Raw genomic sequence first — 135,754 nt, 5'->3', positions numbered from 1 at the left:
CAACTGCAATTAATCACTAGCTGTTATTTTCAATATTAAATTTTCTTTCTTGCAATGGTTACCATGTAAGGCACTGGTTGCGAGAAAGAGAGCATCAGTGTGAGTGAGAGAAAGGCGGATGTTATTAAAATTTCAATTCCCACCAAGAGAACATATTCAACTTCCATGAGCTCACATAAAAAATTTTGCATTATATAGATGATAACTGCATTTTAAATTATATCACCCAATGCCACAATCATCCTGAGACTGTAAAATTCCTTTGCCCAAAACTTAATGAACATAAACCATAAAGAAGGGCTATTCCACATTGCTGGTGATATTGTTGGGGAAATCAAGCTTGTTATGTAGCCCAAAAGCACATTAATTTTGTTAATTGTATGCTAGAACTTTATGTTGTTTGAAGTCATTATCATTAAGTGGATGATACTTTTTCAGGAATGGTTCCATAGAATTCCAATGGTTGAAGGAAGCAGATAATATAGTTGAAAAAGAAAAAATAAGTCTAACAGTGTAATAATGAATGCAAGGGAACTCATTACTGAAGGTTACTGAACTTTACCACTTTGTAATACATAACCTATGGCTGGAAAAGCCCAGTGTTGTTCAGGGTGATGCTCAAGTTTGCCAAGAGATGACAGGATTGCAAAAAATGCATGGCAGAGTAATTTTCTTTTTTTAACAACCGAGATACCTTAACTGTTCCACCTGCTCTAGTTTTTGTCCTCCTATTTTAATGTTAAGCTTAGCCCTTGTCTTTCTGGAAAATCACATAACCTTTGTTTCATTTATATTAATTCTCATCTCATATCTATATTGAGCTGAGTTTTCAATTCACATAGTAATGCTTGCAACCCCTCGCCTGACTGACAAAGTAAAGTTTGGTCATCAGCAAATCTAACTGATTTTACAAATTCCTCTCTTTCCTCACAGACATTTCTCTCACTCCTCACAGACATTCCATGACCTGACTCATAGTCTCTCAACTCATAGCCATCTCGTCCTTCACCTACTGTCGCATTCCAATCTCCCACCACTATCAAATGTTTCGAATACACCCGACTTTTTCCTTTAACTGATCATATATCCTTTCGACTTCTTGCTCCTTATGATTGCTAGGTGGCATATGTACCTGAACATTGACCAAGTTAATCAGTTCTACTTTTATCTCTACTAATAATATTCTATCGATTGCTAGCTCTATGTTGAATACACTTCTTCCTACCTTTTATTCAATATTATGGCAACCCCTTGTTGGCCCTCTCCCTTCCACTGTATAACTATCACTCCAGTAATCCCCACTATCCTTCCATTTCACCTCACATAGAACTAAAATATACATCCTCTTCCTCTCTCTCGCTTTATATTCTCTAATTTTCCTGGCCTCAACATTGTCCTAAAATTCCAAGTTCCTATTCTATCTAATTCAATCCTCATCTTCTGTCCTGCTGTCGGCTTTCCTTTGCAAGGTTTTTGTGAGATGATGACTGGGGTAGCCTTGCTTCTCCAGCAGCCGGGAATCACACACGGCCTATTGGGCCAAGTCCGCATATTGCTGCTGTAATATTGTCAGAATTGTCCCTTGCAACAGCAACAACTTTGTTTAACATAACCCAATCTATTAAAACACACTTAATTCCTACAGATAAGTTTTCTGAAGTATGTCTGCCACTGTAGGGGAAGCATTCATTTGAGAATGAGTGAAAAATGCATTCTCCATTTATAAAATGTGCTGTCCATGCTGGAAAACCTATATTAGTGGGACAAGTCCAACGATCAGTGATAAAGCACAATCCATCTGCATCACTCAAAATGCTTCTAATGGAATTTTTCTCTCTTTGAAAAATTTGTGGTAACAAATTCCCTGAGAGAAAATTTCTACTGGTTAAAATATAATTGGGATTGAGCAACCGCATAATTTTTTTATACCGTTTGCTTTCAATTATACTTTATGTTGGGTAGTCTTTTACATTGAAATAAACAATTTGCTGATCAATATCTCCCCTTGTGCTGTGAATGTCGTTGGCCAGTCAAACTGGGAAGCTAGTGTTCTGCATCTATAGATAGTCGGCGGGAAGTAGATGGAGGATCGTATGTACCAAAGTTAAAGGATAGGTATATGGATGCTGGAAGCTCTGATGAAGATGGGCCTGACTGTGAGAAAGTGAGAGCAGCAGCCTCATGACTACGAGTTACCTTGAGATATGGTGCAACAGGATGATGTTTTTACTTATTCATGCAAGCGGCATAAAGATATATGAAATAGATTTCACTGATATTCGCAAATTTTATTACGTACTGGCAGAAGAGACTGCACTTCCACTTCTGGTGAACATCGTTCAAATAAAACTTCTTCGGTGAAATTGCAAATGCATGTCTTCGAAAATCAAGAAAGAATCCAAAATTTTCCTCAGATGTTCTGGTGATCATATGGTGAACTGGCCCATGAAACGAGTCCATTATAATCTCAAATTAAATATGGGCTCTTTCTAAACCCGCCTATGGGTTTACAAGGGGACCGTATTTTTCTCGACCAGATGGCCATCCCCTGAGCACAAACAGTGACGGTGTCTTAAAAAGGTCCCGTCCGGCCATCTATGTCGGCAATTATAATCGCGCCGAACTGTATCGAGATCCTTTCTTAATTTCTACGAATTTGCAACGGTCGCTGCGCAAGATTCACCTACAGGTATGAAAGTGCTCCAGTAATTTTGTAAATTAGAAAAATATAACGGATATCAACTATTTCATGCACTCCCATGGTCAAAAAGCTAATTATTTTTTGTTACTGAAGCTATTGATTAGGTCATAATAACAGGTGGAGAGTATTCATATTGTGTCGATAATTCGTACGCTTTATGAAAGAGGATACATGAGGTTTATATTTAATAGCTCTTCTTCATTTCAATGGATTATGGCGTGACATATGATCAGTCAATAAATAAATTAGTGTTGAAGAAGTTTTCAAGCAGTAGTTTTATATTGTGATTTTGGCACCTTAAGTTTCTGTTTTATTCATTGACTGCATTGTACAGAATGGTTGGCATACAATTAGTCTTTCCGGGGAATGATTAAAATTATGCCTCAAATGAAGGGTGGCCAATGGAATTGTCATAGTTTTCTGCCACCGGAAAAGAAATAATTCAATTGTCCGATTATGGGTCGAGAGGCCTGGGTCACTCTTACTTCATCAATTCCCTGTCAGGCTAATTTAAGATAAATTGGTACTTTTCGCTTGGTGTGCAACCCGTGGTACTTCAAGATGACTCAAAGGAATCACTCAAGTGAACGAGTCGTGGAGCTGAGGCGATCCAATTGACTCGATACAGTAAATTAGATCATTTGGCCTACTGCTAATCAGCAACGCCGGCTACCGCCCCAAGCATTTCCAACCGCTAAACGTTTCTCTAAGACTCGTTGATCTCATTCCTTGACTCGAGTCTTCATACTCACTTGAGAGACTCTTTCAATTGAACGATTCGTGACTGATCGTCCTAACTCTAGTTCCACAGACCTTACCAGTTTGAACGCAGATAAGCATGTGTCATATCTCCAACCAGGTTGTACGCAGTTTTAGGGCCGATTCTCATTTCAGGAGTCAATTCCCGATGAGATAAACAACGATTAGAGCCTGATAATTAGCTTTAAAATGTTTAGCGTTTTGCCTAGTGTCAACCGTTTCATTCAACACGCTTTAATATTGTCAGATGTTCGTTGTTGACTAGTACTACCATATGTAATCTTTTAAGTGCCTATCAGAGAGGAAAATATCACGGAATTCCGGAAATTCTACTGCAGTGGTGATTAGCTATATTGATATATTCATTGATTTGATTCGTGAAGAAGTAAATACTTTTATGAGTTTTTGAACTTTCTAATCCATAATTTCGGGACATGGTTATGTTTGAAGTAATAATTTCTTTTTATGCTATGATCGAAGGATTGCTAACAACCATGCAGCTGTCAAAAGGTTTGCCGACGTTTCTTTTTCTTATGTGTGTCTTATCTCCTGAAACTGATCTTCTGCTGTGGTACACGCATCTTATTTAATATTTTTAGATTGTTCATAACGGTAGTGATGTACAAATGATAAAGAAGAATACTGTTAACAAAAATATCCGGCCACTTTTGCGATGGGATCGCTGAGGTATTATCAAATTTCATTCCTATAAGCCTCCTAATGATACCATTTAGTTGGTGGCTTATATGAGTTAGTTTTATGTTACTTCAAAATCTGAAAATATAGTAAATTATTTTGCTCATAATATTAATGCTGAAGTACTGTCGTTATCGCAAATATGAGTAATTTTTCATTACCGAGGTTTTAACAAGTTCGGCTACGAGTGAAATAACATCCGCATCTAAGAATCGACCTTGGTTCTTTAAATAAAAATTATTTCCTGGGTCATGTAGACATACTCGTGTTATAAGGAAACAATGTATGGTGAATAAATCAATAAATGAGAAACATTTAATTGCATTTGTTGAGCAGTAGCATTGAATGTTAAGTTAATTCCCTTTGACGTATTTTTTTAATGATAATGATGCATAATTCACCAATGGCCGTTAAAGCATGGTTCCACCATAAAACAAAAAGTTACATCAAACATCTTGGTATATATCACATAAGAAAAAATTATTTACATTATACCGGCATATTTAACCCAAAAAATATGAGACTTTTCTTTCCATAATGCACAAAATTCATCCGGAGAGTAATAACGTTTAATCAGCCGGTATTCTTTAAGATTATTTTGAAAATATTTGAAGGAAATATTTCAAATCTGAAGGAAGCTGTTTAAAAAATTTGGCTTCTTGGTTTCCCTCACCTCCCAGATTAGATGATCTTGCCTCAATGTGTATTTCAAGCTTAGTACATATATCATGATGATGGACATTTAGATTTAGTTTATATATATATATATATATATATATATATATATATATATATATGATTTAATATTTAAACACCATGGTTTCGATGCTGTGCATCATCATAAGGTGGATTGATAGGATTGTTATTTTAAGATTGATAAGATAAGGTTGTGTACATAAAGATCAGCTGATGGCATAATTTGTAGATCATGAAAATGAGGCCTACAGGAGTGTCTGAAAAGTAAGTTTAAGATAGCCCCTATTCCTGTTTCTGCTCTTTAAAAATCTTTCGGCTATGGCTTCAGCCACCCCAGAATATAGTGCCTTACGATAATCTAGTTTGAAAATTTGAATGATGAGTACATTTTATGATATTTGAGGTGGAGTAAAAAGAAATTTCTCAGCTGAATGAGAGTTTAATTAAGTTTTTGATTTTAAATGGAATGTGTGAGGACCATTTTAGGGATGATTCAATCTGAACACCCAAGAAATTTATACTGTCAGCAAAATTTACATCTACATCATACCCTGCAAACCACTGCAAGGACGTGTGGAGGCTTTCAGGGTATTATGTATGTAATTTAGGTTCTTATCGTACAGTTTAACCAAGAGAAGGAGTTTTTTGAAAATTTTGAACCACCTTTCTTTGTATATTTATTGACTGTAAGTTATTTGAAACCAATTTTGTAGGCATATAACCGTGGAGATATTACTTTTTTTTGTAGCTCAGGATTGGTTTTGGCATTTATTAGAATGGTAGTACCATGAGCAATAAGAATGGATTTGACATCAAAGATACAATCTGGCATAACACATATGTAGATTAAAAATAGCAAAGGACCAAGGATACAGCCTTGAGGAACTCCTGTTTTAACCTCTTTTTCTACTTCAATGCAACAATTTCAGAGTGTAAAAATCATTCGCCTTGACTGGGATTCGAACCCAGATCCCTCAATATCCGGTCGAGTGCTTTAGCCACTTAAGCTACCGAGGCGTCCTCTTAAACTCTGAAATTTTGGGGCTTTTAAAGGAACAAGATTCTACTGTTTGGTGGTTTGCTTTGTGATTGGTGGTTCATTAAGATGGGATATTTCAACTACTTGATGTCTTCCCTGAAGATATGATCTGAAACATTTGAAATGCCCAAAATGCCATATTTTTTAAATTTCCATTGCTAAAGCTCATGCTTTACAGTGTCAAAAGCCTTAGTAAGATTAAGGCATTCCCTCAGGGATAGATACTTGTTGTCCATAGCATGTAGTACATTGGTAATGAATTCATGGAGTGCTGTAGACATTGATTCATCTTTCCTAAAGCGATATTGATTGAAAAAAAACTTTTTCTCGGTACTTTACAATATAGTTTACCTTTCCAAAAATTTTAGAAAAACCAGAGATCGAACTTATTGGTCTGTAAAATTCGTGCTAAGGTTTTCACAGCATTGATTTTTTGTCTTGGCATTTCTGGGTTCTTCATCCATGTTGGTAGTCTATTGGTGATGACAGGTTTGCTGGCCATGCTGCCTATGTCTTCAGGTCAAACGTATTTTTCAAACATTTCTTTTCCATGTTGTATAGGGCTGGTAGTCAAGTATTGTGCTCTTATTGGATAGTCCTTTTCCATGCTCTGTTTAATGGATATCCATAGTCCCTGTTGATATTATGTGGTCTTTTTAGGATTTCAAGTGCCTTGAAATCAAGGGATTTCGAGGGAGCAAAATATTTGTCTGTTGTTTCCTACATCATTCACATGGCCCTTATTGTGAATTGGTATAATTTTGCTCAACTTCAGGTGCAATGGAAAAATACCTTCTGACAGAGAGAGGTTGCAGAGGTACATAAGGGGTTTAGCAATTTGAGGGATATAAAACTTAATTACTTTTTAAGGTAAATCATCTCTCCCTGAACAAAATGTGCTGCTAAGAGAATTGCCTGCGGGCCATAGGCCTATTAATAGTGAACCATTTAAGAATATACTACCTTTAAGATAATGTTCTATGCAAATTTGTGATTTTTACAAATATTATGCATATTCTAAATGCTTTTAATTATAAATTTTACTTTTTATGCTGTAACACATTTTCAGTATAATTGTTTTTATTTATAGGTAATGTTATCTCTATAACTAAAACAGTACACTTTCTTTGCTGACTGTTATCATAATGATGTGAGCATTATCTAAGGATGACGATTCTATTTTGTAAACTTTTGGAGTAGTGTTATACAAACTAGGTCAAAACATGTATTTTAACTGTTATTCTTTCAGAATAAAAATTGGGAGTGGCAATTTCAACTTGAAGCTTTCCAATTGGTCCATGATAAATAATCCCAATGCAGATTCATTTTTTTCCGGAAAGGCAGGCATAAAAAGAATATATTGGCACTCCCACAAAATCTGATCATACTGTTATTATATTTTTAAATCAATTTCCCCTTGTAGTGCATACATTTACTCTATTTCCTTTAAAAATATAACAGATTTAAGTTCATTTTATGGAGACTTCCATGTGCTTTTTATCTTTTCCAGGCTACCCATGAAAGTAAGAAACTGTTTTAGCCGTTACTCTGTGGAATTTTTCCATCGTATAGAAAGAAAGAAAACACTGCAATTCCACATTTACACTTTATTCAGACCACCATGGTTTCACCACTGCGTGGCATCTTCAGGTGGCACACCTGAAGATGCCACGCAGTGGTGAAACCATGGTCGTCTGAATAAAGTGTAAATGTGGAATTGCTGTGTTTTCTTTCTTTCTATACCCATGAAAGGCAAGAGGAAATAAATTCATGGCTGATGGTGGCTTGCTGATTAATTTACTGCATTTAAAATCAGCCAGCACAATCAACACAATTTTCTTGCATGGATGTCTGGGGTAGTCTTTGCCCTTTGAGTTGAAACATTTCCAAGGAGGTAGGCTGTCACCAAATGGTGAAGGGAGGCATTAAATTGTAATTCTAAAAACACATCTACCTAAGGCTGGATGGTCTGCATATCAGGTTGTAAATTATTAGTTTTGTAATTCCAAAAAATCGTGTTTACCCATAGTTAACCAACCTAACTTGATGACCTCAGCAGTCATAATTTCTTAAATGTCTGCCCACCAGGAAGTACCATGTACCATGGTCACTTCAAAGTGTGAAGTTATTATAGATGCAGGAATGTTGCATTCCTTTAGAACAGTAAAAAATTACTTTGTAAGAATTTTCCTTGATAGCTTAACTAAATAGAGTACTTTGGCAGATTTTGATGGCTCTGGGAATGAATCCCAGTCAAGAGAAATGATTTTTACCCCATAAAATTCCTTCATTTCTGTGCATGTTATTAAAAACCTCTATATGAGAAAGTCTTAGTATATCCCACAGCTTTTAAAAGTTTTTGTAAGTGAACATTAATAATTCAACTTATGAAAATTTTAGTATTCATCATTAAAAAATGATGGTTTTCTATTAATCATTGGTTTTGTATTTAGGTATTCAAAATCATTATGGATATTATCTGGTAGAAATTCAATGTGGGCAATTGAAGAGATTGTTATGAAAAAGGTGTATGCATAGGTTTTTAAGTCATACATGGAGAGAATTTCAAATAAAGCAAAAATGAAGAGGATTTCAAAGAAAGCATATATGAAGAACACATCAATGAAGGCATATATGAAGAATACATCAATGAAGGCATATATGAAGAATACATCAATGAAGGCATATATGAAGAATACATCAATGAAGGCATATATGAAGAGGATTCCAGGTCATATCTGAAGAAGATTTCAAACAAGGAATAATGAAGGGATCAAGGTATATCTGGAGGAAATCATATGGCCTCAAAAGATATAAATGAAGTGGATTTTGAAGTATGGCACATATGATGGATACAGATGCTGCATTGACTACTTTTCACCTGGCTCGTAGCCTTCAAGCTATTCAGGCTATAGCCTGCAAGCTATGGTTGACCCTTTCAGGAGCAATTATCATGCTCCCACCAGCACAGCTCTAGGAATCATCGGAACACAGAAGCCCTTTCACTACGTCAAGGGTGTAGTCCTTGGGAGGGGATGACATTTAAAGAGTATAAATAGGAAGGCATCCTTGATGATGTTTTAAAAGAAGATATATATGCAGAGGATGATAATGGAAATAACATATGAATTGTTTGTAAAATAATGTAACAAATGAAGAGCGTTTTTTGGAGGCATAGTTCTAAAATACATGTGAAAAAGTTTTAAAGGAAGGTATATTGGGAGAGTAATTAAATGATTGCAAATCTGACGTGTAAACTCGATAAAATCTTCCTAAAACTACCTTTTCTTACGTTTATTCTTAATTTTCACATGCGAGTTGATTTTAGGTGTAAATTTTAATTGAAATTTAATTAAATAATCAAATGATTCTCTTGTTTGGCTCAGCAATGTTGTATAAATACTTGCCTCGTGTTGGAATTTTTTTGTATCGTTCAAAGTGAGGTAATAAAAACATTAGATTTAGTTAAAGTCAAACTAATAGTATATTTCTCTAAGAAGAAATTTTTCTATATCTCATCCTTTCAAATTCCTTTTGGTGTAAGATTTTAATTTTTTGCCATACTTACATATCATTGTCCATGAGACTGAACGACCCCAGCGTTAACATTGTCCATTAAATTTCGGTTGAAAAGTATATTTCTTTAAATATATCGGGGCTAATTTTTATCACTTACATGTTTCAATGTTGCTGGTTAAAATTTGAATTAAGATAAAAATCAGATTTATTAATGCTTTGCAGCCTTTAAATTTTCCTTCCTAAAATGTTAAGATATGAGCTATGATATTGAGGTGTCCTCTTAAACACTGAAATTTTGGGGGCATCAAAGGAATAAGATTTTGTGTCATCGAGGGATCCGGGTTATAATCCTGGTCAAGGGTAATGATTTTTACACTCAGAAATTATGGCATTGAAATGCATATTAGCGGATGACTCTGTTCAAAGTTACTGTTGTGGCATTTCCTGCAGTGTTTTGGAGTTCACTAAAATGATGTTTTTAATGCAATTTTTAAATGTATTGGTATTTTAATATCTGTAGTGTACTGCTTTTGAACTGTAAAGCCTGCATTAATGCAGAGGTAATTAACTAAGAGGGTCATCCGGAAAGTAGTACCCGTTCGTGAAATAAAGACACAAAAGTAAATATTAACAAACATAAAAAATTTTATTTGAAAGAGGATACTTTAAACTACTTCTCAACATAATCTCCAAGCAAATTAAGGCATTTGTCATAACGTGTGACAAGTTTCTGTATTCCTGCTGCATAGTCCTTCGCCGCCAGCTCATTGAGATACGCGAGGGACCCATCTTGCACAAATTTTTGCATAATGCAGATGGTGTTTAACAATTTCATGAACAATTGTTCGAGAAACATTGGGAAAATGCTCACAGATGTCATCAATTGTTACGCGCCGATCGTTCCTCACGAATTCGTCAACTGAGCTCACCAGTTGGTCTGTAATGACAGACGGTCTCCCCGAACGCTCATCGTCGTGTGTGTTCCCCCTCCCCATGTTGAAGTTGCGACACCACCGCCGAACAGACAACTCGTCCATTACATTGTCTCCATACACCTCCTTTAATTGGCGATGAATATCACATGGGCGAACGTTTCTTGCATTGAGGAATTTAATCACTGCCCTCACTTCACAACTGGCGGCGTTCTCAATTTTTTTAAACATTGTAAACAATCACAGAAACAACACAGGCAATGCTAGCGTCACGCAACTTGGCTCAGAGAAGGCAGACAAGCCACTGAAGCTATCTGACCTCGTCCAGCGGCTACTCGCGTCGTCAGCACTTCATGCGGCACGAACGGGTACTACTTTCCGGATGACCCTCGTATATCAATATATGCCAACCTATATATCAACCTATGTACTGGAAGAGTTTATCGTGGGCATCAGAAAACTAATAAAACTTGAATTTATCTGTTTTACTCAATGGTGAGCACATTATATTATGACCTACTATGTCCACAATGGTTTGGGACTTTTCTTCAAAGGTTGTTTAATACCAACCTCTGTAGTAATTCAATCTTTCCACTGAATACTGTACATTACAATGCCACCAAATAAATAGTATGTACACCATATATGTTATGCTCAGTTATGAGTTTTTTACTCTTCCATGACAGATTATGTAGCAGCTCTAAAGTGTGCGCTTTCATGTATTTTCTAGCAATTTTCACGAACTGGGCACTTTTCCATGTATTTTTTTCAAATATCATATCATAACTCTAATAGATGAGTTAAAAATGCAACAATTCATTGTGAAATGAATTAACTGAGAAGTAGCATATTTTTTTTAACACTTTCGTCATTATATTTCCCAATTAAGTGCCTCAAAAGTTTATCATAGCTTCTTCATAGCAGCAATTTCACATGTACTGCATAACTTCTGCAAGGTAAGACTGATGTGACTGAAGCCATTGGAACACCAAATAACCCATATCGCCAATCATTGTAAGTATTTAATTGCAATTTCAGTTCTGTCACTCACTCACTCTTTGTTAATTTTATTATATCAATTTGTACTGCTTTTGATATTTTTCTTAAATACTGGTCCTGTGATATTTACTGTTAATTGCCTATTGTTACGGGACCTGTGTTTTTCGGTTTGACTAATTGAATGAAAAACAAATGATAGTATATTATGAAAGATAAAAAGTAAACATAATTTAAAATTACTTCGGGAAACCTTAAGTAGCTTAGATTTGAATAGCATTTGGAAAGAATATTTTCTAGGGAGATGTGAATAGTTGTCCTAATGCTCTTAGATATTATCATATTTGTGAACATTTCAATGGTGAGGTGCTGTATGTTAAGAACTAGTGAGGTAATGGTTGAGACTATCAGATCTCACTAAGAGATTGACATGAGGAGAATGTTCCTTAGAGGCTCTTTGCAAGTAAAAAAAAAAACAATGACCACAGTAATGAACCTGAAGGTTGGTTTGATAGGTGTTGGTAGAGTTCACCTAGCACTAAGACCAATGGTGTGTGAACTTCACACAATAAGGTAGGGGGCGAGTGCCTTTTCCAGTTATGGTTTCTCAGGAAGATCTGGTACTCAAAAAATCATAACGCTCGTGTGGAACTGCAGGTGCCTGCAGACTTTCCCGAGAATCAAACCTGGACCATCCAGTCAGTAGTCCGATGCTCTACTCCCTAGACTACTGCGACCCACTATAAGCGTGGAAAGTTATAATGGTCATTCACGAGATTTTTGAGAGAACACCAAGTTTTTGCATTTTTATAGCTTTCCTGTATTCTGGAGAGCAAAGAGGATTTCGCTGCGTAAGGCCTTATTCCAACCTTCCTGACCAGGTGTGCAGGTGACTATTACACAGAGGCCAGGTTATTACTATTCAAATTATGCAGATGAATATACCTCATGGGATATACTGATATCATCTACTTAGGATTTACTACCATCCCATAGTTTAAGGAAAGGTGCAGTTACCAACTCCCACTTTTCTTTGTGCAAGTTAACCCAAAACATTTCATAGAAAGGCATGTTCCTGGACACATGATGAGAATTTGGGTCTTATTATTATGAACATTCTATTAACTGCGATGTTGAATTTCACACAGTATCCCTGAAATTTGCACTAATGTACACAAATATATTCTGAAACTTATTGTGAGCTTGGCATGAGTGAAGCCAAAATATCCAATATTGAACCGGAGAGACTAAAGAGCTAGCTTCTTTCACATATTGGCATTAAAGCAATTCATATTTCAGCATGGAGGACTAGAGAATTTTTTCTTCATCAATAACCAAATGTGGGATGTAATTGCTAGGTGGTGGTGGTCCACAGTGAATAAAACGGATGTTTGCAACCATTACATTTTCAGGAAAGTAGCCAGCCACCTGTGAGAGGCAAGGAAACTAGATAATTGTTTCATCCTCGCAGAAGTACACCAAATTTGCATACAAATACACTGAATAAAGTTTCATTTACGTTTTAATGATCTTTTCCTTCCTTTTTACATTCCAATAAAAGTTAAATGAACTAACAACTATGGTACGATTTTGGGGAATAATTTCATTATTGGGAATTTTGGCAAAAGTAAACTTTGAACAGATGACAGTATAAAAGCGTTTTCAATTAACGCAAAGAAACACGACAATAAAAAAATTAAGTTTATCTGGCTCTTATTGTTGTACTTTTTCATCGAGAGCTGAATAACGAGTTTTAAAAGTACCACAAACCCCTACTAGCGTTTATATGAGCGAAGGAAAATTGATTTCGAGCGACATATAAAATATTAATTAAGTAAACAGTAACCTAAGAACTATTTGTTGATGCCACTCAATCTCTGAAAATTGAATCGAGCATTTTAATAAGAATTGGCTAGTGCGCCCATGATTCATAACAAAAGCATAACTTATTCGAAGACAACAAATCTTACAATTAATTACTTTCACAATGATCTGAAACTGTGATAATTAAAAACGCAACGAAACTCAATGCAATGAACATATTATGTAAAAATATTGGAAATGCAATCGATCTGGTCAGCTGTATGCGCTTGGGAGATGTTTAAGAGAGGTCGGCATAGCAGATACCCGACGCCAACCATCGCTTTGAAATAAATACATCGTTACATAACCTCTTTATTTCATGAAATATTACGTACACCTGGGATAAATAATAAGACGAATGTAATCTATTATGTAGTACAAAGGCGTAATTGCGTTTCATACGACAAATGCGAACCGAAACACAAAAATGACGACGTTCGACGGCAACCAAAAAAGCAGCGGAGACGGCAAACGCTAAAAATCCGGCGTTTCAGTAACTTGGTATCCGGCGAACATAAGATGCCAGAAGGTATTCTCGTAGGAGGTTCCACTTTACTGATACTCCTTCCACCGAAGGAAAATTCTCACCCCCAGTAGTACCCCATTGGCAGTAATAACTGGGAGGCGGAGTTCACAGAAAATATTTTAGTGCATCAGCCAATCCGATGATATCTCCCAATCCCGATCCTGGAGAGCGGAAAAAATTATCATTGGCCGGTTTTCCTTGAGGAAGGTCGAGGATCCACCTACTTGACTGAAGAGCCAATAGGCCAACTGCGACTGCTGGAGTGGTGTGAGGCAATTTCCACAGTACCAGGAGCAGGAGTCAAGTGGAACCTTCTACGAGGATACCTCCTAGCACATTATATTCGCCGGATACAATTCTCGAGTTTCAGCAGGTTAATTTTGCTTTCAGTGACTCGAATTACAGAAGACGTGAAATGTTCGAGTCACTAACTAGGAGCATGAAACTCGAGAATTGTATCCGGCGAATATAATGTGCTAGGAGGTATCCTCGTAGAAGGTTCCACTTGACTCCTGCTCCTGGTACTGTGGAAATTGCCTCACACCACTCCAGCAGTCGCAGTTGGCCTATTGGCTCTTCAGTCAAGTAGGTGGATCCTCGACCTTCCTCAAGGAAAACCGGCCAATGATAATTTTTTCCGCTCTCCAGGATCGGGATTGGGAGATATCATCGGATTGGCTGATGCACTAAAATATTTTCTGTGAACTCCGCCTCCCAGTTATTACTGCCAATGGGGTACTACTGGGGGTGAGAATTTTCCTTCGGTGGAAGGAGTATCAGTAAAGTGGAACCTCCTACGAGAATACCTTCTGGCATCTTATGTTCGCCGGATACCAAGTTACTGAAACGCCTTTTAGCGTTACTAAAACGATTTTTAGCGTTTGCCGTCTCCGGTGCAGAATTAATTTTATTATTTCTTTCACAATTATATTAATTCCATTTTTATTTTTGATATTGCATGTGATCGCCAAAATGATCATGCCTGACACATAAACAAACCAATCAAGTCAATATTACAAACCATAAACATTCCAACCTCCATGGTTCAGAAAATTAATGAAGTCTGTCTGAGGATAAAAATTTATATGCAAAGTCTATGCACAGGAAATCCATAACATTATAATTCAAAATAAATGCTGGGGATATCAAAAAATAATTCATTCAACCCAATGAGAAGTCACTTTATTGGTGTGGCTGTACGTAATACAAAAAATACAGGCAAATCGAAAGTCTTGAATACATGAAATGTTACTCCAGTGCGGCAGTTTAAATTCTTCAGCAATAGATGATTCATTTCAATGCAATTTGGTGAGCATCGATAGCAGTGATTCTCATTTGGTGCAGTCCAATATGGTGAGTAGTTGCTGCGTGACCATATCACTGTTGACTGGAGTGGACTCCATAGGGGTTCATCATTTTGATGACACCCAAGGCAGAATGATGCTACAGAGGCCTATTTTAAAAATGAGAACTCATCAGAATTGAATTTTTCATGGAAATACAAATAAAATAAGTGTATAAAGATTGTGCTGTTTAATTGTTATGTCTTCGGAGTGATTCCAGAATTTAAAGTAACCATTGCTACATTATACAAAAATCCAAGTTTGTAATGCAGTATAATACTCCAAATTTACCCACTAAAGTGAAATGTAATGCAAAAATTAATATTATTTAATTTTTAAAAATCCCTAATGCAATTCGTGAAAATTTCATCCCCAGTACTAACAATTGATTTTCTATCGCCAATCATTCAAAATATTTTCAGGTGTAGCATTTCCCCTGCCAATTTGAACAATGCCAATAAGTTTTGTGATTAACACCAAATCACTTTCAAGCCTTGTTATTCCATTATATGGACAGGTTTACTGTTGAAAAAGATGAAAGATCTCCTTGGCTCACATGAATACTGAAATATTCTTCACTTAAAAAATAACTCCAGCAGAGCAAAGTAAGATTATGAAATCTCTGAAATTTTGGGGCTTTTAAAGGAACAAGATGTTGTGACGAAATACCGTACACACAATGTCACAGGCATTCGTAGTCGTGCGCGAGGCGCCACAGTCCACGAAGTTAAAGCCAACTTTAAACACTTATGGTGTTTTCACTTTGAGAAATTCCAAAGAAACTGCGGGAGATGCCGCAACAGTAACTTTTAACGGAGTTATCCGCTAATGTGCATTTCAATGCAACAATTTCAGAGTGTAAAAATCATTCGCCTCAGTCAAGGCGAATGATTTTTACACTCTGAAATTGTTGCATTGAAATGCACATTAGCGGATGACTCCGTTAAAAGTTACTGTTGCGGCATCTCCCGCAGTTTCTTTGGAATTATGAAATCTTATTTATTGACTTCTAATGCATATGCAATTTTTGTAAATGAAACTCATGACAATAAAACTATTAATTTAAGGTGAAACAATGAATGATTATTGGCTGAAATAATATTAGATTTCAAGCTAACAGTATTCAAACCATAGTGTATTAAATTATACTAATGACATTGCAAACTTGACCTAGATGCATTCTCTAACAGAGCTTTAGTCAAGGACAGGAATGAATTATTGACATAAAAGCTCACAATATGAACCTCTCTGCTGTCTTTAATGCCAATTGCTCAATTCAGCATTAAGTGATCCAATTCTCATTCTGATGAGGAAGATAAATTTAGATTCTACGAATGTGACACTTGGTCAAGAAAAACACTGAACTCTATGAATACAGATAGGTGGTCCATTTAATTATTACCAGATGAACTGGACTAGTTTTATCACAACCTACCCACAAAGTATTGTAAACGTAAAATTAGAAGGAATATTTTGCATTGCACTACATTTGAGCGGATGCTGAGCAAAACCTGGGACGCAATGCTATCAAAAGCTGAATAATGGCAAATTTAGTTCCATATTCTAAGCAATGTTAGACAACATTTTGAAATTACCATTACCATCAAAATTTAATTTTGTATACATACAGTTGGATTTTTCAATCATTCTTGTAGATGATATCCATTGATGAATCCATGATATCCATCGATAGAAAACTTAACTTTAAATGTAACTTTTTGATGTAATACAATAATCAAATATATGAAAATGCAGCCCATATATGATGGGCTTAAGCCATATGAAAATGTTCCATCGATGACATATTCATTTACTTTTGCCAAAAGAACTCATGTTATTTCCCACTGTGATCAAATCAAGTATCTACTCCTAAGCATGCTAAACAAATGGATAAGCTTAATTAAGATTGACAAAAGATTAAAGTAACATTGGTCTAATTATATTAATCATTAACAATAGTATGATGCCAAGACTCCTTTTCCTTGTTTGTAAATCATCAAAAATTAACAAAATATGTTTCAATGATTGCAATTACTTGACTGCTGTTTGATCACCAATAATAATGATATTGATGTCATCAGCCATCAAAAACCAGATAATTTATTTATATAACCTCTTGGGTAACATTTTTGAGGCCCCTGGTATGCTTCCGCAAATGATTGATATATCCAAGCATACCAATAGGCTACTAGCACCTAGGTATTACCTAGAGTAAATATTAACCCATTGAGTGCACTGAACTTTATTACTGAAATATTTAGAAAACCAGACTTTCAATTGGAGAGCATAAATGAATCCTTATTTCTACATGCTACATCAAGGATTCTGCATTTACTATGTCTATACAATAAAATATGAGACTGACCTTTCTATGTGCAAACTTCTTGACAAATCACAACCAGTGAGGTGTTGACTTATAGCAGAGTCTGTGAAAGGTAAAAATACAACCTTATCCGTGACCGTATCCCAACTTGTCTCCGCACAACAGCGATTCTTGTCTACACTTTCACAAGCTTTCTCTACAAATTCTTGTGTTGGTAAGAATGAGGGTGTTGTGTGTGTGCATTGAATTTTATTTTAACCACGGTAAAGTGCAACTGAATCTTATGCAATGATTCAAGGAGCATTTGGCAACTTCGGTGTTAGTGGAAGGTGCCATCTTTCCCACGACCCTAAAAAGCTCGGATGTTGCCAACGAACTTGAAGGTAATGCGATCATTTTCTTTGATTGGGAAGGGCTTATTCATTATGAATATGACCCCATAGGACAAATGGTGAATGAGCAGCACTATAAAGAGGTTATGAGAAGGCTAAGATGTGCCATGTTGCAGAAAAGGCCATAAGTGTGGAATAACGAGTTGTTTTCATCATGACAATGCACTGGTGCAAACAACATTGATTTTTCCTGAATTTTTGGCCAAAAACATCACATTGGTAATTTCTCACCCATCTTACTCTCCAGTTCTTGCTCCAGCAGACTTTTTCCTATTTCCTTAGCTGATAACCACCTAGAAAAGACACCAATTTGAAACTAATGTACTGCAGACTTAAAGGCTATCCCAAAAGAAGCATTCCAGGCAGCATTCGAAAGTTGGAAAAATGTTGGGAGAATTTTATTGGCAGCCAAGGGTTGTATTTTGAAGGCGATTAGTATGATTGAATGGTAACTGACAAAATCATGTATTTATTCAAACAGTCATATTATTTTGAACAAACCTTGCATGACTGCTAATGCTGGGCTAAGCATGAAAGATTGTAACATCTCACAATAGGTCAGTTTACAACCAAACCAATCGGGGCCTCTAAGAGGTGAGATATTGATCAGCAAATAGCTTATTTCAATGTGAGACTACCCACTATCACGTGTAATTGAAAGCAAACAGTTTTAAAAAACTATGCAGTTGCTCAATCCCAATTATATTTTAACCAGTAGAAATTTTCTCTCAGGGAATTTACCACAAATTTTTGAAAGAGAGAAAAATTCCATTAGAAGCATTTTGAGTGATGCAGAAAGAGTGTGCTTCATCACTGATCATTGGACTTGCCCCACTATTTTAGGTTTTCTGACATGGACAGCACATTTTATAAATGGAGAATGCATTTTTCACTCATTCTCAAATGAATGCTTCCCCTACAGTGGCAGACATACTTCAGAAAACTTATCTGTAGAGATTAAGTGGGTTTTAATAGATTGGGTTACATTAAACAAAGTTGTTGCTGTTGCAAGGGACAATTCTGACAATATTACAGCAGCAATATGCGGACTTGGCCCAATAGGCCGTGTGTGATTCCCGGCTGCAGGAGAGGCAAGGCTACCCCAGCCATCATCTCACAAAAACCTTGCAAAGGAAAACCGACAGCAGCAGGACAGAAGATGAGGATTGAATTAGATAGAACTTGGAATGTTAGGACAATGTTGAGGCCAGAAAAATTGGAGAATATAAAGCGAGAGAGAGGAAGAGGATGTATATTTTAGTTCTATGTGAGGTGAGATGGAAGGATAGTGGGGATTATTGGAGTGATAGTTATACAGTAGAAGGGAGAGGGCCAACAAGGGGTTGCCATAATATTGAATAAAAGGTAGGAAGAAGTGTATTCAACATAGAGCTAGGAATAGATAGAATATTACTAGTAGAGATAAAAGTAGAACTAATTAACTTGGTCAATGTTCAGATACATATGCCACCTAGCAATCATAAGGAGCAAGAAGTCGAGAGGATACATGATCAGTTAAAGGACATAGTCAGGTGTATTCGAAACATTTGATAGTGGTGGGAGATGGGAATGCGACAGTAGGCGAAGGAAGAAATGGTAAGGAGGTGGGAAACTATGAGTCAGGTCATGGAATGCCCGTAGGGAGAGAGAAGAATTCGTAAAATCAGTTAGGTTCGCTGATGACCAAGCTTTAGTTTGTCAGTCAGCCAAGGTGTTGCAAGCATTACTGAGTGAATTGAAAACTAAACTCAATAAATATGGGATGAGAATTAATATAAATGAAACAAAGGTTATGTGATTTTCCAGAAAGACAAGGGCTAAGCTTAACATTAAAATAGGAGGACAAAAACTAGAGCAGGTGGAACAGTTTAGGTATCTTGGTTGTTAAAAAAAGAAAATTAATCTACCATCCATGTCTTGTGATTCTCCATCTCTTGGCAAATTTAAGCCCCACCCTGAACAACACTGGGCTTTTCCAACCATAGATTATGTACTACAATAAGGACATACAGATGGCAATGTAATCCTTCTTTGCTACTTTCTGAAATTTGCAGAGCAGGTTGGTATATCAGACAAAAAGTTCCTGAAAAACAAAAATTAAAATTTATGTTGAACATTTCCATAGAAGTCCCAAAGCAGCGAAAAATGGCAGCTGCAGCAGACAACTTGCAAGCAGCACAGATGAATCTCCCACCACTAAAAGTAAAACAGGACATGCCAACAAGGTGGAATTCCACCTATATAATGTTTGCACAATTCATTCAGCTGACGAAGCAAATCCTTTCTACCTTAGCAGTATAGAGTCATAACCTTCAGATACCATATGAAAAGGAATGGGCTGTTTTGGAAAAGGCAATAGAAATTTTAAAACAATTTTATGCTATCACATTAGATTTCAGTGTGGAGACTTCCACCCATTTTTCTAAAATTCCTTTTATTGTAAGGTTTTTGATTGAGCACACATCATTTTTGAATGAGGAGTTGGCTGAAAATGCTGGAGAGGCCCCAGAAGAGATTCAAAGATATAAATTCCATTTTGAAAGATGCATGTTTACTAAACTCAAGATTTAAAAGATGCTTTATCCCAATATACGAATTTTAAGGCAGCTTACCATGCCCTGTGCAATAAAGCCAGGCAATTACCCATTACAGAACCATTAGAAACTGAAAAACAGAGGCCCCCATAAACTTCTTCTAAGTGGGAGGAGTTTGATTCCACCATGGTCAGTCAAAAGAAGGGACATCCAACATCTGCAGCAATAGTTGAAGTGGATAAGTATCTCCAGGAGTAGTTCTTGGGAGAGGAACTCTGACCAACTTATTCAATGGAAGAGCAGCATACTGGTCTACCATACGCTTTAAAGGTAAATGAAAAGAAGGCTTTGTGTAATGGCCACCTCATGTTTTTCAAAGCGAGGCCAGTTTCTTAGTGAGAAAAGAACTCGATTGGGCCCTAACAAATTTTCATTGCTGATTTTCTTAAATCATAACTGGGATGATTAAAATGCTTCTTTTTTTCATTATACATCACTGCTTAGTTTAGCAAGTAGCTAGTAAATTTCAAAATACTTCCAATTTTTTGCCTTACGCAATAATCATTGCTACACTGGATAAATCATAAGGTTTTAATGAATAATCTCTAAAGCTGTTATCTTAAAATGTTATTTTTCTGATACGGTATTGCTGAAGAACAAACAGTCACACTGTACAGCAGCTGAGCTCACTCACTCACCACTGGCTATTACCATATTTTTGCTATATGTATAATATACCATTATGTAACCTGTATAGTTTAATAAGTATTTTTCAAAGGGAGTGGTCAACGAAAAATTATTGTTGTATTCTATAGAAATCAACTTCATCTTATAGGTATTTCCATTTGTTTCTGTTTCTAATGACTAATTTCAACTTCTTGCCAAATGCTCATTAGTAAGTAAAGAGCGTAGACGACAATGTAATGAAAATTACAATACAGTATCATATCTGCGTCATGTATACCATAATGACGTTACATCTGTATAATGGTGATTTGCCAAAAAACCTGTAACTAACTCGTAATTTGGATTTCTGCAAATCCAATACATTAAACTGTGTTATTCCAACAATAATACAAGTTTTTAAATAAAACAACCAACAAAGTGAGATGAAAATCTTGTCATAGCATACTAATTACTCATAAATCGCTCCATAAACAAATGGCAAAAGAGCAATGCTAATTACTTTCTGGGATCGAGTAACTTTGGATTTCAAAAGAGTCAGTGGGACTCATCGGAATTGGAAGGACTTGTTTTTTTTTTATCCATCGCCGCAGTCAATCGCATTTGTTTCACTCATTCACGGTAAACTCTGCAAGTCCTTCGAGTCGTTTTGGAGTCATAGGAAGACTATCCTTTTGAATCAGCAATCCCAAGGGTCCCAACCAATCACTGAAGACTTGTTGATCTCATTCCTAATGACTGGGTCACCTCATTCAATCAAATAATTCATGACTTATCGTCCCAACTCTGGTGTGCAAGCATAACGTCAACCTTTCACCCAGGTGGTGAAGTAGTTGCATGTTAGGCTCAAGAGTGGCAAAGATGTGGTTGTTCCAAGAGGGGGCCGTCTTGGATGATGCCATGTCCTCATGCGAGGGAGGGGAAGGGTGGCACACTCCTGGAGGAGTAGCAGGGGATCCTATATCTTCTTCATATCTCAAAAACCTATATTTTTAATTTAAGAAAGTTTGGAAATGAATTGAAGTGATTTGATGAAGAGCCCCCTACTGTTGTGTTTCCCCTTTGTCCACTGCGTGGCCGTAGCCTTTCAAGCCACCAAGGCTACTAAGGTGGGGAGAATTCTTCTGCGTCATCAAAACAATCTAATACCTCCCAACTCAGAATAGCCTTGGTCACTTCTTCGCTGTTTGGGCTTCTGCAGGGTCCAAGCTGGCCATTAGGTGCTTATGACGGTCCCAAAGCCAGATTTCGATGTCTGCAATCTTCCGTATGAGGGGTGCTTTCTATTCCACAGCTTTCTTTAAGAATTTACCCGAGAATCGGCAGGATATTCAGGGGCTCCATCTTTGTGCATTTCAGAGACACAGCCATAACGACCGCATCCGAAGAGCATAGTTCTGCACCACTTGAATTCGACTGAGACACTCCTGATCATACCGGCAAACAGACTAAAAGGTAATGTTAACTTGTAAAAGTAGGGAAATCCATCAACTTAAAAATTGTCATCATCATTTTAAGGCAGAGTCCTCTTAAGTCACCTTGTCGCAGCCATTGGTATCTCTTTAAGGCCGTTCTTTAGTTCATTGTGGGCTGTTATTCTCAAAATACATTTTCTATCATCTATAAATTTCTTTCTTGCCCTTCCCCTTCCTTTTTCCTATTATTTTCTCTCCATTATATTTTCCAAGAAGTTGTTGTCTGAGAACATGTCCAACAAATTTAATTTTCCTTCTCTCCATCTCCTTTATTAAATTCCTTTCCTCTTTTAATTCTTCAGCTGCTTTTCTTGTCTGCCTTTAAAAGATTGACAATTTTTCAGTTGATGCATTTCCCTACTTCGCAAACTTACATCACCTTTTAGTCTGTTTGCCAGCATGGTCAGGAACATCCTCATTGAGTATTGGGCAAATTCACTTTTCACTCAGAAGATATTACAACAAAAGATATTTCATGGCCAATGATATTTAGTTTAAAACAGGGCTATCTTCTATAAACTACAGAAATTGTATTTAACAGTGGACTGAAAAAATGCCTTCAGTTGAGTTTTTTAACCGAAGGAATTTTTAAAAGACTATAGTTTTTGATAGTTGATTACAAGATTTAATTGTTTGGCGGGTTGTTTAACATGCTGCCTTTGCCTCTCTATATACAATCACCTTGGCTGCCACTGCCGACTATAATAGCAAAATTGTATGCTAAAACCCTATTGATAAAAAAATTTACTAACTAAAATAACATTATTGGATTCTTTGAATTAAGAGCAGCTGCACCTTCTTTCGGATTATAAATTAAAGAATTTGATTCGAGTTTTGGCTAATAGTTTTGACTTTACACTTATACATAGTTTCAATAACTACCTACATTGCCATCTCTAATAATGGGGGAAAACTGAATTAATTTAAGCCAGTCCATTCAGATCCTTAAATGATGGTTGAACGATTAATTACTGATGAATTCTTGTATTTTTTTTTTTAATAGGTACTCTACCAGTTAAGGTAGGTTTTTTGATGGACACAACTACCAAACAAATATTTTATTACTCCTAACAAAACACAAAATCCATCATCCTACTCTATATCAGGTCCCTCTTCATCTCTGAGTAATTTCTTCCTCCCTTCATCCCGTCCAACATCCCTATCCTGTTCCTTCCCTTTCCTCTTTTGCCCAACATTCTACCCTCTATCAGTCTTCAACATCCCACTGCCGGCCAACACCCCCTTCATCCACTTTTCCTGCATCCATAGGATTGCTCCCAACAAACCCTTCTCTTCGCCCACCATACCAAGTACTTCCTCATTTGTTTTCTTCTCTGTCCATTTCACCTTCTCCATTCTTCTCCACACCCACATTTCAAAAGCCTCCAATCCACGTCTATCCTCGTGCTTCAATGACCACGTTTCCGCACCGTACATAGCTACGCTCCATATCAAAGTTTTTACGAGTCTTTTCTTAACATCCTTACTCAAGGTCCCCGTCATCAACTCCCTCCTCCTTGTGAAAGCCTCTTTGCCTAGAGCAATTCTTCTCCTTACGTCCCTACTACTTTGACCGTGTTGGTCCAAAACACTACCGAGATACGTAAACTGTTCTACCTGCTCTAGTTTTTGCAATCCTATTTTAATGTTAAGCTTGGCCTTTTTCTTTCTAGAAAATCGCATAACCTTTGTTTTATTAATATTGATTCTCATCCCATACCTGTCGCACTGAATTTCCAATTCACTCAGCAATGCTTGCAGCCCCTTGGCTGACTGACAAACTAAAGCTTGGTCATCAGCAAACCTAACTGATTTTACGAATTCCCCGCCCACTTTCATTCCTACCTCCAGTTCTTCCCATGCCTCTTTGATCATTTCCTCTGCATACAGGTTGAACAGCAACGGTGATAATGGGCAACCCTGCCTTACACCCCTTCCTAACACTGCCCATCCTGACTCCCCGTTTCCCACCCGCACCTGAGCAGTCTGAGACATGTACAGGTTACGGATTAGCCTCCTTTCCCTCCAATCTATTCCTATTTTCTGCAATATACTCATTAATTTTTCCCAATTCACTCCATCAAACGCTTTTTCGAAATCTACGAAACAGGCAAATACCTCCTGGTTGTGTTCTATATTCCTCTCGATTAATAATCTCATTACTGCAATGGCATCACGCGTACCTCTCCCCTTCCTAAACCCAAACTGATCATCCCCTAAGTAATCATTTGCCCTACTCTCTATCCTTTATGATCCTAAGAACAACTTAAGCTGCGTGGGATATCAAACTAATTGTCCTATAGTCCTCACATGACATGGCCTTTACCTTTTTCGGAATAGGAACTAAAACTGATCTCACAAAGTCTTCCGGCCAGATTCCCTCCTCATAAATACTACGGATCACTCCATATAGCCTCTTCCTCCCACATTTTCCTAAGCATTTTAAAGTTCCACAGGAATGTTATCTACCCCCACGGCCTTATTTAGTTTCATCTCCCTTAATGCCCTTTCTATCTCATTGTCTAGTATGCCTGGACCTGAGCTGTCTTCCTCTGCGTCATTTTCTTTTTCATAGTCTAACTTTGTTGGTCTGAGTTCTTTACTATACAGTTCTTCTATATACTCCTTCCATCTCTCTTGGATCTTACTTCCAGATAACGATTTAACTTTGCTGTACAGCGCACCGATTACACCCTTCCTCTGCAGACTTTCCATATCCTCGCACTGCGTCTTCCACCATGCTTCTTTTGCTTTATTTGTTGCCCGCCTCAATTTATTGTTCAATTCTTTGTACTTCATTTTGCCTAATTCTGTATTTATATTCTTCCATTTTCGCCGCTCATCCATCTTTGTAATCATCTCATCCGTGATCCATGGTTTCCTAGTCCTTTTAGCGTTAACGGTTCCAATAGTGTCTTTTGTGGCTTTAGACAACCCTTTCTTGATCCTTTCCCATTTTTCTTCGATAGTACTAAGCCCTTTACCATCCTCCATGATTTTCTCTACCGCCCGTCTGTATTCCTTCCTTTTCAACCCATTTAATGCTTCTACATTCCATTTTCTAACTCGCCGCCCCTGCCTTATCTTTTTGAAACGTACGCTACATTTCATAACAACTAAATTGTGGTCTGAGTCCGCATCCGCTCCCGGGAAGCTGTGGGAATTTATCACACTGTTCCTAAACCTGTGTCTAACCAGGATATAATCTAGCTGATATCTTCCTGAGTCACCTAGCATTCTCCATGTATACCTTCGTCTTTTGTGGTGTCTAAACCAAGTGTTGGTGATGACTAACCCCTGTCTCCTGCAGAACTCAACTGCTTTCTCCCCGCGGTCATTCCTCGTGCCTAAACCGTAGTCCCCCACCTCATCACCATCTCTTCCTTCGCCTACCATCGCATTCCAATCCCACATCACTATCAAGAATTCTTGTATAAATTGTTTAAAATCACTCAGAGACTACTACATCACCCATGGCACGAAAATCTTTCTCGATCTGTAATAACTTGCCAGAAATGCTTTTCCGGCAGTTCAAAGATACATTTTACACCTACTGCAAGTTAATACCTCTTTTTGAGTAGCCCTTTGGGTATGTTAACATACAAATTAATTATCTATTGCCAAAAACATAGTGTGCTTCTAGATTTCATTTACAAGTGAAATACTTTTTCATATCCACTCTGTTCGATGTTATAGGTCTCAAACAGGCTCTACAGAGTGATAATTAGTTGACTGTAATCGATTTATCTAGTAAATGCATCAATTAAAGAGTCCAATTTATTATGGATATAGCCATTCCATTCTACTACTAATACATAATTGAGTTTTAGAGCAAATTCGACCTTGTGAATTTGGTATGCCCTTGTGAAACAGCCAATGCTCAACTGTGGGGTGTCTTAGGGCTAGCCATCAACTACAGCTCGCAAATGCCTGTCTGCCTCTACTCTGCAGGCTGACTTTGTCTTATGGCAGGGTATGGCACCGCAGGGTTTCTCGACACCACAAGTAGCAAGAGCATGGCTTGTCTCTTGCCCTTTAATTGTCAAGTCTTTGAAACAAACTTTGCACCTCATGGCGTCTGTATTGAGCAATTGAATTAGACTCTTTCCACTAATGTTATATCTAAAATCTTTCTTTCTTTTTTGTGGATAGTGTTCAAAACTTCCCAAAATTTCCCAGCACAATATGAAGTTGACCCTTCCTGGCCACCTGCTATGCTGTATTTACATGCCTATGTTCCTTTTCCCACACAATTATGCAGTATTTAAAAGGAATAGGAAGGAGAAATAACATTCACTTAGACGTACAAGGAACTGACAATTAAATGACTGTGCAGATGAAATGACCAATCCCTATCCAGCTTCCTTTTGTTAAAAATCATGCCCTGCTATTGCAAGCTTCCCAACAAATTATTGACAAATTGATATAAAATTTAGCAATCCAGAGTGAAGAACCTCAATGCTGGTTTGGACTGGCAAGTTTGGAGTCCACACTGACTTGTTATATAGAATATCAAATTTCATGGATATTGTAAATGGGATCACCCCAGGGAATAACTCGTAGTAGTAGTAGTTTTGATGGGAGGCGACCGACAGCTAAGGTCATTTGCGCCATAGGGGAAGGACAGGAAAGGATGAAGGGTGGAGAGAAACCCGGCGTCGGCATTAGCCTACTCTTTACGAAAGGCGCCAAGGGGTCCGCGGCTTAACGTCCCATCCGACGGACGGCGTACTCACTCAAAGTGCCCTCCACAAAGCACCTCAAGTAGGGATCGAGATACCTCTGAAAAATATTCAACACCGCCGGGATTTGAACCCACGCCCTCAGGGTGGGAAGCCAGTACGTTAGCCCCCGCACCATCTCGGGGAATAACTCAAAGACAACCTAGGGACTAGAGGCATGCAAATCCCATAAATGTGCTCAATTGAAAATCAGTTCTCACATACGAAGTCTGACCAATAAATACACAAACTGGTGCAATCTGGCAGCCATGACGCTGACTATAGCCCCAACCACTAGTGGCACTAGTTACCCAAGACCCAATGAGATGTCTGTGCTTGGTGGATTGTTGAGCTGTGCATATGGTGCCAGTTCTGTTAGTTTCCATTGTCTTGGTTTTTACTGTTTGCAGAAAATGGAAATTGACAAAATCACAGAGCAACAAGTCAACATCAAGTTTTTGGGGACGTGCAGTAAAAGTTAACAAGAAATTACTGAGTTGTTGACAGCTCTTTATGGTGATAATGTTCGGAAGAAAACATCCATTTTCAAGTGGATTAAGCATTTTAAAGATGGCTGACATGACGCTACTGATGATGCCAGGCCAGGACGACCATTAACCACCTTATTTGATGACAACATTGATCACATGCAGTCCCTTCTCTCATCAAAAAACTGTCCGAATGATAGCTGATGAACTGAATTGAAGAAAAAGTGCACACTATTTTGACCGAACATGATGGATGGATCATTCACCATGGCAATGCACCTGCACATTCAGCATTGATTGTTCGCCAGTTTCTGGGAAAAGATTCAATCACCGTCCTTGACCATTCTCCTTATTCGCCAGATCTCGCCTCCTGAGACTTTTTCCTATTCCCAAAATGCAAAAATTTGATGAGGGGACATCACTGGGAAGATGTGAACTAACTGCCGAGGACTTCCAAGGGTACTTTAAACAGTTGAAAAGAAGAAGGAATAAGAGCTTATCAACAAATGGAGAGTACTTTGAAGGGGAAAAAATTGATGAAGACTAAATTTTGCAAAATAAAGTTTTTGCGGCCTCAGTTTGTGTTTTTATTGGACAGACCTCATAGACTCCACTCAGGATTATATTGTTGATTGCTTTTATATATGGTCATAGCCATTAGAGAACAAGCCAATGAAACACACAAGGTGACCTGAAATTCAAGAGATGTTCCCAAGGGATGACTGATAACCCATGAACAGCAAGGAATTGATGAATTAAGGGTGCTTTGTCACAAATTAGCATCAATTGTAGTCATCTGGAGCACACAATTTCCTCCTTTACAAAGTAAATTCACTATTATTTTAATGTCAAATTCCATAAGGACACAACAGGTGAGGTCAACAATAGCACACTGAAACTTCAGGTTTAAGACTGGGTTACCAATTTCAAGATGGAAACTTTTTTCAGCCATATCCTCTATAACTTTTGCCCTCCTGAAATATAAATGGTCGCAAAAATATTTCCTAAGGTGACATGCATCTTTTAGAGCTCTATTTCTCTAAAAAATAATACATAACATGAAATATAGGAAAACTATACTTATGCAACAAAAAATTTCAAAGAAATACATAAAAAAATTTTCTAAATCAAAGTATGGCATTTTGCCAAAAAAAGGCAACTGCTTTCAGTATCAAAATAAGATATAAACAGAAGAGAATCACACTTATTTTTATCAATTAAATTCTTCAAGTTGTACAGAAATTAGTAACTTCATTCAATACTCACGTGAGTTAGCTGAGAAAACCAGTTCGCCTACAAGCACTACCTCAAATTCAAAACAGAAAAAAACTGGTGAAGATGGTAAATAGTAGGGCGAAGTAGTTGTGGGAAGCAGTAACAATTGGAGTTTGAAAAGAAAAAAAAATTATCCCCATAAAAAGAAGAAACAATGATTGGGAGAGGAGCTTTGAGGTCCTCTAAATTACAGATTGGAGCAAATAAATGGGAGAACAGACATGAAAGGTAGAAATTAATATGCCATGCAATGGAATGAATAATTGAAAGTTAAAAAGTAATATTTTTCATTCTGATATTCAAGGAAAATTGTGAAGATTCTACTCACATTTTTGGCATTTGACAGTAGTGACAAAGAACCCAACTTTTTTCGCATCAATTAATTATCAATCGATTGATTGATTGATGATGATTATTAAGAATCATTTGCCGTTAATTCATGTAGAAATTTAAGTTAAAACTACAAAAACAGCAATTTTTGGGTACATCATCCACTTTAATTCATTAAAAATCACAACATTATTACCCTATTTCAATCAAGTTAAATAAGTAAAGCTATCCCATTTTTGTACAATTAGAGACAACAAAAAGACCTGTCTATGAAAAGTGATAAATTAACTTATTTAACATACAACTCCAGAGGATAACAAGGTTCATAAACATTTTAAATCAACTTATGATTCATCGCTATTTAATTTCAAATGATGTAGTTCTTAACATTATTCCTTTCCAATCCCGAAGAAGGAAACTACAATAAAAAAGTTACTGACATTGCTAAAAACCTAAACAAAAGAATCAACATCTTTTACGTCATTCAAATCAAAATATAATATTTTATAAATGAAAATTTTAAGATACTAAAAGCAGAATTATTGAAACAGGATAAAATAACAGAACTCATAATTAAAAAGGGAACTTGACAGCTTTTGCAACAAAACCACCCTTTTAAATACAAAAAACCAACATTATGCAGTCCAATAAAGAAGCACAACACACCCAATGACACCCAGAGGAGCATACATCACTCACAAGAAGTAAAGTTCTTAAAGAGTGACATGCTCCTGATTGGACTTTTATTCCTGTTTCCAAGTATGAATTATATCTCAGAATAATGTCAGCATCAAAGTTCTGTGATTTCCTAAAGAAATTCATATATATTTTTAAAACATTGTCAAGAGATGTCTTTTCTAGAACTAGTTTTTGAAGAAATGGCCAATCTATGGATACCTTTCAATCATCAGATTTAAAAATTCAACACTCCCACATTCTTGTGGTTCTTTTAATCAAAAAATCACATACCTTTGGTGGCCATATTCCATATTATCACGTTTCATTATAGTTAAACATTTAGCTGTGATTACACTGAGAATCTTGAGAGACGTATATCACAAAAAAACATTTATACCAGCAGATACACTGGGATATCAGATGCCAGTGTATCAGACTTTTGCTGTAATCTTAATACTTTATTTGAATTAATTTTGATATAAAATTAATATTATGCTCTATCAACTAATATACACAACAAATTCATGTAATCATTTTTTTTTAACTAATGATAGACACATAACCCAAAGAAGATAATTAATGTAACTGGACTTGCTCAATAAGATAGGAATGGTAACTATAGGGCAATGAGCAAATCCAGGATCTTGTCCTCCATCTCATGTTACCAAAGATCAGACGCTCTGAAATCACAACTCTGACCAAATTAATCACCACCATATCACAGGGAGCACTGCTTGATGCACACAAAGTGCATTAACATGAGCTGCTGCAGTGTCATAAAAGATAGAATATGTACTCATGAATGGCATACCTGCAATGAATATTTTATGCAATAGTCTTCAATTACCAGTATCACTGAACAGTACATATTTTTGTGGAAAAATATTTGTCTAGCAAAAAAAATCATTTTCATAATGATATATTATGATTTATTTCAGTTATAACAGTGTGGAATAATATAGTGTGCTGAATCCTTTTAATCCTTACATCTCAGCATGGGCCATATGTATTCTTTAAGAAATCTAGACAATTCATGTGGTATGGAGTTCAGATAATACAAGTTAATATCGCTGAAAGGTCAAGGTATCATCAATTTACCCATCTAAACCACCTCATTCTATCCAATACAATCAATCCCCATTAATTCTCAGTCTCAATGCTAACAGTATCTTTTCTTCTGGGATAAAAATATGTAAAAAATTAGATTTAATGGCTGATTTGTATGAAAATTTTAGGATGGATTATGAATTGATGATCATGACAATTGGCTTTAAATAATGCATTGAAAACAGTAAAGTAAGATATGCTTCATTTGAACATAAAATGATTGTGCACCTGACAAACATTTGGAGCTTCAGGAACATATGTGGAGAGTGGGTAACTTATGGAAATGCTCCAATGTAATACATTATTGGTCCTACCGACCATACAGTCTTCCTTTTTGCAGTAAAACAGTTTCTCATAGATATGAATTAAGACAATGACAAAAGAAATATACAAATGATACTTTTGTGGTGAGACATACTTTTGAAATACCTGGATGCAAGTCAATGCACTGAGAATAATATTATCATAGCAACATAAAATCTATATTTAAATATATTATATGTTTCTTTAAAGTATATATACACTGTGCATGTATATGGTGTGGTTTCCACCAACAATGCATTCATGAAATAAATTACAGGCACTCTATTTAAGTGTAATCACTGCACTTAAATCAATCATAATAAACATCCCAATGAGATGCAAAACAGAAAGAGTAAGGTAATAATAATAATATAAAATCCTAGAGCTACTATTCAATTTTCTGTCTTGGGACTGTCTGTCAAGCTAATACTAACCCCCATCTAAGATTTTATTATAGTATAGCTTAAGAAATGCTAACTTCTGGTGGGTTTCAATTTTAAATTCCATTTACCAATTATACTATTGCACACAGAGCAAAAGTCCATAAGCATTAATAAATAGATGCTGTACAGATGAACCGATCCAATGCAAAATAATAAATCATACTCAAAATATGCTATTACATTCCACCTCCAGATGACACTTAAGGGTTTGAAGTCACACTTTCACTAACCCAAGCATCAAGTTCTTCATGCTATTTCATACCAGGTAAAAACTGTTAAGAGGGAAATAGGAGGGAAAGCCTCACAGCCTTTCTGACACAGTCTTCTTAATATGGTCCTTGGTCACACTCCTGCTTATAAAGTCTAAACTTTTCAATATACACACACAAAATAGGTAAATTAAATATGAATGGGGAAGGGAATCCTGATTGAATTTTAAAGAGGGGTGCAGGAACATGTGCAACAATTACTCCACCCATAGCCAAAGGAGTTTACTTACATCATCACTTCTCACTCACATGGAATAATGAAAATGAAATGCCAAGAAAAAATTATGTATAATAATGGTGATCACAGCAAGTCAATGTCACCCATCCTTTATCTAATTAATGCACATTTGCTACCATGTTCACACTCACTCTGTATACACTTGTATACAATAATGGATCTAAATTCCTCCCAATCAGCAGTGAATTTGTGGACAACGACCAACTTGATTGAAGGGGACATCCAACAAATACAAAGTTTCTTGAACTACTGAATCACCTGATGGAGAAAGAGAAGTACAAAACCAATGAGATCTATATTTACTAGACATAGGTAGAGTAGAACATAATTAGAACGTTTTTGAAAGGTACATAAAAATTGAATGCACTACCCATGCAAATGCATCAACCATGATATAAAGAAAAGGAGTTCAGTCAAATCTCTGTACGACAAAATTAATAGGGCCAGGAAAAAATTGATATTGTAAATACACAGTTTCACTGAATGAGGATGGTTCCAGTTGCTTCAGAGGAAGACCAGTTCTAGCACAGAAAAAATAACTAATCAGTATAGGATTTAATGATGATACCATTTGATTTGCTGATGACTGCATTATATACAGACGGATAGAGCATGTAAATGACCACGTAATACTACAAAATGACATCGATCGCCTTGGTGACTGGGTTACAAATAATAATATGGGCATTAATATAAGTAAAAGTAAGCATATACATTTTTCAAATAAAAAGAATGCAGAAAAGGAAATTTACACCCTCTTTGGAGAAAGAATCCCATGTACCAGTCAATGCAAATATTTAGGCATTTATTTAACTAGGGATCTTGGGTGGGGAGTCCAAGTAGATAATTTGATGCGGAAGGCATTTAAAGTATTGCATTGGGTGATGAGAAATTTAAAAGGAAGTAGCGTAGCCACAAAAGAAAAAGCATATAAGGCACTGGTTATCCCTATCCTAGAATACTCCTCCATAGTATGGGATCCACATGAGGTGGGACATATTAAAAAAATAGAAAAAGTTCAAAGAAAGGCAGCAAGATATGTACTCGGAAGGTACAAAAGAACAGATAGGGTCACAGAAATGTTTGATATACTGAAATGGGAGAGTTTGAAAAATAGAAGAAAAAGGAGTAGGTGAGGCGCGATGCATAGAATTGTTAAAAAGGACGAAGCGTGGGAAGATTTATGGCTAAGGATAGAAAAGCCTAACTTTAAGGGAAAAAACGACCATAGCCTCAAAATAAAAATAAGGACTCAAAAAACAAAAAATACTTTTTAAATAGAACTATAATTGATTGGAACCAGCTGCCTGGAGGTTTGTTTGAGCCCGTTCCATCTAATTTTAGAAGTTTTAAGTTGAAATGTAAAGCAGCCACTGGGTAATAAACTTCATTGTAGTTATTAAAATATTGTTTGTACGTGATGTGGACGGCATTTTGTATGTGATGTGGAAGTTTGTTTGTATGTAATGTGGAAGTTTGTTTGCATGTGATGTGGAAGTTTGTTTGCATGTGATGTGGAAGCGCCATTATGTAAAAATATTTTGTCTCTTATCGGTTTTTATGTGTTCGTATGTAATTTTCGTTGTAAGAGTTATCTTTGACCTAACCATGACCGTTGCCACCAGGAAATTTGCCTAATTGCAACGTAATTGTGTAAATAAAATAAATAAAAAAATTTAGCTCTATTTGGATACTCTCTACCTCAGAGAACTAAGGAAAATTAAGGCATTATATTAAGTTATAATATGAGAAAAATTTAATTGAACATTAAAGCAGCTACAAAAGTATTGGATTATCAAACTTTAAATTGTCACTATTTTGATCAAAGGAGAACACACATTTTCTTATAAGTACTTTTAAACTGCAAATAAATTAAATTGCCTAAAGGTAAAATAATAAAATATCCTTTTCTCATTCATAATTAAATAAAATCTCTTAATGTTACAGAGTTATTCTGAGTGCAGCCAGTCCATTATGCACATTTTAGAGCTTGGTAAGGGATATTATATCACATTTAACATATGCAAATAGTCTGTGAAGACCTTAACAGCAAAGAAATGCCCTATTTATTAATCAGTCCATATTTTTTCATACAGGAAAATGGCAAAATCTTTTTGAGAATATCACAATTATGGCATGAAATGGCAGGAAATTATGGCGGGAACATTATTAGGCTGTGGAAGCATGTTTACATCTCTAGGTTACACCGACATGCTAGTTTTTGCGGCCTGTTCCATTCTTCGACCGAACTAGCTAAATAATATGTTTTGAAGCAAGGTGCATACTAAGCTATTATATTAATGGGGACTTCAACACCCAGAAAAAGATGGTTACAAACTAGGATACAGTGCATGATAAAGATTTGTGTGGAGTGTATCAATCAATTTAGAAAGCTGGGCCACAGAAAAACAGACAGTAGAAAAATAGAAGATTTAGAAACGTGGGAAAGAAGAAGATGCTAGAGATGAAATATACGGACAGCTAAGTATGGTAGTCTGTTCATCATAGTACAGTATGGTCCATTACAGCTCAAAAAACAGAGAGGAATTTGCAATGAGGAAGCCATGTATGAAGGCAAAGGAAAATGAGATATGATACATGAAAACTATTAAATTATAATTTAGATTAGAATATGAAGAATTTAGGGTTACCATCAATCAAATATTGGGTTAGAAATACTAATCAAATGAAACCTTTCGGGCCTACCCATTAAACTCACTAAACCAGTAAGAAACTTTGCGCATTCAAATTTTTTTTATGGCTTCCCACCCAGAGGGCGCGGGTTCAAATCCCGGCGGTGTTGAATATTTTTCAGAGGTATCTCGATCCCTACTTGAGGTGCTTTGTGGAGGGCACTTTGGGTGAGTACGCCGTCCGTCGGATGGGACGTTAAACTGCGGACCCCTTGGCGCCTTTCGTAAAGAGTAGGCTAATGCCGACGCCGGGTTTCTCTCCACCCTTCATCCTTTCCTGTCCATCCCCTATGGCGCAAATGACCTCAGTTGTCGGTCGCCTCCCCTAAAAACTACTACTCAAATTTTTTAGCCATTATAAACCAATATGTAACAGGGGATGATTTTTAAAATGATCACACAATTAACAAAACTCAAAAGCTACAATTATTATCCTCAACATATTATAACAAATAAGTCATAAGGAAATCCTCAAACAAACTAATGGTACATAGATGAAGTCAAAAGTACTTTTAACATTCTGGATTCAACCTGCACTCTCCACAATTTCATCTTTCTATCTCTGAGTGTTTCATCAAAATCCCATTGAAAATTAGGCGTACAGCTCTTAACCCTGGTTTTTTATAATCATCATGTTAGCTCAAAAATTGGATACTTTATCAATTTTTGGCATGTAGTAATTAACATAACCTATACGCTTTGGAGAAAATATTGACAACAGCATTAATGAATGTTGTAATTCTGCTCAAAAGTAAACCTCCACAAGATAGTCTAAGTCACAACTATAATTGCTGATGTACAAATGCTGAAGTTGTATTTGTAAAAATCAAGTTTGATCCAAAATGGAAGATTCTATGGCCAACACAAGGATTTTGACATGATGCTGATTAACTCAAACAAACAAAAGAGTCCATATGCTGCAATTTCTGTAAATGTCCATGACCCTTTTAACTCTACATTTTTAAAATGATTTTCTAAGCCTAATCAAGGATAGCTGGAGCAGCTCATGGCGAGGAATTGGAAGGTGTTTCTTGAGATACAGGAATGTATCCCATGAGAAACAAGGTTTGCATAAAAAGTATTGGGAACAATTTTTTCCTAATATAACTGTACATCGCAGTGGGCTATCACGACGCAGGTTTGGCAGTGGGGTGACTGACCTTCAAGATGCAGCAAGCACTGACTCAATTCAAGGCAAAACGATTGGGCATGATTTGCCAAGTGTTCAAGGATGAAAGCATACCACTAACTCTAATTTTTAAGTGGCACAAGCTCTTCAAAGATGACCAAGAGAACGTGGAGAACAGCTGGTCCTCCACAATCTCTCAGCCATCTTTGTAGAGCTTGTACCATGCTGGATGGCTATTGACATGAAAAATTGAAGAAGTACCCTAGGTGCCATCAAAGAAGCTTGCATGTGTACCCTTAAGGACCTTCTTGAATCTGCCTACCAAGGAGCCTTTGAGTTGAGGAAAAGCCACCATCAAAAGTAAGTCAATGCTCAAGGGATGTACTTCGAGGAATTTTGAGGCATTGTAGCGATATACATCTATTTTTCTGAAACTTTTCCCGATACTTTTTACACAAATGTATGATCAGATTGGGCAACTCTTACCTTCCCTAAATTGGTTGAAGACTGTGAATAAAAAGAACGGTAACTATGGTTGTATGAATATTATGGGAAGAATCAACCCCAGCCATAATCTTAAAAATGGGCAAAGGATATGAGGAGGGAAATTAGTAAGGAAAATAAATAAATAATTAAAATAAAATGAACACTGACTGAAGGACTTGCTCTGATTTTCAAAAAATCATGGTATTCCTACCTATATTCATCACAAATTACAAACTCAAAACACTTTTAGGAAACCCAAAAGATCCCATTGATTCACTCCAAAAATCAGGCAAATACGAGATAAGTTATCACGAATGTGACCAATCGTACATAGAACCAACACATAGAAATATTCTCATATGATTTAAAGAACACATGCCTTGCTTCAAACTAGGTCATACTGAAAGATCGGCAGTTGCAGAACATATGCATCAATACTCAAACAACATTGATTTGAAAATTTTTAACTCATTACCACAGTACCAAACCACTTATTAGACTACCATAAAAAGCATCCACATCCATTGCTCTAAAAATAAACTCATGAACAATTGTCAATTGACATTAATTAAATTCAGGAATTTGCCACAAATTTTAACGATGATGAATGTTTCTTTACATGTATTAACCTGTGCTTGGAATTAGATTAGGTACTTTCTGCAAATCATCCCCTTTTACCACAAGCTTCACTGGTATCCTAAGTCTGTTTCTCTATAGGATTGTTGTTTTGCCAGCACTTGCATGCACAATAGCCTAAAAGCTATTTGAAAATGCAGCCAAATCTAAAATGAACATTATTGTAATCATGAATTCCCAAGTCATGCACCATGATCCATGTTTATTTCCATTGAGACAGAATACTTATTTTCTCCAAAATATTGGAAAAACGTGAAATAAAAAATTATCAAATAATTCTGCATTTTTACAACTGAGTATATTAAATGTAAATACTAAATTCTTAATGATTTATAATGACAACAAAGATTCATCCATTCTAAATAATACCTTCAAGTGAGCAAAAGAAAAAAGGGATGCAAGGAAAGGTGGCATACAGCGTGAGATAAAATATGATATAGAGATTTCAATCATTTCATTTTCTATTGTGGAAGAATATCACCTCTGGTGTTAATTTAAGTATGAGTTGCCTTTTTTTTGTAACTTTACTGGCTTTTCAGGAGAAGCCGAAAAAGATGTGGAAATCAGGGTAGACTCAAAATTCATCCACAAGACCCTTCAACAAGGGGAAACTTGGAAGGAGCCTAGAAACCTATCACAGAGCAATACTCCAGGAGCAAAAGGATGCTAAAAAAGCATCATAAGCCCTCCTCTGCATACATTTCAGAATGATTGAGGATGTAAAAAAGTTATTTATTTGCCTTGTCCGGTAGTTAACCAAAATGTGCATTTGACTGTTTAGAGAATATTCATTTTGTTCATTGGAATAATAATTTCAGTGATATTCGCTTATAACATATATTTAATTATGTGACGATTAATAGATTGGTTACTGAAACTAGTTGGTGTAAAAATCATGGCAATCATGAAATAGAAAGATATATGATTAAACTTACAACTGCAAACCCATGCAAAAGACAACAAATTACTTTATGGATTCCTATGAAACTGACACTTTTACTTCCAAATTATGAATAGATACATACATACCCTTCCCTCTTAATTGACTGCGGTGCTTCTGCTAATCCTTTCACTTTCAATCGTTCTGCTGTTTTCAGAAAAGCGGGCAATTGTTCTTGAGATACATTTACCTCCCCTGCATACATGAATTCTAAAATTGCTGTTAGATGCCCATATGGCACATCCTTCAGAATAATTATAGGATGCTTCGATGGGTTTTCCTGAGAGAGAAAAAAATAAAAAACCTCAGACCTAATGTTAAATTTTAAAGAGCATTTATGTAGATGAAAAGCAATTCTATAACAGATTTTCCATAGCATGAATATTTTTTATTTGATATTTTTTGGATCACCAAGGTAGAAATTTGGTCAAGGATTACCAATTCACAAAATGTTAAGGTTGAAAATTGTCTTTTACAAAGCTTTTGGCAATGAATATCTGCGAAGTTGTACAAATTTAGTTTTTTAAACAAGGATTCATGACTTTATGGTGATAATAATCATATTCAGTCATGTAATTTAATTTTAAAAAGTTATTATTATTCTAAAAAATTGCTAAAACTTAGGAATCTTAATTCATTGTAGTGAGATAGATATCTTATCCCTACACAAACTTCTGAAACTATGAAATGTGAGGGTTCGATTCACTGATACTATAACGTGACAAAGTTTCAGAACCAATTAAGATGTTTGAACCAGAGGAAATGAATAATAAAAGTTCTATGGTGAAAAAGACCCCTAAAAATTTTACCATGTGCTCGTGTCATGGTGGATGTCCACTTTGCTCTTGAAGATACCCATGGAGCACAAAAAAGCACGAGTCATAAAATTTTTCACATGCAGAAAAACTAGTTTTCTCAATACCAATGAACCACTGCAAAAATCTAATGTATTCAGCATCTAAACAAGTAAATTCCCAGATTGAAGTGCCCATTTGGTAGTTGGAGGCATTTCACAGATGAGATAGTATTATTTTTCCATAAGTATTAGATAAATAAATGGAATGAGCAAAATAGTGCGTTCAGCATTTCGATCGACAAAATAATCTTACTCTTGCCTCATGTCAAAGAGCTGATTCCTTATCATTTACAAAAAAATAATTCCATGTCCCACCTGCCTCTCCTCAGCATTTGAAAATATTGAAGGTCAGACAATACACATATACAATAAATTCACATACGTTTGACAATTAAAATCATTGCTCCTTTACTAGCAATTGCATTAAACACAAACACTAAGCCATACATTGTGATTGTATCATGCACCTTAGGGTTCAGCCCCTACCTTATTCTGTAATCTACCGGTAGATTACCAATAACATTAATGATGCATGATTCAAAATAGAGAGTGGTATCATAAGAAAGACCATTGGGTCATTAGGGCAGAAGGTAAAACCTAATTCAATCTAGAGCCATTCTCAATTTTATACACCAAGCAAACATATGTAAATATGTAGGTTCTCAGATCTAGTCCTATATGATCATGATTGGCATGTCAATTGACACCCAAAAGAAAGAATGAAACCTTGGAAAAAAATGGTGACTGGGAGAGGATTAAGGGATTTGATAGGAGGGAAATAATGGGGACTATGATGGCTCCAAAACATTTTTTCCCTTTTTCCTTAAGGGTATTAAGAAAAAGTTGCCTTATGACCTCAATTTATAACCACATGAAGAACTTTGAAAAAATTCTATGCACTGAGGTTTCAAGAGTAATTTTAAGATTTAATGTCTTCTTCACACCTCTTGTGCATTGTTTTACAACGGACGCCCTATACCCCAGCCATGGTGGGCCCAGGCATTTATCCAGGTAAACAATTAGCCAGTTAATTAAAAAGCACATTCAAAATATTATTTCAGGGCAATAAATTAAATTAAAATATTTGTTTGGTAATTTGAATCACTATTATATAAAAGAAAATTAATTTAATTCAAAAATATAAAAACCTTTGCAACATCTTTTTGAATCATGCTAACTGATTATATACATCATTCATTCTCTGAAGAAACTGACACTGGATAGAGCATTGGCCAGTTAAAGTGAGAGAGGTTAAAAAGGATTTTACAGTCCTTTTCAACTTTTCCAAACAGCATAAAAACAATCATGACTTTTGCGACTAAGAAAATGTTCAGACCAAGTCATTCCACACACATCTATAGTATTTAAATCACCCAGTCTTAAATGCACAATATCATCAAGAATCAAGTAAACACTGAAGAAGACACTGGGCTTATTCACTGATGGGGTGTGAAGCCATTGGAATTTAGAGCAGGGAAGGATGGGGAAAAGAAGAAAGAAGGGGGATAAGGGGGGGGGGGTTAGGAGGAGGCGGCCATGGGTTCTCTCATGGAAACCCATCGTCACCCAATTAGTGCATAAGCATGGTGTCCTCGGCAGTATTTGCATAAAGATGATGCTGCATTTTGAGACATTTCTCATTAAAATAAAAAGTACATGGAACTATCAAGTACCTTATTCACTACTACGAATTGGTTCTATGTGCATGAAGCTGTCAATTTTATGATTTGCCCAAAATAAATGATTATGCTTATCCTTACTGAGAAGTTTACTGACAGGCTTTTATTTTTATTGGGCTAGATGTTATTCTCTAAGCCGAAAAGCTATCACTTAAAACTAAATGACTTGTTGTCTGATTGACGACTAATTTGCTGTGGCATGTTTCAAATGATAGTCAATATGAAACATGAAATCTCCTCGGAATATTTTAACAGCACAACAGGGAGTTAGTCTTTCTTGCGAGTCTATTATCAAGTATTGAAATTATCAATACATAAATGACGCTATTGTAAACTTCTAGTATTATAATGGACTTAAACTACCACAATTACTGCGATATGAACACTAGTTTGAAAAATTACATTAAAATAACGGAGAATATGGTTCACTTTATAAAAGGGTTAAACCACTATATAACTAATTTCTTCCTATTACACAATTACTCATTTAAATAGACCATTATGTGACCTATATAAGTCATTTTGTGGGTTTTTTCGATAATAACTCTGCCTACGGCAAATAAATTGCAGCATCCTGCATTGCAAACTATTTCAAGGCATTAGCCATGCCATAACGTCGCAGCCCACGCCACACAGGAAAATTGGAAGATATTCATCATAGAACTCAAACAATAAAGATTTCTAAATATCTAATGGCAGAAGAAACACAGTACGTACTAACCTCCAACAAAGATTTGAAGTACGGACTGCAAGCTGATAGAACCATTTTGTGGGCTTTACAAGTTTGGCCTTCGCAGGCAAGAGTCACGTCAGTAAAACTTTTCTCGTCTCTTAAATGTTTGAAAGACGAGACCATATTAGACTGGAAGTCATTCCATTTGAGGTAGAATTTCTGCGGTTCGGACATTTTGGTGTCGGAGTGCAACCAGTCTCCGGGGTAATAACTTTCTGCAATATAATAAACTGGTATTTTAAATTGGGCAAAACGGAAGTTCATTTTATAATTTACATTGACGCACTATAACACATCGGAGTAGAAACACACATTGAGTTGCCTTAACAGCAAATGTCTTAAGAAACATTGACAATGTACTACTCTACAAAAAATTACACATGCAATGCAACATGATTGCCATAAAAATGATAATCATTGGCAAATAATTATGATCATCCTACAATCTCCCTTGAACAAATTAAGGACAGGGGATAGGCGACAATCGCTTTCATTTTCTGGCACCCACGTAACGTTGGGAGAAAGTTACTCTCTTGGGCAAAGAATACTAAAACAAACAGGCTACTCCGATGTTTTTTAGAAGGAGAATTTAATGTAATATTGTTAAAGTCACATTTAATTACGTTTCATAAATTAATGAATTAAAACCACTAAGTAAAAACACTCACCAGCAGCCAGCTTTCAATTAAGTAGAGCAAGCCAAAAACAAAACTCAATACAGTGTCCTGCCATCTATCGGGTCATTTCTTTATTAACGATTTTCATGTGTCATGCAAACTGAGAGCTGCTATCACTGAATTTTTCCTGTGGAACAGATTTAATTGATCCGATGACATTCTGGGTCGATAGATGCACAAGTCTTGGCAGAAGTTTGAAATAAAAAAGTCCCTCTAAATGTGCATTGTTGGCGAAGGAATTCTGTTGATCGGAAAATGAGAATTTATATACACATAGTAGTGATTTTTTATAATGTACGTTTCCGATTAGCCGAAATTGAACTATTTTTTCGCATTGGGGTTTATTCTCTCCATTTAGTCCTACATTTCGCTAAAAGGAAATCACCATGAAGAATCCAAAAAGCACCACGACCCGCCGGTTAATTGAAACGACGGACATGAAGATATGCTTGGAAAACATATTAGATGATTACCCAACTAAGTGGGTATTTTCATTATTTTAATTTTGCTATAGATGAAGGAAAATTTTTACTGTCGAGTCATGAATGGATGACAATATTCCACATACTCGCGATTCTAAACGAATTAAAGGCATCACTACAACACTTAGTTGATATTTTCATGAAGTAGAGTGAAATCCTTGCCAAAAATCTAACTATTTCGATTAATGTCAGTCTTTAAGATTAGAAATCGGCGTCTAATCAAAGCCAAACCGGAAGTACATGTCTACCGTCTTCGTTAGTTTCTTATGAAGCCTGTAGTTTTGAGTTAATTACCTCCAATCTAGTTTGCTTTTTCTCATTGTCATTTCAATTCCTAGATGCAATAATCTTCATGTTAATCATAATGACTAGTTTCTTAACGATATTTTCACGTTCTCGTCCCTCTTGACAGCATTTTAAAACTTTCCTAAACGTACCCACATGTTACTTGGATATTGCTTTGGCCACCAATTCTGTTTTGATCCCTACAATAATTTAATATCTTGCGGGGGATAAACCACTCCCGGAAGTACAATCTTCGTAATTTTCCTTGCTCGAATAACCGCCTTGGTCCTGACAGTCGGGGTCGTAATTACTGCATGCAGAAACCTCTGAGGTAAACAATATTTATCAACCTGCGGCAATCGCGTCGCTCAAATTTAGGGGTGTTGTGACCGTAAAAATCTCTGTTTCTTTTATTCGGTTAGGCACATTCGCGTTATCAGTTTCATTTTTGCGGACAAATATTGGGCGACAAAATGTCCCGTGCGTGTTACTAAATAAAATATAGGAAGTAATATGATCCTATGGGTTAGAAAAATCTGAAGGAAGTGGACCCCGGTCTCAAAATGACCTAAATTAATGGTGCTTAAACGATATCTGGCCCCGGGAGTCAGTTAAACTGCTTTGTGAAAGGCTGTCGATGTAACTTACTCATATTCTTGAGGTACATCATGTTATTCAGGGAGTTTATAACGCAATTAAATTAGGTATATTGATCATTGTCTAAGTTAAAGGAAAGAAAAGGATACAACTATTATTATTATTAGGTAATCTACCGGTTAAGGTAGGTTTTTGGATGAACACAGCTACTAAATAAATATTTTGTGACTCCTAACAAAACTCAAAATCCAGCATCCTACTCTATATTAGATCCCTCTTCATCTCCGAGTTGAATACAACTACATTTTGTGATCTGCGACTTCGATTAACGGGTATTTATACGTTAAAGTCACTCCTAAGCATCTGGTTTATCATACTTTAAGTAATTGTTGCATTAGCATCAAAATATTTCCATTATCCCTTTTGCATTTTTTTATTTCGAACAAAACTTAAGAAAACTCCCTCATTACCCTTTGCCAGCTCCTAATATGGTTTCTATTGGTTATGTGACTACGAGAAAGGTTTATTTGCTCACTGACTCTACAAGACTTATTTTCTTTAATGCTCTCAACTCTCGAAAATAAAAGTCTTGAGGAAATGCAGAGACCCATGATAAATTTTAGTTTTGATTAACTTCAAAAATAATTCTTTGATACAGCTCAACTTTGGTAAGAAACATCAAGCGCACTCAAAGCTCTTGCAGTTGTCAATTATTCATTATAACATTCTGGAAAACCACTCTCATCTGCCATTTTTCCATGAATGTACAGAGCAAGGGAAACTTTCAAAAGTGGCCTATTAAATATGATGTTACATTAGGATTGTCACTAAAAGATACTTTGATCATCCAGTGATAGTCTGGATTTATGGCCAAGGTTCTTCTTGAGAGATACAGGAAACTGAAGAGTTGCACTGGTCAATAGTGCTCTAGTGCCACCACAGTTTAAACCATCCTAGGGTGGTGTCACTTTTTGATCCAGGGCAGGTATAGTTGGGCAGAAGTTATGCGGGCTAGAAGTTCAGTAATGTGTTGATGAACTTAAATCATAGTAACAGTCAGCTTAAATCATGTCTTTCCTGCCCAATTGAATTTTTGGTTGCAGCAAATTAAAATATTTTGGTCATTTGCATTAACATGCACTCTTATTGCCCACAAATTTGTACATAGACAGCAAAAAATAATAATTTTAATTGTTCATATCAGGTGCCTTTTTCTTACTCATTCCTGCCAAAAGTTTCTTCAGTTCTGCAATAGCTTTGCCAGGATTGAGGCCCTGTTTAAGGTGAAATATTAAAAATGTGCATTACTAAATATCCTTACACTTACATATTATTACTATATTCTGTTACAGTATACTTGGGTATACTTCCAAGAGGAAAAATGAGATTTTTTCATTTCCTTGTTACCTTTGGGCAGGTTTTTGTGCAGTTCAATATTAAATGACATCGAAAGACAGAATATGGATCTCTCAACTTAGCTAGGCGCTCAGTGGCTGCTTCATCTCTTGAGTCTATTATCCATCGATAAGCCTAAATTAACAGTTTCAGAATAAAATCATAAGAAATATATTTGAAATGTGAGATCATTCAGACGAGTGGACATCCCCAACTAAACATGAGTTTTCTGTGTTGTACAAAACCAATTGAATTTCTTCATTTATGGGGGCTTGTACCGTGTTAGCTCCTCCCTTATTAATCTACCCAATGTAATGAAGATTTTGGTGGACATTACTTGCATTTTCTCAGGCAGACACAATTGTTGAAAAATTGGTAATCAAATTTCTTTGTCCTGTGGCTGAAAATTATGATTCTATTTATGGGTAAAATGACAAATATAATTACTCTAGTTCAGGTGATATGCCAATAGCAAATAAATTTAACATGAAATATATTCTTTTAAATAAAAATTGAAAAAGATTGCTTTAATTTTAAAGTGAACAAATATGGAAAAAGTAAATCTTTCTTCAGGAATGACCCAAATAATTTTTTTACACATATTACTAAAATTGAAAATATGGACATTTATCAAATGAAATGTTAATAACAAATTTCAAATCTAAGGTGAAGTAAGCCAATGGCGATCTCTTAGCTGAAATGGCAAATGAAAAACACCCACACTTTTATTAGATGGATGGGCACAAAAATATTTTGGTTGCTGAATGGAAATGTACATTTGCTATTTAGTTCATGCAGAAGGAAAAACCATATTTTTAAAGTTTAAAAAAATATATAGTTTCAATTTATAGCCGCATTTAAGCCTTTAAAATTCTTTATCTCACTTGCTCCACAAGTGCTCAAACCACTATAAAATTCATACTGTCTTTTAAATCAATTCAATTCAATTCAATTTATTTCTTCACCATAGGCATAGAATTATGCATGGCTTTGTCAATACATGTTTTACACTTCATATCAATAAAAGACGTTATGCAAAATATTAAAACAATATGAAAAATACAAATACATACAATTTACAATTTTCTTGGGATTAACACATTCCAATTATACATTTAAAATGGTATGCATTAGAAAATCATCTACACTATAGAATAATTTACATGAAAGTAGTTTTTTCACGGCACACTTGAATTTAAAGGAACTTTTGATATTTTTAATATAAGCAGGCAATTTATTGTACATAAGTATTCCCTGATGATCTATCCCTTTAATCGTTTTATTTACTCTGTGCTGACTTACATGGAATGCATTTTGGCTTCTCGTATTATGACTATGAAGGTCACAATTTTTAATAAACATGTCTTGATTTTTGTTAATAAGAGACACTGTTTCAAGAATGTACATACAAGGAAGAGGTAAGATTTCTAGTTTTTCAAAAATAGGTTTACTGGGAGCTCTATTATTAGAATTAGTTATTATGCGAATAATCTTTTTTTGCATTTTAAATAATTTTGGAAGGAAGATAGAGGAGCCCCAAAAGGGAATACCATAATTGAGAAGTGACTGCACATAGCCAAAATATATAGTTCTCAATGCCTTAATGCAAATGATTTCCTTGAGTACACGGAATGCATAACAGATTTGTGCCAGTTTTTGAGTTAATTTATTAATATGTTCCTCCCATGAAAGATTAGAGTCAATCCAAATACCTAAAAACGTTGTTACCTTTAGTTCTTTTATGGGGCAACCGTTAATTATTGGATTATAATTTATTAACTTCTTCTTGAGGTTGAAATTTAAATAATGTGTTTTACTAACAGTCCCTGTTTTTGGTAAAATTTTTGAAGCTATTATGAAAGATCAAATATGTAATTTTTTTGAGTTAAATAATCTCTTTTCCAAATCCCAGTACGGCTTTCGATCTGGGAAATCTACAATTTTGGCAGTAGAGTCCATAGTTAATTATGTCATTAATGCATTTGAAGAAAAGGAATCAGTCTCAGTGACACTATGTGATCTTAGTAAGGCCTTCGACTGTGTTAATCATTCAATATTACTAACAAAGCTAGAATATTATGGTATTAAGGGAGTTGCACTGAAACTAATGAAGTCATATTTGGATGATCGCCACCAATTGGTTGAACTTGATGGCTGTCAGTCTGCAGCTCTTAAAGTAAAATGTGGTGTACCACAGGGCTCTGTGCTTGGCCCAGTACTTTTCATTATCATGATTAATGATTTGCCCTGTAATATGAAACCTAGATCTGTTTTATATGCTGATGACACTACTTTTGTGCAAAAGTGTCAACATCCAGAAGATGCAAAGTTACGATCTAGCGCTACCCAAAAACAGGCTAAGGAATGGTTTGATGTTAATCATTTACAATTAAATACTAACAAAACTCAGCATATTGTGTGCAGTCTTAAATCAAAAACAACTGATATTGAAACTGCTAAAATACTAGGAATTTATATTGATACAAAACTTAATTGGGAGACTCACATCAGTCAGACCTGTAATAAACTTAGTAAAGCTGTTTATATGTTAAGAAAGCTCAACTTTATCATTTCAAATGAGTATCGTTTAACACTTTACCATGCCTTCTTTCAATGTCATTTGAATTATGGTGTTGAGTTATGGGGTCATTCCCCTCATGTTAAACAAATTTTGCTACTGCAAAAGAGAGCTATTCGCTCTCTTGCTAATATACCACCACGTGATTCCTGCAAACCTTTTTTTATTAGGTATAGAATCATGACTGTATTTTGTTTGTATATCTTTAAGGCTCTGATACATGTGAAAGTTAATCTAGAAACTTACCAATTAAGGTCCAACCTCCATAACTATTCCACAAGAGGTAAATCGAATCTAAATACTACTTATTGTAGATTGTCATCAACTTACAACACATTTCACAATATGAACATACGACTGTATAACTATCTGCCTACTCAGTTGAAATCAGATGGTATCCAGAGTTTCAAGAATAGGGTATATACCTGGTTACTTGCTCACCCACTTTACTCATTGGATGAATTCTTTTGTGACAATCTTCATCACATTTAAGAACTTATGTTTATATATTAAGTAATATTATGATTGACGACATTTAATATGGTTGTACCATTTTTAAAATGAATAAAGTATTATTATTATTATTATTATTTAAAGATAGCTTATTGTCAGTGAGCCAGTTCATCAAATTGTGTGTAGTTTCTGTTACCTCGTTCATTAACTGAATGGGATTATGGTTATTAAAAATTAAGTTAGTATCATCAGCAAATAGTATTGTATTGGAGAGTGGTAAATTTGCAGGTAAATCATTTATGAAGACTAAAAATAGTAGTGGTCCAAGAATGGAGCCCTGCGGAACTCCACAAATAACAGAAGTTGTACTTGATACAGATGAATTCATTTCAATATATTGTGACCTATCAGTTAAATAAGATTTAAACCAGTCCTTTGCATTGCCTCTTATACCATCTGTTTCTAATTTTTTCAAAAGAATTCCATGGTTAACTGTATCAAAAGCTTTTTTTAAATCAATAAAAAGCCCTGCAACATGACTATTACTATCTAAGGCATTCCATATATTCCTTGTAAATGAGAAAAGGGCATCATTAATGGACTTATTCCTTCTGAAGCCAAATTGATGATTGTCAATGACAGAGGATTTATCGAAAAAGGAAATCAATCTCAGATACATGGCCTTCTCCAAAATTTTGGAGAAACCTGAAAGTAAGGAAATTGGTCTATAATTCTCAATGTTTTCCTTCTCTCCTTTTTTAAACAGAGCTTTAATTTTTGCAACTTTAAATTTGGAGGGAAATTGACCAGCACTTAGGGAAAGATTACAAATTTCAGTCAGTGGTTCAGCAATAAAGGTGGCACAACTTTTTATAACAGCATCAGGTATACCATCAGGGCCACATGAATATTTATTATTTAACTGATTGATTATCCTCAATATTTCATTTTTAGTAACAGGTTCTAGATATATAGAGGAGGAATTGATGACCATTTTAGAAGTACCTGTGTTAGTGGGTGACTGATTGGGAGTTTGATCGACACCTACTTGGGCAAAGTAATCATTGAAAATATCTAAAATTTTTTGGACACTTGTTATTGTTGTGCCATTATAACATATTTTAGATATTGTATTGCTATTAATTTTATTTTTCCCTGTTTCCTGTTTCACTACTTTCCAGATAGTCTTAGATTTATTAGATGATGTTGTTATCAATGAGCTGATATACAGCTTTTTTGCTAGAGTAATGGTAGTTCTCAAAATTTTACAATAACTTTTGTAGTATTTTATTAACTCTGGATCATTAGAATCAATACATTGCTTATACAATGCTCTTTTCTATTACAAGAAATAATTATTCCTCTTGTTAACCAAGGACTATTTTCAGGTTTACTTTTATTATGCTTGACAATTTTTTTAAGGGGAAATGCTAAATCATGGTAATAAGTAATGATATTGATAAAGCTGTCAACTTTAGTATCAAGGTCAGTAGGGTAATTAATATCCTCCCATGTTTCTTTTGACAATAATGTATTAAAATATTGAAGACTATAAGGATCATATGTTCTTTTATAGACAATTTCTGCATTTAACTTTTTATGGTGTCCATCGTCATATGATAGGGATAAGAGAATTGCTTTGTGATCAGAAAGTCCTGTACAAATAACTTCAGAGGACTTTTCATAAAAGTCATTCCCAATTATGAATTGATCAAGACATGAGTTGATCCTTGTTGGGTCTTTAATCGTTTCTGTCATATCATGAGAGCACAGAATAGCAAGTAAATCACGTTTAATGTAGGAATTTTTCAAGAAATCTATATTAAAATCACCACATATTAAAACTGGTTTCTTTTTGTTTTTAAGTAACCCAATAAGAGTATCTAATTTATTTAAGAATACATCTTCAAGGCCGCTTGGAGATCTATAGAAACAAACTATAAAAATACTACCATTGGGAAGATAGATTTCAACGACAGAATGCTCAAAGTTTTTTTCCTCATTTAGAAATGAAGTAAAGGATTGTGTTTTGGCTTTAATATTATTTCTGACAAAAATAGCTGTACCTCCATTTTTGCAATGTGTTCTGCAATAAAGACTAACTAGATTGTAATTGGCTAGACAAAAATGCTCACTTTCTGTCTTAGATAACCAGTGTTCAGATAAGCATAGCACATCAATATTGGTTTCTAATGTGGATAAGATTGCTTCCAATTCAAATACCTTATTTCTAACACATTGAATATTTTGATGGAGTACATTGAGCTTCTTGTTTAGTCAAATAGACGCAGAGTTTGATTCAGGTCTAGCGCCAACACATGCAGAGTAGGAGCTTGCAATAGGTATTACTTCTGTCAAAACCTTAATTATTTCATTGGAAACACTAACAAGTACCAATGAAGTACCCTTTTCTTTAAAAGGTCTGAACTCTATTGCCTAATTTGAGCTCTACTCGCTGTAAGATGTTGCCATAGCCAAATTGTTGGGGCTATCCATTGATATGAATATTCAGAGTGGGAGGTGTGAGAAGAACGGTGTTAGCTAATATTTTATAGAATATTGTTATCTTTAAAAATGTGTAAGCATGTGTAGGAATTTGAAATCAAGTAAATATAAGAAAGTAGGTCAAATATCAATCTCAAATTTTGATGAAAAAAACATCCCTAAATAAAAATGAGTAATATTCATCCATACGAATGATCTACCTGTAAGATATCTTATAGGTAGATAACTAGATTTTTGAAACAAGCAATTGAAAAGATTTTTTTCGCTATTAAAGTTGATGGTAATTCATTTGCAGGGATTAGGAAAGCCTTCCTGTCAGAAATAACTCTCAGTGCATCAGCTTTACTTAATATATCATATTTTGAATGTGCTATTGAGTAAAAATTATCATTAAACAAGGAAATCATTGTGAGATATTTAATATCCTCTCAAAGAATCAACTGATATAGTAATAATTTTATATTTTATCCTAATTTTTCCAAAAATAGTATATGTATAATGTATTTTGACTGACACAAATTTAGGAGATTATCTAACAACAATCAAATAGCACACTTTTACATTTGCCTGTGGTTGTAAAAATGAAATATTATGTGTGTTAAGGCACAAAAAATGTAAAAACGACATAACAGCTCTGAGTCTTCAGAGGTAGAAGAACTTTGCAGGAGATATACCTACAGTGTTAGGGCATCAGGATATACTTCCTATTTACCCATCAAAGAAAATGTATACATACCTGCATGAGTACTGCTGGCCCCAAATACTTATCTCCATTCCACCAATAAGAAGGGCATGAGGTACTACAGCAAGCGCATAATATGCATTCATACAAACCATCCTAAGGAAAGAAGTGGATTTTAATGATACCTTTAATAATATTAATTTAGCAATGAATAACTTTACATACCAGTTGCTTGTGATCTTTAATGCTTTGGAGAAGCTGCTCTGATCCAACTGATTTCTCATTCTTTCTCTGAAGCCATGGTTGTATTGATTTGTATTGAGAAAAGAAACCTTGCATATCAGTGACAAGATCCTTGATTACATACATGTGAGGCAGAGGATAAATCTTCAGTGGTTTTTTCAAGTTACCACCTATGCTCCTGAAACATAAAATATTTAGGTTTGGTAAATGAAAACTGAATTTCTATATATCTATGGTAGTATGAGGCAAGAGAGGCATGCAATAGACATCTAGGTGGGAAATATCTAACCCAAACATCATTACTCAAATTCAAAACCTTCGAATTCAAAAAATCATTCGTCTACAACAGAATTCAAACCCAAATCCTTTGACTTCTGTTCAAGTGCTTTCACCAATTAAGCTACCAAGGTGTCCTACTACATAAACTGTGGTCCTAAGGACTACAAACAAACAAGATGTTCAAATTAATTATCATTTGCATACACATCAGCAGATGACTCCACTAAAGTTACTAGTATGGGATTTCATGCAGTTTCTTTAAAAAAGATAAGTTAATTATAAACAATTCTGAATACAAAGCTAATGGCACATCAAATGACTTACCTGACTGGTTTTCTCCCTACCAACTCACCCCATGACTGTCCCAATTAATCAACTTGTGAAAAGGCCCTGCAGAAATTATGGATTTATGTAGACGGGTCGGCTTTGTGATGGATGTATGAAGGTAGTTCCTATAGCTTAAGTTCACAAAATAATGAAAAAAAAATTGCTGTCTATGGTGTAGTGTATTCTGTGGTTGATATACCTAAAATATGCCTGTGAGTTGCCTTAACTGGTGGTTTGTGTTACTTCTGAAATTTCTGGAATGCAATGTGATTCTTGTAATGCTGTTCTTTATGGCGGTTCATTTGTTGATGTAGTGGTTCATTTGTTTGTGCAATTCAGGGGTGTGCCGAGAAGTGTTCCCCCCGGCAGTTTAGGCATTTGGACTTAATTAGCCAATTTACCACAGACATCAGGCATGTAGCAGGTAAAGATAATATCGTAGTGGACACCATGTCCCGCATTCAAAGCATTTCTGCCTCCATAGATTACTCTGCACTAGCTACCTCTCAGGAGTCTGATCACGACCTTGTCAATTCTCTTCAGAATTCCTGATTAATTTTGAAGAAAGTTGTTTTTCCTGGTTCATCACATCCTCTGTTATGTGATATGTCCACATCCTCAGCCAGGCCAGTAGTCACCGAGCCTTTCCGAAAACAGGTATTCCTCAGCATGCATGGATTATCACACCCTGGCATTCGACAAACAACCCGCCTAGTAGCTGCGCCTTCCATGAGGAGAGACTGCCGCGTGTGGGCACGCTCATGTTTACAATGCCAGAGGAACAAAATCATGAGACATGTTTCGTCCCCCATTGGTGCTTTTCCCATTGCCAGGGCCAAATTTATGCATATTCACATAGATTTTGTTGGGCCTCTACCATGCAGCCATGGTTTTCGCTACATTATGACATGTATTGACCGCTTCAGCCGGTGGCCTGAAGCTTTCCCAATTCAAGACATCACTGCAGAAACTGCTGCCAGGACCCTTTTCCGGGAGTGGATTTCACGTTTTGGAACTCCCGTTCGCATCACCACAGACCAGGGGCAGCAATTTCAAAGTAACTTGTTCCGGCAGCTAATGCAGTTGACGGGGGCAAAGCACCTGCAGACATCAGCCTATCACCCTGCAGCCAATGGGATGGTGGAATGCCTTCACCGCCAGTTGAAGGCAGCTATCCGTTGCCACGGTGGTAGCCAATGGACCGATGTCCTGCCCGTGGTTCTCATGGGTCTGAGGTTCACATTTAAAGAAGATATTCAGGCAATGCCTGCAGAGGTCATTTATGGCCAAACACTTCGGCTTCCTGGAGAATTCTTTTCCCCTTACACTAGTGCCATTGCTGCTACTGCAGATTATGTCACCACCCTGCGGCAGGGCCTTCGCCGACTCCAGCCACAGCAAGTCTCTCGACACGGAGCCCGCAACATTTTCATGTTTAAAGATCTGGAAACTGTTTCCCATGTATTTTTGAGAAATGATAGGCTCCATCCATCGTTGGATCCTCCTTATGATGGGCCATTTCCAGTGATCCAGTGTGGTCCCAAGACATTCAAGCTGAAAATCCAGGGTAGAGAGGTATCTGTGGCAATTGACCGCGTCAAACCAGCGTATGTTGTTAATGATGACGTATCTTGTGCCCAGTTGAAATGCTATTATTGTTGATAAAACACGCAGCGGACGTCGGATCACTGCCACAGACGATAAACATCGCAAACTCGTCGAAGATTTGATTAAAAATCGTCGGCGAATCACTAAAAAGCGTATCGCAAACCATATTTGTATATCCAAGGAAGGTGTCCGCTTCATTATTGAATAATTGGGATACCGTAAAATCTGTGCACAATAAGTACCACGTCGTCTCACATACGAGAACAAACAGCGTCGATTGGAATGCTGTGAGCAACTTTTGCAGCGCTACTGTGACGAAGGAGACGACTTTCTTTTGAATATTGTGACAGGAGACGAGTCATGGGTCCACCATTACGACCCGGAAGAGAAAAGACTGAGCGCTTGTTTTGTCGAAAATATCGACATCCGTCTTTTCCTCGGGAGAAAAAGTCCAAAAGATCCGCAAAAAAACTTCTTTTGACTGTGTTTTGAGATGCTCACCGAGTTTATGTGACCGATTTTCTGGAACGAGGGGCAACGGTAAATGCTTCTTTGTATATACAGACTCTAAACCACCTCCGACGTTTGTCGTGCTAAAGGCAGTTTGGCGCTAACAATCTTGCAACATGACAACGCTCGTCCACACAACTCGCGCGCAACTGGAGAGGCTCTACTAAACCTGAAAATTGAACCGACTCCACACCCTCCTTATTCCCTCGATCTTGCGCTGTGCCTGTTTTATTTTTTTCTTCAACTCATAAGAGACCTCGGACAATGGGGTGAAGGCAGCTGTCAAGTCCTGGATTCGAGAAGAGTCGGAAGAGTTTTTCAGTGACGGAATGAAAATACTTGTTACACGTTAGGAGAAATGCGTTAGCCTTAACGGTGACTATGTTGAAAAATAAATATATGATTTTGAAAATTAAGAATTGTACTTTAATGTACTTTATGCCCGATCTTGCTATTTATTTGTGTACGCGCTCCACAAGCATGTGTGCATTACTTTTCAGCTTACCTTAGTATTTTAGCTCCCGCATACCCTTTATAGGAACATTTGTGAATTTCAGTTACTCAAATGTTCCGAATATAGGTGTGATTTGCCAGACCAGATTGGGATATAAATCCAAGTCTATGTGTATAGATATATCATTTTGGCAAATATTAAATTAATTAATTAATTAATATAAATAAATCAGCTGTTTATATTAGAAGTCCTTATGGCCAAACAATAAAAAATTGATAGTAATCCTCGTCCATGCATGATATCAGGATATTGCTTAGGTCCATGTGCAATAAACCCTATAGAGCCCACTGCAGAACTCTCTTTCAAGGCCTTGGCATCTTAACAGTCCCTAGTGTTTTTATTTATAATTCGATAATTTTTGTAAAAAAGAACATGCATCTATTCCCATCAAATAATAGCACACACGCCTATGGGACTAGGACAAGAAATCATCTGTGTGTAGTGACTGCTTGCATGACAATGATGTCCAAGGGACCTCGTTCTCTGTGCATCTAAATATTCAACAAGCTTCCCATTAGTTTAAAAAATGAGAAATCACTCTCTATTTTTAAAAATAAGTTATTTATGTACTTAAATGAAAAATGTTTTTACAGTGTGAACGACTACTTCAATTCTGGGTAATTCTGAATTTTATATTGTGTAAATCCTTAACTATGTGTGTAGGTGTAATTTTATTTTATTTTTCTTTTCTCTGGCTAGTAATCCAGTTACTGTACTTCTTGACGTACCCTATACGATTACATAATTGTATGATATTCTGTACCATACTATGTACTTGTCAATTGGGGAAATAAAATTATTATTATAAAAATTAAATGATTTTAAACAGTAAAATTTGCGCAAAAACATCAACTTACGTGATACAGGCTAATGTATTCACTCCGCCAATGTTCATTGCACAAGAACCACATATACCCTCACGACAAGATTTTCTGAATGTCAAAGATGAATCCATTTCATCCTTTATTTTGATCAATGCATCGAGAACCATACCACCACACCTTTAAAAAATTGAAATTAGTACTTGGCCTATGCTTTTCACGAAAAGCACATTTACACAAATATTGGCGTACTCATTTAAATTAACATTGTACTCCCTCATTTGAGGCTTATCAGAGGGGATTTCTGGGTTCCATCGATAAATTTTAAACTTCTTCATTCTGGGTTTATCTTTCCAAGACCTAACAACAGCAGACGTTTTTCGCAGCTACAATGGAAAAATTAGGTACACACATCATTAATGTTTTTTTAACCAAAAGTGTCTTTATAATACCATGTCTCAACCACATTTAGCATTATGCAGGTGACTGTGAAAATAATTAAAGTGATCAGCAATAATTATGTGATTTTCTCATCTCATCTAAAAATACATCCATTGGGCTTAGTAATAAAAACTTTCTTGCCATTATGAAAATGAATTCTTTTGAATGAATATAAATGGAAATTAAATCAAATAATAACTTGTATTGCGAGCCGCAATAATCATAATAATCGCAACCTTGGCGACGATCCACTTGTTTATAAACTACAAGTAACAATTATAATCAAATAAGATGCATCATGATCGTCGAATATTAAGAAGCAAGCATTATCTACATGCCACAAACGATGTGCCATATGTCGCTCCATTCCGTAGAGCTGTTCCTCTCATTCATTCAGGTAGGTATTCAATCTAATCCGCATTATAAATCGTTAGCTAATGCTGTGCAATGGCTTATCTTTTATGGTATTTCTGTCACTATAACAGTACGTTTTTCACGAAAAACACAGGGATCGGCAATATTTACTAACAAAGGAAAGTATACGATGTTCTAAGACATTACCATTTTCCTATTTAGGTATTTATTCCGAAACATGGGCAAGCAAATGAATCAGCACGGTACCACCATTTTCCATTTAATTGTATTGAAATTTAGAGCGTGCGCATAAGATAACCACCCATTTGTTTTGCTACTATATTATTATCCTGTGAATTTGCATTTAAATATGCCACCATCAAATTAAAGCAACGCGATACGTTCCAAATCCGAAAGAAGAATATCGATGCAGAAATACACACACAGGGCCTACCCCGAAAACAAGTAGTGATTTTTTCCGGCCTTCCTGGAGTGGGTCAATTTGTGGTGAGAAAGGTGGTGGAAGGTTTTGGGACAGCAATGAGGCCGGTGTCAGTGGAAAATGCACCGTTACTGGGTGCGAAAGGCTGTTAGGATGGACCATTGTTCGAGGGACGCGTCACGATGCCACGTTCCAAGAAGTAAAAATACGGATAAAATTTAGTATTAAGCTAGGAAATTCGTATCGGGAAACCATGACTATGGTTAGTAATGCCCCAAGGAATGTTTTTCCTCTGGCATAAGTAGTTCCGGGAAGGCGGAGAGGAGGTTGATGACGAGGAACGCCCCTGACATTAGTCGACGATAGTGCGGCGAAAATATGCAAAACGTGAGAGACAGGCTCAATTCTGATCGACGCCCGAGTGTCGGAATATTAGCAGAGGGGAGCAATATTTCGAAAAACGCAGTGCATCACATTATTACAGAAGATATAGTCATGGGAAAGTTGTGTGACAAGGTTCTGTTGGTGTGGTCCCAAAGGATCTGTCGGAAGATCAGAAGGCTGAAGGTTCATGTGACAATCTCGCGTGATCTCTTGGACCGACCTCCTGCCCCAATGTGGTAACGCCGGAATTATGTTTGGTCCCAAGAATAAAAAGGAGCTTACAAGGCAAACATTTTAGAATGTTGGATAATTCCAAAGAAATCGTCATGAGGTGCCTGAACGATGTTCCTGTCGACGCCTCCCAGGAGGCGTACGGCGATAGGCAGAGGCTCTGGCATCAGTGTGTCAATGCACTAGGATGTTATGATGAACTCTTTTAGAAAGAAGAAATTTTAGTAATTTTTGCTTTGATCTGAAATATTTTCCCCCATATTTATTCTACTTATATTTAGGACTGACACAGTAGATTGGGATATCTGATTCTAATTTATGGTTTTACATTACGCATAAGAATCTCTAAGATTATGAGTTTCATTCTGCCATCTGTATAGAAATTCAACTCAATGTGTCCACCATAATTTAAAAGTTGTTTGTGCCTCACCAGAACCCGCAGTCCTTCGATCAATTCAATTCAATGTGGTGGCATCGTGGTGGGCACAGAATTCAAAGTTGTGCGCAGAATGTTTTTAGAGTGAATCACAGTGTATCGAAACAAAATGTTGTAAAAAATGATTTGGAAGATATGGGAATAGACAAGGAAAGCAAGGCAATATGCCAGGAGTGATTATATACCAGACTACTTTTGGTAAAAAATTACTTATCCCCCTTAGCACAGTTGGACAAGGTTGTTCTAATCCCTTGTCATTCTTCTGAAAATAAACATCTTAAATCTATCTTCTCTACATATAATCTCTCTAATTTTATTTATATGACCTCTTTTACTGTAGAATGATAGGGCTAATAATAGTTTTCAATATCATCACCAAAGAGACAACCATCCAATTTACATGAGTTTTTACCTGTAATTTAACCTTTGCACTGCGAGTGATTCCCAACCTTGGTCCTCTTTTTATGCTGCTTAGACGTTTCATTCTAAGATTCTAATAATGTTCTTCCAAAAGTATAGATTATTATAAAGAAAAGTTTTTAGGTTATCTAGATGAGAACTTAGAGCGAGATTACTATAACTAAATCAGTAATCAAAGGTCGGTTTGGTAGGTGACGGTAGAGTTCACCCAGTACTAAGCTCGATGGCGTGCGAAATTCACACATCAGGGTAGGGGAGCCAGTTCCTTTCCATATGCCGGTTATGGTTGCCCAGGAAGATCTGGTACCCAAAAAATCACATAGCTTGGGTGGAGCTGCAGGTGCCCAGAGTGCCTAGCCTGGGAATCAAACCCGGGTCCCTCCGGTCAGCAGTCCAACGCTCTACCCCCTGGACTACCGCGACCCACAAATCAGTTACACTGTTATAAATAAACCTTAATATGCACAGGGTTAATGAAATATTAATGATTATTTTTATCAGCTTGCCAAATGAGTCTTCTGTGTCATTTTATACAAAGAGCCCAATCTTTACAGTATGTTGCAGAAATCCTAACTCATTGCTACTTGATATTCTAGTTAATATTGTCTCACGAAGAAGCTTGCGCAAAAGAACAAATTTCTTTCATGGATAACCACTAAATTTGGCATAAACAGCACATCATCACTAATTTGGTGAGTCACTGGGATACATTAGTATGGAAGTGCCTCCATTCACAGGCTAGGTTGGCAAATTTTGACAAGTAAATGCATGAAGCAGTTCTTCACAGATTTTACTAAATAATTTGCATTTTGAACAATCATAGACTAAAATGCGATAAATCTGTAGCCGCAACCCTGAGCAGTTATATGCAAATTTTCATGAACAAGAGTTCCAAACAACATCTTTGGGAGGGGTGATAAGAAGCATGCTTCATTGGTATTCGAAGGCCACACTAAATACGTGGTTAACCTTCATTTCATGTTGAAGGTTTTGCATGGAAAAGTTCATGACTATTTCTGCAGCAACTATGCAATTGTAAATAGTTCTATCATAATGTGAAATAATTTCCTCCCAAAATCATAGACTGCAATAAAACATTTGGGTCATCTAGATTTTTGGGGAGTTAATGGATCTATTACTGCAGCAATCATGCTCATTGCAGATGATCTAAAAACTGTGATTCTTGAATTTTTGAATCTGCCTAAGTCCTGCTTTTATGCATCCATTCTCGCGGTGCAGCAAATAGTGCAGCCAATAAGGAAGCAAGTCACCATCTCAGAAGCTGTCCATCTCTCAACTTGCTGAGTCCACTAAGGTGCCTCAATTGCGGCAGCAACGAAAGTTGACAGATGCTGTCTGTTTCTCTCCCATCAAAACAGCGCACAGAATAACATTATCTAACTGCACAAGGGGGAAAGGTATTTTACACCAAAAGTAGTCTGGTGTGTAATCACCCCCTGCTGCACACCATGCTGGTGGTTTGCAGGATACCATAAAGATGCAAACTTCCTGGAAAAGAAAACTTTTTTCCATTTATAATCCATACCCTTTCACCTTCTCCATCAACCATGTGTTTGTTCTTCCTATGTTTTCATCCTTTCTCCTTATCCTCGCGTAACATGCACAATTCTTCACAGAGTTTTACCCAAAATGCAAAACTATTTTACCTATATAAATTAATGTTTTATGCGATGATGCATTCCACACCAAAAAAGTATGTAAAAGATCATATATGTACGGTTTACCCAAAGAAAATTGTTCATCAGTTGTTTAGGACAGTGAGTCATCATCTTTTCTTCCATCATGGAAGGAACCAACTTATAATGCAAAATTGATTTACTGAAAACAAATAAAATTTAGCCTGCTCACCTGACACTCCAATGGAAACTCGTGGAGTATCTGAATGGTAAACATACAGGGGTTTAATTTACAAATCACTGCTTGCATTGGGACAAAATACGAGTACAGTATGTATTTCATTGGCTTGTGGCCAGGCAATACATTCTCCTTGGCAGTCATATAGGTTTGCTTTAGCATCTTTCTCCAGAAATGCATTTTGTCACAATGAAAAACCTATTGTATCAGGTAACCCTGAGAATCTACAAGCTTCTTGAAGTCACCAATGAAGTTCTCTACTGCATTTGAGATCAAGCTCATAGCTTCACCATGCCTCACAATGCTGTGGATGCTGGTTCTTCTCTTGAGCTCAAACCACCCAGTTTCCCTTACATACATGTACTCCTCCTTCGGCCATTGATGATCCTATGTCTTAACAAGGTCGGTGAAAATCAGTTTCACCATCACAAAAATGTTCTTGTTAATTGAGTCGCCTTGTAATTCCTTTTCGCTCATCCATATGAGTAGCAATCTTTCAACAATCTTGAGAATACACAACCATTGCATAGATATTCTTGTCACTTACATTGAAGCATCTATTTCCTTAATCTTGTCCTTGAGGAAAGCGCAAATCATTGATTTAGACAGACTTCAGGCTGGTAAGGAAAGTTCCATCCCTTAAGAAATTCAACTGCACCCCAGTTTTCATATATATTTTTCAGTAAAAGGCTCCAGTATTAAATTCTTCTGCTAAGAGGTTCATTGCAAGTGACCTTTCAGTCATTTCCAAGAGTAGTAGCTGAAAGAGTCTCAAGGGTCATGCATTTATTCTTTGAAGAAATGCCTATCCAACAGTGTGTTATTAAGAGGTGTGCCTTATCCATGGATAAGCTGTACCTGTGATTTTCAGTGGATTGTTAAAACTAACTATACAGATGCTGGCCATGAACGGGCAGTGATCAAAGGCTGACATAGATTGCAGTTTGGATATTTCATGCTGACTTGTAACAATAGGGTTAATTTAGGGAAAAAGATTTTTTTTTGATTTCATTCTGAATACTTTTGGTGTCACTGGGATCCCAATAAGTCACATCTTTCCGGGGGCTGATGTCTTCAGGTTTCCCCAGAATAGACCACCGGAGTGCACTAAACAGCCATGCTCAGAGTATGTTCCATATTTCACCTATGGATGTTTAGATAGGGTCTTAATCTGGCAGGCTTTGGTCCATCCTAATTAGTTTTTAGGCTAAAAACTAAACTAACAAACTTAAGACTCAATTTTGTCACATAACATACAATATCAAATGCCAAATAAGCTGTGCAAAAATTTCAAAGTGCAAAAATCACTCGCATTGACCATTTGCCAAAGAAGTTGTTTCCATTAAATCCCAAGGAATATGGCTATATGCTCACTACCATCTTCATTTTCCCTTGTTATGCATAATTTAATACCACAACTCAATAAAATAATTACATATATTCCTTACATCTTTTCTTAAAAGTATGCACTCTGTCAGGAAAGGGCTCGAATAGTTTTGCAGGTAAGAGTTTCCAATCAACAATTGTTTTATTTAGAAAAAAAATATTTTTTATTCTTTCTTTGTGCCCGGCATTTTACCTTGAATTATTGGTCATTTCTCCCTATAATATTTGGGTTCCCTGCCTCTTTCCTAAGATCTGCCCAAGCTTTCTCCCCCTTCAGAATGCGGAACATTCTACCAAGTCTGCCTATTTTTCTTCTACTCTGTAGTTTCCCAGCCCATCAGGAGCTGGTGCACCATCCTGTTGAAAGACATATTGTCTCCCTGAGGCCACAGTTACCATCCACGATTTCATGACATTTGCTAAAAATTACAAACTTGCAAAATTTCACTGAAATCAGCACCCAAGCGTTTCCACAAATTAGGCTTCCTCACCGGGTCAACGAAAACTTCCCCAGACTTCTCCGAAGCATTATACTTAGCCACAATATCGTAAACAGTTGATCTGAGGGACCCGAAGAATGGAGCTACTTATTTCACTGGGCAGAAGCCCAGAGTGAACACTTTGATAATAGCAGCTCTTCGATTGTACTCTGCACTGTACATAACATCTGGGCCATTTGGAGGTAATGACTGTTTACTGGATGCCTATAGCTTTCAAGAATGCCAATTGTGACCTCCAGTGGAACTATGATGTAGCGGGAAGTTCAAATTGAAATTTGTCTAGAGATAACCGCCGCACCCAGTAGATGTATTCTTGTAATTTGCCGAGTGTGATGAAGGAGCAAGCACAAAATGGAGGTACTAATTACTTATTGCACAAATAACCCTCCAATCTACCAAGTATCAAGGATTTGGGAATGTGAACTCCAACTGAAACAGAATATGCTGGCATAAGCTGACAACCAGCACGCCATTCAAGTAATGACAGAGTGACATTTCAAACAATGGCAACTAGTCAAAAGCATCTAAGCAGGATAATCTGATTGATGCCTTTGTATACAATCGTGACATTTTACACTTAATGAGTATGCAAGCACATACAAATTATGAAAAAATTACATTCTGCACTTAATATTATATTCCACATGACTGTTAAAATTAGGTAATTTTTTCTGAGGTCCCATAGAATAAAAAGCAAAAGGAACCCAGCATAATAAAATCTATGTCAATTAGGGGGATACTCACCAACAGGATGATACAGCCCTGAAGATCTTCAGGAGTGCATTGATTGATTGATTTCTCCAGAAAGGCAACAGGAAATACACACGTCTTCTGAATGGGCTAAATGATATTTTCCACCAGCAGTTGGAACTAAGTTTATTACTATGAATGGACATGTATGGATAAATGGGGATTGCTCAATATGGACTGTGAAACTAAATGGTAGGAATAAAATCAGTGGGATGATGAGTCAAAATGTTATGAACCAAAATCTTAGGTCCCCACAGCCAAACATAACTAATGTAAAGGTTATGCATGTAAAGCATGGCATCATCGCGTTCATTAACATAACTATCAACTTGGTCACTTAGGTATTTCATTGCAATATGCACTGTTTAAAGACACTGTTAACATGAGGGGAATTTACTGATGCTATATAATTATTTGCATTGACTCTACAATGACCATCGTCATATATTAATATTCCATTTCCCAAAAATATGCAGCACAACTTGTTTCAGTTACTTGAATTTAAAGGCATGTATCCCATTCAATTTTGAAAGGTTTCAAAACAATTCAACAATGAACTGAAAATAAACCTATTTTTCTTTCATAGAAAATCATATTTTTTAATTTATCAATAAATACATGAAAATAAAAGAAAATGCTGCTATAACTAGCATCAAAGCATTTATGGTATGTTAATATAGAGAATGCAACTACTGATAATATTGTGCAGGCATAGAGAATAGGTATCAAATAGTCCATAAGTTGCATAATTTCACTCACTATGAGAACGATAACTGTGAGATTCACACATCTAGCATCTCAACCACATGATATCAACTATTTGATCTTTGGAATCTTCACATGACTGACCAAAAACAATTTTATTTCTACTTCTATAGTATTTTGACTCCCACTATTAGGATCAAAATATTCAAAGAATACAAGAAATGTCTCTGCATATCCAAACAAAAGTTCCTGTTGCCCAAATAAATGTAATTCTTTCAATGATCATGGGTACTAGATTAGCTAATTGGGCATGATGAAACATTATCATGAACTGACAACATATGAATTCTTTAAATCATTGATATGCACCATTTCCACAGAGATGGAAAGGGAATGGCGTAAAAGGTTCATTATGAATGGTATTCCGAGCTACAATTGTGGACTTTCATTTGAAGAGATGAGAGGGTCTTTCTGATTATTTCAGAAAAATATTAACTTTTCTAAGGGCTACCCGAATGATTGGTGATTGCTAGAATTGCAACATATCATGATATTTCACTAGGTCAGGGCCCGAGGTAAAGAGTGAGGAGAATGGAAGTGCAGAAAAACGAAGGAGTGACCATGTGAGCATCAACTCTTTAATATGTACCTATCTTCGAACTTGTGTAATGCAATGCAATCCACAAAGATCCATAACCTGACAGTAATTCCGTTTTATGATGACACCACGCTGAACGTGTCTATGGGGAATAAAGCATTATCATTATTATGAAAATGATAGTCAATGCTGGTCAACTTCCTGATACTAGACACCATTTTTTAGTGAATTTTTGCATTTAAGATTAGAGATCATCGGGAACAAAAGTGAGTGTAAGAAAATAGGGTTTTAAAAATGAAGTTGTAAAAGAAAGGATAAAGATCGACTATTGCAGTTCTCATGTGACCAGGTTCATGATATGGAACAATACAGCTTCATCAGTGGACAAGAAACATGGTTTTTATTTGCTACAAAGTCAACTCTTCTTTGAAAAAACACACAAAGCAAACATGTTTAACACATGTATTTTAAAAAATCACACAGAAAAAGTATAACCTTCTTCTTTATTTAGCTATGACAATAATCCTGACAATTTTAGTAATCATGATAAATCAGTGGTTGTGAATAGTGTGTGGAAGTGTAATTGTTAGGCAATACAAAATTATTTGAAATTTTCATGTAGACGCAACTTTTGATTAAAGCATACTTATTTTTGGCTCATCACATAAAAAATAACTGTTAGTTTGTACAAATGATACATTTGCACAAGAAATATTTTTTCTGCAGTTGATATGCTCAGGTCGAATACTTGGGTTGTATATTTGATTGCAAGTGTGCACTCAGAAAACTTATGCATCAAAATAAAATCCGTAACACCCAGTTGGAAAAAAAATCCCCAGATTGGTATCAGTTAAGTCCTGCTGGCACCCAATTAAGGATACCTGAATGCATATTAAATAATGGAATCATGATTGCATGAGTATTTTTTATAGTACTTCCTAAAAGCCCCATTTACCTTAAGACATCATGAATGTTCTCAGGAAGTTCTTCAGACTACTATCAATTCAGTTGGAATACCACCATATCTGAGATTACAATCATACAGGGGTTTCTCTCTGATAACTAGGACAAATATATGGTACATGTACTAAGAATTAGAATTGCTTCCCACCTAAACTAGCAAAATAATTAGGAAAACATAATATTTTTTAAAATATTTATTTTGTCTGAGTTATAGATGGTAAAATTTCCTCTAAGTGCTCACAATGGGTGACATATAAGCAGATTTTGTGCAATTTTAATACAATACATATCCCACGAGAGGGATTAAAAATGGTGAGAGAGGTAATCACTTCTGTATGCACATTTGGATAACTAGGTGCATAATCAAGGATACTTTAAAATCCCTGCATCATTCAATTTTCCATCATCTCTTTCATGTGGGTAATCCACCACTAAATTATCAATACCAAGCAAAGATTTATGAAATACCTGTCATTGTGTGGTATCTTCCGCAAAACTTATTATGTATAAGCTCTTCCAAACACAACACTGGACGGACTATACACAATACTACACTTACAAAATTGAAGTTGAAATATACTGTAGCTTATGGCTGGGATGCTTGTGTATAGAAGAAATTGAGTGTGATACATTTGTAAAACAATAGACATGCTGAGAATAAGATAAGTTGAAATACTCAAGTTCAGCTTTAAAATTTCTCCCAACACTAACTTCACCCCAATATGATCTCTTGCTTCTAACATTGGAAAAGAAACCCATTAGGCTTTCAAAACCACTTCCAAAATTGATTTTAGAATAGAGTAAAGATAATATATATAGGCTATGGTTAGAGAACCTTTCCTATCACTTAACATATATCACAATATTAGATTGGCATCATACTTTGTACAAACCGTTAATCACATAATTCATTAAGGACATCGGCATTATCATACCTAGTTCCAAAGTTGATGGGGGAATTGCTTTTGTAACACTATATTAGAGCAGTTTTTATAACAAGATAAAATACACAAAATACATTGAGACATAATTTGACACTTGTGGAAAGGTATTTTTTTAAATTTCAATCATGGATTAAAAATAATTTAGCTCATTTTAACTGTCACTGTATTTTTCGAGTCCAATTTTTTTGGTGACACCTAAGTAGAAAATAATACAATTTAAATGGTACACTAACTGGATTTAGATCTATTTTCACAACCAGAGAACACTCTTATCTAATTGCATTACATATTCTGCTCCAAAATTGTAAGAGCATGTACATTTTTAGACATGCATAAATGTTCACATTGTACCCTCTCTCAAAAAATATGAGCATGTTCACTCTCCTCAAAGAAACAATACAATAATTACAGTTATGAATAACTAAAACAATAAATGCATTACTTCATGCTGTGTGCATAATAAAGCATGTTCTCCTTTACATCAATTTATTATGTAATTTCAAACCATAAAGAAAACAAACTATAACATTGTACTAAGAGACTTCCATAGTTGAAGACACTTTCAACAAATCTTTCATTTATTTTAGAAAACTGAATATTGAACGTTATAGTTAATGTAAATTTTGTAAAAAAATGCATGCATTACTTTATGTTAGTTACATATACTTACACATTCTAAATTATTGTTTGCCATGCCAAAAATTACTTGAGGCTTTATGCCACATTCAAGGGAAGCATACAATTTCTAAGGCTATGGATATAATATTTATATATATGCATATAATGTATTGGATCAGTTTTCATAGCACATGTAAAATAATACTGATAGTAAGTTTGAATATTATAAAACTGAGACATGTATACTTATCATCAAAAACCATTGAGCAATTTTTAATGGATAAATGGCATGAAAAAGTATGGCAGGATTTGTGTTTGATATGGATAAATAAATCCAAGGATGCTCCATTACGAAATGAAAAATATTTCAAATGACTGCTTTTTGATCAAACTTGACCTAAAAATGAATGATTAAACAACGTTTACCAATCAAATAATCTGCTAATGCCTTGGAACGTTAATAACCAAAAGATTGATTTTCACAGGAAGATAATACAGTACCACTGTGGCACAGCATAAATTTGTGAATTAAAGATCAAGAAACAGGCATTGTAGCATATAATTTCATATACATGAAGTTCACCTTATTTTTTTATGGAGAGCAGTCCAGGTTACATTTAAACATGAGGACATATTCTCATGAATACGGTTTCTTCGTGGTACACAAACTAAATTTTTTAATATCATGATACACTAAGTAACTGAGGTATGACTAGCATAAATCAATATACCAACTTCATCGTAATGTTATTCTAAGTCTTTTAATATTATGGGAAGAACCTATCAACAGTTTTGAAAAACTGTTAAACTGGGATGTTTGACAAAAACTATTACTCTACTACCTATCAACTTCATAATGTTTGTAACACACATGTGTTGGGGTTTGATAATCATAAACCCATCTTCAAGCTTTTTGAGGGAACCTCGAAAGCAACAGACAGCATACCTCTTTTGAATTCAATTTTTCACTCCAGCCAGAAATTGTTTTGTGAACTGTGTTAACAAACTCTCCTGATGGAATAAGAGAATGTTATACCAATGTTCATTTTAATGCATGAAGCATGTGTTTCATTTGACAGCACAGTCATATGTGCATACTTCTTTCTGGCATGCTTTTTCAAAACCTGGTTCCCAATCACATGATATTTTGGGATAAATACAATTATACATTACCAAGTTCGGTAATTACCTGGTGATTCTGAACTGGGTCATCTGGAAAACTGTTAATTTCACATTTAATATCTTCAGTGGGAGTGGTTGCTGGAGATAATGGAGGTGTTCCTAGACTACCCCCAGGCGGTCTTGATGTGTATTTTAGCTGGAGTACTTTGGCCAAAAAATCAGAATTTGCATTTTCCAGCATTCGAACCTTCCTCTGCAGTACATATACCTCACGCTCCTTGTCTCGTACAACACATTCAAGGTTGAGTGCACTAAAAGCATCAATGAGAAAACCCAGGAATATTAACAGTTAAAAATTCAATTAAAATAATTCAAATATCTCTTATTCTATTCATACCAGATAGCATAAAGAATAATGGGGTGCACATTTTCAGTTAACTAGCAATTAAGTTCACAATACATAATTCACTGATAAAAATGGTGAAAACTTAAACAATAAGTTAGCATGATATGATGAAATATTCAATTGTTAATTATCATGTCTTTGAATCATAGATCAGATATATCAACTCACTACAAGGTCAGTCCCAAAAGCAGTAGGACTTATTTTTTCCCAGATAGACAGACTAGTTGAAAATGAAATTTTACAAATAATAAACTGCATACACTGTACAAAAAATAGAGTAGTGTGAATAAAAGGGGTCCTCATTAAACTGAAGCTGAGAGATTCTTTACCAATGAGCATCTAAAGTGTTACATATCCTGCCTCACTGCAAAAAAAGGGTATCTTTCACTTTACCACCAGCCAGGGATCGGAAAGGAAGACAACCGCTAGAATGGCAGGGTTGCCACTTTCTGACTTCAAAATTCCATGACTTCACCAGTCCAAAAAATGTTTTTCATACCCCTTCCCTGTATTAAAAGAGTAGTGGTACAGTTCTTCCGTGGATCCGATCACATCCCAACCACCCTCACTAAGATTTTGAGTATGAATACCTGAAGACATGTATGATTAGCAGAGAATGGTCGGATACCAGGAGCCAGGAAGTGAACTTTTTTGTTTATTTTATTATACTTAACAGGAAAAAGTCAAAAATATGCTGAACAATTAAAAATTCAGCCTTCCAAAATAAAAACAGTACATATTTGACAGCATATTGCGGAGATGAGGGTGAAATCATAAAAAATATATGTTTTCTCTGATTCCCAATGTGTTCTAGTTTATCCAAGTAGGTGGCAGGTGAGGAAAGAAGGGTTTACATGGATTTGGGGGTAATTTCACTACCAAACAGGGGAAGGGGTGTAGGCAGGCCAAACCTTAATTCTAGAGAGAAACTAAGTGTGACTGTTTGGGACTTAAAATTTCTTGAAGACTCATGGAGTTCCTGAATTTTAAGCAAGCAGGGGTTTAATGATCAGGTCGATGCTTCCATTTGCACTAAATAGCAGCCTGAGATGGCCTTGGTTAGCTTGGGCTGGGCTATACATTCTCTTATACTTTTACATTCACAAATAAAGGTTCACCTTAGCATCTTCTTCCAGAAGAGACCTGTCTCGTTTGCTCGATAACAGTCATTTTCAAGACCAATATTTTTGCTTGCTTATGCAAATTACTGTGCAAGGTGCTCGTTAAGCAAGATTCCACAGTACCTACATCGTCTAAATGTCACACCCATGTTAAATTCTCAACTAGTTTGCATATGAAAATAAAGTAAAACAATTATACTACAGCACATTATCAAACTGTAAATTTCGATGAAAGTAATCCATTATCATTAAAGACAGCCAACTTCACATATTATGGGAAAATGTGGTCACATCATAATACTAGCCCTATTATTTAGAAATTATTGCTTTAGAAGATATACATATATATGTTTATAAAGATCAGCTTTATAAGCTGACTTATTCACAGCTGCAATCATTCTTTCTGGGAGAACTAGTACTTTTGTCTAGTGTTTTATCCCTCCTAAACCTCATCCATGGTCCAAGGGAAGGTGTCAGAAGAATGATCCATCTTCCTAGGTCCCTTTTGAGAAGGGAGAAAGCAGAGGCACCTAAACCTGCGCAAGACTCTAACTTTTGTCAACGGCGATTTCATTGAAAAGGACTACATATGGTGCCTTGTTATAAATATTGTTTCCCACTGCTGTCACACTACATATCCAGCTTAATGTAATGATGAATAGAGCAATGTTATTCCCCACTAAAAGATGGCACAAAATATGATTCTAAAGTAAGTCTTCAAGGTAATCAGAGAAAAGAATCCTTTTCTCTGCTCCTTAAAGATCCATGGTAGTGGCAGGGATGAATAGGAAGCCCGGGAACAGGATTGTATTGCGATGCCACTGATCAACAACGAGTTAATGTGGGGAATCTAATAAAAAGTATTGCCAGAAACATTCTAACATTGAAAGCACTGAAATTTGTACTCTAGACAAAGTACAGTAGACTTGATTATACAGAATGAAAGGTAAATTGTAATCCTAATAAATCCACTCTCCAAATGAAAAGTGTACGCTTTGTACATTGCAGTATGAATATTCTTTTAATTGATTGTTAAAGGTAATTTTTTTATAATTAAAGTTTAAGTATGAGCCACCCACACAATACAGGTGCTACACAGAGTGTGAACATTTTAATAAGTGAAGAATCCAAGGTATGAGTATTTATCAAAGATAGCAAACATGTAATAACTTTTGAACAGGCATGACCTAGGGTTGTCTTTAGCAAAGGACACTGGTTTTCCATTATCTATTAGGCACATGAGATTATGGAGGATTATGAACATGGCAACTATTCAACTTACAAACCAAATCTCGATGCCAAATAAGATCTTATGTAAGGCAACCTCTGAACCAACATAAGTTGCTCTAAATAAATCAATGAAGCAGCATATATTATAGCTATAAGTATGACTACGTTCTGACCATCATTCTTTAACCAACTTCTCTGATACCAAATTATTTACATGTAATGTATTGATTTTACATATGAAAACCATACAATGAGTTATGATCACTAACAATTTCATCACATAGAGTAAACAAAACTATGGGACTAGCTTGTGTTTATCAATTTTTAGTGGTTGCCTTCTTAAACATTATCCCTCTTTCTCTTTGTTTGATTTTTTCTCATTTTTGTTCCACGCTGGTAAAATTTTACCATTTTGTACAAGAGTATCAAGTTACAGGTTATTTTATGCCTGCCTTATTTAATGCCTGACAATGTCACACCGTAGTAGTGAAGATAATGGTGGATCATAAAAGAGAGATTAATACATCAGAATTTGGGTAAAATATACTTATAATAAGTTTGAATCCACACTTGAGTTGCTTATGGATTAATTTTTCATTTCAACTAAACAAGTAATAATACCTTTCAGTTGTAATTTATAATAATTTTCAAGTTTGCAACAGATTATTCCAAGATTTAATTGGAATGCAATTCAAGAATGAAATCATTTCAAGTCAAGTAGATTCATAGATGGATGAGAAGGTTATTGCGAAAGGCCAGTTTGTCAGTTGCCCGAGCTTAGTGCATAGGGATGTTGGATGGACAGATGCCTGAGTTTAACTCGTCATATGTTCAACCAACATTTTTTTCAAGAAAGTAACAGAGCATTTAAATGCATGTAAAAGCTGTGGTATGAAAGACTTCAAGTAAGTTCTTATGACTGGTTATTACCTCACTAATAATTTTCTCTTCTCTTCTTGTAAACGGCGATGGTCAGCTTCCACACGTCTCCGAAGAGCTTCTTCACCACGTTGAGCTTTTCTCTGAACAGTCAGGCGTGACTGCAGACTTTCCACTTCACACTGCAAGGAGCTTAGCTCCACATCTAGCCTGTTTCTAAAAAGATATTTATAACAAATTATGGATTCAAAACGTTTCCAATGGCAAAGCTTTTTGCCATTATGGAGTGGAGTAATTTCTCATTTTTTGTTTGACATGATCTCAAGTTGATTTTTCCCTTAACTATTTTCTCAAAGTCAAAATTGTTTAAATTTTAATATAAATTTTATAAATTTATAACTTTTATGTTATAATTCTATAAATGATAGGAGTAACAAAATATTAATTTGGTAGTTGGGTCCATGCAAAACCTACCTTAAACGGTAGATTACTTAATAATAATAAAAATAATTCTATAAAATATTACCACTAATATAGTAAGTATAATGGATGAACATGCAAGCGTACAGCACTAAAAAAATTAAATGCATAAATGATTTAACTAGATATACGCATACCACCATCCAACAAATGATTTAACCATGGCCCCTCCGATTGTGATCAAAATCATTGTTTACCTCTAACAAGATTTCTGACAAAGTTTAGTGTAAAAAAAATGCTTTCCTAAATTACACAGCTTTTAGAATTTTCCCATTTGACTGAAGTATTCTGTGTAAAATGATGACTGCTAAAGCAATGGCATTCTGCTCAAGTTCAGTATCTAGGTGAAGTAATCTAGAAGAATACAGGAACCTGTATTTTCTGCCTGACAGCAGCTGTCACAACATGGTTAGATGAAAACATCAATACAAAATTCAAATCAACAAATAACTCAGACTCAGCCGTCTACTTCAATTATCTTTGTTATATGGTACTTAGATGATAATGAGTACATAGATGAGTACATAGATGTCTCTACAAGACAACTATGTATTAAATATACAACTACAATTTGCTAATGAAATTTAAGTTGAAATATTTTACAGATTTTTCAACTATTAATCATAAACTAAAATGAATTAATGCTCCAATCAATATATTCAGTGTTTCTTAACATTATATGACACTTCATAGGGCCTCACAACTTGCTATTTACAAATTATATTTTTTGGCACTCGCTAATCCATGGGGTACTGAATGCTTCATTATGAATTGCCATAGGGTATGTTTACAGCATAATAGGATTCATATCAGCTATCAGCTGACCTGAACATAGGAATAAAATGATTAATTGAAAAACATTATGGCACGATATTACAAAATGTAAATTTTAAGAAATATTAAAAAAAGTTAATTTACAAGTGATTATATTACCTACAATAGGTTATGCAGATAGATTGAAACTTATAACTGATTTCATAATGTGAAAATTTCAAAACATCAACCATGAAAACCTAACTATAACAGTGTAAAGTTTCCCACAGACAGTGCGGGATAGCGACTGCAGGGTTATAGATAGCAAAAATTCCACTTGCCACCCTCAGCATCTAAAAATAATTAGTTTACTTAAATGCATGCTCTTCCACCAACCTTAGGTGTTTTGTTATAATAACCCATTCTTTCCGAATGACCTCATTCGTGTTCTGTTCATCTGTTTTTAAGTCTCCCTTTCAATCCCTCGTCCCTCTACGTGGGGGGAAATTCCTGCTACCTGCAATGTTGGGTCGCATTCCCTGCCTTTTACAGTCTCTTTGGGGGATAGAGTGTTTTTTGGTGCATGTTCATGTGGTAGCGATGTTTCACATTCTTGCTTGTTGTGTCCTAGCTTGCATGTTGTAGGATGGCTTTCGTGCTGCATCCTGAGGTGCAGTTTTTTGTTGTTTTGCGGTATATGTGTTTGCATGATTGTTGGATGAAGGGATTTTTGCATGAGTGTGTGCGCTGCTGTGGGTGTAATTTTCCACCTTGTTTTTTTGCATGTGGTATTTTTCCTTTTTACGGTTGGTGACCTAACATCCCCCGCCACACGCCCTTGCGGCGGCTTGCGGGGTATTATGTAGATGTAAGTATATTCTAGAATAAAAAATGTACATGCACTGGACAAAAAATGAAAGTTTCTTAACTTGCCTTAGATCATCAACTTGTGCTTTTCTCTTTGCCTTATACTGCACGTGTCTAATTGCAAGAGCATTATACTTCTCAATCATGGAAGATAACTGCCCTCTTAGATTCTCAGTTTCAGTCTGAAATAAATTAATAAAAATGGCACATATTGGTTTTGAGGCCAAATTTGAAAAGTCAAATATTTTTTAAATCACAGTAACATTTTAATCTTTGATGCAATGTTTTTAGTAAAAATATTCCATTAATTTCTTTTCCATTAAAAAAAATTTTTGATGCTAGGGAATACAAATTGGCCAAATATATTTGCTTTGACTATTTTTTGCATCAACATGCTTCTAGGAATTCAACAGAAGGGGAAGCATGTTTATTTTTTTTCTTGTGAAAATTCATGACAAATTAGTGAATACTTGGGATAAGAAGTTAAGACCACACTAATTACCTGCATTTTTCGTATTTCTTCTAGCCGCACAAGTTCACTACGTGAACTAGCTATCTGGGAGTCCAATATGCTGGCAAGGCGATGGGGTGAGTCTATTGGAAGACTTCCTCGGCCACCACTTTCAGAGGACAAGTGAAAGGTTGATGAAGAGACTAAATTTTGAAGGCTTGCAGGAGCAGAATCGAAGCATTTTCTAAATTAAGTAAAAGCAGGTTAAGGATTAATCATGAAGAATTCTAATGGTACTCTTAACATTAATGAAGAGAATTGGCAATATTACAATTCTATTGACCAAAATACTTTTTCAGTTGATTTTAAAATGAATACAAAGAACATACACATTACAATATCTGTGAATTAAAAAACACAGTATAATATTTATCATGATACTAATAAATAATGAGCTTCTCCTGGACTGTAAAATCATTAAAGAAACAAAGAATTTTGCATGCTTGGCCATTTGCCCACACACTTAAGCTGAATGCATAATTGGTAGAAGGCTACATACTCAAATGGACTTGTTAGCCAAGAGATTGTTCCAGCATTATCATCAAATTTTGATACATATATACTCTTACTCTCCCCTTATTATATGCCAATGTTTAAGTCAAACTTTACCACACCAATTCAGAAAAGCGCCAGTAGCTTAGTCTTAAACAATCATTAAAAATACTGTGAGATATACGAGGGTCATCCGGAAAGTAGTACCCGTTCGTGAAATAAAGACACAAAAGTAAATATTAACAAACATAAAAAATTTTATTTGAAAGAGGATACTTTAAACTACTTCTCAACATAATCTCCAAGCAAATTAAGGCATTTGTCATAACGTGTGACAAGTTTCTGTATTCCTGCTGCATAGTCCTTCGCCGCCAGCTCATTGAGATACGCGAGGGACCCATCTTGCACAAATTTTTGCATAATGCAGATGGTGTTTAACAATTTCATGAACAATTGTTCGAGAAACATTGGGAAAATGCTCACAGATGTCATCAATTGTGACGCGCCGATCGTTCCTCACGAATTCGTCAACTGAGCTCACCAGTTGGTCTGTAATGACAGACGGTCTCCCCGAACGCTCATCGTCGTGTGTGTTCCCCCTCCCCATGTTGAAGTTGCGACACCACCGCCGAACAGACGACTCGTCCATTACATTGTCTCCATACACCTCCTTTAATTGGCGATGAATATCACATGGGCGAACGTTTCTTGCATTGAGGAATTTAATCACTGCCCTCACTTCACAACTGGCGGCGTTCTCAATTTTTTTAAACATTGTAAACAATCACAGAAACAACACAGGCAATGCTAGCGTCACGCAACTTGGCTCAGAGAAGGCAGACAAGCCACTGAAGCTATCTGACCTCGTCCAGCGGCTACTCGCGTCGTCAGCACTTCATGCGGCACGAACGGGTACTACTTTCCGGATAACCCTCGTAATTCTGAGAGCAACGAATGAATACATTTGATCCCATTTGAAAAATGACTGTGTTTACATTTATCAGTAAATTTATGGCTGGCATTATGGATTGGAATATTTGAGGCTTATGCTAGGGACTTCATGGATACATTGAGTAATTTCTGAGTTAAAAAGCCACAAGATAAACAAAAATTAACTACTAATTTTGAATTCACTTGAGATAATAACCTTTGGATAGGAAAATGAAAGATCATATTAATATTTATTAGAAGTGACCAACAGCTGCAGTCTTTTGTGAATAGCAAATAGAGAACAATCCCAGGAATCGTGAGTAATTGACTGGTTTGCTTGTTATCCACTTTACTCTTTGATGAACATTGTTCATTTTTTATTCATTTTTCAGTTTTTCAATTTATTCAAAAAATAATTTGTTTTTATCTCAACTAGATGATTTTAGTAGCATCTTATACACTAAATTTGTGTATCTTTGATTGAAATGAAAATCATTTTGTGAAATTATTGCAAGTTTTTCTGATGGTTAATGAGGAAATTAAGGGATGAATCATAAACACCCACATTTTCTAAATTATGTAAATCACAATAATAGGGATAGCATACTACCTTGAACAAAAAGTTCCCGGAATAACCACCGTGTGGCGCTCCCATCGTTCCGATTTGAGTTCTGTTTTTTTTGTTAAATTGGTACATCTGTTGTTGATATTCCCTTTAAATCTTAGTGTCATAACTTGACATTTGCAAAAGTTACGTAGCCAAGAGTACATCTATCTCTGCGTGTGTTGGCGATTTTTTACAATTGCAGAAATGGATTTAAATTTGCAACAACGAACTTGTATTAAATTTTGCGTAAAAAACGGATTTAGTGGCGCACGGACGTTGGAAATGTTGGAAAAGTGTTTCGGCAACGATTCTCTAAAAAAAACGGTCGTTTACCAGTGGCACGAGCGGTTCAGAAGTGGTCGTGAGTCAATCGAAGATGATGAACGCAGTGGCAGACCATCGACATCGAAAGTCGGTGAAAAAATTGATAAAGTAAAAGAAATGTTGGTCAATAACCGCAAATTAACCATCAGAGAAATAGCGGAGGACTTGAACATTGCCTATGGATCCGCCCAAGACATTGTGGTTAATGATTTGGGTTTCCGTCGTGTAGCAGCAAAGTTGGTTCCAAAAGACCTCAATTTCATGCAAAAAAGAGACCGTGTTGACGTCGCAAAAGACATGATTTGCGAGGCTGAATCCGATCCCACATTCATCAAAAGGATCATTACTGGAGACGAGACGTGGGTTTATGAGTACGACACGCAATCCAGACATCAGGCAAGTGAATGGCGTTCACCAAATGAGCCGAGACCAAAAAAACCACGTCGTTTTCAGTCAAAAAAGAAGGCAATGCTGACGGTTTTCATGGATTACAACGGTGTAGTGCATCATGAATTTTTGCCAGAAGGCCAGACAGTAAACAAAGAGTATTATTTGGGCGTTATGAGACGTTTGCGTGAAGCAATTCGCCGAAAGAGACCAGAAATGTGGGCAGAAAACTCGTGGATTTTGCACCATGATAACGCACCGTCGCAGAGTGCTATCATTATTCGTAATTTTTTGACAAAAAATGCAACAAATACCATCCAACAGCCACCGAATTCACCTGATTTGGCTCCCTGTGACTTCTTTCTGTTCAATCGAGTTAAAAAACCATTACGGGGAACGCGTTTTAGCAGCCGAGAGGAAGTAATGGAAAAATCGCAGGAAGCACTGATGGACATACCGAAAACCGACCGTAACTTTTGCAAATGTCAAGTTATGACACTAAGATTTAAAGGGAATATCAACAACAGATGTACCAATTTAACAAAAAAAACAGAACTCAAATCGGAACGATGGGAGCGCCACACGGTGGTTATTCCGGGAACTTTTTGATCAAGGTAGTAGAAAACAGCCTGGACTATAAAGAAATATGGTTCCCCTGTTCACTTAATACCAAATCATTTCTAGCAATTCAAAAATTGCTCACATCATCAGCCATGAACCTGGACTGTCATAGCATCTGTCTCTATGAGTCTAATCCATGTGATCCAGACAAATATGCCAATGAAGATGACTGTAGTAGTCTCATTAGTAACACCAAAAATATGATTATGTGCTATGATAGCGCATCTTAAGCAAAAGGCTGTTAAATGGGCCAAGAAAAACTAAGTTAAAAACTGATTTCTCTTTGAATATAGTTTAATTGGATAAATATTGGTAGTAATATATTTCTAAACATCTATATAAACTAATACATTTGCCATGATGGGACCAACTTTTATAATGATTAGCTTGATGAGATACATTGCATACTTGTTGTTAACTAATTACTGCTAATTTTCTTTTATTTATGTTGAGTATGCATAATAGGTACATATCCTAATATTTCCTGACATGCTACATTAAGTAAAAGGGTGGTCTGAAAAGTTCTTGGTTTCACTCATGGATGGCATCACTAATCACATGATTTTTTTCTTCCACATTGGCACAAGAGTAGATGCTAGGTGAAATTGCAAGCCATTCTATCCCACAGTTCGCATTAAGATGTCATTTGAATCAGATGAGGTGGGTGTATTGCTAGAAATGGAAAAGTCTGTAAAGTACAGTGATAAAATTCTTCATAAAAAGAGGTTTAATGACATCCAAAATTTATTTGAGGATTGTAAATATATGTAAGGAGTCTTCTCCTTCAATTTCCACCATGAAGAAATTGATAGCTGAGTTTAAACGTGGCCCCTGAGATGATACATATGAAGGATGCCTGAAAAATGAAACCACACCAAAAATTGTTGAAAAAGTGCATGATATGATTTTGGAAGATCAACATTTGCGGGTGCATGAAATTGCTAATACTGTATGGACACCAAAAGAATGCCTCAGTTACATTCGGCACGAGAAACCGCACATGACCAAGATTTGTGTAAGATGGGTACTGCACATACTCACTGTGGATCGAAACCACATTCATATGACACTTTCCTTCGAGTGGTTGGAGTACTTTACAAAAAGGGAGAGTGATTTTCTGCTTGGATATGTGACAATGGATGAAACATTGATTCACCATTACACACCAGAATCAATACATCAGTCCATGCAGTGGATATAGACCAGTGTTTCAGTTCTGAAGGTGGAGGAGATAGTTCCATCAGTCATGGAAAGGTCATGATGTCAGTTGTTTGGGATGCAAAAGGTATCCTGTAGATTGACTATCTTGAAAGAGGTAAAATAGTAACTGAGGGTTGCCATTTTAACCTTCTAACCAAGCTGGATGCAACAATTTGAGCAGACCTGACTTTCAGGGGAAAAAAACAGTTTTTTACCAGAACAATTCAACTGCCCACAAAAATGTCTTGGCGATGGGAAAATTGACGGATTTGCGATATGAAGTGCTGGACCATCCACACTTTTTCCTGGATATGGCTCCCGTGGACTTTCACCTCCACCAAAATCAAAAGTTTACCCACTGGTCAATGTTTTTTGTTCAATCAAGAAGCGATTGCAGCTGTAGACAAGTGGATGCAGCACTTACAGAACACCACAGAGGTGGAAAAATGGCACTGGAAACCAGTGGATGAAAAGGTGATAAAAAAGGCGATTATGTTGAAAAATAAAACTTTTGAAAACATTAATAGTCATTTTCATTATCAGACCCAGAACCTTTAAGTTGGCCCTCACACAATACATTTTTAAGGAGAAATACTCATCTTCCAGAAAGTTCTAATTGTGAGGTGCTAATATACAGACACACCTATGGCTACCAGATCTTTTAGGTTAAAGTAGGACAAATTTCATGTAATTTAGGACTTAAACGGGAAAATCTAATCATTATGCTTCTAAGCTAATGTGATATGACCCTGGAGTGAGCATTCAATCTCTTATATATTACACAATATACAGCCATTATAATGGAAGATGAATAAGAAATATGATTACGATGGCCAATCAGTTCTGTCATTTGATAGCTGTAAATTACCCAAGGGAAATTTCCCCATGATTTCTATCAATTCAGTCAATATTAATTAGCTTGTTTACAATGTGCTATTTTACCAGAACAAAGCATTTTGTTATTTGAAGATTTTCAATTGTTATTACCATGAATTGACATTAAGCAAGGTTAACTTGTATTTACTTCCAGTTTAACACCACAAGTTGACGGAAATATTTTATTTGACAAAAAAGCAAATATGGGTTAAAAAATATTCTTACAATGACTCCATAGGCCTTGTAGAATTGGAGTTGACATCAATAATCCCTTCTTTTTGTAGTGCCACTTCTCCAAGAACAAATGTACTGTTACACACTTTATTGCTGTCTCCAGATCCTTTCAACTGGTTTGAAATGCCAACTTCAGTCAAGTCCTCGTTGGTCTCCCCACTACTACTTCTCAGTGGTGATGGTATGTCCCCAATTCCAGCCACCTTCCTCAAAATTCCTCTGGAAATGCCTTTTGTGAAAGCTGGTCCTAAAGTGTTTGCCAGTCCTTTTCCAAGATGGCCACCCCATAAAACATTTAGACCTTGAAGAGCAACTCTTTCAGTACTATTATTCACTAAAAGGAAAGAAAATTGACAAAAATGTTAGGCCATATTCATGTATCATATGCATGAAACGGAAAGATGGTGAAATACAATTGTTACAATCAACAATAAAACTTATTACTTGGCCACATAAATACAGGCCATAGGGATCAAGCTACAAGAAAACTAAACTTCACTTAAAACGCTTAAAAAATAGCCATAGACAAAAATATAAACAAGACAATATTTATGAAATATATTGGCTAAGAAAATAAACCAAAGCTGCAATCATTGCATTAGCCAATAAAACAGAGGGGCCAATATGGTCAGTGGCAACTATGCATGCTGTTCGGGGCGTGGCTATAGCCCTTACCCCATAGTAAGAATATCTGTTTAGACTCTTCCATTTTCCCTTCCCTTTTTCTAATGCCCCCTTTCCCTCCCTTGTCTTGGCCTTCCATCCTATATCTGCCTAGATCCAAACCTTGTTCACAGAAGAGGATGCATCAGCAGCACCATAAGATTGTGTATCACTGAGAAAACACCTAAGAAAGCCATTAAATTTATATTATCCTTTCAAGATTTAATGCTTTTATGCATTTGAACACTAAGGTAAAAACTTATCAGGCAGGAAGTATACAATACTTGGTGTAGATTAATAATTTTAGAATATTATTGTGAATATGAAAGATATTGTAATTTTGTTGTTTTCCATAGAAATGATGCTTTGTACTGAATACTAGATATCTGATGAAGTAAAAAGGAAATCATATAATTTCAATTTAACTTGGGAAACATTTGGAGAATGTAATTAAACAGCAGATTCATTTCCCCATGCTACACACAAGAGGCAACTGCATGTGATTTCTTTCCAGCAGATTCTGCAATGTTACTACTCATTTTCAATGAACTATTATAATTTTGGTTCAATAATTATGAATGATGATCAAAGTCCAGCCATAATTTGTCAAAAACTAGAGTAGGAAATGAAAAAAACATAAATATTTGGCAAACCATCACATACTGGACACATTTTTTAATTGGGTGGTTTCTAAGTATTGAAAATTGTGACTGAATAGCATCATACCAACCTTTGAGTAGTTTTTGGACTATTTCGACTGAGTGAACCATAGATTAAAAATATGATCCATTAAGGCCATATAAAAAGGACTTCAAAGGTCTTCATAGAGAGAGAAAAATTATTGAAGAGATACATAAGACTTTTATGAAAAAGAGTATCATACTAAAGTGGATATTGCCAATGTTATTGTAAATTATCATGCCATAAAAAATATTTTAAATAGACACTTTTCACAGACTAAAGATAATCAAACTTGTTTAAAACTGTGTAAAAACAAAGAAAATTAAGCTAAATGCCATTAAAACTGTCTTAAATTTATGCACAATACACTTCCTTTGCAATTGTTGCATGCACTTATCTACAAAGGAGGAAAAGGTGTAAAGAGCAGCAAAACTTTGTTTCTCAGAATGCTAATAAAGAATCATATATTTTGAGAATGGAGACAATCCTGAAACCATAGACATTATTTATTACAGAATAAATTGATGTTTACATGGAATCTTAATTTTAAAAACTCTTTATGGCTTCAGTGAAGTCAATGATGGTAAGGGGGCCTCTGAAAAGCATGAGCAATGCATGCATGTATTCATTTTATAACCGGAAAACCAATTATTGATGATACAAATGGGAGCTGATAGGCACAAAAATCCCTTATCTTCAACCTATTATGTCAGTTTCAAGCATATTGCATGGACATATAAATCATTTTCATTTAGAAAGTTGATGTGCAGTTACATAGACCAAAACACTACATAACAAGTCTTGAATTTTGTCACCAATTTCATTTTGATTTGCTCCAAGACACCCTCCATTGAGAACACATACATGATGATTCACTATTCTTGAAAGTTCAACCGAGAAGTTTTGAAATAATGTTTACACTCTAAAAGTTTAACAGTTATGTGAACCCAAACATAGTAAATATGGTGGGACACTCTTGCTCAAGTATTTGCGATGATGAAACTCACTTCATTGAAGAACAGACTTGTTAACAAACAAAAACACATTTATACAAGTAATTCTTGTGCTGCTGGTTTCAGATAGAATACATATAGCTACACGTTATATGGGATTGTGCCAAACAATGACTAACAACAATTTTCACTGAATTCACACCATATTAAGTAGCAGTTAGCTTTGACATACCTAAAAAATATAAATCATTTTGGCACCAAGACTAAAACATACTTTGTTATCCTATTAAATACTTTCTTTAACAGTGATTTTTTATTTCCTTAATCAAGAATAATATATTTAAGTGTTTTTATATATTACATCACACATTTCTGGGAATAGCTCCAACCATGCACTCTCATTGACTTGTCAAGAATTCTTTGATAACTATTCTCTATTCACAGTTGATTATTCATTGATTCCCTTAAGATTGTCTGCAGTAGGTTTTATTGCAGTTTCAATCCATACCTTTAATAATTTCGAATCTACATACTAATTGTCAACCATGGAAAAGTACTGCTCTAATCACATATATTCCTCATGTACCTTCATTGGTTGAGCATACCTAAGGGCATAAGATGCTGATTAAATAATATCATATGGTGTTACTCTTTGTAATGACTTTTAAATGCGGATAGGTAGAATATGATTGGACCCAAAATAATTAAAAGAATTATTCCCTCGGCAGTTTCCCTAGCCGAGATTGAAGACCAGAGATTTACAGATAGTGACTGATTACCATAACCATATGGCAGCAAGGAAAATGCTCAAACAATGATGCCAACAATCCAAACTGTATGGGGCTTGAACATGTCTCATGGCGTGAAGCCAGTTTACAAATACTTGACATTTCTAAGATGAAATCAATATGAATGATGCAATCACTTGATAGATTAAAGGTATGTATATTCTGTAAAATATTATTCTATGCCAAAAGAAAGAGTTTGAAACCATCAAAGAGATATTCAAAGGTTTTTCAAAAATAAAACTTAAGTTCCGCTGAATTTCAGGGGTATGTAACCACCATGCAATACATATACACTGGCCCTTCAACCTAGCTGCCATACATCTATTTTTTTAGTTTTCAATGTAACGAATGAAGCACTGAATTTTTTCAAGAGTTGGGTTTTTACCAACATTCAGCTATTCCTGGGGCATTAGGTAAACAAATAATTGTAACTAGAATTTCTCACAAAATATCAGCAACAAACCTTGAAGACAACATAACTGAAGCCAATAAAGAACAAAAAATACAACTAAGTTACATAATCATGGAGAGATAGAATTGTGCCAACTACAAAAAAAAATCATGCCTAGAGGTGCAAACATCTCATCCATATCATTCTTATAGAAGTTCTTCTCTGTGATTCACTTGCATATGCAAATAATATTTCCTATTACTTGCAGGTGGAGAGATATAAAAAATGAACCATGCTGGAACAATAGCCATATTCATACAAAACAAAGAGAGTTATTACAAAAGGCCAATGCAATTTACTCACACACACCTAACTGTCTCAACTGAGTTTCTCTTTCTTCTAATTCAGCCAAAGCCTCTGACAACTGCGACAAAGAGGGTTAACATCTGATTGATTTGTTTAAATAAAACCTTAGTAAATCTATACATTTTCAAAATGTGGCAAGGTCAAAGAAATACATTATTTTGCCTTTTACACATAAATCATTCCCCATAATGCAAACATACCTTGAAAGCAAGCCTCTCATTGTCTAACTCAAGCTGTTTGGAAGCCCTCTCCAAGAGCTGGACCCGCTCACACATTTCTAAAACCTCTCTTCTCAGTACTTCTTTCTCAGATGAAACCTAATCAAATAAAGTTGGCATACTTTATTTTCATACTAAAAATGTATGTTACCTTGAACTACAGAGGCAGTGACATGGGCCTTTTGGTCTGTGGGTCTGTTCTGTGGTCAGTTGAACATACGATAAATGATCAATACATGGACTACAACTGCATTCTATTAAATTTGCATTTTTCAAGCAGAATTTTATTTGAAATAAAGTTTATTAATACTGTCCCTAAGTTACAGTTAAATCTCCTAAGTGAATTTTTCAGGATTACAAAATTGTTTAAAATTTACAAACTTTCCTCACTGTTCATTATGAAATTATAAAAAATTCTCAATACCTTTTTAAGTATGGGCAACTTAAAAGTGTGGAAATTGGGCATTCAGTGACATCAACCAGGTTTCTATGAAACACTGGGGTTTGCTAGGAGGATTTTTTTTAATTCCTTGAGAATTTGTACAAGTTCGTGAAAAAGAATAGCTTGTTACTTTTTTCAACAGAAAACTTTAATATTAATTTTTTCATATTATCCATGAATGTAAAGAGAAATTTCTGCCAGGAAAGGAGCCCATTTCGCCATAAGGGTTTCAACTACTCTTATAATGTCACCAGCATTTCCATACGACTTCTTTTTTACTTGCCTAAATACTGTGCTTGGTTTATGTCACATCTTCAATTTCAAACACTGCACATTAGTGAAAAAGCCTTTCATGTTTAAAGGAATAAAAAACAATCAGAGGTATTAGCATGTATTCTGTGAAAAAAGAACTGTGAGTAACTCTATCCATTAGGTGCCCATAAATTGAATGTTTTCACCAAAGGCAGTTCAAGCTTTGCATTAAATTAGAAGAACTGAAAATTAATCTGATACAACTGAAACTTACACTTGAATTTTAATGAATTTAATAACAAAATGCATATTTCCTTTTTGTTAGCACATTTATAAAAACAATTAAGTCATCAAAAGAGTAGACAATCTTGGTTTCTAACCAGGAAGTAGAAAATGTTTGTCAATTTTGTGTAGGGCTGATTAGAATATAGAATTAGACAATAAATACTATTTTAATATTTTATTCAGAAGCATGATTTTTTTGGCTATTGACCATCTATTTTTTTTACCTCCATCAGATCTCATTATTTTTAATCCAGAAAAATTCCTGTAATTCTACTAGTTATATCAAGAGTTTCTTCCAACAAAATGGGTTCTAAATTACTGCTCTAATTAGCTTATTGGCAGAGGTAGTGTAGCTGTACAATAGGTACATATGAATTTTAACAGATTCATGATCAAATTACTAAGTACTTTGAACCTAATTTATTAATTTTCTTTGCTTTCTTTTACCTTTCCTTATCTTAAAAATGCAGTGCAGGGTTGCATGCAATAAATGAGGAGAGCATTGCAGCATAAAATACTAAATGAGAGTTCAAAGAATTGGTTTAATTATGCTTACCACATGGCATTGTATGGTGCCACACAATATAAAAAAATATCTACGTGACCTCTGGGAGGATAAGGACTGGCTATTTAAATACCAACATGGCTTTCGCAAAGGGTACTCATGCGAAACCCAACTACTTGGACTCTGCCAGGAAATATCAGACTGCTTAGACAAAGGTAAAGAAATAGATGCAGTTATACTCGACTTCTCAAAAGCCTTCGACAGGGTTCCCCATGACAGATTGTTAGATAAAATTGGAAAACTAAATATTGATAAAAGAGTACTACTATGGACGAAGGCCTTCCTACAAGATAGAACCCAGCAGGTTCTTGTTGGGCACAAAATCTCAGAAGAAACCCGCGTCACATCCGGAGTACCTCAGGGTAGCGTGCTTGGTCCTCCTCTGTTTCTTTGTTACGTGAATGACCTTGCGGAATGTGTCAATTCCAAAATACGATTGTTCGCTGATGACTGTATACTCTATAGGGAAATCAGCAGCAGCAGTGATCGCGACGTTCTGCAGGGTGACATAGATAACGTGGCTAATTGGATCAAAATCAACAAAATGGAGATAAACATTGCAAAAACTATCCACATCTCATTCTCCAAAAGGAAGGCAGGTGAGGGAAGGGTATATAAAATAATGGGAGAAACGATTGTAACAAAAGATAATTGTAAATATCTAGGGGTACACCTAAGTAAAGACTTAGGGTGGGGACTTCACACAGATTATGTGGTAGGCAAGGCCTTTAAATCGCTCCACTGGGTCATGCGGAGCCTCAAAGGAAGCACTAAATCAACTAAAGAATTGGCCTACAAAACAATTGTAAGGCCTATTGTCGAATATGCGACCACAGTATGGGATCCCTTTGAAATAGGGCATGTGAAAAAATTAGAAGCAGTGCAAAGGAAGGCTGCCAGGTACGTTTTAGGGCGACATAGGCAGACCGACAGTGTAAGTGACATGCTAGGCTCACTAGGATGGGGGTCACTAAAGAACAGACGGAAGCTGAATAGACTGTGTGCCATTTTTAAAATATTGAAAGCTGACGGAGGCTGGAAAGAACTGAACGAGAGTGTAAATAAGCCATGTTATCTCGGCAGGAATGATCACCCGCTTAAAATCAAATACATGCCCCAAAGGACAAACACCGCCAAGTTTTCATTCCTAAATATGGGAATCAAAGAGTGGAACCAGCTGCCTGATGAACTCTTTAAGCCCTTACCCAAAAGCATTAAATCATTTAGGCGTGAATGCAAAAGGTATACATGATGGGATTATTTAATGACACTATTTAATGGCGACTATTTAATGACACTGTGATATGTTTTAAGAATGACTACTGTTTGTTATATCATGTCATTGCCACCCGGCTTATCGCCTAACAGCAATGTATCCCAAATAAATAAATAAATAAATAAATAATAATAATTAAGCCAGATATTTTACAACTTAATAGGAATTGCTAAAACTGGAATTAGTCAGAACTATGGGTATATTGATTCCCTTCCAACTTAAGTCCCTATGCCATAATTATTATTGAGTAAACAACAGTCTTACTGTGAAGTTGACAAAAATATACAGCAGAAGTGAAAAGAAAGGAAACTAAATTCCTGGCAACAAAATCTACTAAAGGTACTCACTTTGATTATTTCAGAAAGCAGATCATTTTCTTTATTCATCCCATTAACACCATTTGTCCCTTTCAGTTTTTTGAGCACATCCAGTTCTTCAATCAGTTTGGCACGGTCTGCTATTAAGAGAGCAACCTGAAAAATAGTCAAAATTCCACCATTTCTAATAGAATGCATTGGGGTTTGATTGAGGACCACTTTGAGTAGAACACCATTAACTCGAGAAAATTCTGTAATGTGATAAAACAACAATGGCTTGAGCAGATTTTTAAACCACAACCTCAAATTGAACAATAAGCAATTCAATCAATATTTTACATGGTATTGTATTTAATGTATCAGCCATTCTGGTGTAACACAAAGCAAAAGATTCAAATCAGAAGAAATGTCAACAAATGAAAATCCATGACTTCCAGAGTGAATATACATGGACTGATCTTCAGTTTCCTCATTTGAAATAATAATCATGGCAATACAAATAATCTGCCGAGTATAAGTTACAAAAGAGTAAATATACAATTGGGAGAATCAAATAGTTGAACACCTGAAACAAAATATATGCAAGCCTGAATTGAAACTTCTCTTGGTTGCATTATTTAATTCATGAGTAATACCACTTTTATTTTCACATATGTGCTTTTATTAGGAATGCTTATATTTATAATCTTGATGATGAGTGTACTAAAACTATTAATAAATCTCTTTATTATAATTATAAAAGTATAGGTTTTAGGAAATATTATTGGAAGTCAATTTGTTTGAATGCCATTATATTGGATCAGAAGACCAAAGGCTTGAACAATTCCTCAAATATGCTGTTACTTAAGAAATTATAAAAGTCATTAAAATTTAAGCATAGTATTTGACACTGGTATATCTGTTACCTGTTCTCCAATTGAATCTTCAGAAACCCCTCTAAGACCACTTTGCCGCAAAAGGTTTGCTAATGTTGTAGCTTGATGCTGGGAAGTCTCAAGTCGTGAACGCAAAGCCTCTGTTTCCGATTCCAAAGTTTCAGCTCTTTCTTCAGCTAATTCCCGAATGTGGCACATGTAACTCTCCATTTCCTACAAATATTTACCAATATTTTAGCACACTTCTTAGCTAACAGCTTGAAAACTACACATTTTGCACAGCTGTAGGCATGTGATTAACATTTTATTCAGTCATTTTACAGATATAATACTTAAAGATTCCGATAGCTAAGTTTCATAAGACAACATACGGAAATATAATGCCGTTCACTGGCACTTAAAATAAATTGTACTATGGCATGCGCTGCCACAAATAAGTATTTCGTATAGACGGTTGCAATAACCTTAACTTTATTCAGCAAAATAAAAATCGTTGCCTTAAAAAATTATTACTGCCAAGAACGTGCTTGTATTTCCCCGTTTAAGAGTGTAAAACAATGATATAACCAACACGAGATTTCTACATAAAATATAAAATGTTGACGTTTATTGAACTACAGTTTATTGTGCAACCGAGCTGGTCGTTCCTGTGTGCCGTAACATCCCCTGCAATTATAAACATCGAACAGAAAATAATTTAATTTCTACTCCGCGGGCTAGAGAAAATCATTTACCTCCATTTCTTCACTCTGAAGTTCTCGTAATTTATCCAGCATTTTTCTAGAACTCCTTAAATTGCTTTCTGCGTCAACTAACCACCGCCAAACGTGAAGCAGCCGCTCCTCAGCTCCAAGACTTTTGAAATCCAAACCTTCCTTTTCAAAACGCTGCTGAATTTCAGACCATTCATCTTCGCACTACCAAGGGGTAAAGTAAATAAATGGTTAGCGAAAGAATTGGAAACTGTAACGACAAAATAGGGCGGCACACCACTTACCACGCAGTCTTTCGGATTGCTCATTTCCTTAAATGAACAGTTTCCTTGACGAGTGATCACAGTTAAAATCTGTCACGTAAACTACCATTGTCAGCACCAAACGCCTGCATTACGCTTTATTAACGCATGAAAGATGAAACGTTTTAAGGACAGTACGAACGCAAATTATTCTATGCCTTCAATTGTCATGAAAAGCAACCACAGCTGTGTTGGGGTTGGTTGTGGTTGCAGAAGTTTGTGAGATTAAAAGATTGTGATTTTACTTTTCATTCAATTGTTCTAACTCACAAAAATATCTATTAGTATTAAAAAAATTAGGTCATTATATTATAGTACAATAATAATTCTATCTGTTAATAATGAACTTACACTGCTCTTCAAATTAGTGCGCAGTAAATTGTGGCGCCATGATCAAATGTGTTTTTAAAAATAATCGCTGGAACATTTTCTTTCGTGTCTCTGGAAGTGGAGAGCTGGGATTTTCAATATAATGATCTCTATTTGATGTGAACATATTATTCTTCATTCGGGTAATCGATCAAAAAGAAAACCCCATTATAAGAAACAAACATATAAAAAGTAAAAGTAAGACATGTTTAAAGTTTGTCAACTACACTAATCAGTTGGGGCGTTGGTAGGCAAAAAAACACCAGTAAACGTTATCGCTTTGATTAAAGTAAATTACTTAGCTTCAACCTTTTTATTTCCTCTCCCTTTTGGGGTGGGGTAAGTAAGTATATTAAGTTGCATTGTGTGTTCCCATCGTGTTTTGAATATATTTGCCCTGATTAAGAAATTGACAGCGATACGTTTAGACTGAGAATTAATATTTCGGAACCCATGCAAAAATGTGCTAAATATACCCAGCATGTGGGTCCGAGGAAAGTTACTGTATTTCTCCTGCAGTTTCTCAAATGCTGTTAAATATGGTTGCCATAATAAAACGATGCCACTGATATTTGAAGTCTTACACAATTAATTATGGAAAATAGAAATGAATTTTACATAAGTTAAACCACTAATTGAGGTGAGAAACTAGAGATTTAATTACCTCATTAAGATTTGCAGGCACACAAAGCATAGGTTGGGGACAGGAGGGAATGAAAGAGGAAGTGATAGAGCAAATAATGCATGCAATAAACCTTGTTTAATTAGATATTGAATTAAAAAGTCATGCACTTGATTTGAGAGTTACATGAGTGGGCATTTTCAAAGGTTTCAAAATTATCTACTCACACGTGACTCCAAAGAACATTATATTTTTTCCTGAAATTAGGCTAATAAAGTCATTAACTGTAGCGCAGTAATGATTTTGAGAGAACCAATGTATGGGACAATTTTTTTACGCATACACCATCAGATAAATGAGGCATAAAATTTGAGTGACAGGAATACTTGTACTCCATCAAAATATAAGGTAGCATAATTCAAATAAATTTAAATTTGTTGCTGCCTCTTTGTTTCTTATAACCTCCGGTGCCAGGTGACAACTCAAGTCTTCTGTTTCTTAATTAATGAAATATTATGATATATTTTTTATCATAAAATGAGTTAGCAATCATACAGCCCTGTGAAAAATTTTACAATAGCTTGTCACTCATTTTACAATCTTGGAGCTCATAAAGTCACACTCAACTCTGCAGCAGTGCAATTGACTAACATGATTTTATTAAATAACACCATTTGTTATTCAAAATTTTAAGCAATGTGGTTTGAGACATAAACTGATAACATTTAAAAGTTAAAAAATAATCACAGAAACAAGTAACTGGAAGAAATATGTTTTGAATTATTTGTCAGCAGTATTTTCAATATTAATATCAAACATGCAAGTTTGCCCGTAATGGGTAGAGCATTCCATTGTGGGCAAGTAGTATTTGGTTGAAATCTAAGTTACTCATTTTTTTGGTCTACAGATATTAATGGGAGACCATTGGGGGCACAGTGAAAAAAAATTGTAAACCCTACCATGATGCATGGATTTCACAATCACTATGGCTTTTACTAGATAAGACAAGCTACCTTTGCTAATAAAAACAATTTTTGGGTAGATTATTGTGACTTTGGTATGTATACAACTGTTCAGCATAAATAGATGGTATCAAGAAATTCATATTTATGGCCACTCATATTACTAATCATGGTGAGATATTGTTTGGAAGTACCTAGTTTCGGATGGCATTGTAAGTACTGTCCATATACCTATTTCATGACAACTTCTAAGCACGTATACTTTAGCTCATTTTTATCTAAGCCAATGTAAATATAAATAAATGTGGAGTATTTACAACTTTTATTACCACGTATACTGAGAATTATTGCTATTAATGGGCAAAATATTTTATAAATTAATGGAATAATCTAATAAAAATGAAGGTAATAACTAATTATATCATTAAATGATTCTAAAAATGTTGTTACAACCGGAGCAGCAAATAAAAGAGTGATAGTGGAGTCCGATAAATGCTAGCGCTTCTCTTCCGCTAACCGCCATAATTGACGTGGAATTTTATGCTTTCCTGCGCTGTCCAGTGAATACAATGTGATGTATTAATGCGAATGACCACCTTACGGCACGTGCCGAGGACGCAGCACACTTTAAAACGAGGGTCACACAATGACCTAAGGTCATACTCTTCAAAATCAGTTAGGGACAGTAGGATGTTGAACACGACATGCACAATTCAGCACAACTTCATTTATACGTGCTGTAAATAAAAACTAAAATATCTAAAACTGTCCTGTTTCAATTAAAAATTCACGAGATTCAAGATTTTAGTTCGATAGGAATATCCATTACAACAATGACTGCAACGGTTGCGACGAAAGATACACGAGAAGCAATGACGTTGTTCTTATCCAGCCTCGAACCATTTGCCTCATCCCTTTGTTATCTCAATCACGACTATCGATTCTATCATTAGAGTAAATAAAAGCATAGTATCATCATGAGAGAGATAAATTGACTATATTTTTCCTTTAGTGAGTGAAAAATTTGTCTTTGTGAACTATTTGGTCTTTTTCCTTCAATGAAAGTGTTCGGTAGATATATCGTGATGCCGAAAAAAAGCCACTGGGTTTTCAATCACTGAGGTAAATTAGTTGCAGTGAATATATTTTATAAAACTTACGGAATTTATGAAGATTTTTCAATTCCAGGATGAGGAAATGAACTTTCGTGTAGTATTTTTCTTGACTGCATTCAAGAGCTTCTTGCATCGAATAAAATATCCAGGACGTGTTCTAACAAGTGTGCGTTGCCATGGCAATATTCTCTTTCATCATTCGTTTTTCCGTGCTTCAACTTAAAACTTCATTTTAACTTTCTTTTAGGATTATTTGATTAATAACTGTTGCATTTTACTAAGAGAAACAGCAGATATCAAATAGTAAAATATCTAGCAGTAAGAGAAAAAAATACGGCAAAAGATTTGTACATTTTTCATGCAAAATTTTGTTCATATTGAATTAGAATACAAAAACTCCTCGAATTTTGAAGAGGGCATTCGCTATGAAAAATATCTAAAGTAGAAATATTTAGCTTGATGTTTGTAGTTTTAAAAGAATAATATTCTAAATAAAAAATATGAATGTACAGGACAATTAGATGGCGCTAAGATTATTTAAATAGAAACATTTTCAAAGCAACTATCAGTTACAATTCTGGCGAGAATGGTAAGGTGTAGAGGGACCATTTTATGACCAAAATGTTTTTTACGCATGCTAAAGAAATTCCAAACGATCAGGCTATAATTTTTACCCCAGGGGAGCGCCATTGCGATTCATATTTACTTATATCAATCTCTCTCAGGCAGTATTCACAAAATAAAGCTTAGTGTTAAATTAACTATGGAAATTGAAACGCTGCAGGTTTCATGGACTATTCTCATCCCCCATGCCAACGTGCGCTTTTGCGTCACATCCACTATTCTTCGAACCCACAATGATTTGTGACGACAGCTAAGCAGACGTATTTAACGTGGGCGCCGCCCAGAGACGTCATCATAATCACCTCGAATCGTCATTGAAAGACCGAAGAGGTGGTCGTGACCGGAGATGGCATCTCTCAACGTCACACCGATGGCGAGGATGCCCGCGGGATCTCCCGGAATGGAATATCAACTGCGCGGGCGTTTAGGGGCAAACAGTGACGCTGCTGAAGACAAAGATGAAACGACGGAAACAAATCGATCTCTATAAACTATTCAACGGCGTACGGCATATTTTTGGAGCATCTCGACGGGTATTTGAGCCAAGGAGAGATAAAAACGATCCACAATGAAGTTTTCCTGAACGTAATAGAGCCCACAGAGAGCAACATTTTGTGTTTAACGTATCACTACATATACTCTTTTCCTCGAAAGTTGCAAAAAGTTGATAAAGTTTGCAGGTGTGGGATATGCATGAGATATCTTAAATGGCCGAAACAAAGTAGATTGTGATTTGGATGTATTTTATGCAAGGAAATATTTTCATAGACAATATATGCAATGCAAAATCGGTTACTTAATTGTTGCAATTTTACCTTGAGATGGCATTAACATGTAGAAAACTAGGAAAAAAAATGGCTATTAAAAATTGCAAGGCTTCATAACTGGCAAAATATTCCTTCAAGCAATTCAATTTAATACAGTCATTTCCTGGACAGAAATTCAAATTATCGGAACGTAACGATTTTAATCGCTAGTGTAAAACACTGATAAATAATAATAGTATTGATAAAACCCTGCCGTAAAATTTGATTTTGAAATATTCTCCACGGTAAATGATAACTCTCATATTTGGCCTGCAAAATAAAAGACACTTTTTAATCAACATACCTTTACTTAATTCTATAACATTGAATGGAAATTAGGAGACATATGTACGTTTATTTGGCACCATGGTCTTCTTACATGAGTTAACTTGGGTGGAGGTAACATGCTAAGCAATTACATTTATAAATAATTAAGTTATCGGAAATTGAATAGTGTAATTTTTTCTGTCCTTGAGAGAGTCAAAGCGTATAAATTTAAATTTGACAATTTTTTTCTCTACAGAATTCCATAAAATTAAACGAGTATCTGGAAGCAATCAAACGATATACGCCACATAGGAAGTGAGAAATGTGTAACCTGAGCATTTCATCTAATATGTAATATGCTAACTCATAATTCCCAAAGTTATACAGATGACGTAAGAAAATGGCTGGCCAGTCGAGGGGTTTACCTTGAAGGTAGGAACTACATTATGGGGAATTAGACATCTTTAATTGCTTAGTTTATAAACAATGATGTAGACGGCCTTAATATTTGATTATATAAATACTTGTAATCGATGCGTTAGGAAGGTATCCTTAGGAGTAGAATACCCACTAAGTGGCTAATAACTACCCGATGCAATACATCATATTTTGAGCGCTGGACTCATTCGCGTTTATTTTGTACAACGTTGGTGAACTATTTAAGGAGGAATAAACAAATCATTTTCTTGTTACACTAACTTGCAAGACAACACTCATGTCACAAGCTTTCCAATATTCTTTTATTGCCTTTGATTTTCTTTTCGGTATAAATTAAAAATATATCTTCCGCATTTCGGTTGTGATTATGTACCAAATATAAACTTTCAATGGATACGCTGGAAATCGGATGATAATCATTGATTCACGAACATTCTTTCAGCCACGAAAATTATTCACATCATCAAACCATCTTTATTAATTAAAAAAAACCGATTCAGCAAAACATTCATCACATTCATAATCTTTCAAAATGGAAACTTAAGTTTTTGCAATCAACACATTGTCTAGTAAAATCAGAATAAATCATTAAAAGACCCGATATGAACCTCTTTTTTGAGCTTGATATTCCAGTGGGCGCCGTTTCGTCCCATTACTGAATGTTTCCGGATGTTATGCCCTGGCGTCTTCCTTAACAGGCAGGAGGAGGCATACGAGGGTATTCCCAGATGTACCCGATCCAACAAAGAAAACACAAATATTTTGAAAGGAAATGTATTTATTTTTTAACACAATCTTCTTTAAGCTCTATACACTTTTCCCAGTGATGTTCAATAGGTTCGATACCCTTTTTATGATAAGAACTGTCTTGCGCCTCAAAATAGCCATTAGCTGCCGACATCACCTCTTTGCGGTCAGGAAATCTTTGATTACCGAGCCAATTTTTCAAGTTTGCGAACAGAAATTATTCCAAAGGGGGTAAATCTGGTAAATAGGGTACGCGAGGTAGCAATTGAAACATTATTTCATGAATTTTGGTCATTGCAATGACGGATTTGTGAGCTGGTGCATTGTCTTGATGAAACAACACTTTCTTCTTAGCCAAATGCGGCCGCTTTTGCTTGATTTCTTCGCTCAAAAGTTGCAATAAGTTCGCATAATACCCGCCGTTGATAGTTTTTCCTTCTCTCATGATAGTCGATGAAAATTATCCCTCGCGCATCCCAAAAATCGACGCCAAGACCTTGCCTGCAGTGAAACGGTCTCCGCCTTCTTTGGAGTCGGGTCTCCTTTTTGAATCCATGGTTTTGAATTTTCTTTGGTCTCAGGTGTGAAGTAATGGACCCGGGTTTAATCCATGCATGTGAAACGGCGCAAAAATTCTGCTTCGTTGTAGTGAAACTTTGCTAAACACTCAAACATACACACTCTTCAAGACACTGGTTTTGCTCGAGTGTGAGCTAAAGCGGCACCCATCTTGCATACAGCTTTCTCATTTACAAATATTCAGTTTATATTCGAAGTACCACCTTTTTTGAAATGCCTCTTATGTCTGCTAGCTCGCGCACTTTCAGTCGACGATTGTCCAGAACCATTAGTGGATTTTCTTCACCGTTTCTTAAGTCGTCACCTCATTTGGTCGACCAATGCGATGCTAGACTGGGCAGCTCGTACGGCCCCGTTTAAAATCTGCTACCCAATATTTTACGAGTATTAAATCACCTTGATCGTGACCATGACCAAGAGCATAAGAGGAAATAGTTTCGCGTGGATGTCTCAGATTTCTTTGAAGGCCTGAGCTTTTCCGTTACCATTACCCTTCAAGACCAATACCCTTCAAGCCCATGTATCAAATGCTTTTGCAAAATCCATGGTATTAATTCGTTTCAAAATTTCAGGAAGTTACAAAACCATGCCGCATATTTTTTCACGCAATGGATGTCGATTGCACCATAAATTAAATCGAGCTGAAGAAAGAAAAACGCTGAAAGCAGGTTTATTTCTATTTTAAAGTTTAAAAATCGAAGTGGGAGAGACAGAATATTAAGAATAGTAAAAATAAACGTTATGGTGCATAAAGTCGCAATGAAAAATGAAGTGACAGTGAGAAAGGTCGGATCAAGCAAAATAACTAAATCAGGTGTGTAATTTATAATAAATTATATTTGAAAATCAGAATTGTTCTGCATTTTATGCTCTCCTCTCCTACTATCATTGTCACAAGTAAATGGATCACATACGAGGGTGTTTTGAAAAGTTTCTGACCTAACAAAGATACAAAACATTTTTCCTGAAAATTTCTGAGTCGGAAACTTTTCAGACCACCCATGTGTGTGTGTGTGTGTGTATATATATATATATATATATATATATATATATATATATATATATATATATATATATACATACATACAAATATAGATGATTTCGTCAACGTAACACGGAAGTGCCGAATAATAAATTGGACAGTTACAAACAAACCTTATAGAAACACATAAAAAGAACACTCACACGTTATTTCTTGATAATTTCGACGGAGTTCTGCTCCGCCTTCATCGAAAGATAGAGAAGTAGTGATATATATATATATATATATATACACACATATCGATCATGTAGAAACACTCACATGAGCAGTATAATATTTGGACGACACAATAGAACACAAATAAAAAATAAAATAGTTCCAATGAAAAGGACACTCATATAGTAAATTGTTTAAACTTTCGGCCTTCTTCAAGTAAGACTGAACATTTTTCTGGAGAGCGGTTAGGGTGGGGAGGGGAGGTGCAGGGAATACTGGGAAGGAAATTAAAGATGGCGGTTACGGGTGGGAATTTTGAAAGGTCGGAAAACTAATATATACGCTGATTCTCAAGTTCTCACCCCTATATTGGTGGCTGAATCGGGTAGGGATTCTAGGATGCCAAGAGCAAAACACTGGTCAAATGAAATATTTGGGAATTTGCGTGTGAAGGGATAGAAAGAGAAGAGAGTGAGGCAGAATTGCAGGAGTACCGGTGATTATTCATTCGAATGGATAAGTGGGTAATGCATTCGCCTATGTGAAATGAAGTGCATTGTTTGCATGACAAAAGATAAATAATGTTTTCTGAGAGGCAATTAACGTGGGAACGAGGTGAGGGGGCCAAGAGGGGTTGCAGGGAGAGAGGAGTAGATCTAATAAGTAGACAGGTTTTACATCGGGGGCGGTTGCAAGTAAGGGAAATATTAGGAAATTTGTCACGGGGGGGCGCCAAAGGGTTGGTGGATCTCAGACGATTTTTGAGATTGGCGGGTCGTCTGTATGCGAGAGATAGGCATTGGGGTAGTAAGGATGAGGTCGTGCCATTGTCATGTAGAATAGGAAACAGTTCTTTAAGGAGGGTCTGTGTGATCCGGGGAAATAGGTGGTGCAAAGTTTGAGTCCTGCGTCAGATGTGGGCTTTTTTATGTGGTGTGTGTGGTCGGGTGGAGCGGTGGATTTTATTTTGTAGGAGCTTTTCCGGGTAACCACGTTTGAGGAGTGCAAGGTGTAGATTGTCGAGGTATTTGTTGAGAGTGGTTGCGGTGTTGCAAATTCCGTGTCCGCGGATAGAGAGAGAGAGAGTTGTGAATCGAGCGTTTGGTGTGTTGAGGATGACAGCTTGTATGGTGTAGGTATTTCTGATGGTTAGTGACTTTGATATGCACTGAAGTGGTGAATTTGTTGTTGTGAAGTGAGATGTCTGTGTCAAGAAAGGTGATGATGGAGTCTGAAATGGAAGAGGTGAATTTAATAGTGAAAGACGAATTTAAGGCCGATAAGAAATTATTTTATATTGTATATATTTTTTATATTATTATATTATAAGAGACTCCGAGCCATGTGTCTAGACAGAGAATAAAAATGTCGTCTATTTAGCGGACCCAGAAAAGAGGTTGGAAGGGTTGCTGTGACAGGAAAGTCTCTTCGAGATGGCCCATGAAGAAATTGGCGTATGACGGTGCCATCCTCGTTCCCATCGCTTTGACCTTTTTGATCACATTCACCTAGTACTCTTCTAATAAATCCTAATTTTTTGTTAGCTTTTCCAAGTATTCCCCGTATGTGTTTCAGCGAAGAGAGATCGTGATTGAGGGTAACCTTGGTGTCCTGATATTCTAAGGGGTTACCAAACTTTCCCCACGCAATGATATTTTGTACCAATTCCGTTCCACAGAGGCAAAATAACAATCAAGACAATTCTGAAAAGAGAACAGCCATGACTAAGACGTGTGCAACGATTAGGTATCATATTAGAATCCATCATATAAAATTTAATTTTTGTATTAAAATATTTCTTTTTAGATACATGCATATGTAATTAGTGTGTTAAGGGATAACAAAACCCTTTGCCAAAGTTTCAGTTTTTGCTCTAAAATTCAACTTCCAGTTATCAACGGGAATAGGGACATATGTGTTTATGAATAAAAGGAAAAAACTTCACTCCGAACTCCGTAAGCGGCCAGTGACCCACTAATGGCTTGTGTATGATCAATAATCTCTGTGTATGGCCTGAAGGTCTAATCCGTTGATGAAGCAAATATCCACGAAACCATGAGTTTATATTGGGTAAAGATTGAATGGTTTTTTTTTAAATTTGTGAAAATAGGGAAGGACAACTTGATTGGTCATCCACTTTGCTGGTTCAGGCCAAACATTAAGTCATTGCTTGGCTGGATATCGTTGGTGGAAAACCGCGCCCTTTAACCGGGCTCTGACCAACCCAAAGATTGAACACACTAATCGTATACGCTCTCCGAGATGGGGAATAAATAATTGAGATTTACTATCATTAACTAAAATCACGAGGTCTGGTTACATTAAAGGGGCAGACTGAAAATTCAAGTCCGTTATAGGGAATACAAGGGGGTAGTGTTTCCTAAAATAATAATTATTAATAAAAGTTGGATATATTAGTATTTTTAAGCAAAAATGTAATATTACTTATGAGATCATAAATAAAATCTTCGTTCCTATCCATGAACTTCAGCTATTTAAGTTGAATAGTACTTCTTAAGACAGATATGCCATGATATTCTGAGTGTTTACTTGAAAGCCATCTGCAGGATGTGGATTTGTTGCGCTTATGCCCGGGCGCACTATGGTCTGACTCACATTCCCCGGATGTGGAATCAGTTCAGTCTATCAGTCTGTTCTTGGCTGTTGATGTGAACGGACGTACCTGAGCGAGCTCTGGCTTGAATCTTCCCCCCCACCTGCTCTTTACCATTGATCCAATTGTATAGTGGCTGTGACCGACTACTGGCTGTTCTGTAGTGGTAGCGAATAGTATTTTACATTTTAAATTATTAATATACGAGGGAGATTCGAAAAGTAAGGTATCCTATTTTAATCATGAAAAATCAAATTTATTCTCAACTTTGTGTGCATCGTAGGAAAGGCTGAGCATTTAGCTATTTTTCTATATAGTCGCCTTGACGATCAATAACTTTTTGCATCCTTGTAACCAGGTTTTTAAGACGGCGTCGTAACTTTCTCCCGCCGCGTCACGAAGCCTACTGACGACTGCTTCTTGCACTTCCTCGTCTGACTTGAACTTCTGTCCTCCAAGGTATTTTTTGAGAGCGGGAAACAAGTGGTAGTTGCTGGGGGCAACGTCCGGGCTGTAAGGAGGGTGGACGCTGATATCCCAGCCGAATTCATTGAGTAGGGTGGTCGTTTGATGTGACAGGTACATGTTGGTATGGACGTGCAATGTCATGATGCAAACACACTCCTTCGTTGAGACACCTTGTTGTAATCGAGGACCTCCGACACAATATTCTGCACGGAGAAGCAGCCACTCTCTTCATTAAGGCATTCTTTTATCTCATGAAGGGTAATTAATCGGTCATTGCGCACCATCTCATCAATTGGGGCCACCGTTGATTCCGGAAAACTCGGCCGCCCTGACCGCTGCTCATCGTTGATGTTTTCCCGGCCATAAAAAAACTCCCTTCACCACTTCCGACCGTTTTTGATATCCATACACTTCTCACCGTACACTTCCACTTAATGGCGATGAATTTATATCGGAGAAGTCGTCAGTTGGCTTCGCGACGTGGCGGGAGAAAGGTACAACGCCGGTATTAAAAAGCTGCTTACAAGGATGTAAAAAGTGATTGATCGTTAAGGCGACTGTGTGGAAAATTAGCTAAATGCTCAACCTTTCCGACGATGTGCGCAAAGTTGAGAATAAATTTGATTTTTCATGAAAAAAATAGGGGACCTTACTTTTCGGATCGCCCTCGTATTATTCTTTTACAGAGTAAAGTGCATAACAGTCGTTTATTATTTGTATGTGCGAAATATTTTTAAATTAAATATTGGTGTTACGTAAGCCGTTTTCCAATCCCTGGGAACCTTGTGATCTACCTATGACTTCTTAAATATTATTTCTAGATAGGGCGCAATTTGCGAAGGTATATCCTTCAATATTATTATTATTATTAGATAACTACCGATTAAGGCAGGTTTTTGGAAGGACACAACTACCAAATAAAAATTTTGTGACTCCTAGCAAAACCCAATCCAGGACCTAGTCTACATCAGGTCCCTCTTCATGGCTGAGTACTTGTTTCCTCCCTTCATGCCATCCAACATCCCTATCCTTTTCCTTCCACTTCCTCGTTTCAAGAAGCCTACAGGATTATTAAAATAGTCCCTTGGGTTACAAAATGGTGGTTTTAATGAATAGGAAAAATATGATTTGGGAAATGCTGGTTAAAAAATTTTAAGTATCTTTTTGATAAAGTCCTATAAAGTGACATGAAATGTATTTATTTTTAATACAGGTGAATTAATAATGAATTCTCAAATATTGATTAAAGCCATTGAATTAAAATTGAGACCATATGATCAGCAATCTATTTCAGTCGCCTGGATCCGACCCATGATTTGCTATTTTGCCTGCCCAAAATTACAAGAGCCAATATGATAAATAATCATGTGTAACTTACTTCATGCTTACAATCCGGTTATTGAAGATCACCTGTTTGTCATAGCAGGATACGCAAGTTCCATAAGGGTGTTCATCTTTTGGGACATAGCTCTCCGTTCCTGATTGTTTCCTGTGGTATGGAATGATAGGGATTTGATGTAAAAAATTCTTTATGAAAGTGCAATGATATCAGGAGGTAAAATAAAACAATACATAAAATCAAGGAACCATAAAGATTAATTATTTTTGCATGTTAGCTACTCTGTGGATCATTTGAACCAATATATTAGATAAATATTTGAAGTAAAAAGCATGGTATTATTATTAATTAAGAATTTATCCTTGCAATCCTTGGGCAATTGTTCTGGTGGCAACGGTCAAGCCTGATCAACTGTCACTCTCACAATGGAAATGCATACATACACAAGAAGAACAGATAGTAGACAAAAAGCTCCAATGTACAATGACACTTAAAGATTACCAGTGGCACCTTCACCATCACCCATGGGCTAGGTTTACACCATACGAGTATCCATCGTCACACTCCGTCCGTAATCACACACTCTTCAACTTCATATATACTGTTCCAAATCAAGCACCATTAACACATCATTCACTAGTATGTTGGGGAAAGTGGAAATCAAGAGGGAAAATTGTTGCAATGAAATAAAAATTGAGATGATGATTTATTTACATCCTGTTGTCCGTAAAGTGCAGCTAAAAATTCAGACTGACTTCTGTATCATAATAATAGGTAATCTATGCATTGAGGTGGATTTTTGACAGACAAAAGCTACCAAGCTGTAGACCAACAATTTCTTTCTCTGCCCTAATGAACCAACCCAACATCCTATGCTGCAATAAGCCTCTATACAACTCCAAATACTTTCTTTTTCACTTCATTCCGTCCAACATCCCTATTCTATTCTAGATTGCCTAACTTTCTAATATTCTGGCTCGACCAATGGGCAACATGTAAATTACATTGCTAGAAATTTTGTAAAATTAAGGGACAAAAGAGGCAACCACACATTACAAATGTATTTTTTTTAATTCATTAGCAAGAAAAATTTAAATGATTGCAATACTTTATTTCTATGCAAAAAAAAACTTATATTTTTATTCAACCATAAAATAAAAAAAATAAAAACTTCCGGACAAAATGAAATTGTTTGAAGCAAACATGAAGCGAAATGAAATTCTAAAAAAATTTGTTTGGTAAATCATGATCATAATTTTAAATTTGATGTACATATATTAGTTTTACTCACAAAAAACCGCTTTATTTTTAAATTCAATGAATATCTATTTTTATTAATCATTATCAGTATGGTATATAGTACTCTGAAACATGGCGCAGGACATAAAACCAACACAACAATCAGGACACCAATATTTTGTTTCCTTCCTTTTCCCTTTTTGCTTTTTGGCACACAACACATGTTTTTGCGGGGATATTTTTGGGATACAGGGGGACAGTATCAATAAAATGTCTCTCGGTAAGGCGAGATGGCTCAGGAGATTTAGATGGCCTTCCTTGGGCACCTTTTCCATACTTCGCTATCAATATTTCAGCAAGCGAGATTAGAAATTATTTTTGATTCAGTTTCCCAGTTTCCCCTTATTCTTTTTATAAATGGCATTAGCATTCAACATTGTCATGTCCTTCAAGTACCAAAATATTTTTTGATAATATTAATTCGGTCGATTTCTCGCAATTTTGTACATGTTCATGAGTCCATAGCTTCTATCCACCCAACCCATATTCTTATTGTAGTCTTGTACCACAATTGGTTTCACCACTTTCTCCCCAATTTTTCCGTTTCCTACATTTCAGTTCCATGAAATGTGCTCACCATTATCACATCTCTTTTGTCCTTCCATTTCATCATCACCTGTTTCCCCATCATCCCAACCACATACTATACGTTCTATTCTCAGATAACTTGTCCACTAATCTAGGGCTAGTATACAAATTGTCTAAGCATATAGTATCCCCTTACTTAGCCGGTTATCTGCAATATCAAAGACGATCCTGGTGTTGTAATTTTCTTCTTTATATTCATCCGAATACATTGTGTCCTTTCCCGTATAAATGATGAAATTCCATATATAGCCTGACTCACTTCCACATTGCACAAAAAGGGACAACGAGAATGCAACCCGTAAGACAGCGACATAGCTTCGCTAAAAGACTCATAGGTACACAAAAAAATGTCTGAAGTTCCATCTACCGGGCAGAAAGTAATCTTATTAGATAAATGTACGAGTGGCTGCAGTTGTGTGGCGGAATACCATGTCATTACCATTGAAAATGAGTATAAAGTTGGTGTGACGTATAACATGGCATACCCACCATAGGATAATCTCCTCATGACATATATATACGGCATACTCAGATGAGTGGGAGTGCCATTGGAATCCTCCTTGAATAATCCTTTTCCTGCTTTTACTTAATTTAGAAAATGCTTCAATTCTGCACTAGCAAGCCTTCAGAACTTGGTCTGCTCTTCAACCTTTCATTTATCCTCTGAAAGTAGTGGCCGCGCAAGTCTTCCAGTAGACTCAACCCATCGCCTTGCCAACATATGGGACTCCCAGATAGCTAGTTCACTTAGTGAACTTGTGCGTCTAGAAGAAATACGAAAAATGCAGGTAATTATTGTGGTCATAACTTCCTATTCCAAGAATTCACGAATTTGTCATGAATTTTCATAAGAAAAAAAATAAACATGCTTCCTCCTCTGTTGAATTCCTAGAAGCATGTTGATGCAAAATATAGTCAAAGCAAATATATTTGGCCAATTTGTATTCCCAAGCATCAAAATATTTTTTTTAATTGAAAAGAAATTAATGAAATATTTTTACTGAAAACATTGCATCCAGGATTAAAATGTTACTGTAATTTAAAGTTTAAAAAATATTTGGCTATTCAAATTTGGCCTCAAAACCAATTTGTTCCATTTCTATTGAGTAGTTTATTTCAGACTGAAAGAGAATATAAGGGTAGAGTTATCTTGCAGGGTTGAAAAGTATAATACTCCTGCAATTAAACACGGGCAGTATAAGGGTAAGAGAAAAGCACAAGTTGATGATTTAAGGAAAGTTAAGAAACTTTCATTTCCTGTTTAGAGCATTTAAATTTTTTATTCTAGAATATACACACACTGTGAAGGTTAGGTGTTCATTGTTGCTGTTTTAAACTCTAGAAATGACTTCACTTAGAAGCATCTATTGTGACAACACCATATAGACCATACTAATCGGCAATAAAAGCCAAAAATTATGACCCATTTAAGCCTATATATATGTACATATGTATAATTGTGGGTCGCGGGAGTCCAGGGGGTAGAACCTTGGGCTACTGACCAGAGGGGCTGGGTTCAATTCTCGGGCAAGCCTCTATGGGCACCTGCAGCTCCACCCAAGCTATGTGATTTTTTGGGTACCAGATCTTCCTCAGAAACAATAACCGGCACAGTGAAAAGAACTGGCCCCCCTACTGGATGCGTGAATTTCACATGACGGCGGGCTTAGCCCTGGGTGAACTCTATCATCACCCTCCAAACTGACCTACTATGAAGTTAGCACTAGTGGACAAAGACAGAAACACACAAGAAAAGAAAAGAAACTCATTCATTTTTGAATTTTTGGTGGTCCATGCCACTTTTCTCAAGCAAGAGGACAGAACTGAGGAATATCCAGGGCTGGAAACAATGGATGGAAAGGGAAGGTTGGGAAAGGTTTGTGAGGGAAAGAGTTAGGAGTGGGATTTTTAGAAGGCTGGGGATAATATGGAAGGTGATGGGGTTGCAGGGGGGATGAAAATATATGCAGATTGGGGTAATTAATATCTAATATAAATACCTGGGCCATTCCAGGAATTCAGCAGCCAGATGAACAATTGCTCTATTTATTCTATTGTTTCAGGCTTCACTTCGTGGAAGTAATTGATATCCATTATTGAAATAGAAAGAAAGACTCGTACTTTTCCACAGATTTTATTATACGGCACGACGCGTTTCACCGACTTGCGGCATCATCAGGTACCTGATGATGCCGCAAGTCGGTGAAACGCGTCGTGCCGTATAATAAAATCTGTGGAAAAGTACGAGTCTTTCTTTCTATTTCAATAAATTGCTCTATTGTTTTGAGTTACAGAGGAGGATCAGAGGGTGGGAGGGATGCTACGATGGATATACTTTAGCATTTATCAAAGGGAATATTGTGTTCGGAGGCTTGTTTGCCCCATACTGAACAGTAAAATTCTCAAACCGTTAACCCAATACACTCCTCTCCCCAAACCAAACTGCCCAAAATGCCCTGATGTTATCAACACTTTCTTCCCTGAAACCCATGAAATTAAACATATAATCCGTGAATCAAATTATTAATAACAATCAGTCCATATCACTTATATTCCCACACTGCCCTCAGTCTTCCCCACTCTCCATTAGTGTTATATTGCCACAAAAATTCACACTGATAAAATAACTTGTAATTTGGTATTACAGCACAAAATGGTAAAATTTTACCAGTGCAGAACGAAAATAAGAAAAAAATTGAGCAAAGAGAAATGCTTAAAAAGGCAGCCACTAAAAAATGATGCACACAAACCAATCATTTCTCATTGTGTTGTCTACTCTGCTGTATATGATCGTATCACCGACTGATGAGCTATGCCTTCTGATGATTGGGCCTGAACTGGGCAGGCCATTTTTGGAGACGGGTCGACCTTGCACCTAGGGCTGCGCATGTGTGCCAATACTGGCCCACATGATGGCTTCCCACCCAGAGAGCCCGGGTTCAAATCCAGGTGGTGTTGAGTATTTTTCAGTGGTATCCTGATTCCTACTTGAGGTGCTTTGTGGAGGGCACTTTGAATGAGTACGCTGCCCGTCGGATGGGACGTTAAAGCTGCCGACCCCTTGACGCCTTTCGTAAAGAGTAGGCTTATGCTGATGCCGGTTTTCTCTCCATCCTTCATCCTTTCCTGTCCATCCCTAATGGTGCAAATGACCTCAGCAGTCGGTCGCCTCCCCTAAATACTGCTACTACCGGCCCACGCCAGCCCACTGATGACTGTACAGGCATTATACGTGGGTCTGTCGTCGGCCTACTGCTGAACATGTGTGAATTACTAGTGGATCGCCATGAGCTTGGACAGAAGTAGGATTCACCAACCTCATGCAATAGATACACAAGAATTGTTTGTAGAAAATTCAGTTTTACAGCTGATGTTCACATCTAGGTCAAGTCTATACCATAGTCAATGAAATACAATCCAACTCATATCGATGGAAATGTGTAGTTTTCATGAAATAATAAATAGCCATTTTGATGAAAGTCTTAACAAGAGTTTATGGCTGCTAAAAAATCACTCACTACATGGGGGTAACATTTTTGAGTAATTATTACTAAGTCTAAAAAACTGCGGGAGATGCCGCAACATTTACTAAGAATTATTACTAAGAAATAACCAAATAAAAGATAAAATTTATTCTGCATATTGATTGATGTTTATGTGCATAATGTTTTAAATTACAGCTATTAATGTTGATTTGTATGTTTGAGGAGCTGTAGATTGAAGGAACTCGCAATATGGGGAAGATAGAGGCTCGCAGTATGATTAGATTCCTTCATTTGAAAGGTTACAGTGCCAGGCAAATCCATTATGAAATGATGGCTGTGTTTGGAAATGACAGCCCATCATATGACACAGTCATGAGGTGGAAGAGGAATTTTTAAACTGCCCTCATGTCCCTCGAAACTGATACAAGAAGTGGAAGACCATCACTCATCGGTGAAGCTGCAGCAAAGAAATAAGTGGAGGGCTTATCCTTTTAGACTGAAGAGCAACCATCCAAATGATGATGAATGAAACTGATCTTAGTTAAGACAGCGTGTGGAAAATTAAAAATTATTCAAGAAAAACTGAACATGTCAAAGGTGTCTGCACGCTGGGTTCCACGACTACTGACTCCTCTTCAGAAACAAACTTAACAAGGCAGATGTTAAATCTTGACTTTAGCATTATAATCTAGAGACCAAATGGATGGGCAAGAGTGGAAGAACAAATATACTTACCTCCCCCAGGAGCCTAAGGTGCAGAAGTCTACAGGGAAGGTCATGCCGTCTGATTTTTTGGGACTGTAGTGGAGTCTTAACAGACTACCTAGGAAAGGGTCAGACTATCACTGGTGCCTACTGATGCTCTGACTAAGAAAAGGCATTTAATGACCACCTAAGTCATCTATCTTCTTACCCACAATCAAACTGCTTAATCATCTTGAGGTGCAGCTGAGGAATCAAAATTATGTGGCTTTGATAGTTTGCCACATCCATTCTACAGGTACCACATTTTGCCACATCCTGGTCTTGACCCTAATGACTTTTTCTTATTTCTGGAACTTAAAAACCATTGCAGAGCTGGATATTTGACATCTCAGATGATATTATTCAAGAGGTAGAACAATTGTTTACAATGCAATTGGCTGAGTACTACAATAGGGCTCTTAAAAAGCTCAAGAAAAGCTGGGAGAAATGTGAAATTCTGGATGGTGACTACATGTATGTAGAGAAGTCTTAAGAATTACAAATAAAAATTATGTTCCCATCGTGATTATTTTTTAGTCGTTATTAAATGTTTACGATGCCCTCTCCTGTATTAGGTAGTCATTATTACAGATGATGATTTTATATTCACTTATTACCTAATTCCTGTAACTTTCTGGATAGCATAGTAATTGCTATGAGTATTTGGTGCCATAGGTATAACCATTGCAGAGCTATTGAAATTTATTAAGTTAAAATTTTATTACTTTACATGATTTTTTAAGCATTCATTGATGTTGTAATCATTTTCAGTATTCACTCCCTCTACCACACTAGTTTACCAAAGATACCAAGAATATCATATTTCATTGACTGGAGGCCATATATCATACCTTGAAATGGGTTGGGGCTGTAATATATTTTCATGCCAAGACAAAAAGGTTTTTGTATTTTTGTATCTAAATATGTACATAGAACATATTAGCATATTGTCATGTCACCTCTTTGATTATATGAGGGTGGTCTCAGAAGTACCCGACCCAACATATAAAATACAAAATTTTTGGAAAAAAATGTATTTAGTTTTCAACATGATCTCCTTTCAGCTCTATACACTTTTCCCAGTGATGTTTAATAGGTTCGATACCCTTTTTATGATAAGAACTGTCTTGCGCCTCAAAATAGCCATTAGCTGCCGACATCACCTCTTTGCGGTCAGGAAATCTTTGATTACCGAGCCAATTTTTCAAGTTTGCGAACAGAAATTATTCCAAAGGGGGTAAATCTGGTAAATAGGGTACGCGAGGTAGCAATTCAAACATTATTTCATGAATTTTGGTCATTGCAATAACGGATTTGTGAGCTGGTGCATTGTCTTGATGAAACAACACTTTCTTCTTAGCCAAATGCGGCCGCTTTTACTTGATTTCTTCGCTCAAACGTTGCAATAAGTTCGCATAATACTCGCCGTTGATAGTTTTTCCTCTTTCAAGATAGTTAATGAAACTTATCCCAAAGAATCGACGCAAAGACCTTGCCTGCAGTGAAACGGTCTCCGCCTTCTTTGGTTTGGATCCGGGTCTCCTTTTTGAATCCATTGTTTTGAATACTCTTTTGTCTCGGGTGTGAGGTAAAGGACCCATGTTTCATACACGGTAATGAAACGGTGCAAAAATTCTACTTTGCTGCTGTGAAACTTTGCTAAACACTCAATTGAAACATCTTCACGACACTGGTTTTACCCGAGTATGAGCAAACGCAGCACCGCACACAGCTTTCTCATGACCAAATTTTCAGTTAATAGGCGATGTACCGCACTTTTTGAAATGTCTACCATGTCTGATAGCTCGCGCACTTACAGTCGACGATCATCCAGTATCACTTTGTGGATTTTCTTCATCGTTTCTGGGGTCATCACCTCATTTGGCCAACCAATGCGATGCTCGTCTTGGCAGCTCGTACTGCCTCGTATAAACTCTGCTATTCAATAGTTTACTGTTGTAAACGAAGGAGCAGACTCACCCAGAGTAGAATCCAGTTCAGATTGTATATTGGTTGGGCTGAGACCTTTCAAATAAAGGTATTGCATCATATAACGATGACTAATTTTTCCCATTTCCACAAATTCACTGAAAATGTTCACTATTGATGTCTGCCAAAAAAATACTAAACAACATAGCGTCTTTAAACTTGAAACATATGCTTTTTAGATTGCATAATTTCTAATACCTTGATATTTTTCAAACACCTACCCCCATTTCTATGTCAGGCCGGGTACTTATGGGACCACCCTCATGTGTGCAAGAATGATGTTAATTTTCTGAGTATATTGCTAAATCTGTGAACCATATTGATCTACACTGAAAGCAATTACTTTGTGAGATTTACTTTCAAATGTCCAAGTTTCAATTTGAATAGATTGGTTTCACGTAACTATGGACTTATATGGTCATTTTGTGCAACTATCTATATTTTTTAAGATGATGATACTGAATTATATTTATGTGGTAAAACAATATGAATTGACCAGCAAAATTAAAAGCTTATTAATCCACTTGTAAAAGTAGAAACACTGGTTCATATTATTTCAATAGATTGGATTCTACCCATTTCTTGATATTTTTGCAAATAACATTTATCCCTTAAACATAAGTACTCATCAATGGATTTTACGATCACTAGGGCTTAGAACTAGGTAAGATCTACCTTTACCGTTCAAAACAACTTTTGGGTTGATAATAGTGACTTTGGTGGGCGCTTTATTATCTAACATAACCACATGTTCCCGAGAAATTCATATTTAAGGCAACTCATATTATTTAAACTAATCATGATGAGTTTGGTGAGATATTGCTTGGAAGTAACCAGTTACAAATTTCATTGTAAGTACTCTGAATATACCTATTTCATCACTTCTTATAAGCATGCATTCCATCTGATGGGTAATTAAATCAATATAAATTTAATGTAGTGTCGAGTACCTACAGCTTATATTGCCAACTGAAAATTACTGCTCAGATTGAGTAAAGAAGCAAAACATTTTATGAATTAAATGGGGAATTATACAAAAATAAAGGTAATATATTGTTATATCATTATATGATCCTTAAAATATGGTCACGACCAGAGTCTGAGTCATACCATTGTGCAACATCATTGCTATTCATATTTACGTATACCAATCCATGGTAAAACTGCTACCAATATCATTTAATACAATGTAACCACATTTTATTGAGTTCCAAATGAGCGTCAAGCGTCTATTACCCTTCCTACCGACGGGATACTTTTAGTCAGTGTTCACAAAATAAAGCTTAGTGTTAAATTATCTATGGAAATTGAAACGCTGCCGGTTTCATGGACTATTCTCATCCACCATGCCAACGTGCGCTTTTGCGTCACATCCACTATTCTTCGAACCCACAATGATTTGTGACGACAGCTAAGCAGACGTATTTAACGTGGGCGCCGCCCAGAGACGTCATCATAATCACCTCGAATCGTCATTGAAAGACCGAAGAGGTGGTCGTGACCGGAGATGGCATCTCTCAACGTCACACCGATGGCGAGGATGCCCGCGGGATCTCCCGGAATGGAATATCAACTGCGCGGGCGTTTAGGGGCAAACAGTGATGCTGCATAAGAAAAAGATGAAATGACGGAAACAAATCGATCTCTATAAACTATTCAACGGCGTACGGTATATTTTTGGAGCACCTCGAGGGATATTTGAACTAGAGAGAGATGAAAATGTTCCAAAGAGAAGTTTTGCTGTGCGTAATAGAATTTTTAGGGAGTGGTATTTTGTGTTTAACGTATCACGCTACACTTTTCCTCGAATATTGCAAATAGCTAATTAAGTTTTCATGCGTGGGAAATGTACGAAATGTCGTAGATGATTTGTAACAATTGTGATTTCGATGTAATTTCCTGTAGGGAGATATATTTGCAGAAAATATATTGAGGTGGTATTAAAATATACCTAACTAAAGAAAATAATGGCTATTTTAATTGGAAGGTTTTCATTACTGGTAATGTATTCCTTTGATAAAATTAAATCTAATACAGTCGTATCCTTGTTTAAAATTGAAATTATCGCAATATGTCGATGTTAATCGCTATTGTCAGCAAACTGGTAAATAGCATAAGAATTGATAATACTCTGCCGTAAAAATTAATTTTGGGAAATATTCATTGGCAAAATATTCCTTTCATATATGGCCTGCAAAATAAAATACCCCACTTTTTAATTGATTCACCTTTACTTAATTCCATCGCATTTAATGGAATTTAGTTTGCATAAGCTGAGGACTCTTCATAAAAAGCATTATACCGATTCCCGATAATTTTAGGGCATCAGCACCTACGTTTTTCCTTTATAGTTTTTTGATCAAAGAAATTTATACGTTAAATTATGACAGAAATTAAGTATTATAATCGTTAAAATATTATTCTTTAGAGAAGAAAGGCTTTTTCAATTAATTAATCCTCGTATTGCTTCTAGTGCTCTATCATATAGATATTTCAAGAAGTATTTGACACGTAAACTGACTTTTTATACATATAAACGGGAGCAGCTGTTTAAAAATTACAAGAAACTTATGAATGCGATTTTTATAATTCCGCACCTATATGCACATCTAATAAACCACCCAGTCTTTAATGTGCGCGTTCATATTTTTTGGGTATTAGACCAAGATGCTGTCAGAAAATAATAGGACGGGCATTAGTATCGAATGCCTGTTCAGACTTCAGATAAGTGTATATAATTGGACTTTGATAATGAAAGCGGTGGTTTCCGACTTTTTTCGATGCTCCGTCTTCCACATCAATTTATGAATTATACGTATTTTTGACACCGCGGCCTGCATACCATGAGCCAAATTGGATCAAGCTTTCATGCTTAACTCTGTTACTGATGCGTAAATTTGGTTCCTTCAAAAGTGACGTGAAATCGATTAACGTAATTTTTTCTTTCCTTAAATAGAGTTCAAGCTAATTCATATCAATTAAAAGACTTTTTTATTTCAGCGAATTCCATACATTCAAACAAGTATTTGCAAGCTATAAAATGACATGAACCACGCAGGAAATAATAAACGTTTAACTTGAGCATTTCCTTGAATATGTGATATGCTGACTCATAATTTCCAAAACTATACAACTCCCCGAGAATGCTGGAACATTCGAATAACAAAAAAACGGCTGCTCTATTGAGGGAATTTCCTTAACGGTAGACACTATACCTGTATTCTGAAGAATAAGTAGCATTTCATAGCTTGGTTCGAAAATTATGACTCTGGAGACGGCCTTAATGCTTGATTATACACGTCCTTACACTCGTATAATGACTTTTTTTTGAGATGCTAGGAAATTATCGCAAGGAGAACCCACAAATGTCAAAAACCTACCTAAGAAAGATGCACAACATATCTTTTTGCAGCTCATATTTTAAGCGCTAGACTATTCCGCGTTTGTTTTGCATAACGTTGGTGAAGTCTTCAAGGAAGGATAACCAAACCATTTTCTTGTTACACTAACTTGCAAGACAACACTCATGTCACAAGCTTTCCGATATTCTTTTATTGCCTTTGATTTTCTTTTCGGTATAAATTAAAAATATATCTTCCGCATTTGGGGTGTGATTATGTACCAAATATAAATTTTCATTGGATACGCTGGAAATCGGATGCTAATCATTGAATCACGAACATTCCTTCCGCCACGGAAATTACTCACATCATCAAACCATCTTTATTAATTAAAAAAAACCGATTCAGCAAAACATTCATCACATTCATAATCTTTCAAAATGGAAACTTAAGTTTTTGCAATCAACACATTGTCTAGTAAAATCAGAATAAATCATTAAAAGACCCGATATCAACCTCTTTTTTGAGCTTGATATTCCAGTGGGCGCCGTTTCGTCGCATTACTGAATTCCGGATGTTATACCATGGCGTCTTCCATAACAGGCAGAAGGAGGCATATTGAATCACCTTGAGCGTGACCATGACCGAGAGCGTAAGAGGAAATAGTTTCGCGTGGATGTCTCAGATTTCTTTGAAGGCCTGAGCTTTTTCGTAACCATTACCCTTCAAGCCCATACATCAAATGCTTTTGCAAAAACCCATGGTATTTATTCGTTTCAAAATTTCAGGAAGTTACAAAACCATGCCGCATATTTTTTTCACGTAATGGAGGTCGATTGCACGATAAATGAAATCGAACTGAAGAAAGAAAAACGCTAAAAGCAGGTTTATTTCTATTTTAAACTTTAAACATTGAAGTGGGAGAGACTAAAGATTTAGGATAGTAAAAATATCGTGCATAGAATCTCAATGAAAAATGAAGTGAGCGTGAGAAAGGTCGAAGCAAGCAAAATAACTAAATCAGCTGTGTAATTTATGATAAATGATATTTGAAAATCATAATTGTTCTGCATTTTATGCTCTCCTCTCCTACTACCACTTTCAGAGGCAAATGGATTATACACATCATGGTGTGACTGGGCGGAAAAAAACACCAAGGCACTGTGATTATGTGTAATTAGTATTTTATCCTAGGAACCGGTCTCTTCGTAACCTCATCCATATTCTGCTAACGCCTGGTAATATGCAGAGTATATTTTATAAAAGTAATTTTAATTTGACAACCTATATTAAGTTAACGTCTGGAGAGAAACAACCTTATCCACCCAAGGTTTATGGGTAACATCAGCAACAAGGTTTCTAAAGGCACTTGCTTGTCCCCACACTGAGATACCAGAACAGCAAACAACTCTTTCTCTTTCACGACATTAGATTAGGAACATATAATTCCTTAACACCCCGGAAAGTTAGTAAATAAACATATGCAAGGTTAACAGTGGTGCGAGTATGGTGATACTATACAATTATAAATGTGTAATGCATATGTATAATTAACTGTCAGGGGCGTCCATAAATTCTAAAAGGTTACCGAACTTTCCCGACGCAAAGACATTTTGTAGCAATCGGATACTGATTAATGCCAATTATCTAAATTATATTTTCCTACCGCCCAGTTCCACTAAGGAAAATAAAATTCAAGACAACTCCGCAATGAGCATGACTAAGACGTCTGCAACAGTCATACACCACATTGGAATACATTATAATAGCATATTTTAGTTATGCATTAGAACATGTCTACTTTTTAAAACACATCCATATGAAATGAGCATATTTAGTGTTTACCAGTCTATTTGCCAACGTTTCAGTTTTTGTTCAGGCGAATTCAACTTCCAGTTATCAACGGAAGATAGATAACTTTATCTTCACACGTCAGCTAGGCGCTGTTTCACATACTGCTAGTCAGACAAGAGATGCCAGAAAATTAAATCTAGGGAATTATGTGCTCATGAATTATTTGAGAAACAAACTTCGTAAGTTACCAATATGCAACTGATTGAATAGATTTTGTGTCTGATAAAAAATCTTTCTTCATGGACTTAAACACGAATCTGCAATTCAAGCAAATATCCACGTAACAATGGGTTTATATTGGACTGGGTTTTTATGTTGGATTGGGTTTATGAGGAAAAGTTATCCGAGATTTTTGGATTGTTTTAATTCAATTTAAAATTGTCTATATGAGAGTTGCAAACTAATTTCACCGAAATAGTATTTGCGATCGTAAACTGAAGCATCCAAATACTCTGGGCTGCAAGAAGTTTTCTGGTTATCTTGGACAAAAACCTTCACATGATACTTATAACTCAGCCCCTAATAGTGGATTACAAACGGAAATACAAAATAAAAATCTACATAATTTTGATTAAATACCTCTGGAAAACTATTTTTCGCATTTTTATGTTTGGAGGGCGCTCTTCAACGGAATAACGAGAAATTTTAAGGATAGAAGCCGCAATTCGAAATTCTAATCTATTCAAAATGCTAATCAGCAATTCGAAAAAAACTCCTTAAACCCTTAATTGTTAATTCCTCAATTCACTTCTTAGAATACCATCTTTTCTTATCATTGAGGAGCGTTATCGTATACCCAGATGCCACTAGTTATTAAAAAAAATTGAAATCCCTTCAAATGAAACAGCGACTACACATCTGTTAACAAAAAATTATTTTTCGTCCATTCTCCCAATTGGAGCACATCAGTCAAGGACGTCCGCATTTTCTAATGCTATCAACATTGTAATATAGGGTCATGAAAATGTCAATAGAAGTTATCACTATAGTAGCTACCCAAGAAAAAATTTGCTCGAGAGACTGGGCTAGATAGCAGCGTGGATGTTTGAGTAAAGATCATAATAAAGTCAAGTATGATGATTTATTTATGATTCGAATTGTAAAATTTCTAGTTAAACCTATTTACCTAAGTTCCTTATTTTCCTTGGGCGAATATTCGGGTGATATTAGCATTTCGTAGCATTAAACCATACTTTTATAGTAAATTAATCATATGTGAGAAGGATAAGTACTGCCATCTGGGAGATCGAGGAAAATGTTGTTTGAAACTGTGAAGTGTTATTAGCTATTATTCAAAGACAGTGTCAATTTATTTACTGCCGCGAGATTTTAATTTATTCATATATTCATCGATGTAATTCTTCATACCACAAACAATTATGGCAGATAGATCAATGCGGCAAGCCTGAAGACAATGGGTTGGTATTGCTACAAGAAATATATTCTTGATTTCATGAGTACCTCTGAACCAATTCATTAATGACAAGACGTTATGAAACATCATCGTGACCACTAAAAGACCTTAGAAAATGAGTACCATCCTAATTGTAATGACCTGCAAGGTACAAAAAAAATAATTCCGTCATTCAGATTTCGGGTTCAGACCAGATATTTGGTCGTTGCATGGCTAGATATCACCAGTGAAAAATCGTGCTGTCTAACCCAAGGATTGTGACTCTTACAAGTATACGCACTCCGAGATGGGGAATTAATTATTGAGATTTACCATCATTAACTAAATTAATGAAGTCTTGTTACAAAAAAGGGCCATGCTGAAAATTCAAGTCTGTTTCAGAGCATTCAAGAAGGTAGTATTTCTAATATTACTTAGTAGTATTTCCAATATTACTTACACAATTAAAAAAAATTTGGAAATATAGCTATATATACGTAAAAATGTGATGTGGCTTATGTTAAAATTAATTGAATCATCGTTCCAGTCCAAGAAATTCAACTGTTTACAGTGCATAGTACTTTTTAAGTCACATATGCCATGATGTTCTCGGTGTGCGCTTGAAATCCATCGGCAGGATGTGGTTTGTTGCGCTTATATCCGCGCCCACAAAGGCCTTGACCGTCTCCCTCCCGCGAAGTGGATCAGGGTGAGATTCCGAGGATAGGAATTCAAATACTTCATCCTGGAAACACAGAAGTCGATGTCTCATCGCTTAAACATCTTCGGTTCGCAAAAGAGAAGATTCCCTGAGTCCTACCTATAATCGGCATTCCCCCGGATTTTCGCAGGTTTTCACAACACCCTTCTTAGTGGGTATTTTCCTGCACTCTACTTTTACCAGGGTGATATTATAAGTTTCCTAGGGTTTTAATTATTTTTCACTTAGTTTCCCTCATTCTATCGTTGTTTTCATGTCATGTATTTAAGACACGGAATTTTCCCCTGAACTCATATACTATATTTCACCTCATATCTATTAAAAATCTCTTACTTGCGTGCCAATTATATTGCACAATATTGAAATATAAAATTGAAAAATACATAACTTTGTGATTCCGCAGTATTTTATTTAGATGCGATCCGGGTTTCGATGTTCCCTAACGACTTCAAGATGACGCTGAACGTCGAATCCAAGTCGTACATAATTAAAATACAAAGGAATTTTAGTTTTAGCTTTTCATGCTATTAGATATCCCCAGATACAAATGGAAAGGTTCACTACATTAGCAAGTTTTTAGAGAATTTGTTAATGGATCGAAAACGTAAAAGATTAGCCCGGAAGGCGATTAACATAAGATGTGACATTGGATAGAAACCGCTAAAAGTCGAAAATTCAAATCTTTCCCCGACCGTTGAGAAATTTATCTGGGAAGAAGAAAAAATTGGAAGCCCACGACGGAGGGATTCGGGCGTGCGTTACCAGTATCGCCTTAACCTTCCCCGTCGTCTATGACCCTCCTTGGCGTTTCCCAGGAATCGAGTCGGCGGGTTTCCCGCCGAATGAAAAAACGCGGATTTGACGCGGGCGAGACCTCGCCGCGGCTTTGGAGGACGAGCGGTTGCTGCAGGGAGGAAGAATCTCCTTCCCGCGGTGCTGGGAATGTGACTAGAGGGGCGTTCGGGAGGGGAAGAAGAGGACGAAGAGAAGAGGAAGGGGTAGGGAGGACGGGTGGGAAGGAGGATGGGAGTAGAAGGAGAAGGTGGGGTATCGTAATGGGGAGGAAGAGGAGGAGGGGGGGCTTATCTTTCATCGTGCGGGAGGGGGAGGATACTGGGAAAAGGGGGAGGATGAGTGCGGAACGAAGGAGTAGGCGGTCTGTATAAGTGGCGGTTAATGTTGCCCGTCCCAGTCAGTCACGCACCGGCATCGATAAAGGATACCACTGGGTGCTCTCTGGTGTTTGCGCGCAAGAGAGTGTGTGTGAGAGAGAGAGAGAGAGAGGGTGAGAGTAAGGGCGACGACATCCAGCGGCCAAGACTTCGACCTCCTCACAGATCCGGTTGAGGTAAGTTCGAAAAGACGCACACTGCGACGCCCACGCCGAACGAGTGTTGTGCACGCTTGTCTCTTGAGGTTCCTTTTGCATCGAGCGAGTTCGTATATGGTGTATGCATTTTTCCTACATGAGACTTAGATATTTATTCGGGTTTTTATGACTAGATTTAGGCATATTTAATTTTTTTGTGCCACCAGACAATAGACCACCACAAATTTATCGCCACGCTAATGAAGAAACGCTTCAGGATTTTAAACATCTAAAATGAACTAGGATTTGATTATGTAGGTTTTCGATAGATGAACTGTATTCCTAGTAAACAAAATTATATAACCGTAGTGAATGGTTTCGAGGTTCCTGGAAAAATAAATTCTCTCTCGATTATACGGGACGTAGTAATTCATTTGGTGGAACGCTGTGCTACCGACCTGAGGGCCCGGGTTTGATTCCGGTACCTCTGGCGTCTTTAGGCACCCTCTGCTTCACCGAAGCCCTGTGATTTTTCGGCTACCAGATCTTCCTGGGAAACCACAGGCTGCTCAAGGAAAGGATCTGATCCTTCGTCTACCCTGATGTGGGAATTTCCCGCATCGGCGTTGGACTTAGTATTAGGCGAGCCCTGCCTGTATCAAACCAGCCTTCGGATTGATTTATGCAATTTTTGCCGTTAGATTAAGAAAGATTTATAGTCGAAGAGCCACTGAGCTCTTGGAAGAAGACATGGATAATCTAGGCGACCATTGAGTTGAATATTCGGATCTATGAATGAATGGTATTGAAATTAATCATCTAATCCACAGACTTCCAATGGAGATTCTTCAGAGTACCATTATCATCATAAACTGAGAATGAATATCTATTAAATTGTTGATGGAACTCACTTTTTTGAATTGAATAGAAATGATTACTGTTTACGAAATATGATATATAATCTTAAATTTAATATGATCACAAAGGCATTGAACAACTATATTTCATGATTAGTGGCTTACCTTTTTAGTTGATCCCATATGGAGCGCAATATTACTGTAATTGTTCATACACATAAGTGTTAATCCGGTCGCAAGGGAGGCAGAGAGCAGGCACCAAATGTTCTCCATTGAATTTCTAATCGGTCTTTAAATTTAGCGAGAGGCACGGCATTTGATCTTTCGAAACCTATGCGGTCGCGCCTTATCGATTGTTCCATTTATATCTTTTGCTATTATGTAACGTAATTTGATTTATTGAATATTTCGTGTGGATGGAATAGGTCGTTAACGTTATTTTGCGTCGTTATAGAGGAGGCAGTGAGAATACTTGTCTGCAAGAGAACTAATGACGCTGGGTCAACCAAAAAACAAACTTCAAAAATATATTCATAGAAAATCCTTAGGGTGACACTTTCCATAGAAAAAATACTACTAAGTTAAATTTTAGTGGAAATTTTAGGCCTACGCAAGTGAAGAGTTAGAATGAAAGCTCATTGCAAGTAAACATTATTGTAATCTTGTACTGATGAATTTGTTTACCGTTTTAAATACCCTCAAACTAATGTTGGGAATGATATCGACATGAGGTACATTATTTGTCGGATCTTAATCGGCGCCTTCTTTGTCCAGAACTCCTTATATCGGAGAGTCGTCTCGATGATGCACTGAAAAAATGAGACCTCTGATGTGATCATAATTGTATGAGATACTACTGCATCTGCAATTTCATTGGAAACCATGAAAGACAGACAACCCTCGGATTTTATTTGAGCTGTTATGAGCTTAGAAGCATCATCTTTCACCTCCTGGCCACGAAACATTTTCTCTTACTCATCGCATGCATTGTCCCTGATAACTATGGGTTAACTCCGATCAATTTCTTCCTTCAGTGTCGCAAGCCTGATATGTTTGTGACTATGCGTACTGTCATGTCACCTGCTGGACAACAAAGTGGTGACGGTGAGATTATCATCTCAATGGAGAAAAACAATCACCACCCTATCCACCATCCTACGCCGAGAACAATAAAAATACTGCCGTGAAATATACGGATACGATAATTTGAGCAGCGTAATGAAGCGGTCCACATGCGACGGCAATATCCATAAAATAAATGACGCGAAAACCTGTGACGGTCAATTGGCGATCTATATTCAGTTTCGATATCATTAATTTTTATAAAATAATACAATTCTGTTTCTTTAGTATGGATAGTCCTCGATCATGTTTATACTCTTAAATGAATTTGCTTCTAAGTAATATAATAATAATACACTATATATAAGAAAAATAATCGCTGATATATAGAAATTGTTATTTTTGAATAAAATATCTATTAAATTAGGCGCCTAAACATAATTTAATTGATGATGCGTTTGATCAAAGCTATATCATAGTCATGTACAAATTTGAAGATACACGAGAAGTTCAAGTAAAAGAAATAAATTTATATTAAATAGTGCCTCCTCAAGGAAAGTGTGTCGCGGGAATGAAAGCAAGTTCATATTTTCAACTTAAAAATTTTTGGACGCATTTTTTTTACCGGAAACATGGTTATCATGAATTCTAAGTTGTGCATTACGCAATGAAAAATTGTCAAAATTTTCATTTAATATCTTGTTTAGCAGTACGACACAAATGTTCTTGAGCACTACAACAACCTGCAACAAGGTATTGGCAATGCGTAGGTCTTTTTCAGTGTAACGATTTTAAGGGGAATTAAAGAAATATAGGTTCTTCTGAGCCAGAAGATTAAGACAAAACATAAACGGCTAAATATGAAGTTCGAAAAAAGTCGTGCATTGCGTAACTGTTAAAAACGCTTAACTTTCTTATAAGGAATACATAAGTCAGAATGATTAATAATTACCTGAAGTGCTCTCGTGCATGATGAAATAACATACAAGAAAGCTAATTTAGCTGGAAGACGTTAGAAAACAATAAACGTTAGAAGATAAGATACATCTATAACTGTCCATTCCATTTACCGCTTTTTCTTTTTTCCACCAATTGTAAGCCTCTACGTCGATTCTTAAAGGTAAGACGGCACAGATAGCAATACGTGATGCGACACACGCAAGGGTGTCATCATGCTAAGTCCCAGGTTACTGACTACCAGGGAGTCATCTGTCACGTGAAAGTCTTCCATTGAACGAAGATATCGGGCGAACTTAAGGTATTTGGGATAGCAATCCGAGAGGCTGCAAGTAGAACCACACATGAACGATCACCAATTTTGTAAAATTGATCCGTGATTGTTTTTTCCTGGACCCGAACCGGTTTTTTAACGGGTCCAATGAATGAAACAACCTTCAACGAGATCAGATTTATTTATCCTCGAGAGAGACAAGATGCCGGATGTATTTTGAGTTTTCAGCCTCGTGGAAAGGCAATGCTTAGATACATGTTTTATTACGGTGTAGATTAAAAATCCACTGTCAGTTTTAATGTTTTTACTAATGAAGTGAAAACGGTAGAATCGTCCTAATATTACCAAGGAAATTCAAATTATTTATCAATCAATGTTGTCAGCACAAAAATATTGAAAACTATTACTTTTATTGGACTCCAACCTGTCGGGATCTGTCAAACGGAAGCTTTAATTGAACGTATTAAAAACGTACTGAGAAAATCTGTTCCTTTTTGTATCTGATAACTAAATGAGTTGAAATGTAATGAAATAATTGACTTTGTAATTCCACACACTTTGAAAGTGTGTGGAATTACAAAGTCAATTATTTCATTATATTTCAATATGTTATGCAAATTCCATAAAGTTACGCCTGAGACAACAAATTTTACTAAATGAGTTCATTAATTCTCCAGGCCGATGTCTATTACGTATAAAAATACTCAATAATTATTAAATATCAGTGGAGGCAAGCTCAGGCTATACTTTCGGGATTAATATTTTAATCTTGCCAATTTTGATGAAATGCAGTGTACATTTAGAAACATTCTACAACCGTTATCTGAACCAATACACGGCTCATAAAAAATCAATTCTGCGCGAATAGACTCATTTGCGCTGGCATTATTTTGTTAAAGTCAAGGGTGTTTGTGTATTTGGTTTAAAAATCAAGAATAACCCCAGTTAATTTTAGGATGGATTATATTTTTGCGTTCATTCTGCCCCGGAATGCGCAATATTCAAATGGCCAACATTCTCATATCCTTTCCTTGAAAATGACCAGACTGTTCTCAACGCAGAGCTCAGTTTTGTTCTTAGACACCCGGAGCCCCCCATTGTATTCCCCTCACATTATAGTGACAGCCGCGTCTTTGAGTCACCGATGGTAAAAAAAAACTCGTTATCCTTTGTGGCCTCCTTTTTTGCACCCGAGCGCCCCAACGCGGCTCTGGTTTTGGCGTGGGCGAATGGATGACTCCTCACGCACTGCCTCGTCTTCGTGGGGCGTATTTCGATTCATTCCAGATGGTTCCGTCATCGAAGGGCACAACCACGAAGCAAGTGGACGAAAGAGGCGTGTCTCTAAACTATACAAGATTACATTATTTTCCCTTCCTTTTCGGCGTGGTTGCATGGTGTCATCTTCATTGTTTTCTTCGCCCCTAATCCAGAGAATTTCCTCTTGGGAAGTTTGTCGCGGGCACAGGCACTGAACGGAGCGCATGGAGGAGATTTGAACATGAGAATATTGTGAGAATCTTGCGGTCGTGACCACGAGAAGTTTAATGAGATGGATGGGCTGAGGATGGTGTTTCCACACATCCTGTCTTGCGTGTCCTAAGTGAATAGCAGGATGGAGTGAGTGCATGGGAAGGACAGTGGCGTTCAATAAAGTTTAAGCCAATTTATATCGTATTCTGAGACAACGCTGAAAAGGAATATCGCTAAGTGAACAATAAGAAAGCCTTCTGTTGAGTTATACCTCCAGCACTGTGGAGTGATTTATGCGGCAGAAGAAAGGTCACCGTAATTGGAGGTCGCGCATACCTCTCTGCTCCACTCCACTCGAGACTATGCACGCATGCTTTAATGTATTTTACAGAAGTCGATGGAACTTTGAATCTATTAATCTCATCGAAGATATGAATGGAAAGTGTATTTCAAACAATGCACAGTCTTTTGTTATTGCTATAGTTTGGAAACTTCGTGGATAACTAATTTTACTAGAGATTTACATAATACAGTTAGGTTTTGTATTGATCAATTCGAAGATCAGAACGATTTGACCGACGTCCGAAGAGACAGATATGTTGTTTTACCGAAATATCATGTACAGGTATAACTGTGAGAAAATATTTAAATTGTCTAAAAAAGCAAATTAACAGAAATATATCCTGGTAGAAAGAATTAGGACAGATATTGCCGCCTTAAACGTTGTGATGAGAATACGAACATTACGCTAATTCATAAAATATAATTGCCCGCTGCAATCAGGATGGCTTACAACCGATCGTAGAGGATCCCTTCTTGTTTGCAAAAATTATCCCTATTGATTGTCTTTGCCAATTACCCGACAAAATGTCATCAGCAATTAGTTATTTCTTTCTTTATGAATCTGAAATATTATTTTAAGTACTAAAATCTTTGAAAGTGATTCATGATTTTCTAATGTAGCATCTAAGGTTATTTTTAATTATTACGAAAAGTGAAGAGTCAGGCGTGATGTTGTGGAATCGAGACATAATAAAAACTGAATTGCAATTTTCCACAATTAAAACTTTATTTCGACCACGGTTTCGATACACTGTATCATCATCAGGACCTGATGATTATACAGTGTATCGAAACCATCAGGACCTGATGATGATACAGTGTATCGAAACCATGGTCGAAATAAAGTTTTAATAGTGGAAAATTGCAACAAAGTTTTTATTATTTTTTAAATATTACTTCTCCAAAATGTAATCACCATATCACCAGCAATATTGACTATCATATTTGACGTAATATTCATTTTTGCTGATAAAACAACTGTTCACTATTTACACTCTTGACCATTCCTACCTCGTTTGCATAAAAAAATTGATACCACATTGAATGATTCGATTAAATAGTGTAAATAATAATAATAAATAATAATAATGAATAATTTTGCGTCAGAATCTCTGATAGTTGAAAACTAAAATAGGAATATTATTTTACTTCTATCTTCAATACTTCTATGACATTTCAGAGAAAATAATTTATGACTCTTTAGTAGAATGGGACAATTAATTTATAAGTCTCAACTTTCATTGAAGTAAGAATATACCTGAGCGGATATTATTGTGAAAAACAGAATTTGTCGTTAAAATAATTTCGTTTTGAAGTCATGGCAACATAATTGACTGCCTAAAGTGTAGGTATCCGTAAATAAATACAGCCTAACCTATATTTTTAGTGCTTAGCTAGAAACTTCGTCATTCAAACCCTTTAATAAACTGTGGCGGAGTTGGATTTGGAACGATTCCAACGCAAGAAAGCCTTTGCTTTGCTTGTCCGTTAGGATAACCAAAATAACTCATACTTTTTCGCCAAATGACAATACACCATCAAAGATTTATGAAGGTAAAAACTCGTTAAAACCAAATATCTCATTTTATGTTACTACAATTTGATACTCACGAGGAATTAATATTTTTCACATTCAAATTTATTCATAGGCATGTAATGAAAGATGGTCAACATCAAATGCCAAGGTATCGTTTCGTCATAGGAAAATATTTTGTAGAATGATTTTCAGAGATGCTTTTAATGCGCAAAAAACATAATTTTATCCATCCATGAAAAATTAATAATTCTGATCTCTCCAAGCAATTTGTTTAATTAATTGTACATGGTGGATATTCCGTAAAAATAAAACAAGCGTTTAAAATGAATTATGACTGTTACACTCTATAAAAAATTAGAATAGGCGGGGAAGTCAGTTAGTGAGTCAACACAGCTATTTATGGTATTCCATTAGTTGCAAACAAACCAAATAATTAAACTATTTTTCATGAAGCGGATTTATTTTTCTTTAATTTTATTCAATGGGAATGGTTTCCTCTTTATAATGCCCTATAATGTCCGCTCTTCGTGTATACCGAATTTTTCATATTTAAAAATAGTTTATTCACATATATGTTTTGTTATATAACATAAAAATGTTTATTTTCAGCCGAGAAATTAAAGGCCCGTCCCTTATTATATACCTTTCCCATATTTTAGACATAGTGTCAATATACACGACAATAATATCAATACTACACCTTTATATCAAAATATGCTAGACCGTTAGGCGAGGTGAAAAATAAATGTCTTGGTTGAATACTCTTAGTTGTGCAGGTGATACTTTTCCATAAACTATTAATTATTTATGAAAATAAATAACAGTAGATGGATCCGTATGACTCGCATGCCTTTGGCCGAAAAAAGCTCATATTATGTTTAATTTACTTTAAACTGTTAAGCTAATTGAATTTTGATGCTTGAATTTTACTTTAAAATTGTTTGACTGAAAATTGAATTTAATTCCCCCCTCCCATTGAGAGTGTGCGTAGATAAAAATTTAATTCTATATGAAATTATCCGAAGGCGATGATAATGAGAATTGGCTGCAGTATTTCGAAACGCACTTATATTCAAACAACGCCGAAAAATGATTTGAATCAAAGTAGTATTAGCTAGCAGTGAATTACACTTCCTTTCAGATTAACCTTAAGTTATGAATTATTGCAGACCTTAATAATATCATCTAGTAAAATATATGCGAAAGAAATTATAGAAAACAACTCATGTGACACAGTGCATGGGAAAGATGGAAAATCCAAGGCTGAAGCAATGCCTTGCATCATCGAGTTCAAGTCGTACTTCTTAAGAAAGGTGGGTTTTTTAATTAGTGTGAAAATTGTTCGTCAATTTCTCTCAACAATGGAATCACCGCGAGTGAGTAACAACTTTCAAATAATTCACCCGTTCAATTTGATAGCATTACCTTGCCCACAAACTATAAATGCGCCAATTTATTGCTCACTTTGGCCGGACTTTCCTCCTCGAAATATCATTCCAAAATTTTCCTAGAACTAGTCCCCTTTTCCGATCCACTTTTGATTGCACAACCCGATAACAATTTAGTTCAATGAAATACGAGCTCGTATATCTTATGTGAGAATGATGAACGTGAAACGGATAAATTGGAAACTAATTAAGAAGTCCAGCGAAGAGGAAGGAGGAAAGAAGACAATGTCGACCTCAGGGACGTATGGGGAGAACACCGGGGAGAAGAGAAAAAAAGAATCAGAGTCGAAGGGCATATGTTGAAGCAAGATAGATTAATGAGACGATTGTGAAAGGCACGATGGGTAGGAGGAATTAAAAAGGAGCCCCTGATGGACACACGAGTAATGAAAGTAATAAGGTGGAGGAAAGAAGAAGTTATTTTAGTAGAAGATGGAAAATAGAAAGTAACGCTCTTTCGAACTATTCCCAGGGATTGCAACTGAAGTTTTATCTGTACAAAATGTAAGTTTATGATAATATTCTGATCTTTCTTGTTGCATGTTTAATTTATAATTATGCAAAACTGAAAAGGAATCACTTTGGTCAAACACACTCAATCCTTTCGTTCGTGGTGCCAAAAAAAAAGAAAAATATGAAAGTTCAAAGAGATTACTCTGTTACAATAAAAATACGAATTTATTCACCCGACTTCTCTCCCATTTTCTCTTAAAACTTCTGTGGACATTCATTGACTCGGTTTTTGCAGCGACCGGATGGGATTTACACTTTTGTGTTTTTATTAACTTGAAATATTTGAGCCTCTTATGAGCCTCTAATCCATTTGGGTTATCCATTTTTCCAAATGATAAGAATTAATCTACATCAAAACCTGCCGTCGCGAGGGTTCGTGAAAGAGTGGTGTTTGGTTACATCTTTATTATAATTGTACTTTTAGGCTAACCTTAATCGTGTTCTGTTGTTATAATGTTGGGTGATTTATGAGATAATTAATGAAAATAGTTTTTAAAGTAGCATTTTGGAATTTATTCATTGTAACAATAAACTGACTTTGCATTCCCATGCAGCATTCCGTTGGACACGACCCAACTTTCTAGGGACCTGATTGTGTGAGACGTTGGAGTTCAGGTAGTGTCCAACACATTCTATGAGTAATAGTGAGACCAGTTGTTATTACGATAATAACTCAATTTTTTCAATGAGTCGGAAAAATAATGTCAGGAATTCTTCATACGCTCGCCTATTAAATGATTTTTTTAAAGATCAAACATGAATAGAGCATAAAAGGTCATTACAATTTTTTCATAGAATTAGTTTTTGCGTGAGATCAACCTCTTTAATGGGTTCGAAAATGTTTGCGATGGAAATAGCAAACAAATCCTGTACTCGTATTGGTCGAGATTTAATAACCGATGGATGAGGAATCAATAAAAAATTAATGTGCACGTTTATTATAAAAACGTATGCAATTCTGTTCTGTGTGCGAGTACATGCTGCACACAGAACAGGATTTACACATGTACAGAATTTACACATTTACACATACACTGTATATGCTTGGAATCCGCACCCTTCCATCTTCTCCACTTACCTAATAATTTTCCGTTACATATGTTTCAATCCCTTTTCCCTCCTCAATTGCTATTTGGCGGGTTTTCGTGTTCGAATGTGTGGTGTGTATATACCTATATATATAATTTGTATATATATGATATATATATATACATATATATACATATATATATATATATATTCATTCACATGGAAATAGATATAAGGAAAAAGGGTTAGGAACACATAGAAAGGATGAACACAGGAGAGGTGGGGAAGGCGGAATCAAGCAGATCACAAGTGTATAATTATTTTCTTGACCGTATATATATATATATATATAAATATAAATATATATAATATATTATATATATATATTATACTATATATATATACATATACGAGGGTCATCCGGAAAGTAGTACCCGTTCGTGAAATAAAGACACAAAAGTAAATATTAACAAACATAAAAAATTTTATTTGAAAGAGGATACTTTAAACTACTTCTCAACATAATCTCCAAGCAAATTAAGGCATTTGTCATAACGTGTGACAAGTTTCTGTATTCCTGCTGCATAGTCCTTCGCCGCCAGCTCATTGAGATACGCGAGGGACCCATCTTGCACAAATTTTTGCATAATGCAGATGGTGTTTAACAATTTCATGAACAATTGTTCGAGAAACATTGGGAAAATGCTCACAGATGTCATCAATTGTGACGCGCCGATCGTTCCTCACGAATTCGTCAACTGAGCTCACCAGTTGGTCTGTAATGACAGACGGTCTCTCCGAACGCTCATCGTCGTGTGTGTTCCCCCTCCCCATGTTGAAGTTGCGACACCACCGCCGAACAGACGACTCGTCCATTACATTGTCTCCATACACCTCCTTTAATTGGCGATGAATATCACATGGGCGAACGTTTCTTGCATTGAGGAATTTAATCACTGCCCTCACTTCACAACTGGCGGCGTTCTCAATTTTTTTAAACATTGTAAACAATCACAGAAACAACACAGGCAATGCTAGCGTCACGCAACTTGGCTCAGAGAAGGCAGACAAGCCACTGAAGCTATCTGACCTCGTCCAGCGGCTACTCGCGTCGTCAGCACTTCATGCGGCACGAACGGGTACTACTTTCCGGATGACCCTCGTGTGTGTGTATATATATATATATATATATATATATATATATATGATTTCGTCGACGTAACACGGAAGTGTTGAATAATAAATTGGACATCAACAAACAAAATATAGAAACACATAAAAAGATCACTCACACGTTATTTCTTGATCATTTCGACGGAATTCCGCTCCCTTTTCATCGGAAGATATAGAAGTAATGTTACTTCTCTATCTTCCGATGAAGACGGAGCTGAATTCCGTCGAAATGATCAAGAAATAACGTGTGAGTGATCTTTTTACGTGTTTCTATATTGTTTGTTGCTGTCCAATTTATTATAATACATTTAAAAAAATGACATACACATATTCCGTAATTTCCGACGGCAAGACCAGCTTCCTTTGCGGACACATGGAACCAAGTCTCCTGAGGCCTTCTCCATTTGACTTATTTCATGGCTTCCAAATATCTGAAATCGGTTCTGTGTGCGATGCTTGCTTAACTTCTTGTTTCTATTTTATTTTCCTCATAGTGCGAGATCCTCAATGAAAACTATGCATGCTTTTTCAGTAATTCTATCTACAACTTAGCTTACAGCTTATACTATACTCATCCTGTCTCCGAACTACCCTTCGCGCAAGCGGCAAAAATTCCATTTGTGCAACTTTCATCAACGTCGTGAGAAATACCTGTATAGTTCACACATTCGAGGAAATTTAACGTCATAGTTTCATTAGCACTCGAATGCTAAGCAGATAAATGCAAGCGTACCGTGTTAGAATGAAATGTATTGAACGAGTTTATAGGTATGTTCAAAACGTGCTCAATCACCTTATGTCATGGAAGACCACCAGAAGTCAAGCTTTGTCGATGAAATAGGGTGTCACTAAGTCCGTAAAGGTCCCCTACTTGTTTCTACCTTCAAGAGGCCTCGTTATGGGATAAATTGACTGAAACGGCATACGAGGTGTGTTAATGAAATAACGGGAATTTGATTTATTTGGATAGAATTTTATTTATTCGTATATATCGATGTTATACCCTTCGGAGCAGTGTCCATTGGATTTCATGCCCATGCGCCAGTGCTTTTTCCGATCCTAGAAATACTCCTGGTACTCGATATTTGGTGTAGATCTTTCAGCGACGTATTTTTAATGTCGTAATGCCTGTAAAACGACGGTCCTTTAAGGTTCTATTTATTTTTGAGAACAGAAAAAAGTCACCCGGGGCCATGTTTGGCGAAAATGGTAGCTGGGAAATCAATACAGCGCCGTTTTTGGCAAAAATTCACGAACAAGCAGTCAAGTGTGATCAGGTGCGTTATTGTGGTGGATAAGTCATGAACCGTTCCGCCACAAATACGGCCGTTTGTTTTGTATTGTTTTACGCAAACGGCGTTGAACTTGTAAGTAGGACTCTTTATTGATCGCTCGACCTTGTAGCAAGAACTCATGGAGCGCTATGCTCTATGCGTAATTACAGAATTGCCGTTACTTTATGAACACACCTCGTGTAGTGCGATCCAAGTACCGGAGCTCTTCGGTGCGCTTTTTAAATAATATTCTCTTAAGACTCGGTTCCACCTATTTCCATTTCGATGATTCCCAGTCTCATTATATTCAACTATTACTCACCACTAAATAATAGTGGCTATTAATTAATCCTTATATAAATGCACGAACTCTTTACTTTATCGCACTCCAATTTCGTATTTTCGTTGACTGTCTTCATGAAAAAGTTAAAAAGGCCTAATCAATAAATACGAGATTATTTATCAGCGATCTTTGCGCGTGGAACTGGGCCTAATAGCATGCCTTTTGAACCAATTACAATCGTATCTTCCCACGGTACAGGTCAGAACGGGAGTTGAAATTGTTGCTCGCACATGACTCTTGGTAATTAAAATATTCATTTTTTATGAGGACATGAACGTTTTTCAAAATGTATTTTTCATCATTTGAGTACCCTGTTAGCAACGGTTGTAGAATCAAAGTACAAGTTTACATTCCCAATGCACCGCTCACAGTAAATTTACGAAATCCAAATGTAGAAAAACATAACAACAGCATGCCGAGATGACTTGAAATTGACGTGGTCGTGCCATATTCCTACCTCGGGTTTACTGCCCAACGCCCTAACATTCTTTTCATCTTTATAGTAAGAGGACGTACAATCATTATTCCCTTTCCTCACCTAAGTCCTCCTACTCACCATTTTTATCTCTTCCCGTGCACCGCCTCTTTCCAGAGTTAATTTCTCGTTTCCGAGAACTCTCGTCAGTCGTCGATGCAATCTTTTAAACGAGGCGCAGAGGGGGGCTGGCAATCCGTGGCGTCACTGGAGAGTAGGTGAGGACGAAGAGCAGCGGTCGAATGCTACGCATTTGTTTGTGCCGAGGGGCACCGATGCGCGAGATACCAAGGGAGAGGGAGAGAGGCACATAAGAGCCATCCGGGTGGAGAAACAAAAGGTGACAATCGGAGAGGAGATACGGGAAGAGAGGCAGGGGGCGAGGAGCCATGCTGTTTCAATAGCCACTAGGATTCGGAATTGCTTTAGGGACACTTGCCTCGGCACTGGTTGATACTTAGGCTTTAATCACGGTGCCTCGCTCGAGATGTACTCAAGTGTCGAGAGCATTCGTAAGAGTGAAAGGAGGCCGATTGTTTATTTTATAGTTGACTGCAAAATTAATTCTAGCCATTCAAATTTACTTTGCAAGTGAAATCACGAGCAGAGTATAAATATATATTAATTGAATAAAATGTACGTGTATATAGAGGCTAATTAAAAGGCTGCGTTGAGAGCATTACAGTATTTCTGTTCCTTAGTTTCTACACAAATACGTATGATGCACAAGGGATTGCATATGCCGGTGTAGATTCCTGTTAAATGCTGAATAGGCATCCCTTTTACTAATTTAACGTTGAAAATATGATGGTTTTGAAAAGAAGAGTTCTATTTTTAAAATTTTATTCTTAAACTTTGGCGTTTTCGTTGATTGCTTCCTTGGTCACTGGGTAAATCAGCGAAAAGCGTCATCATTTTTTTCAACGCTTAAGGCACCCAATAATAACTCGCATTCAATTCGGTAATTTTGAAATTATTTGGTGTATACAGGTGTATATGTGCTTGGATTGAAAATAGAGTATTCTAAGCAGTTTTCTTAAAGTTTTTTTCGAACTCCAAACAGAGAAGATTAATATAAAATGGCAAACTATTTCCACCTGGAAAGACCATCCGAGTAAATTTATGTTCATTAGGTAGAATCCAAAATGATTATTTAAAACGAAATCGAATTCAATTGAAACAGAAAAAATTTAACTGCAACCAAAGTAGTTTACCATTTAAAAAAATCTATTAGGTTGAGAATTGTGTTTTATGTATCGGAGCCAAAATAGAAAGTCGAATAAAATTGAATAATGACATTTCAGGTTATGCCCATTTTCATGCAATGTTCCAGATTTATGCAACAAATGGCCTGCTAATCCATATGCCCGGGGTTGTTTGTTGTCTCTGGGAAGCTCTGCTTGCGAATGGTTACCGAGTTAACTGATATATGCTGATTTTCTGCACCCGAGGGAGGGAGAAAGTTAATTGCAGATAGTAAAAAATGGTAAAATATTTCTCCGGGTCTAATATCTCGAAACTCATCCCTCATAACATACTGCCATGCTCTCTCACCCACTTTCTCTCCTCACAATCACCCCGCACTTCGCCTATCATTGCTTGCGCGCAATTCATTTCCTACCCGTGCCTAATTGCACCTTCACGAACGCTGGCGGGAGGGTGCGGGTTTACTTGCACGCGTCGTGCGAAAATACCCATCTCGTTCCACCGAACGGGTGATGGGATATAGGAAGTCTTCGATGCCACGCCGCTCATGACGATTGCGCTGTCGGGGGCCATCGGTTGGCAACGGAAGAGATGCAGGCGGAGGTGCGCGCGCTGAGGGGGAAAACCCAAACTTCGCCGTCAATGCCATACAAGGACGCGCCCGCCTTACCGATTATCCTCCCCATGGCGTTGACATAGCAAATAACCCCAGAAATGATAGCGATGCACCAATTACGTTGGACGACGGGTGCTGGTATGTTCCAAAGGGAATTTGTGCCTTCATGTTATGCCTGAATTTCGCGTTGTTTTTGTTTCTCCTTACACTTACCTAAAAGAGAGAGGTCGAAAAAATTAGGAGCTGAATATGAGCCCCGTGTACTGGTCGCCTGCTCTTAAAAATGTCCGATTATGGCATGATATCAACTTCCTCTAGCATTAAAATTCCTTCTGCTAGCAATATGCCTACGAATTTGAAATACAGACAGGGTTACAAGAGGTACAGACTTTACAAAAGAAGTCTTCTATATAGTTGCCAGGTGGTTAAAAATATAGACTACTCTAAGTTTCCTACAGCAAGTTTAAGCACAATTTCTCTGAAAGAATAGTTCAGTAAAAAAATACCTCAGACAATGGAGTACTCATGGTTGATTTTCCTATTATAGTTATATAATGTTTTTGCTTAGAAATATGATAGACGGAGAATTATAAATGGAAGATATAGAATAGGTTACGGAAATGTGACTGAAGAAAGGCAATAAATGCTTACCAAATGTAAAAATATTGGTGGAAAGCGAGCTGTGTCAAAACTACTTATATAGGAGATAAACGAGGAAGGTTCCTCGAGACGCAAAATGATGTCGAATTGACGATATTCAATTGTAAAGAAGAGTTTCAAAATCAAATGAAAGACTGAAAAAGTCATCCGAGAGCACATGCTTCCATTTACAACAATTTTGTACTAAGACAGCGCCAACTATAATCGAAGGAGATGTGGAAAATGATAAAAACTAATAATAGAAAGGCGGAAGAAAGCTGAGCCAACTATATAGACAGCAGTGGCTATAGCTGGTGAAAGAAGAGAGCAATCCAAAATAAAATAAAGGATATATTAAGGTAGTTGTCATTAATTCTTTATGTGGAACATGATAAAGTAATAATTAAGATAAGGAGTAGAGAAAAGGTGGCGTGCCGAAGGATGAGCATTAAAAGATCACGGAGAAAGGATAATCATGTTGTAGTGGGTGGGCGATAAAGTTAGGTTTATACAGAAAACCTGCAAAGATCGAACATCCGTATGGAAAACCATCTCAATGTGAATGAGGATAAAAGATAAATAATAGTATTGAATATATAAAGGGAATATTTTTTTCACTTCTTCAGGCACATGAATCATCCTGAGGACATTTAAATCGTATGTATATACGAGTACATACCTTTGGTGTAGGGAACAAAAATCTGCATTCACGAGAATACAGTAGCAGTTGAACAAATAAAAGCGTCTACGTCCACTCTAAGTCCTGAAAGAGTCGATGTAATTTTCTTTCAAGTGGAAGGAACTCAGGGGAAGTTAAATTCCTGCTTTTAGCCTTCATGGGTCTATTTAAAGTTTTATCGTAAAGAGTGAATTAATAGATCCCATGACCTATTTTGCTCTCCACGCCGAAATGTTCTCCTCGACACCCGTTACTAAGCAGCGGCTATTTGATTATGCGGGCTATTATCCGAGACGTCTTCTCTCTGGGCGAATGCTATAAAAACTAGCATGATTAACACGCAAAAGTAGAGGGTATCTTCTTAATGAATTGCGACCGAAGTTTTCGTTAAACGAAAGAAAGTTTTATTTTCCATCTCTCTATAGAAACCATAAATCACTCAATGGCGTAACACTATTGACATTAAGATCAATTGAGTAAATTAAGAACATAATGGGAAGAACCTAGATAAAAAATCGTGAGTATGGTTGCGTACCCACAACAAAAGAAATAGCAATGCAGATACTTAGGCCGTGCGTCGTCTACTTTTTTTCACTATTTTATTAATATCTATAGCTTCAAACTGCTATATTTTTGTCATGAAATAATTCACGGCCACAATTGAAAAAATATATACGAGTTGTATTCATAGAGAGTTTCACTTACGATTTTTAAAATAACAGGAACAGATTAACCTATAGATACTTATACCAAAAACATATGTTCACAGTATCTTTACAGAAGTTCGGATAATACATTGATGGAGATTTATAAGGTTGAACCGACAAGTCTTTCCACGAAAAATTAAGTCAAAATTCATCATTCACTCAGATGTTGATGTAAGGTATATAAAGATCCGTTTTCACAAGCGCTGACTTATGCTTGCAGTTTTATATTCTTTGATGAAATACCCTTTTCTCCACCCATTATTGTAATTGATTGATATATTTCTTTTTATTTTAACAGATCCAGATTTTATCTGTCATCTTGTACCGTTAAGTACTCCGAAAAAACAAGCAGAAACATGAACGCTCGGCGTGGTGCAACTGGGTGCGGCAATGCGACCGCCTCTCTACTCTTCTTCGGAGTGCTGGCTTTGGGCGTCGCCCTCGTTCTCGTGTCTCCACCTGTCGGCGCACGGCCTTCTTATGTTCAGTGCGAGTCCAGTGAGGAATGTGAAGAGGACGAATGCTGCGTAATTGGTGAGAATATATTTTTTTAGACATTTGCCATGAAATGTGGTTTTGGTTTCAAAACCTAATCTTGTGAATCTTTTTCAAAAAGCTGCTCTCTCGTGTGGTGGTAATCGTGAGTTTCGACACGCAACATCTCATATGCACCTAATGAAGGTGGGTAATTGGAACGAGGAAGTAACGCACGAAAGAGTAGTGGCTAACAATATTAATTCATAATTCTTTAATTCTGGCAATTTTTAGGCTATTCGTCCGATTTGCGGAGAACTTTGAAGTATACTCGTATAAACATGTCAGTGAGCAGCTGTCCTTGAATAACCCTAGGCTGTTTTCGACATATTATATCGAAATATATATATATATATATATATATATATATATATATATATATATATATATATATCTTATATATATATATATATATATATAAATATATATATATATATATATATATATATATATCTTATATATATATATATATATATATATATATATATATATATATACATAAATATATACATATATACCCCCTTTGTTATGACCTGTAATACTCCACCTAACGTAATAATCGGCGCTGTAATTAATGAATTTTACAGTCATACTTTAAAAGTAATAAAATACTGTAATTGTTTCACCAATGCAATTTCTCTTCGATTATCTCGATTATCCACTGATTACTCAGAAACATTATATGTCCCGAGAAAAAGTACGCTGCTGAAGGCATTATTTTTTATACGAATTGTGCTAAAATAAATAATTAAGTAAAATGAAGCACAAATTTCGAAAATTTTCATTGATTGATAAATGCGTAAATCATTACGAAGAAAAAATTTCATCAGCAAGCCTTTGTATAATGTGCTATTTGCTGGTTAAGAATGATAAAATTCTTTTTCATAAATATAGCTGATATAATGCAATAATAAATCTTCATGTAAGATTCCTCCTGGATCTCCCCTCCCACTAAGTAGGTAAAATGAAATGGGTCTCACCTCTCCTCCCCAAAATGTCTTACTTAATTTAAGAATACCAATTAAGGCAGGTTAGGATATCATTGAAATCCTGACATATTCCCGGAATGGAATTCGTAGGTTAGCGAATACGGTAGGAATTGGCGCTTTGGTGAATCACACCTAGCTCGTAGC

At 36.2% G+C, this 135,754-nt stretch overlaps 3 protein-coding genes across 6 annotated transcripts; all 3 read right to left on the bottom strand.

The window, feature by feature from the left end:
• Positions 1-29,309: 29,309 nt before the first annotated feature.
• lolal (lola like) lies at positions 29,310-42,230 on the bottom strand. 2 transcript variants are annotated; one of them, XM_071592333.1, is made up of 4 exons: positions 42,151-42,230; positions 41,471-41,697; positions 38,300-38,494; positions 29,310-32,588 (listed from the first exon to the last, which is right to left on the bottom strand). In XM_071592333.1, exons 2-4 carry the CDS (start codon positions 41,654-41,656, stop codon positions 32,577-32,579), a joined length of 393 nt encoding a protein of 130 aa, XP_071448434.1. In that variant the 5' UTR covers positions 41,657-41,697; positions 42,151-42,230; the 3' UTR covers positions 29,310-32,576. The 2 variants fall into 2 exon arrangements, with proteins under 2 accessions (XP_071448434.1, XP_071448435.1); XM_071592334.1 differs by having other exon boundaries at positions 38,304-38,494; positions 42,151-42,228.
• Positions 42,231-44,710: 2,480 nt separating this feature from the next.
• Positions 44,711-55,776, bottom strand: LOC139693653 (succinate dehydrogenase [ubiquinone] iron-sulfur subunit, mitochondrial-like). Its single transcript, XM_071591892.1, has 6 exons — positions 55,691-55,776; positions 55,475-55,618; positions 51,362-51,557; positions 51,191-51,292; positions 44,931-45,053; positions 44,711-44,797 (listed from the first exon to the last, which is right to left on the bottom strand). The coding sequence occupies exons 1-6, from the start codon at positions 55,774-55,776 to the stop codon at positions 44,711-44,713; spliced, it is 738 nt and encodes a 245-aa protein (XP_071447993.1).
• A 9,326-nt stretch (positions 55,777-65,102) lies between these two features.
• LOC139693455 (paramyosin-like) lies at positions 65,103-88,783 on the bottom strand. Of its 3 annotated transcripts, none has more exons than XM_071591614.1 (11): positions 88,595-88,783; positions 88,332-88,514; positions 87,628-87,810; positions 86,753-86,878; positions 83,568-83,684; positions 83,365-83,425; positions 79,517-79,859; positions 73,846-74,038; positions 73,410-73,525; positions 71,295-71,459; positions 65,103-67,918 (listed from the first exon to the last, which is right to left on the bottom strand). In XM_071591614.1, the coding sequence occupies exons 1-11, from the start codon at positions 88,616-88,618 to the stop codon at positions 67,648-67,650; spliced, it is 1,782 nt and encodes a 593-aa protein (XP_071447715.1). In that variant the 5' UTR covers positions 88,619-88,783; the 3' UTR covers positions 65,103-67,647. The 3 variants fall into 3 exon arrangements, with proteins under 3 accessions (XP_071447715.1, XP_071447717.1, XP_071447716.1); XM_071591616.1 differs by having other exon boundaries at positions 71,295-71,453; XM_071591615.1 differs by having other exon boundaries at positions 83,371-83,425.
• Between the last annotated feature and the right edge of the window lie 46,971 nt (positions 88,784-135,754).

Source organism: Hetaerina americana, unplaced genomic scaffold (assembly GCF_022747635.1).
Source record: "Hetaerina americana unplaced genomic scaffold, ioHetAmer1.1.p SCAF_5, whole genome shotgun sequence".
NCBI classification, from domain to species: domain Eukaryota; kingdom Metazoa; phylum Arthropoda; class Insecta; order Odonata; family Calopterygidae; genus Hetaerina; species Hetaerina americana.
This window is presented reverse-complemented; position numbering and strand designations above follow the sequence as displayed.

Coding starts and splice junctions, on each gene's coding strand:
- lolal (XM_071592333.1), bottom strand. CDS start 41,656: ATGTCCGAACCGCAGAAATTCTACCTCAAATGGAATGACTTCCAGTCT. Junction 38,495..41,470: donor ACTTCAAATCTTTGTTGGAG/GTTAGTACGTAC, acceptor TTTCTCTCTCAG/GAAAACCCATCGAAGCATCC.
- LOC139693653 (XM_071591892.1), bottom strand. CDS start 55,776: ATGAAGAAGTTTAAAATTTATCGATGGAACCCAGAAATCCCCTCTGAT. Junction 51,293..51,361: donor TTAAAGATCACAAGCAACTG/GTATGTAAAGTT, acceptor TTCTTTCCTTAG/GATGGTTTGTATGAATGCAT. Junction 44,798..44,930: donor GCACAAAAACCTGCCCAAAG/GTAACAAGGAAA, acceptor CACCTTAAACAG/GGCCTCAATCCTGGCAAAGC.
- LOC139693455 (XM_071591614.1), bottom strand. CDS start 88,618: ATGAGCAATCCGAAAGACTGCGTG. Junction 87,811..88,331: donor TTCAGAGTGAAGAAATGGAG/GTAAATGATTTT, acceptor AAATATTTGTAG/GAAATGGAGAGTTACATGTG. Junction 86,879..87,627: donor AAGATTCAATTGGAGAACAG/GTAACAGATATA, acceptor ACTATTTTTCAG/GTTGCTCTCTTAATAGCAGA.